The 121,772-nt window shown below is 32.2% G+C and overlaps 3 protein-coding genes and 1 long non-coding RNA gene across 5 annotated transcripts; 1 reads left to right on the top strand and 3 right to left on the bottom strand.

Moving 5' to 3' along the window:
• Positions 1-412: 412 nt before the first annotated feature.
• LOC143046238 (uncharacterized) lies at positions 413-31,336 on the bottom strand. The gene is made up of 13 exons (XM_076219287.1): positions 31,160-31,336; positions 29,142-29,198; positions 25,224-28,365; positions 24,764-24,927; positions 24,134-24,297; positions 23,634-23,767; positions 15,162-15,301; positions 12,205-12,364; positions 5,708-5,793; positions 3,646-3,801; positions 2,535-2,664; positions 2,048-2,116; positions 413-1,088 (listed from the first exon to the last, which is right to left on the bottom strand). Exons 3-13 carry the CDS (start codon positions 25,369-25,371, stop codon positions 424-426), a joined length of 2,016 nt encoding a protein of 671 aa, XP_076075402.1. The 5' UTR covers positions 25,372-28,365; positions 29,142-29,198; positions 31,160-31,336; the 3' UTR covers positions 413-423.
• A 6,393-nt stretch (positions 31,337-37,729) lies between these two features.
• Positions 37,730-47,372, top strand: LOC143046240 (uncharacterized). 2 transcript variants are annotated; one of them, XM_076219288.1, is made up of 5 exons: positions 37,730-37,886; positions 42,093-42,251; positions 43,732-43,854; positions 45,230-45,388; positions 46,246-47,372. In XM_076219288.1, exons 2-5 carry the CDS (start codon positions 42,105-42,107, stop codon positions 46,315-46,317), a joined length of 501 nt encoding a protein of 166 aa, XP_076075403.1. In that variant the 5' UTR covers positions 37,730-37,886; positions 42,093-42,104; the 3' UTR covers positions 46,318-47,372. The 2 variants fall into 2 exon arrangements, with proteins under 2 accessions (XP_076075403.1, XP_076075404.1); XM_076219289.1 differs by having other exon boundaries at positions 37,785-37,892.
• LOC143046241 (uncharacterized) lies at positions 38,099-40,077 on the bottom strand. Its single transcript, XR_012969106.1, has 3 exons — positions 39,501-40,077; positions 38,276-38,532; positions 38,099-38,139 (listed from the first exon to the last, which is right to left on the bottom strand). It is a non-coding gene; the product is annotated as an uncharacterized LOC143046241 (long non-coding RNA).
• A 6,200-nt stretch (positions 47,373-53,572) lies between the features above and the next one.
• LOC143046867 (uncharacterized) lies at positions 53,573-114,611 on the bottom strand. The gene is made up of 35 exons (XM_076219927.1): positions 114,464-114,611; positions 113,075-113,235; positions 111,780-112,455; positions 103,202-105,583; positions 101,008-101,176; positions 98,852-98,950; positions 97,814-98,013; positions 94,675-94,887; positions 92,691-92,821; positions 92,094-92,280; positions 91,562-91,650; positions 90,888-91,013; positions 90,305-90,413; positions 89,426-89,601; positions 88,394-88,547; positions 87,980-88,083; positions 86,878-87,287; positions 86,030-86,224; positions 84,256-84,545; positions 77,008-77,162; positions 75,432-75,656; positions 74,143-74,230; positions 73,690-73,846; positions 72,849-72,981; positions 71,019-71,936; positions 70,598-70,818; positions 66,477-66,660; positions 65,303-65,474; positions 63,893-64,006; positions 59,500-59,778; positions 58,808-58,971; positions 57,736-57,894; positions 55,770-56,025; positions 54,836-55,123; positions 53,573-53,958 (listed from the first exon to the last, which is right to left on the bottom strand). The coding sequence occupies exons 1-35, from the start codon at positions 114,564-114,566 to the stop codon at positions 53,798-53,800; spliced, it is 9,648 nt and encodes a 3,215-aa protein (XP_076076042.1). The 5' UTR covers positions 114,567-114,611; the 3' UTR covers positions 53,573-53,797.
• Between the last annotated feature and the right edge of the window lie 7,161 nt (positions 114,612-121,772).

Consider the following 121,772-nt stretch of genomic DNA (forward strand, 5'->3'; position numbering starts at 1 on the left):
TGTCCTGTACCAAGTCAGGAAGATGGCCATTGTTATATTATTGTTCGTTTCTGTGTGTGTTGCATTTTAACGTTGAGTCGTTTGTGTTTTCTCTTATTTTTGAGATATTGAGATCAGACGTGGCACGGTACTTGTCTATCCCAAATTCATGTATTTGGTTTTCATGTTATATTTGTTATTCTCGTGGTGTTTTGTCTGATGCTTGGTCCGTTTCTGTGTGTGTTACGTTTCGGTGTTATGTCGTTGTTCTCTTATATTTAATGCGTTTCCCTCGGTTTTAGTTTGTTACCCCGATTTTGTTTTTTGTCCCTGGATTTATGAGTTTTGAACAGCGGTATACTACTGTTGCCTTTATTTATATGACGATTTTCTTCATCTGGAGACATCAATCAATCAACAAGATATTAAACAATTTAACAAATATTATCTTTTAGTAAAGGAGAACCATCCTTTAATATTTTTCACCATACCGTACAAATGTATCCTTATAATGTTTAAATCTGACAAAACAACACATCCAATTACTGCTAACAGAATACTCATCGGAATGGTTCCTATAATCGTAGCACTAGTTCTTATATCGCGTACTGAGATCTTCTTTTTAAATTGTGATGAGAGGGTGTTGATGTCAACCAACAGGAACTGTCGAATTTCGTCTCTGATCTTCTGAACATGTTCTATCGTTAAGTTTTTATGGTATTTATGATAGCAGAAAGACCAGCATGTCAAATCATTCGATTTTTTAGAATGTCTCGGTTCTGTAGTCCCCTCTGCTGTAGGCGTAGGTTCATCGGAACAAACATTTGTTGGTGAGGAAGTACATGTAATTCCTTGCGATGCAATCACCGTAGTTGTGTCAATATGTGAAGTAGGGAGTATAGAGGTCGCTAGTTGTGATGTTGTCAATGCCACCGTGTCGATATGTGAAGTAGGGAATATAGAGGTAACTAGATGTGATGTTGCCACCGTGTCGATATGTGAAGTAGGGAGTATAGAGGTAACTAGTTGTGATGTTGTCAATGCCACCGTGTCGATATGTGAAGTAGGGAGTATAGAGGTAACTGCTTGTGATATTTTTATTGTAGAACCTATAAATACAGAGAACACAAGCATCAAATATGCAAATATGTCATAAATTACTTTATAAAACAATTGTTATAAGTGTACCATTACATATTTAAAACTTTTCCGAGTAAATAAAAAAAGTAATCGAAAAGGAATCGAGTTGATATGACCAACGATAATCTGTTTGTCGCTATTTTAAGAAGACGTTGTTAATTTCAGTGACAACAGGCACGCGCTCCCTTAGTTTCTAGCAAAAAATTTTTTTATCACCCGACTGTGCTGAGAAAGGAAAATTACCAGTCAGTAAGATCAAAGGACAATTTCGTAAAATAGCGATAATTGCCAATAAACAATAACCATAGAAATATCTAAATGAAATAAGTGTACAGTTTCTTTTTCACTTATAATATTTTGGTTTCAATTTATTGTTATATACTGCTTTATACACTGGTATACTCTGTATCAGGGGAGGAAGTGATTAATATTTTTTGCATCTACACAGATCGAGCACACGGTGGTTTAAAGTGTTTTGATATATTAGTAATTAATAAGTGAGTTAATCTTAAAGGCTTTATATTTTGTGATGCTTATATCTTGTAGATTCATTTATGATATGATACAAATGAAGGTAACCAATAAAATCGAGAGAAACGCAATGACTCCAAAGGAGACCACAAGGTAAGCTTTTCCCGCTATGTGTGAGATATTCTTATTCAACATGTATTCGGGTTTTCTGTTCTCACATACTTAAGGACTACAAAACAGAGGTTTTCGTACAATAGACAGAAGTGCATCGCTTTTTTTTGCAATGAAACATTGTGGTTTCACAATGAAAAGAAATTCGATAATTTCTCTTATGAAGACATCCAGTCATAGCACTTCTCTTAATACATTGAAAAATAGCTGTGGTCAAGATGTTGCCAATACAATTTCATTAAATCAGAAATCGGAACACGTTGAATTTATCTTTTTAGAATCATACCACTACTGTCCACTGCGCTGTCGTGGTAATATCCGTATATCCCAATTCTATCTGCAGTAACATAGTCTTCTGTGAATTTAAAATCATATGAGTAAATTTATTGGATACTAAGCGCACAAGTATTCAAATGTCATTTTCAAAGCACAGATACTAGACTTAAAACAAAGCACAGATACTAGACTTAAAACAAATCACAGATACTAGACTTAAAACAAAGCACAGATACTAGACTTAAAACAAATCACAGATACTAGACTTAAAACAAAGCACAGATACTAGACTTAAAACAAAGACTTACAAGAACACTGAAATGCTTGAAAACATATGTTCAAAACTTGACAATTGCTGAAATTTTGATTTTTGAAATTTGAAAACAGAATTTATTATTATCTTATAGGGTGCGCACTTTCGTTATATATCTATATCTTAAAAGAATGATACATAGGGAAATAAGTAATTATTCAAATCAATCAAATAATCAACCTACCAGAGGGTTGGTATAATATAACAAGACAACGAGGATTAACAGGTAGTGTAGTATCACTTGTGTAGATTGTCAACCTCAAACATGATGTACGCAGCGGTTCAATCATATGTAGTGTTGAAGCATCAAACATCTGTATATGAAACATAGATATTTTATTATATTTGTTCATCAATAGATTGTTATTTATATACACGTTAAATAGTAATTATAATGAATCCTTTTCTCAATTGAACATTAACAGTTCTTAAATTAAATCATATTGTGACACCATCTATTTTAGAGAAAGTCCTTTACGCTAGGTGATAACTACTAATGCTTCTGAAATACTTTTGAAGGGAGCGATAAAGTTGTTGGCATTTTTGTCAGATTTATTTACTAAGTATATACATGAAATAAGAAGTGGTGGTAATTATTTGTTTCTGTTATTTACAGTTGTGTCAATTAAATAAGTGTTAAATTGAAATGTATGTTTATATAGTTTTGACTGGTGGATTCAAATTATGATCCTATTCAATATTGTATATATTATTTAACAAAGATGCCATGACCATTCTCTTTTATTTTTGTTCATTTTAAAATAAATTTCCTTTTGTCACGTGATTTTAACATGCATTTTAATATTCAAGTAATTAAAACTATAAAGTCTGTCATTTATAGTGCGGTTACATCCTGAAAAAGCTTTATTACTATTTAATAACGATATTATTTACTATAAACTTATCAGTTTTTGACATCGCTTTCCTTTGTGATTCACTATCATCTTACTTTCTTTTGTCTGTCTTTCCGGTTTATTTTTTAATCAGCTTCTGTTGATGTTGATGATGTTCCACGTCGTCCCTATTTTTTTACAACTCAATTCAACTAAATTGTGTGCTTAATTTTTTTCCCTTTCCAAGAAAACATTTTCTTCAACTGGGGATTTATTTATTTCTTAGGTTGAAAAAGTGTATACAATTTGAAATATGTTATCTGGTCAAATTGTTTTGTACCGAGGCTGCCTCACCGAAACTATGCCGGGTGTGAAAATAAAAGTTAAAAAAAAGATTAACGAATCTGGTCACACCATATGTGAAGTTAAGCAGATTTATGCTATTCATAATGTTGTTCTTACCTGTGGGTTAAATTCAGTATATCTTTGAAACGACTCACTAGATGAACAACTTTCTCCGGAATATTCAAATGTGAAATTGCTGATTGCAAAGTTTATTTTGGAGATTGAGATACCAGTTATGATTTTATCCTCACTTGTTCCATTTCCAATTTCAACCTTCAAAACAATACGTAGAGGTTAGTACTAAAAACGATTAAGATCTGACAAGCATCTTCCAAAACAAATTATTTGTATTCATAAATGACCAAAGAAAATAAAAACAATATTTTATAAATCATATCATTTAATTGATTGGCTTGATTTTTGGTGTTTTAATGTCACTATTAATCATCGCATTTAGGCTATTTCGTGGCGAACAGTTTTTTATTGATGGAGGAAGCCGGAGTGCCCTCAGAAAAATACCTACGATAGGAAATCTAACAATCCTAGTCAATAGAGATTGGAGTCGAGTGCACCCGCACGAGCGGGGTCCACCTCACAACCTCAGTGTTGACTGGCTAGTGGATACAGTAGTAAATACTTAGACCACTCGATCACCCAGGCCCCTATATCATTTTAAAAGAAAAAAGTAAAATCATAAAAAAAAACTGAATTCCAAGGAAAATTCAAAACGGAAAGTCCTTTATCAAATAGCAAAATCAAAAACTCAAACACACCAAACGAATAGATATCAACTGTCATATTCCTGACTTGGTACAGGAATTTTCTTATGTAGAAAATGGTGGATTGAACCTGGTTTGATAGCTAGCTAAACCTCTCACATGTATGACAGTAGCATCAAATTCCATTATATATACAACGATGCGTGAACAATACAAACAGACATAATAGGTGAAAATGTCAAAAATAGGAGTACAGTCGTCAACATTTGTTATAATCTAAATCACAATAAACTCAAACAAATATTTAACAAAGAAGTACAAATAGGCATATATCAAATTTATAAATTCATTCGTTGCTTTCTTATTTTTGTATTTTATGGATGTATGTTAAATCAATCCATAAAGAATTGACAGATTTTGAGTACTGGGACCGATTGGTTAGATTTACATTAAATTGATCTTTCAATGTTTTGAGCCGCCTCACGGGATTTTGAATTATGTGATTTCTTGGTCGTTTTCATAGTGAGTATTTGATTACTAGATAACATATTTCATGATGATTCTATTATTTTATAATTGAGGACTGTATTTAGGATTGTTTCATTATCTCATTTATAAAAATAATCAATGATTATGTGATTATATCGACAAATATTTTTGATTATGCGATTATGTGATTTTTTTTTTTTTTGGACAACCCAATGAGGGGCATCAATTTTTAACTAAATAAGGAAATTATGTGAGAAATAGACACTCTCGAGTAGACATATAGGAACGGAATGGGTGTATAATTCTATTTTTCGAGTAGACGGGAGTGATGTTCTTTGTATATTTAAGAAAGAAACCTTGCAACATCTCTTTGGAGGGAAATCATTGATCTGTTTCTGCAATCATTTTATATCCTTCATACAGGAAACATATTGGATACAAATTAAAGTTGTAACAACGAAATGATTCCATAGAAACAATATGGCTATATTTTTATCAATAACTTGATGGCTTTTTTGTTACTAGTTATCCACCAACAATGAAATTGAAGAAATAATAATTCACACAATACATGACATGATTTACAAAATTAATTGAAATTGCATTTTGCATTACACTACAAAAACATTTTAATTTTTGTTTATGAATCTGGAAATTTCAGATTAAACCTGCTTTGAAAATAAGAAAACATAATTTGAAAATCGAAATCATAAGTTCCTGCTGAATAAAGTAAAGTCTATAATTTAAGTATGACTCTTAAAATTTTAACATCACCACATCATAGGGATAGAAAAAAGTACTTACGAATGGTTATTATATGTTCATTGTACTTACATATAGATTTCCAGTGATTAAACACTTAATCAAAATATTAAATGGGACTCTATGAAAACTGTTTGGATTGTAAATCTCTTTTACTTGGATTAAATAAAACACACCCATGAGTTGTCTTTCAATTATCTGGAACATACCGTGAAAGTTTTTGAATGGTTGTTATCTGCCATGTTTACCTCTGTTTTAGAGAACATAACACGTGTGCTGTCAAAAAATGTCACATCTGCAAAACATGGAAAATGGTACATTTCAATTCTGTGACATATCTGCATTGTATGTTTTTGAGTTGTTGAAATCGTTAAATAAAATACAAGAATATGGCATTAGCCCTTACATTCTCCTGAAGCAGCCTTGTAGTCAGTCATACCACAACCAAATGGCACAAATTATTAAAAAAAAACAACTGTAAACCTCTTAATGGAGGAATATGCAGGTTTGAATAATATACAGCTGACTGTTCAAAATATCAACCTCTTCTACTTATGAGGAAGTAGATGAACAATGAACAAAGATAATAATCAAATAAAGGTACCATACTACTTTTACTAGATATAAATAGATATAACAACGGTAACCACTATCTTCTCCGGGTTATTCTCTTCAAGACAATATGTAGCAAATATGAAACGACGTAGGCAGCTGTTTTCGTCATAGATAGATAGATATAGGAAGATGTGGTGTGAGTGCCAATGAGACAACTCTCCATCCAAATAACAATTTAAAAAAGTAAACCATTATAGGTCAATGTACGGTCTTCAACGCGGAGCCTTGGCTCACACCGAACAACAAGCTATAAAGAACCCCAAAATTATTAGTCTTAAATAGGGATGTCAATAAATCTGAATTTTAATACTCGGATACTCGGTCATGATACTCGAGTACTCGCGAGTACTCGGATGAATCTTAAACGTCTATCGAAAAAATTAGATTTTAGGTTGGATGCAGTGTGTTTGTTATAACCTTTCATAAACATATTAACGAAAGACAAACGTACAACAAAAAATAGCTTGATCCTCTGTTGTTTTTTTTTTTTGTGTCAATTAAACAATGAATTACCGACAGCCGTATCTAAAAATCAAAATAGAATTATTATTTGTATACGTGTTCATGAACCATTTTCCTATAAACTCCTAAATATTTGCATATTTAGTCCGACAAAGTAGATAATATATGTATCGTCTGTTCTTGAGGAGTTCGTATTTTTCATAATTCGACTTGATTAATTTACTTGTGTTTTTTTTTTTCGAGTTGTTCAGTCTTACTTTTTCTGTATTTTGTTTTTGCAGTATCGTTTGTCTGATTTTTTTTTTGCCATGACGTTGCCTGTTTATTTTCGACTTTCGGGTTGGAATATCGCTTTCGTATTTTTGCCTATCTTTAAATTGTAAATTAAACAATTATAGTTAAGTTTCAAATACAGAGTAATTAAATTAGTTTAAATGTACATCTTCTCATACCGATCACGTTTATATAGAAGTTTTGATTAACAAACAAAGGTAAGTCTTTACGGCTTGTCATCTGTTAAGTATTAATCCATGAAAGTGTTGATCAGTGTGCAAAAAAATGTCTCTAATCAGTTGCGTAGGGTTCACCGCAGGTCACTTTGATTTTGTTCTTGTTTAGAAATATTTTTTTTGTAATGTGTTTATTGGCAAAGAACTACATGTATATTAACAATAGTAAATAAGTTCATAGTACATCAGCAAAATCGAGACAAGTACATAAAGTTGATATTTTGTATCCTTCTATAAACATATAATATTATTAATTATAATTTGAAAAAAAATAGAAAATCTTAATCTGAGGTAGCATGGATTGGGTAGATATTTTTATACGTGAAAGTTAACTTATAAAATCATTCTATTAGTTGGAGCCAGGGGTTCCAGCAGGTGTACGCTCTTTGCAGTGGTTTATTTTTATAGAATATTATTTTTTCAATAAACAAATTTTCTTTAAGATAATTTTTTAAGGCTATACTATTTAATTGTCCACATTGCATTTTTGTTTTATATATATAGTATTTAGTTAATAGTATTATGAGATTTCTTATGTAGTTTTTTTCTGTTTTTTCTAATATCCCAAATAAGACAATATCTAAATTAAGTGGTAGTTCAATTTGGACTTTTGGATATATCCATTTATTAAGTTCTTCCCAAACATCAAAAACTTTTGGACATGTCCAGAATATGTGTTCAATAGTTTCTATTGAGTCCGAACAGAAAGTGCATTTATTGTTTTGTGAGACTTTAATTTTGTAGAGTAATTTATTAGTTCCCAAAATTCTGTGATTAATCCTGTATTGGAGCCACTGTAATTTTGAGTTTTTAGTAATGTAAAACGGAAGTCTGTATATTTTATTCCAAATAATATTATGTCTATTTAAGATTAATGACCACTTTTCCTGTGATGTGATATTTGTTATTTTTTCATTTAAAACATTGTACATGTCTTTTGATCCTTTTGTAGATTTCATAAAAATAGAAATAGTAGTTGGTATAATTGGTCCATAAGGCTTGATAAGCTGATTACTTTTAATATTAAGACTTTTCATATAGGAATGAACAGCTGACATTACTCCTTGAAATATAAGAAAGTTTGTATCAATATCATATGTTTTTTTAAATTCCTGCCAATTCATTAAATGTCCATCATTATCAATTAAATCATTTATTAGCCAGACGCCCTTTTCAGTCCATTTTTTATACAGAGGGATTTGATTCCCAATTTTAATTTCTTTATTATTCCAAAGATTAGATGTGATAAAATCATATTCGTTCTTAATAGCTACTTTGGTTTGTATTTCAGTCCAAGCATTAAAAACCTCCTGCCAAAAAGGATTTCTTACTTGTGTTCTTGGACCTACCAAGAATAATTCATTTAATTCAATTTTTTCAGTACAAGTTAGTAACTTACAATAATTATTAGTTTGTTTGATTAATCTTCTTATCCAAGTTAGTTTTAATCCTTTGATGTATTGTTTTAGATTTAACATGTTTAGTCCACCCAGTTCATATATTTGAGCAATTGTTTCTCTTTTAATTTTGTCTGGTTTACCATCCCAAATAAAATCAAATAATTTTTTTATGAATTGATTTAGTAATCCATTATTAAGATTTGGTAAAGTTAGAAATAGGTGATTGAGCTTTGAAATTATAAGACTTTTAATTATAGTAATTTTTCCAATTGGGGATAAGTATTTGTTAGACCAGCTTTTCATTGTTCTTTCTATCTCTTTAAATTTGGGTTCAAAATTTAGCGTTTCCATTTCTTGTAAGTCTACTGAATATTTAATACCCAAGAGCGTAAATCTGTTGGAACCCCACTCCAATCCCCACTTTACACACATTGTATCTTGGCTATATTTCTTTTTCCCAATCCAGACTACCTTTGTTTTCTCTAAATTCATCTTGAGACCAGACCATTCAGCATATAGTTCTAAAACACAAAGAGATGCATCTAAGGACTCTGGTGAACCATCTAAAATAAGTGTGGTGTCATCAGCATATTGTGATATCAAAAATTCTGAGTCTTCAATAGTAATACCTTTTATATTTTCGTTTTTTCTAAGTAATATTCCTAAAATTTCTGCACATAACAAGAAAATGTAAGGGGATAAAGGATCCCCTTGTCTGCAACCTCTTTCAATTGTAAAAAAATCTGATAGAAAATTATTCTGCGTTATTGCTGATTTGGTTTTTGTAAAAAAAAGTTTTAACCCAATGTTTTATGGAATATCCAAAGTTGAAAAAATCAAGAACTTGTTCTATGAAAATCCAGGATATTGTATCAAAAGCTTTTTCAAAGTCAATGAGGAGGAGAATGCCTGGGATATCATTTTCTTCAGTGTAGTGTAGTAAATCGTATATTAGTCTGGTGTTTTCACCAATAAATCTACCAGGTATAAATCCTGTCTGGTCATTATTAATTAATATTGTTAAAACTGACTTTATCCTTTCTGCAATACAACTTGATGCTAATTTATGAATATTATTTAAAAGACTAATTGGCCGCCAATTCTTCATGTATTGTTTTGGTTTGTCACCTTTTGGTATGCAAGTTATAATACCTTGTTTTTGGGTAATAGACATTTCACCTTGATTATAGCCATATTTAATTGATTTATGTATAAATTTACCTATATCAATCCAAAAAAAATTTAGGAATTCATTTGTGTATCCAAACGATCCAGGGCTTTTCTTATTTTTCATTCTTTTAATTGCATCAGTCAATTCTATAAATGATATTTCCCCTTCTAACGACTCTTTCATATTTTCAGATAATTTTTGTATATCTTTATGGGGTAAAGCATTGCTCAGATTAATAGATTTTATTGTCTCATTTTTGGAATATAGATTTTTGTAATAATTTTTCGCTTCGTTTAGAATTCGTTTTTGGTTTTCAATTATATTTCCTGATTTATCAATTAATTTAGGAATTGTTTTATTTACATAATTTTTTGTCTCTAAATTTATGAAATATTTTGAAGGTTTCTCTCCTTCTTCTACCCATTGTGTTTTTGACCTTATGTATTGACCCCTCATTTTATTTTGTCTGAGAATTCTAAGATCTGTTTTCTTTTTTTCTATCTGTTCCAAAATTTCATCTGTTTGGGTTTCTTCCAACTTTTTTATATCTTCAGATAGCAAATGTTCTAATTTATTTGTTTCTTTCTTTTTGAATGAAGCATATGATATTGTTTTCCCCCTTATTTCAGTTAACAATGTTTCTAAAAATAATTGATCACTAATTGTGAACTCAATTTCACTAGAGTCTATTAAGTTTAGGTTTTCTCGATTATATACAAGAGAAGTATATTGTTCTTTAGTTTTATTTATTACCTCTTTAACAATATGGACATAATTTGGATCATATAGAAGAGAGTTGTTAAATTTCCATAAACCCCTCCCAATTCTGAAGTTATTAAGTTTTATTTGTAAAATAATAGGTGAGTGATCTGATCTATAACTATTTTGTATCTTTAAGTCATGTACATTTGGATAAAAGCTCTGTGAAACTAAAAAAAAAATCTAGTCTGGCCTGCTTTATAGGGTTTGGTTTCCTCCAGGTATATCTTTTACTTTCTGGATATAGTTCTCTAAAGGGATCAGTTAGGTTGTAAATTTCCTTTATATCTAAAACTTTTTCCTTGGCTTTTGGATTATTTATATTTAAGTAATTAAAAGTATCAAGGTCTTGATTTTGCACTAAGTTATAATCTCCTGTCACAATGACGGTATGATTATCAAATTTTTCAATTATTTCACTAACTTTATCATAAAAATCAGGGCTGTCACTGTTTGGACCACTGTTTAGAAATATGATCTGGTTAACAATTTCAGACGAAAGGCTGTTGGACTTTTTACTTTTTGTTACAAGTTGTGCATATGAAAACATTCCTTCAGGAGGAAAGAACGTTGCTGGTACTACTATAACAAATAATATACTCAGGATAAACATCTTTATGTTGTAAATTGATTTTATTTAGTATTACAAAGGGGATATTTCAACGGAGCTAAAGTGAGCGGAAATGTGGAGAGAAATATATCAAGATGTATAACAGGCAATCGAGTATCCGATTACTAAAACTGTACTCGAGTACTCGGCCTTCCGAGCGAGTACCCGAGTACTCGAGTACTCGTTGCCATCCCTAGTCTTAAACCATTCAAACGGGAAAACCAACGGTCTAATCTATATTAAAAAAAACGAGAAACGAGAAACACGTATAAATTACATAAACAAGCTACAACTACTGTACATCAGATTCCTGACTTAGGACAGGTACAAACATTTGCAGCGGGATTAAAAGTTTTAATGATACCAAACCATCTCCCTTTTTCTTGAAACAATAGCATAACATCACAACATAGAAAACAAACGATAAAATATCAATTGGCAGGCTTAACTCAATCAAACGATAGAGTCTGTTATGAAACACGATTAAGACGCTTGCGATCCCTTACTTTGCACAATAGTTCAGTATGATATTCATCTTGATTAGCACACATTATAGTTTTAGGAATCGCTTAAGTAAAAGTAAACTAACACCGTCGATGCCTACAATAACCTTACGCTGAGTTGTCTTTCCTGATTTTGTATGTCTTATGTTTGCTCTTTTAAGTTTTATGCCCTCAACCTTTTATGCATTTGACAAACATAATTGACGCAATTAATTGGATTATATGATGTGTTCAAGGTTAAATTATCGATTTGTTTTAATTCTGGTAGCTGAGATGTTTTTAAACTTTTATCAAAGGTCAATATGGAATATTTTTTCTAAAATATGAACAGCTATATTTTAAATAAAGTCTTTGTTGAAATATCAAAATTTGAGGTAAAAAAAAAGGTTTGAAGGAGATTATATTAATTTTTTTTTTCATTGCCAATATTTGAATAAATTAATCTTTAAATAAAGTTATATTAACAGTCACTCATGGTAAGAATATCTCTTGATTGCATTAGATTGTCATCGTTTTCAACTTCTTTGTAAGTGTATTCCGTTGTTTACAACGTACACGTGTGATACCCGTCAGTTAGAATTCTATTGGATACCATCAAAATATTCAATAGTCTTTGTGAAAAGGCTAATAATAAAGAATGTAGTACAAATAAAAATATTTTGTTGTCTCATATTTACCATGTGAGTAAACAGCCATTACTTGTGAAATTCCACAGGGTTTGTCGTCATTATTTTCATCTTTACATGTGAATGGGAGACACAAAATATCGTCCACTATATGATGGATGATATTGGTTGACCCGAAAACACATTCACAGATCATCATGCTTCCTGTCGACTGAAATATTTTTGAAATATTTTAAAATGAATTTCACATGTTATACATGGAATACATAATGAGATCGAATGTACCAACTAGGAAAAAGAAGAAAACAGCAGGTAAATATAAAAATTAGGTGCTATTTAAGGCTTCATGTATTTCTAAAGACTGAATTTAATGCGGGAAATTGTTTTGTATTTGTCCATAAAACACTTTTTGTTTGAAGCTAATAGTCTTCATAACATGTCTTACCAGTTAAATATATAGAAAAAAAAGATTTTTTATCTTCGAAATCACATGCTGTTTTGTAAGCTCGTAAATATCAGTAATGTATTTATAGTGTATGATTGCCATTACCTATTATTATTTATAGTTTGAAAGATGATTGATTCTTCTTTTCCTTAATTGTCATCGTTTTCAACATTTGTATTTTTTATAATTTAACTAAAAATAATATCTTGTTGACTTTTATTACAACTTTTCCACAGTTCAAGCAACATTTCAAATTACAATATATCAGAAATTGAAAGCAATGTACGAAAAATGAATTCTAATATATATGGTCTTTTTCTTTTACTTTATTTTAGTCTAAAAAATGCATGAGCCGCCTCCAAAATTATCAGTCAGTAATACGAGTTAATGGTAAGGTGGGATGTCACTAAGTATGAATCTTCCGAAATACTAAGGATTTTTTTTTATCCCAGGCATAGATTACATTAGCCGTATTTGGCACATTTTTGGGGAATTTTGGGTCCTCAATGCTCTTCAACTTTGAACTTGTTTGGCTTTAAAACTATTTTGATCTGAGTGTCAATGCACTCATAATGAGTCTTATGTAGACGAAACTTGCGTTTGGTGTATTAGATTATAAGTCTGTTACATTTGATAACTTTTAACAAGTTACATGAGTATGCTCGAATTCTCTTTGTATTAAAGGTAAAAAAATTAAACTTTAATGTAGCCTTAACCAATATAAAATCTTGGAATCTAAAACGAAATAGTATACTATTATACCGTTGAAACATGCATGTCTTATTGTAAAAATATGTTCTTCGTTTCATTTTCTACTGAAAAATCTGATGAAACGGCGTTTCTTAATATCTCGATCTAGGAATACTTGTGATGTTTAATTAATCATTAACAAATAAGATGCATCTTCAAGAACTATCAATTATCTGTTGTACGACTAAAAGTCTTACATCAATTATCTGTTGTACGGCTAAAAGTCTTACATTAATTATCTGTTGTACGACTAAAAGTCTTACATTAATTGTCTGTTGTACGACTAAAAGTCTTACATCAGTTATCTGTTGTACGCCTAAAAGTCTTACATCAATTATCTGTTGTACGACTAAAAGTCTTACATCAATTATCTGTTGTCTTACATTAATTATCTGTTGTACGACTAAAAGTCTTACATCAATTATCTGTTGTACGATTAAAAGTCTTACATTAATTATATGTTGTACGACTAAAAGTCTTACATCAATTATCTGTTGTACGACTAAAAGTCTTACATTAATTATCTGTTGTACGACTAAAAGTCTTACATTAATTATCTGTTGTACGACTAAAAGTCTTACATCAATTATCTGTTGTACGACTAAAAGTCTTACATCAATTATCTGTTGTACGACTAAAAGTCTTACATTAATTATCTGTTGTACGACTAAAAGTCTTACATTAGTTATCTGTTGTACGACCCAATTCTCTGTTATACGACTAAAAGTCTTACATCAATTATCTGTTGTACGACTAAAAGTCTTACTCCAATTATCTGTTGTACGGCTAAAAGTCTTACATTAATTATCTGTTGTACGACTAAAAGTCTTACATTAATTATATGTTGTACGACTAAAAGTCTTACATCAATTATCTGTTGTACGACTAAAAGTCTTACATCAGTTATCTGTTGTACGACTAAAAGTCTTACATCAATTATCTGTTGTACGGCTAAAAGTCTTACATTAATTATCTGTTGTACGACTAAAAGTCTTACATTAATTATATGTTGTACGACTAAAAGTCTTACATCAATTATCTATTGTACGACTAAAAGTCTTACATTAATTATCTGTTGTACGACTAAAAGTCTAACATCAATTATCTGTTGTACGACTAAAAGTCTTACATTAATTATATGTTGTACGACTAAAAGTCTTACATCAATTATCTCCGTCATAGACATATAGAACAAATCTATAAAATAAACCTACAATAAAAAGGTAACAGACCTTAACATTAATATTATATATGTATGTGTTTGTCCCAAGTCAGGAGCCTGTAATTCAGTGGTTGTCGTTTGTATATGTGTTAAATATTTGTTTTTCGTTCTATTTTTGTACATAAATAAGGTCGTTAGTTTTCTCGTTTGAATTGTTTTACATTGTCAATTCGTGGCTTTTTATAGCTGACTATGCGGTATGGGCTTTGCTCATTGTTGAAGGCCGTACGGTGAGCTATGTTAATTTCTGTGTAATTTTGGTCTCTTGTGGACAGTTGTCTCATTGGCAATTATACCACATCTTCTTTTTTATACTTAACTATAAAAACGTATCAATTGTTCACCTTAACCTTTTAACGAAATACTAATTTCAAAATAAATGACTGTTTTTCTTGATTTACATCTCTATGAATGTAAGTATTTGTCAATAATAACATTGCCATCATATATAAGGTTCAAATACATTACTTTGCTGGATCAAAATATTGTTTTTCGAACTGTGTGTATCATTCTTATAGTCGCTTTGTATAATTGTAGTCAATTCTCTTACACACTTTCCCTAAAAGTGAATTTACGAAAACATATTTGAACCTGTACTGCAAAACTGTTTGTGTCATTGCAAAACCATGCACAGGAATCGATGGATGTCAGCTGTTCAGAAGAACGAGATACAATGGCTTCATATCCGCTATTGTGAATAGCACAATACTGGTATGTTGTTGATATGACACCTGAAAAATTAAGGAAATAATGCACTATTCACTTGTGTTCTGGAGTCAATATTAAAAAGAATTAAGATGTGGTATGATTTACAATGAAACAACTCTCCACAAGAGACCAAATGACATATAAATTAACTGCTTTATGTCACCGTACGGTTAATTTAAGATTACTTAAACTAATAATAAGAACTTAAATATCATTATACGTTCAATACCGACTGTATAGTTTTTAGAAGAGATTTGTTTTCAGTAAGTGGCACATTAAAGAAATAATGCTTTTGTATTTTTACTACAATACTGTCGTTGCTATGGTTTACCTTATAGTTATATGTTATGAGTTTATTTAATATCAGAAACCTCGATAGTACTTCTATTCTTTTATAATTTTTGTATTGATGTGTTATACCCTGCGAAACAAATATTGGATTAAGATTGTTTATCCTGTTCGTCAGTCCAACAATATGTACATGGTTTGTTCTATTAACTCCTTCAGTTTTCAAGCTGATATTCATCTATTGCATAAAGTTAGTGCATATATTAGGTACTGCGGTATATAATTGTTTAAATCCTTGGCATTTACTAGGCTCTGCAGGAGATTTGTCTCGTTAGCAATCAAGCCTTGACTCCTTATTTTATAAGGGTCTGTAAATTGTCAGGATTGTTTTTCTTTAAATTACCCATTTATGACAGGATTTTGCTTTTTAAACTTTTTTTCTCAAAAGTCCCACATTCAAAAAATTGTTTTGTACTTATCATATACGAAGACGGAGTTCAATTGAGGAAGATAAAAGCAATTATAGTTAAACGTACTTCAACAATAAGATAATCGCATACACCGACATCTTTTTTTTTTTGTATTGCCAGTGGGAGACCCTACGGTGACCTATAGTTGCCATTGAGTGTTATCTCATTGACATCATTGCACATCTGCTTATTTTTATATTCACACATTACACATACATGATTATCAAATAATAATATATGTTATTCAGGTCTCAGACATGGTATATACTGTGACATTCCCGGCTTAGAGTTTATATATGTTATTCAGGTCTCAGACATGGTATATACTGTGACATTCCCGGCTTAGAGTTTATATCCCCTGAGCCGAAGGCGAAGGGGATATAAGCCCTAAGCCGGGAATGTCACAGTATATACCCTTTCTGAGACCTGAATTACACATATATTACGGATTATCCCTGACTTAATGTTATTTTCCATCGCAGGTATTTGTTGACAACACATATATATTGAAAAACCCGACCTGATATGTTCGGCATACGTGAAGGATTTTCTAATTTGCTGTGAACATAATTTTATCGTGTATGTAATTATTTATAATAACACTTTTAACATTAAATTTAAGTATTAAAAGTGTAAATTGCGTCATTTTGTATCAACAATGTATTATTGACTGAAGCACGTCATTATTTTCCCTCTGTGAGCCTCTGACAGTCTGATAGCTTTTGACTACGTCACATAGTAACCGGTGTTATGATGACGTTTTTGAGGTTCCAATTGGGGATAAAAACGTCGTATATACCCCGGCAGTTTCCTGAATATATACTGACATCTCTGTGTTGTTATCCAATCACAAACCTCGACACATTTGTAATCCGTAATATATATATATATATATATATATATAATTTAAAAGTAAAAAACACAAAAAATCACATCATAAATCGAACATTGTTTCTGTTAGCGCTTTCACCGCATCTCCAGCGGTTCATCAGACAGAATTGTTATCGTTAATAGTAACGACTTGTGACGTTACGTTATAGTAACGACTTGTGACGTTACGTTATAGTAACGACTTGTGACGTTACGTTATAGTAACGTCATGCGGTAGTTGTATATATCTTACGGACTTTTTATTTATCAAAATATATATATATAATATATATATATATATATATATATATACCAGGGTAGAAACAAAACCTCATTAGAGATACTAGACTTATTTTTTTATATTTTATTTTTGCGCCAGAAGCGCGTTTTGTCTACATTTCACGCATCAGTGGCACTAGAATCAAAATAATTCAAAGACCAAGAACGATCATTGAAAACCTCCATCCAATATCAATTCTTTTCAATTATTTCTAAAAAAAAATGTGACAAATAAGGTCACAGACATCTTTTTATGGATAGACAACTTTCTGTGATTCTTTCACTTCGATATTTTTTAAACAGGAAATTTACAGGAAATAATCTTATCAACGTTTCATCTGTGCACATTCAAACTAAGCTGTAGCACGCTCAGGTTTAAAAATCTTAGTCGAAATAGAAAAAAAACATTGGCAACTGGGAAAAAAAATAACAGACAGACAAACAACCAAAAGTTAAAAACACTTAACAAAAAAAACCACAAAATTGAAATATTAACCAAAACTTAAAGATGTACTTAGGTGAGGTTAAGTGAAAATTAATAAGTTAAGAATTTAAAATAAATACTATAGGCTGGTAGAGCATCTATTAAGGATTAAAATAAGCTAAAAATATAGATGGGTCATGGACCTCCTTTTCGAGATATTTGAGATTTCAAATATGGCGGGAAAAGGCTGACTCGGACTTTTACCTTATATTTGCATTGGTAATATTTGGGTCCCAAAACAAAAGAAAGAAAATCAAGAATCTTCTAAAATTTTGGTAATGACCTTTAATGAGCTATTAAGTCTTGTCTAAAAAAAAAATGAATGGGTGTTATGGGGCAAAATAGTTTACATTGTATTGTATGGAAAAACACCAAGGAGTCCGAACATTTGACACAAAATCCAAAACATCACCTAAGTACATCCTTAAAGGTGACCGTGTTCATTTGCTCAAAAATGTTACCAGTATAACTGAATCGATCGATAAACTCTAAGAATCGTTTCTTGCTTGTTAACATATTCGTTTTCATAAACATAATTATATAATTATTTGATTTTATCTGATACAGCGAATTAAATTTTAAATCATGTCATAGTAAACATGATTTTTTAAAGAAAGTTGGGGTTTTATATATTTTCATTAAATCCTATAATTCACATACATAATTCCAATTAAAGTCGTCTGTTTTATATAGTTATTTACAACGAATCTGATTAGATCGAAAGGATTCTATGAAAGGCCGATCATGTCAAAAACCCGATAAGTAACGCGTTAACATTTAACGCGATAAATACAGTTTTAACGCGTTAAAACAAGATTTAAACGCGTAAAGAAATCAATATATTTAACGCGTTAAACTTAACAATTATCAAGTTTGGGATTTAACTCGTAGGTGAAACTAGAGGCTCTAAAGAGCCTGTGTCGCTCACCTTGGTCTATGTGAATATTAAAGGAAGCAGATGGATTCATGACAAAATTGTGTTTTGGTGATGGTGATGTGTTTGTACATCTTACTTTACTGAACATTCTTGCTGCTTAAAATTATCTCTATCTATAATGAACTTGGCCCATTAGTTTCAGTGCAAAATGTTAGTAAAAATTTACAAATTTTATGAAAATTGTTAAAAATTGACTATAAAGAACAATAATTCCTAAGGGGGTCAATTGACCATTTCGGTCATGTGACTTATTTGTAAATCTTACTTTGCTGAACATTATTGTTGTTTACAGTTTATCTCTATCAATAATAATATTCAAGATAATGACCAAAAACAGCAAAATTTCCTTAAAACTAACAATTCAAGGTCAGCAACCCAAAAACGGGTTGTCCGATTCATCTAAAAATTTCAGAGCAGATAAATGTTGACCTGATAAACAATTTTACCCCATGTCAGATTTGCTCTAAATGCTTTGGGTTTTGAGTTATAAGCCAAAAACTGCATTTTACCCAATGTTCTATTTTTAGCCATGGCGGCCATCTTGGTTGGAAGGCCGGGTCACCGGACACATTTTTCAAACTACTAACCTAAAAGATTATTGTGGCCAAGTTTGGATTAATTTGTCCCAGTAGTTTCAGAGGAGAAGATTTTTGTAAAAGATTACTAAGATTTACGAAAAATGGTTAAAAATTGACTATAAAGGGCAATAACTCCTAAAGGGGTCAACTGACCATTTTAGTCATGTTGTCTTATTTGTAAATCTTACTTTGGTGAACATTATTGCTGTTTATAGTTTATCTCTATCTATAATAATATTCAAGATAATAAACAAAAAAAGCAAAATGTCCTTAAAATTACTAATTCAGGGCCAGCAACCCAACAACGGGTTGTCCGATTCATCTGAAAATTTCAGGGCAGATAGATCTTGAAGTGATAAACAATTTTACCCCTGTCAGATTTGCTCTAAATGCTTTGGGTTTTGAGTTATAAGCCAAAAACTGCATTTTACCCCATGTTCTATTTTTAGCCATGGCGGCCATTTTGGTTTGATGGCCGGGTCACCGGACACATTTTTCAAACTACTAACCCAAAAGATGATTGTGGTCAAGTTTGGATTAATTTGTCCCAGTAGTTTCAGAGGAGAAGATTTTTGTAAAAGATTACTAAGATTTACGAAAAATGGTTAAAAATTGACTATAAAGGGCAATAACTCCTAAAGGGGTCAACTGACCATTTTAGTCATGTTGTCTTATTTGTAAATCTTACTTTGGTGAACATTATTGCTGTTTATAGTTTATCTCTATCTATAATAATATTCAAGATAATAAACAAAAAAAGCAAAATGTCCTTAAAATTACTAATTCAGGGCCAGCAACCCAACAACGGGTTGTCCGATTCATCTGAAAATTTCAGGGCAGATAGATCTTGAAGAGATAAACAATTTTACCCCATGTCAGATTTGCTCTAAATGCTTTGGGTTTTGAGTTATAAGCCAAAAACTGCATTTTACCCCATGTTCTATTTTTAGCCATGGCGGCCATCTTGGTTTGATGGCCGGGTCACCGGACACATTTTTCAAACTACTAACCCAAAAGATGATTGTGGCCAAGTTTGGATTAATTTGGCCCAGTAGTTTCAGAGGAGAAGATTTTTGTAAAATATTACTAAGATTTACGAAAAATGGTTAAACATTGACTATAAAGGGCAATAACTCCTAAAGGGGTCAACTGACCATTTCAGTCATGTTGACTTATTTGTAAATCTTACTCTGCTGAACATTATTGCTGTTTACTGTTTATCTCTATCTATAATAATATTCAAGATAATAACCAAAAACAGCAAAATTTCCTTAAAATTACCAATTCAAGGGCAGCAACCCAACAACGGGTTTTCCGATTCATCTGAAAATTTCAGGGCAGATAGATCTTCACCTGTTTAACAATTCTACCCCGTCAGATTTGCTGTAAATGCTTTGGTTTTTGAGTTATAAGCCAAAAACTGCATTTTACCCCATGTTCTATTTTTAGCCATGGCGGCCATCTTGGATGGTTGGCGGGGTCACCGGACACATTTTTTAAACTAGATACCCCAATGATGATTGTGGCCAAGTTTGGTTTAATTTGTCCCAGTAGTTTCAGAGGAGAAGATTTTTGTAAAAGTTAACGACGACGACGGACGACGACGACGGACGACGGACGACGACGGACGCCGGACGCCAAGTGATGAGAAAATCTCACTTGGCCTTTAGGCCAGGTGAGCTAAAAAGACGTATATCGCGATAAAATACCCGTCGCACTGGATACATGTGTCATAATGAATCACATTTACGCGTTAAATTCAACACAATCACTTTGCTATGACACATTACTTTAACGCGTTAAAACATCATTTAACGCGATAAAACATCGTTTAACGCGATAAAACATCGTTTAACGCGATAAAACATCGTTGGATGGAGTTATGTAATAATGTTACTAATAAAATACTATGATCTGTTCGCATTTTTTAAAGTATCGTGGTGTCCTGGACATTACAGACGAGGAGAATAATGAAGATATTACATGGCGTCTTCCTCTCACTATTAAACCATTCTCTTTAACTAACCAGATTTCAAAATAGCAAACACTGTTTGTTAACTGAAAACCATACACGTTCTAATGTCCTATTTGTAACAGGTATCTTGAACAACATAGACTCTAAATGCATCGCTTTACGCGATTTACTATCAAAAACAAGTGCTGCAAATGAAAACATACCACCACAAACACATGAAGATGACACAAATGAAAACGATAACATTTTAGCACACTCGGGAATGAATTACAGCCTTCAACGTGTAACCTTGGCTCACACTGATCAGCAAGGTATAAAGGGTTCCAAAAAAAGATTAGTGTAAAATCATTCAAACAGAAAAGCCAACGTCTAATCTATATAAAAAAAATGAGAAACACTTATGAAGCACATCAACAAACGACTACCACGGTACCAGTTAGGTACCTGACTTAGGACAGGTGCAAACAAATGCAGCGGGTTTAAACGTTTTAATAGGCACCAACCTTAATCCAACTTGAAACAATAGTGTTATATCACAACGTAGAAAGACACACTTTAAAATATCAACTGAAATGGCTTAACTCAATCAAATGACATATCACTTCACGAATAAGTTTGATTTATGACTCAATGTAAATGCAAAATAAAACAATGGGGTTACAGTCAAACAATATCAGAAGGACAATCATAACCTTGAACAAAATTCAGGACTGATAACGGGCAGAGAAACGGACGGACAGAGAGACAGATGATTTCAGCTTTACAGGTAGGGCACTAATAACAGATTCATTTTATTGATATAAGGCATAGTTTACTAGATGCTCGATGCATGCTCTTAATAAGCTCTTGTTTTGAACATGTTCTCAATTCACACACGATTGCTAGCTGATAAATTCATAATAGATACCAGGATTGAAATTTTGTATTTGCGCCAGACGAGCGTTTCGTCTACAAAAGACTCGTTAATGACGCTCGGATGAAAAACAAAAAATGCCTCGGTTATCTGACTGACAGCGGTGTAACAATATCCGATTGCAATGTTTAACTGAGGTATGGTTGATAGATATAGTAAAGATATAGTAAAGATATGTCATGTTTACACCATCTACAGCAAAAACAAACTTCACTTATGTAAGTATACGTCAAACTACCAAAGTTTATGGTAAACCCTTATGTTAGATACAGACATCAAAAGATGCAAAAAAGTAAAGTATCTGAAAAACCTGATATATAAACAAAATTTATTTAAGACAAAGCGTAAAGACAGGTTGACAAATGTAAATCTGAATGGACTTTTAATTAACATGATCAGTCCATATATATACATATGAAAAGTAATCTTAAATGAAATTAAACGTTGCTTAAACACGTTACAGTAGCTTTCAACGAGTTAAAGTTGTTTTTAACGCGTTAAAGTTGCATTCAATGCGTTAAAGATGCATTCAACGCGTTAAAGATGCATTTAACGCGTTAAAAATGCATTTAACGCGTTAAAGTTGCATTTAACGCGTCAGTTAAAGTTGCATTTTATGCGTTAAAGTTTTAAAGTTGCATTTAACGCGTTAAAGATTTTTTTAATTCGTTAAAGATGCATTTAACGCGTTAAAGATACATTTAACGCGTTAAAGCTGCATTTAACGCGTTAAAGCTGTATTTAACGCGTTAACGTTGCATTTAACGCGTTAAAGATGTTTTTAACGCGTTAACGTTGCATTTAACGCGTTAAAATTTTAAAGTTGCATTTAAACGCGTTTAAGTTGCATTTAACGCGTTAAAGATGCTTCTAACGCGTTAAAGATGCATTTAACACGTTAAAGTTGCATTTAACGCGTAAAAGTTGCATTTAACGCGTTTAAGTTGCATTTAACACGCTAAACATGTTTTTTACGCGTTAAAGATGCTTTAAACGCGTTAGAGTTGCATTTAACGCGTAAAAGAAACATTTAACGCGTTAAAAATGATTGTCACGCAAGTTGTATTTTTCGTATCTTTTTATGCAGTAGCCTTCTTTTAACGCGTTAAACCCTCTTTTATCACGTTAAACCTTCATTTAACGCGTTAAACCTTCATTTTACGCGTTAATTTTTATTTTAATGGGATAATTAATTAATGACGATGATAATAAAAATATGCTGAAAATCAATAAACTTTATCGCGTTAATTGACAAAGTTATGACAAAAGTTTCGAGTAAAATCTGACGCCTTAAAACGTTGTTATGGCGAAAGAAGAAAGTATTTTCGGTCATTTTTTGTAGTTTTGTGCTTAACGCGTTAAACAATTAAAATTATTTAAACGCGTTAAAACTGTATTTATCGCGTTAAATGTGATTTTATCGCGTTAAATGTTAAGGCGTTACTTTATCGGGTTTTTGACATGATCGGCCTTTCATAGGATTCTGTCACTCTAGATGATCTGCGATATAAATTCAATGTTGGAGTGATCTATATAGCTAGACAATATTATTTTACTCAACTGTTCCCTATGCTAAATGGGATCTGTTTATGTTTCAAAAACAGTAGTTTGATATCATTATAGGTATTGACAACTGCAAAGTAGGCTTTCAAACTATCACTACGGCTCCTGATAGAGAATGGTATACTGGATGATCTGGAAATTGAAAAAGAAACAGTCAGGACTCATTCATGCATGTAATATTATAATCAGTTTCTTCCGGTGTATTCTTTTTATAATGTTGTTGCTTGGTATATTTTTATTATCATTATTATTCCTGTTGAGATGAAGTGTATGCCAGTAGCATATGCCGTGCGCACAGAAATAAGCTTCAAAAATTTGTTTTTATTATTTGGTGTCTTTTCAAGTTCATAATTTATTTGGCCTTTTTAACTTTTTTGGATTCGAGTGTCACTGTTGTCTTTTGTAGACGAAACGCGCGTCTGGCGTATATACAAAATTTAGTCCTGGTATCTATGATAAGTTTATTTCTATTCAAACTATTCTGTTTTAATTCCTTACCCAAACATGGTGTCTACCTCTTCGGTAATTGGAGTGAAATGTGTTGGTATAATATGTGAACCATTCAAAACACTGGTTAAAACAGACATACTGGTATTGTATGATACACTGAAGAATATTCTAAACAAAGTATGGTTAAACGAGTTCCGTAGTATTAATGATATCTGTAAAAAAAGAATATCAATTAATATGCCATATCATTCTCGTCAAAGACTACTAGACGTGTTTGATATTTAGTTTATGGTTTTTTGTTTTTTATTTCAGAGATTTATAAAAAAAAATTATGAAACTATGAAAAAACTCATAGCTAATTTAATAAATCAGAAAATTTAATTTAAAGGTATTTAATCTCAATGTTTACATTCTTAAATCAGATTATCACCATCATTTAGATGTTCTAGATTTGTACTGTGAATCGACGTGTATATGTTACGATGTACTTAATTTATTGTTAATTTTTACCGAACAGATTTGCCTTGTAAGAGAAGAGATTTTTATATTACTAATTTCAAATTTAAATCTTTTGAATAACAAGAAATGAAAAATGAGCAAAACACTAATAGAATAGCTAATACTTGCATATTGAGGGGATAACTTAATGCTTTCGTTACAGTAAATATGTATGCTTACTTTAAATGGACTTGTTCTGTTGAGTTTCCATTCCTGTAATAAATATGTATTCCTGTAGATATCGTCAGTTACTGTGGTAGAACCTGAGTTGCCCTCCCATAAGTCATGTAATCTGTCGGCATATGTACTTTTCAAGAACAGCAATGTCTGTCTGGTAGAAGCACCTTCAAAATTTTAATAACAGGTATTGCATAAATCTTAAGTTTTGTTGTCTGTTTTAAGAAGTTAGATTTAACACTATAAGACTTATAAAATCTTACACGTTAAGAATTATCAAATCGCAAGCACAAATATTACAACTTTTCCATACTGTTCCTGGTATTACCAGATTAACGTCTGACATCAATACCATAATTTTGACTTTACAAAAGAATATAGTAAAAGTATACTCAAAATTTGTAGAAAAAATGCACGACCATACTAAATGTTTATTTTTTTGTAATAAAGTAAACAGACTCACCAACTGAGACTGCAAACAGGCCAAAGACTAATAGCCATACGACCGACTTCATTCTATAATGCATGTTAGACAACGAGTGGATGTGTTCTAGACTATGTATCAGAATATTCTCATCATTTACATAACATGACATGGGGTCAATTCCCATATTAATGGAACTTCCTTACTTTTGATATTATATTGTTTCACTTAAGACGGGCAATTGATCTTAATGGTGTAAGCTTTTATGAATACTTAATTATTCATAAGACAGCTTATGTCGCAATTAAAGTAGTTGTTATTGGTTTTGATTTTAGCATAAAAATCGTAGTATACATGATGATCACTACGTACAGCATGAGAACATATCAACAAAAGGTAGTAAAAAGTATACTAATAAAGTTCCAACAATTATAGTAGCAAAGGTTTATTTGGGTTTTTTTTCCAACATACCTTCTTTGCTGCGATTAATTATTACAAATATATTTTTATCGAGTCGTATATAGGACTTTCTGTAATGTAAATTGTGAATGTTATTGTATCACTAATAAGCTTGACAATTTAAAAAATGGAATCTGTAGCGAGATGGAATTTCATTTGTTTTTGTTTTGTATATTTATATTAAATGAAACAAAGGCAGTCAGTATTTTATTTCGTCAACATTATCTCCTTTTTACGCCACCATTTTTTTAATCGTAAAAATGGACGTCATTGTGTGGATGCCGCGCTGTCAATTTAGCCACAATGCATCATTTAGATCCATACATGTCAATAGAGTTTTTAAAAAAGTCAAATGTGTAATAAAAAAATGTCCTACTGTGTTGTTATGACTCATTTAAAAGGTATTTTAGTTGACCCATTTATATTTCATATTACACTACTGTGTTTTTAGAGTTATTTAATCAACCTGTGGCCTCACCTAAATTTGAAGAGAAAAAAATAGAATCTGAAGCAAGATAATGTATTAAATAGTTTGGCTTTCTACGTTTTCAAGACAAAAAAAAACTAAACTTAAACACGCCTGAATGTAAAAAGGTGTTATATTTTTATTTTCTTTTGGATTAGATTATTGCCCATTTTTATGATTTTTGTCTCAAAAAATCTGTCGTTGGGTGCAGAGATGCGTGCATATTTAATACTTTTATTTTTTTAGACAATTGCCTGTTTTATATGCACAAAAAAGGCTCCGTACTATGATTTTACGTTTTTTGTGTTTCTTTGTAGCATATGACGTGGCTCTGTACTTATACATCCCGTCATGTGTTATGGTAAATTTTTATATTCTTGTCTTTCATTTTTTCAAATGTGCTTTGTCTATCTGCCTTTTGTGTCTCTCTATGTTACATATGTGTTTGTTTTTATAGTGATTAAGATTATAACACAATGTTGACTGTTGTACCCCAATTTTTGACATTTTTACCTCAAGTGTCTTTTTGTTTTATTCACGCATCGTTGTTAATATAATAGAATTTGATGCGACTACCATACAAGTGAAAGGTTCATCTAGCTATATTAAACGAACCAGGTTTAATCCACCATTTTCTATATAAAAACCTACCTGTATCAAGTCAGGAATATGACAGTTGTTATCCATTCGTTTGATGTGCTTGAGCTTTTTATTTTGCCATTTGATTTAATAAGGGCTTTCAGTTTTGAATTCCTCGGAGTTAGGTATTGTTGTGATTTTACTTTTTACGTAATACACATATTACCGGTTGACTATATATATGTTCTCTTTGAACAACTGTTCATCTGGAAGCGATGAGTCAGTACCATTCTATAAGTTACGAGACAGCAACACATCGACAATACAAAAAATTCACGGCGGTCACATGATCTTCAACAATTGACAGGAATAGTGTCCACATAATATGGGTAGTTTCTAGGGTTATTTTAACATGTTTATAGATAATAACTTTAACGAAATTTAGTCTTTTGTTTGTATTTGTCTCTTTGCTAATCATATTTGTTTATTTAACAAGAGGCGATAACGAGGGGCATATAGCACCTATTTTAAGATTCAAATAAGAATAAGATCAAGTCATATTTTGTTTTTTTTGTTTTATATAGTGTTCAAAATAATACTGTATATATTCACTCACGATAACAACTGCTAAGAACCTAGTACCAATAATATGAGCAAAAATCGTAACAATTGAGCATGTAGTGTTAGATAACACCTTAGCACATCAACAAAACAGATATGATTGTCTTTAAAAGCAATTTATGAATACAAAAAATAGTTAGCAGTGTGGCTACCTGTGAGATCGGTCTGTTGAAAGAGTAAACAGGCTGTTTGCATTAAGAAAGTAGTATCAAAACACGAATTTTAACCAATAACTACCACGTATTCTAGTAATAAAAAATATGTCTAGTAAAATTACAGGTAACGAATGTTTCAAAAATTTCAGGTAACGATCTTCATTCGGACATTTAATGTTTTACTTTCTTAATTTATAAAACTGTACAGTTAGTAAATAGCAGACTAACTTGAATGGCAATACAGTACTAACATCTTGCGATGAGAGTTTAATACCAAAAAAGTATTTCAAAGAGAAATTTCTTTAAAAGCTGTTATCCTGAGAAAACATTTATACAAACAAAGCAAGCAAGCCAACAAAACATTTAACTTGCTAGCATTAGGATAACAGCTGTAACTGGATTGTGTCCCGGTAATCTCGTTTCAATGGGATCAACTGATTTGTTTCTGACAGTCTGTAGCTGATAAATCAGTTAGTTTGTTTCAAGGATTAAAGAATTCTATATGGACCCAGGAATCGTTTCTCTGTATAGGATAGTAACATAAAACGCTTAATATTGCACTGGTGCGTGTCCTTAAAATAACAACTGTTCTAGTATTCAATTTTGTGAGCAGTGGTTATAAATAATATGTTTTTTCCCTCATCAATCATCTTCATGATTTATTTAACACATATATTAAACAATAAAGTTAAGCTACAAAAACAAGTGAAATACTGGCGAACTGAAAGACTATGGCTTGAAATCTACAAGTATCTTAGATACTTATGTAGTACAAAGTACAACAAACTACAATATGAAGCATAGGTGCAAGAACTGAGGCATTGGGTTATTATATAATACTGGTGTGGCTTTGAAGATCTTGTGAACTATTGCACTGTTTCTCTTCATGGACGTCGTATACCTGAAAAAGAAACAACATCATTTCATCAAACAGAAAAATTAACTGTTGGTGAGTGACATTTCTGGTAGGTTACTACGCAACACATTCTCTAGCGAAGTATAATTACGGTGTACAGCCTTAAATTGATGTGGTTGGTTGATCTGAGGTTCCCCTTATAATCTCACTTGTGTGGAAATTTCTAAATTTTTACATACATACAGTCAACCATTTACAAACATTTTCTATATTTTTCAGCTATTTATTTAAAAAGAGAGTCAAGACATCAAAGGGATACGAAACCTAAAAGTCGAAAAACAAACTGACACATGGTCATGGCAAAACACGAAAAACAACAAAAAGACAAGCAATAGAACACAAAATACATCATAGAAAACTAAAGACAGAGCAATCCAAACCCCCACAAAAAGACAAGGCAATAGAACACAAAATACATCATAGAAAACTGAAGACATAGCAACCCAAACCCCCACAAAAAGACAAGCAATAGAATACAAAATACATCATAGAAAACTGAAGACAGAGCAACCCCCCCCCCCCCCCCCCCCTACAAAAAGACAAGCAATAGAATACAAAATATATCATAGAAAACTGAAGACAGAGCAACCCAAACCCCAACAAAAAAACAAGCAATAGAACACAAAATACATCATAGAAAACTGAAGACAGAGCAACCCAAACCCCCACAAAAAAACGGGAATTATCTCTGGTTAACCGGAAAGAAAAACAAATCCTGCTCAACTCTAAATTGATGAAAATTAATGTTAATGTATGTTCACCTTCTATTTCCACAACTGATCATTGGGTACTGGCGTTAGTATCTGATGTCTCTGGCTCTGAAACGAATACAAAGAAACATAAATCTTACATACCATAATTGTCAGTTAGTTCTTATAATCAAGTAAAAAATTCATTAATGACTGTCACAGTTTTAAATTTTCTTCTGAGTAAGTTGCTTTAAAGTTTGAATCTTGTTTTAACCTTTTCTGAACATAACTTATACAATATATAATTACGAAGATACACGTAATGTGTTTTGAAGTCTGAAGAAATTTAACATATAGTTTAAAATAATACTCACCTAATTCTGTGAAACATAATAACTTAGCTATAGACTGATATTTGTTACAGTGTGTATTAAAAAAGTTATAACAATTTAACTACCTATTCATTTAATTGTGTTTTTTTTTTTTATTATTTTACTTGGTGTAGTGAAATATTTTCTTTTTTCTAATTAGGACAGTCTTTTTTTTTTTTGTAATGTGGGAACTATTTATGAATATAGAAGAATATATATAGGTTTTTCTGTAAATGAAGTTTGCTGTCTGACATATTGACATGCACCTGTCTTTTCAACTATATGAAACTTTTTGTCAGAAACGCTAAATGTTAACATTAAAGAGCTTTGTAATTTTATGCTGCAGCAGTAACTTTCCATACTAACTTAGACTATCCCTGGCTGCATTAACAAGAAATATAACCAAAAATCAAGTGAAAAGACTTTTAGGCATTGAAGCAAATAAATGACCAGATTTATAAGTCAACTTATCAACCATGGTTTATATCAAAATGTCGATCTGTATTTTAAAAATAATATTATTTTAAAAAGAATTTGTTAAGATCAAATTGAAAATGTAATAATTCAAGTTACGTAATTCCTTTTCACACACAAAATCAACATTAGCTAATGTTATAAAGCGTTTCACACTGGTTTTATAAGTATTTAAATGCGATAGTTTATTTATCCTACAATACAAGCACAAAACGTATTACCCTATATTTTGTTGAAAGTGGTCATTTCTTTCGGGTATTTAAAAAAGTAATTGCTTTTGTAATCCAAACAATATTATGCAATTGGAACTAAATTAAAACTTAAGTAGAGAAATTAAAGTCCCACAACCGAACTTGATCAATCGTGATATAAACTTTTAAAATCAACTGAAATTGACCACCTACAACTAATATATGTATAAATTCTAGTTTGTATCTTCTACAAAATGTCCATCATCCAACTGCAAGGGAGAATGTCCACAAAGCTGTTTTATTTAGTCATAACAATTGTAAGATTTCCTTTAATAAAGATTTTTACATCAAAACATATTGGCAATATTGACCAGAATAATCACAACCATATAATTGTATATAAAAATGGCATAAACATGGCATGATTGTTGTGTATCAGTATTTATCAAAATGGTTTAAAGAGAGTAAAGCTAATACAATGGCATTTCCATTTAATTTGAGTCCTCAGTGAATATACTTGCATGGATTTTAGTGTCATTTATGACTTAGAACAGACTACGTGAACAAACTCCCTTGCATCTAAGAACTTCAATACAAATCCTGGACCCTAATAAAAAATAAACCATAAATACCAGTGTCGAAGAACTTACAGTCCAGTGGAAAGTAGTTTAAGATGTCTATATCTATACATAGAAACAAAATTAAACTATGCTTCGTTTGAAATATTATAATCTTTTTCCTAAGGTTGAGCCTTCTTTTCCTGTTGTTCAGGTTCATTCAATTACTAATTGCATATCTGACTTCTAGAAAATTATTTAAAGTAAAAAAACTCAATAAGAAAAATAAATTAATGATGTGCTGTGAAATGCTTGGTAGAAAAGTGAAATAAGACTTGAACTAGGATATCTCTTTCGTTAATGTGTGAGTTTTGAGGTGAGTTTGCTTTAAGAAATCGTCGCCTAAACTATTATTGACTAAGGTAGAGCTATAACAACAGAGCCATTCACACCACAATAGCACTACAACTAAAGCTCCATGCCACAAGGAGTGGTACCTTCTTGATAAAGTGAACGTTTGTAATAGTTGTGATGTGAATAAAAATTGGTTGTTCGTGACGCTGATGGTATTCGTGTGGGATACGTATTGGTTGTGTGCATGGCAGTAGGTGTGGTATAAAAGCTGGTTATTCGTGTTGCCGATGGGGTACGTCTGTTTCTCCTTGTGGACCAATAACTACCTGTGTGATGCTGTTCTGTTGTTTTTGGTCTATAGACGTTCATGATTAAAGCAGCATCGGTTGATTCAGGAACCTCATCTCTTGGCCCTGGGAACCTAAATGTAAAATTCTTATGTTATCGACGAAAAGGCTAAGATAATATTTGAATCAAAAATCTATTTTTAGAGAAAATCCTAGAAATTAAAACTCTCTTTAGTAAATTAAGTTTTTTTCATTTAAAATGGTGAAAGGAGTATGTCCGGTAAGGGCCGATTTTGGTCTCAAATTTCAGAGTCATCTCCCAAAAGATTTTGGACACTTTTAAAACACTTAAGTGTCTAAATCATTTTATTCAATTAGTTTATGTGAAAGATTTTAACTGATTTAGTCATCGAAAACGCTCCGAATCAAGCTCAAAAATGAATCAAAGAGCAGAATGCTCTGAGGGATTCGATTGCCATTGTTTTCATTGACACAATTATTTTCAAAACTAATTCAACTTCTTCTTGTTGTCTTGTCTCCGTATAAGCATCCTTTATAAGGATCACCTACATGAGTTTAGCGTATAAAGGAAGCATTTGGAGCCTGTATCGGTACAGATTAATGTGAGCATTTACCTATACAATTCCCCAGCCAGGCCGTGACGGGTCTTTATATATATTACCAGAAAGTTAACCTTCCCGAAACATAATACAATATAACAAAATAAAATAAAACATACGAACTCACACACTCACCTGATTCGCTGAGTCCTCAAAGTATAAAAAGTGTATTTTTTTATGTATCAAATATCCTTTTTTTAAATATCTGTGCGTTTTAAATGAATAAGGGTCACCCCGGATGCCCACATATAACGTAATCTAAATAGTTACAAAATATCCAATCCCGGATAAAAGTATGTGAACAATATACTTAGGCCTATTGTGTTTTAGTTTTGTACTATCAATTCTTAGTTTACTTTCCTCAGCAGTCATTGAGACTCAGAGAGAGAGAAGGTATTTAACTTCGTATCTTACATGTATCACCTATTTTCCTACGTTAATTCTAGGAGGAATCCCATTCTTAACTCTTTAAATATTTAATTTCCTTTGGGTCAGTGGTCATGACTTCTTTCCGTACACATTCATCGGTTTAAATTGCGATCGTTTTTAATATAATACGACGTTATCGACAGAACAAGTTTATTTTTCTGAACGTGTTGTTTTGATTTAGAATTCACGGAAGTTACTTCCGGAAGGGAGACAACTCGAAACGATAATATGGAAGACTCCATTTCGCCTGAAAGGGTGTTGTAGTTACTTTTACGATTTTGACTTCATTTATTTTAATTTAAATGATGCATATGATTTAAAATTATGCAACAACAATAACCCTCAATAGCAGACATGCATAGAAAGGATCCCATGAGTTATAAATTAATCAATTGAGTGGGGAATCCAGAGCAACCATTCAATCTAATACCCCTTGAAGTCAAGAAAACTACCATGCGCATAATTACCTAAACAAACCCTGAAGCAAGAACGTATATTAATTAAACGACCTAGATGGTTCTCTATTTCTTTATGGAAGTACATTATCAAATATCAGTTTCATAACAGTGACATATACGAAAAACTCCACTTCAGTTCTTATATGACAGAAATAAATTTATCGGAATTCAGCGAACTCTCGCATTTTTATCCCAACTGGGGAATTCCCTCTGACGTGTTTCTAAATTTATAAAAACACTAAATATAAATACTGCTTAATTCTGATTTTCCGTGTTGTTAAAAACACGCATATAAGTCAAGGGAAATATCAAACATGAAGATTGTGAAAAGAACATTATAGGAAAGTTGTTTAAGTTCAATAGATTGGTTTGTTTTTACCTTTTAAACCAAGACAATCATAAGAATCTGAGATGTTCCTTAATGTTTAGAATAAAAAGGGTTGACGTGAGGGCATGATACCCTGAGCCAATCCCATAAGTCTACAGATTGCTTGAAAGCAATCGTATCCAAAAAAATCTATCAAATATGCTAAAAAATGTCACTTTTCAGATGGTTTTTGTCAAAAATGAAAGTGGCCGCTTCCGTGCTCATCCACCACCTTTATGTATGTTATGTTTTATCATCAAATACAACTTACAATTTCAATATTAAGAATGAACTCAAATGCGGCCACTTTCATTTTAGACGGAAACCCTCTAATTTTAACTAAAATGCTAAAATTGTGATGATTTCAGTAATTTAGCATGACTTAATGATTATAGTATCCGATATATGTGCATTGTACTATCAAAAACAGACCATATTTACGTAGCAGAAGCATTCTTCTTTCTAATAAATAACTAAAAAGTTTACATTTTAACAATTTTATAAAACTGCTATATTTTGGGGCCAAAAAGGGGTCTTACTGGACCTTCTCCAAATACAAAACCATTCTTTTGAAATTATGACTAATTGCGGTATTGAGTATTTAGATACAAGAATATGTGGTATCAGAGCCAATGAGACAACTTTCTTTCCAATATCATTTTGCGTTTTCAAGGCGGTTTTTTTTTTATTATCAAAAATTGATTTTGCTCTGCGCTAATAACACTGGAAACCTACCATGCATTTTGATACAGATGTGAGTGTCGATCTTCACAGGCTTGTCGAAATTCTCCGAGCTGCAAAATAAATACGTTTTATTGCAAATTATAATTTGAAAGACATGAAGCTCTGAGCTATAACTGGCAGTACGGTTACAAGAACAAAAAGTTGTAATTATATATTAGCTAATTATATCACTGGGAAATATTTATTATTGTTTAGTCCTTGTGCAAATCAAAGCAAGGCTGCTTAAAATCTAGCAGATCATGTCTCCCGTTTGGAGACAAATACATGTAGTTACAAATTTCCTTCATTGCAACAGCCTCAGTGCCTAGATTTAGATAAACTTCCCCTAATTCCGCGGGTTAAACATTGATATAACGTTGATCGTACGGAAACAAGCGATAAAGATGATAATAGTGATGACTTAAATGAAGCTTTTTTTTAACTGCAGATAATCACCAGATTGAAATGAAGTGGCAGTAAAATACAAGTTTACCATTATCTGTTTTCCTGTCCGAGACACTTTCCAGTCGGTGCTATTAGGTATTCCCCAGCCAACTTCCCCAACTTTACTAGTCCTTGGCCTGTGGAAAGGTGTTCCTGTTGCAGGTCTCCACAGGTAATCAGTCTCACTGGTGCCTTCTCTGGACATGGTCCCTATACCGACCTGTCTGTGCTCCTGATTGACAGTCATCAAGTGATCTTTAGTAGCATCTGGACCTGAGAAATTGTGTTAAACTGGTTTATTTATAAGGAGAAATTAGATGACGAGGCAATGGCAAGTCTTGATTATTTTTTCTATACTGATTTTCACAGAATTCGACCATTTATTAAAGAATTGTAATAAATTTCACCAAATTGCATATATATATATAAAAGAACAATTAGCTGGCGTTGCATATGATTAATTTTGAATAAACGAATAGTTGATTCTGTAAACTGTTGCTAATTAGAGAGTCTTCTCTTGTATTTTGAACCTCAAACTGCATGTGTGTAAATATTAAAATCTGTACATATTGAAAACTGTCTTTCGGATAAAGCAGCAAAAGCGTCGATTTTAGACCAGACACGAATTTACAGGGATATAATGCATAATAGTTCATAACACTAAATCTATACATGCGCTTGACAAATCTAATGCAACTAACCTTACAGTCTTTTATTGTTCTTTTCCTATTCTAAAAGCTGTAGACTGAGATCCTAAACATGTGGCAGTAGTTGCAAATTAAAGTACATTTTTTTTTTTGTATTTTCAAATTCTCAAGACTTCATCAACTTGTCAATTTTATCTTTAAGTTTTGCAATTTATGAAAACTAAATCTTCCTCTTCGTTGCAGTAAAAAAAAACTTTAAAAAATCATTCAAATATTTTTCAACCGAACACCCTGTCCATAAATCTGACTGCACTGTCCCGTATTTTCAATGCAAAAAGTAAACTAGTTAATCAGAAATATGGATTATATAAATCGTAATGGCATACGGGATAAAGGCATACTACATAAATATATACGGGACACACTAGCTGTGACCACTTTGTTTTTTTGTTAGTGATGGATAAGACTGGCATTATATTTCAAATCTGACAAAACAAACAGATTTTTATCGGATTGCAGAAATGCTGTTAGTAAACCTCTCCAAAGAGATTGTCAGTGGCCGTTTTCATTTTTGACCGTTTTATATGATAAATACTTGAATTTTGGACTTTTGGTTGCTGAGTTTTTCAATTTGACTTATATTTTAAGTCAACTTTCTCATTTTTTGACATGATGACTTGGACCTTCAGTTTTAATTTGACGTGAGTGTTCATGTGAACCTTCAAAATTTGAAAACTAAAATTTTTAAGAAAATGCAAGTAAAACACTTCTATCGCCAAAACAATCAAATTATAAGTGAAATCAAAGACATATTATATACAATTCTAATGCAACAACGTGTGTAACGTTCATTTTTATTGAATAACGTCACTTATTTACACTGGCATCAATTGACAATACAGTAGTTCAGGGAAAGCTTGTTCGCGACCTAGAATTCTGAGTGGGTCAAGCGTTTAATTAAAACTCATGCGAGAATATACGAGATTTGGTTGAACTGGGGGCAAAGTCATATATGGTACACATCAATATTCGGTGTTTAATAGGCGTTTATTAGGACGCCTGCCGCTTTCCCGTTTACCTGTGAAGTCGTTGAGTGTCATCTGTTTTTTGTTTGTTTATGTTTATGTGTAATAAACTAAAATAAGTAATATTTTGAAAAATTTCGGGACATAGTGTTATATGCCGTCTGCGCTTGCGCGTACGTCCCATAGCATCAATTGTCAATTGATGCCATGTAAGAAAGTGACGTTATCCAATCAAAATGAACGTTACAAACGTTGTTGCATTAGAATGCCTGTTTGATATGCACGAAAAAGGCTCCGTACTATGATTTTACGTTTTTTGTGTTTCTTTGTAACATATGACGTGGCTCTGTACTTATGCATCCCGTCATGTGTTATGGTAAAATGTATATATGCACTCTAGTGAAATTTATGACTTGTTGATCTTGTTCACGTAGAAATTGCACTTCACCAAATTGTAATTTCTATTTAAAAAAAAAATCATCAAAGACACCAGACATAAATACGAGCATTTCGTCTGCATAAGACTCCTCAAAATGTATGTATATTTGTATTCTTGTCAGTATTTTTTTTTTTTTTTTTTTTTAGGTTAGGGGGTCTCGATTTTCTTTAAAGTTTACTGTACTCAACCTGTCTACAAGATATCAAATTAAGTACTTGTGTAAGGGCCCAGTGTTTGAAGCAGTAATAACAAAAGAAAAATCAATGAAACGGGTATCGGAGACTTATTTAACACAGCAGTCTCAGTTGGTACATATATAATATTTATAAGTACTTAATGGATTATTTATTATATGGCAATAAAACTGATAAACAAAGTACAACTAAAATAACAAAATTAAATCCAAGTGGTCTCCGCATAGAATTGATTTTGTCTAGGCCACACAATACCCATTTAATGAGGAAATTGTTACTTTAATTTCCCTATAAAATAATATTGTGCTTTCATAATATCATTTCAGATCAGGTTTAAGGTTTCATTTCAACCTTAAATGATCTTAAATATTGTAATTGTGAGATCAACGCAAAGATAATGGGTCATAGCATAATCACTCAGATTTACTTTTATTTAAACTCGATAGCAAAAGAAATTTCTACTAAATTTTACTCTTATGGAACAATTTACTGTTACATTACATAAAAAAGATATATATATTACTAAAAACTGTATTGTTTTTAAAATACAAATTACCGAATTTGACTTTTGTAACATTTCATCTTGTTTGAACAGAAAATTGTGTGCCATGTTGTATATGGACCTTTTGAGTCTGAAATAAATTTCTTTTATAAAATAAATAGATATACCTAAAAAAAAAAAAAAAAAAAAAAAAAAAAAAAAAAAAACTCCGTTGTACCAGTCCTCGCCGGTATTTTACACCTTTATTTTCAGAATAATGTTGATCAATACTATTCAATTGATTTAATTTTTTTTTTTTATTTCAAATTATTTAATGTTGTTATTGTTGATATAGGCTAAATTTGTTATTATTTAAGCATAATTTTTTCCCAGACATTTAAAAAATAATAAAAAATATGTAAATTTATATTTAATTTGAAATTCTAATGTCAGTAATGAAGTCCAACCTGTAAATAGCATTCTTCCCTTCCATGGTTCGTTGCTGTCAATGACATTGTATAGATCTTGTTCGGTCGGCATCGTTGATGATATAGATGTCAACAGTCGTGTGTCAACCACGTTGATCTTCAGTTGATAAATCCACTTGACAACATGACGCCCAGACGGTTTCTAAGGAAGTAGAGTTTGTTCGAGGCTATACGTAAACATCCGGTTAGATACCAAAAAAGTGAACGTTTTGTTGATAGAAATTCATTTTAATTTTGTTTTGATTAACATACAGACGAAAGTCAGAAGGTAAAGGTGAAATTAATACATTTAACAGAAATCGATAGAATAATTCCTTTGAAATAGTCTTTAACAGACTACAATCTTGAAATCTAAAATTTTAGATGAATGATGTTTGGCCAAATTATGTCAGACACGTGTGTTTTAAACTGTGAGTTTATGATAGGAAATCCTCGTGATAAAGAAGTCGAATTGACATTATAAAAATAAGATGTGCATATGATTGAGAAAGAATTTATAACATTCTTTTATTTTATGGGTCCTAGCTAGTCCAAATGATTATGATGTCTGGAAGGGCTAATTTTATTTTTTTCTTGGACGCCCGCCATAGAAAGGTCGAAGGAAGGCGTCCTGGAATAAAATTAAATAACCTTGCCAGATGTCATGATTATTTGGACTAGGGTCCTAGCTAAATAACTAAAAAAATTTAAGTTTCGGGTAAAATTAAAAAGTGAATCTTGGTGTGTTTGCCAATATTCTAGTCCTATAACATATGACTTAGCATTCTTATTCAATTTTTAACGTTTTTATACTGATATTTTCATTTTTTATTTTTTTTTTAATGCAATGGCGGGTGGCACATTAATAGTAAAAAAAATATCAGAACAGTAAATAGAAATAGTAAATAATGCCCCCGAGGTCATATGTTATAGGACTACCAATATCCCAGAGGAACCAGTAATGACGCACCTAAGGTTGTGTTTGTCCCTGCATTTAATCAACCATTTAAAAGAAATAGAAAAACGGAATGGAATAATAGATTGATTACTTGTTAATATATTTCAATCATTAAACAGTAGATATTTGAAATATTAAAACCAATACAAATCATGTTTGCTAAGATTACAAACGGACTGTCAAAAAATGTTGGGTACCAGTAATGACGCACTGTAAACAAACCAGTAAAAAACACTTGTTCGTGCCTGATAATCGAAAAATTGCTTCAATCTGGATTCTTTAAAGTTAACACTGTTCAACAAATTCTATTTTATTTACAACTTTTTAAATTTTCATACACTTTAATGATCATGGGGCAAATAGAACAAAATTTTATAATTATTTTTTTTCTTTCAATTTTATCATAAAATTGTATAAAATTTATGAAATTGATATATATATTCCATATATTTGAAAATAAAAAGTAATTGCATTCATAAAACAACAATGACAATAATACATATATCGATGTTTACCTCATACATTGAATAAAAAAAAATGATAAACCATATAAAATTATATAAGCGACAACCATTTGTTCTACTGTGATTCCCGCTTAAATGTAAAACCATGTCACATGACAGTCATGTGATTTCAAAAAACACAAAATGGGGAAGCATGTGGTTACATATTTTTATTGGCCAAAGTGGATGTAGGACTGATAATCATCCAGGGAAGGGTAGAATGTTTTTGGCCTTAATAAAATGGCGGAATTTGCATCATCTTTAATATTTTAAGTAATAATAACATTTCTGGGCAGAGTTTAAGGCATCTTTGTTGTAGTCAGATGACCTTCACCAACATGTTATGTACGGTAAATGTTGATGACGTCACGGCTTTTGTTTAGAAATATAAAACCGAAAAATAAATCGGTGCGTCATTTCTGGTCCGCGTCAAAACAGGTACCAAGACGATATTCGTGTTCTCATCCATTCTTGTTCACTCCTATTATCGTTCACTCTTTTCATGTTTGAAAATGTACATGTATGCACATGTTTATAAATTATTTGCATTGAATAATTTAGTATTTTAAACATGCTTTAGCTGGTGCATTGCTGTAAAAAATAAATAAATAACTGGAAGTGACATTCTTAAAGTGTAAACAGGGTTTTCTTTTGTGAACAATTTTAAATTTGACGAAATGAAAAATGAATAATGTTGTTATCAAAAACTAAGTCATTCCTCTCCAAGATTTGTAAGAGAGAGACAACAGATTTCAAACTCGTCACAAACAGGCCTGGGGTAATGGTAATTTGTAATTGTAATGCATTGTAATATTACATTTTTTGGATGTAATGCAAAGTAATTTGTAATGCACATTTTCTGCATTACAATTACATGTAATGTAATGATTACTTTAGTTAAAAATTGATGTAATGCCTCCATTACAGTACATTACTTTTCATTACAAATTGGTAAAATAGATAAAATTGAAGAATATTGTATAATAAAAATAAAATATTAACAAAAACAAAAGAAAGTATGGAATAAATTTTTTGTCACAGTTAATTACTGTATTAAATAAATTACATCAATTTTAAAACACACATTAAGGTAAGAAATATAAAATGGTAAAAAATATCAAGTCTTTGATCTTGGTTTCTGATATTTGTTTAATATGATATGGGAATATTTTGGTGTTTGGTGGTCTATGAAAAATCTTATAAAAAAAAATTATCGAACAAAACTATATAGATCAATGAAAAAAATATGAAGATGAAAATTTCATAATTCTATACACACCTTACATGTATTTCAATGAAATATTGAATATATCAAACAACATTTTTAAACCAAACTGTGGTTTGGGTTCTGTCTGTGTTGTTATTTCACCTAATTTAATATCACAATGTTTTTATTGCAATCAAATCTTCTCAACTTATGTTTGTCCTCACAGAACCCTTAGGCATTTCACAAGATAATCCTTTAATGACACATTTATTATATCCCTTTGAAATCCTTAATGATGTCTTAATGATTAAGTGATCAATGTTAGAAACAAAATTATATGATAATTTATTTATTTTTTACCACCACCTAAGAAACTTGAAAGTGACTTTTTCAGTTTCATGCCTCCTACTACTCAATCAAAGGGTATAGACACAGGTACGGTGCAGTACATGATGTTGACATCTACTTGTCTGAGCCATGTGAAGAAATTTCAATCAATGCACTGGAATAATGGAAGTCAAATTCAGTGTGCCTTTCTTCTTTGGCTAATACAGCTATCAAGTATTTAGCCATTTCCCACACATAAGCTCCTGTAGAAAGGCTTTTAAATATTGCCGGAAAGGTGTACAGAACTGATTGCTGTTCTCTTAATGGCATCACATTTAAACCACTTATGATGATAAAGTGCAATGGACATATTAATTAACCAGTATTTGAAGTCTATGTACCTAACACTGTATACATATGTACATATACCTCTGTTTTTGAAATGCTTTTTGTTTTTATATTGAAAAAGTAATGTGTAATGTAATGCATTACACAGGCAAAGTAATTGTAATGTAATGCATTACATGTGAGAAAAAATGTAATTGTAATTGTAATGGAAGAATCACAAAGTAATTGTAATGTAATGCATTACATTGCAATGTAATGGTCCCAGGCCTGGTCACAAACTGTAAACTATATCATGTATATAATTATCTTCTTCTTTTTGTTATGGCCTGGCAACGAAGTCAATCATTCCACAACAAATGAGTTACAGATCAAGTTTAAGTTTCATTTGGATGATTCCGCTTCGATAATTTTTGCCAAAATTTAGGGATTACAACTTTGAAAATTGTTGAAAATCACACTTATACAGACTTTTTTCTATATGCCTCCAGATTTTGAGCTGATTTTTTATATGTGAGACTACCATCATGTTTGTGTCCACATGTGTTATTGAAATTGCAGATTTTTCAACTTTTTGAGACGGGGCCATTCCTGTCGCTTAGACATATCTAGTTTTGATTTAAAACCTTTTTTTTATTCAACAACAATATATCACATGCTGTTAAAAACCTTCATTCTTTTACTTTTACCAAGCTTAGGCATTATACCAAATTACTTATACACATGTAATTGTTATAGGGTACAAGCTAAATCAGCACAGTCCTATTCACAAAGTCAAATCGGCACCTTGTTTCATCAGCATATTGTCAGCACCTAAAGACAAATTGGTACCTTGATAAGATTTGAAAATGACATGTTCCCTCCCCTTCAACAGGGTTCTCCCTAGACTTTTTGAAGGCAAGGCCAACAATGAGATTCATAGACACATGCAGTCAGAGTTGTCTGATTTAACAGTATCTTAAAAATCATCTATTGTCTGATTTACATGTAACAGTATCTTAAAAAAAATGTGTATGGATTGATCAGAGATCCCTACATGTCATTGTATATATATATATTCTATATTTAAAAGATGAAAAGGTGATTCAGTTTTTACCAATTTTAATATTTTAATAACCAGTACAATGATGTATTATAATTTGTCTTTCCTTATAGATATAATACAAAATGGACTCTACATATCTGAAGAAGCACTTGGGAAACAGTTTAACAGCCTGTTTAGCTGAAGTAGCAGAGAAACGACCAAGGGATCCAGTTGAATATATAGCACAATGGTTATATAAATATATGGACAATCAGAATCATGCTGCGCAGGTAAGAAAAGACTTTGCATTAAGTTATTACATCATTGTACATTGGTTGCAATGAATTACATTGATTTCCCAGTTAGATAAAAAATGATAAAAATGAAAAAAGATAAAAGATAAAAAAAAAACATGGTTATTTCACTCTCTGACGTCATACAACAACAAGACAACTCATGACCGAACAACACAGATAATTTACGCGCATTCGTGAAGTAATGTGTTGTTGAATATTTTTCTCTGTTTGAATTCTTCGATTAGTTATTCTATAATTAAATTGTATAAAAAAAAAAAAAACAATATACATGTATATGATTGAAATCAAATTACATCTTATAAAAAACCCAATATTTATTAATTATGATTGAAATCAGCTCTCATTTAAATTTGTATTTGCCTGTGATCTAACACAGTTATGTTGTAGTGTATTTCTTCTGGACATAAATTTCAAATAAAAAAAAATCGCACCTTCCTTTTCTCCCCTTTCTCAAAAACATTTCTATAGTGTAATGTATTCCTTATGCGATAAATGATATGAAACATAAAGTAAATAAAAGGCCCAAAAAACCTTCTTTAAACATTATTCTTTTGTTTGATCTTTTGAGCATTTGATTAGGACTTTTATCTAGAAATTGACTGATAGGGTCGGTTTATAACAACTTTACTACGACAAAAGAGATAACAGCTTCCCAATTGTCACCTTTTCATTTTTAAACTAAGAGTTCCAAATGATGAAGTTGAAATCATCACTTAAAAATTTTACGTACATCACCAACAGTTGGTTGACCTTATGGAATATCTAGTGTATATAAATGATATCGGATATGTTCCTCATGCTGTAACTACAATCCCGTTTCCATTTCACGAATGGGACCTACAGTGACTACGGAATTAGACGATTTACAGGCTTTGTAATAACATGAGCAACATGATAGGTGGCACATGTGGACCAAGATATGCTTACCCTATCGGAGCACCTGTAATCATCTCTAGTTTTTGGTGTGGTTTGTGTTGTTGTTGTACCCCATTTTAAGACATTTTGATGCATCTGTTGTACATGTATAAAACCAGGTTTAATCCACCATTTACTACATTTAAAAATGTCTGTACCAAGCCAGGAATATGACAGTTGTTGTCCATTCCTTTAATGTGTTTTATCATTCAACTTTACCATAAAGGGACTTTCAGTTTTGAATTTTCCTCAGAGTTCAGTATTTTTGTGATTTTACTTTTTAGTAACAAGTTGTAAGATATCAATTATAAATTGTGTTTTTTTTCATAGACTTTTTTATATTGTTATACATATTTGGTCATTTTTGGTGTTACACAGGTTTCAATGATGCGTCGATTTCCATGCGTCCAGGAAGCATATATACATGTCTTAACGAGAACCCTTGATGTACATGTACAAAATGTATGTGTTGAAAGTCAAATATATTTCATCAACATTTCAAGTGCTTATTACATTTTTATCCTTTCATTAATTATAGAAAGTTAGAGAAATTGAACAATTAGAGGAAGAAAAGAAGAACTTTGTTAAAGATGAGGAACTGAAAGAAAAAAGGAAGTTGGAAGCAGAACAGATTGCCAAAGAAGATGAAGAAAGAAGAAAGGTATATAGACAATCATATTGTAATATATCATAATTAAAACTGATTAATTTCCAAAGTTTTAAGTGAATAACAATTGTTTTGTTCTTAACTTATATCTAGCATGATAAAATAAATAACTAAGCTGAAATAAACAATTTCAATGTTCATATTTTAGCTAATAAATAAAAACTGAAATATTTTTTTATCCGTAATTTCATCTATTAAAACGGTGAAATATGTTACAGGATGCTGTCATTCCTTAATCTATAAAATGTACAGGTAGGATTACAAATTTATCAATCACAGCTACAGATTAATTTACGACCTTCCAACAAGGTATTACACAGGTACATCACTGCAGGGGTAATTACAGTCAGGTGGATGTCCGACTAGTCTGTCTTTTTGTCCCATTGGGACATATATAGGGGCAAGGCTTAAAATGTACTGTAATATATGCAATGCAGTACTGTATGTGTATAGTTATATTTTTGGTTCTTGAAAAAAGTAACATAACAAAAAATACGGTACTCCAAGGAAAATTATAGGCAGCCATATGGCCTTCATAAATGGTTAAAAAACATACTCTAAATCAGCCAAAAAAAGGCCCCAACATGAATCTTTTACTGTTTTCAGTCTGTTTGTTTGTAAGAAAAGGAATACTGTTGTTTTGTAAAGTCATGTTGTAACAAAATATGGGACATCTTCCATCTTTTGTAGTTAAAGGAATGTTCTACAATTTGACAATAAAAAATCGAAATAAAAAAACTTCTTTGTTTTAAGAATTTACAAGAAAGAACTAGTGAATAAATATTTGCAGTCAGTTTGATTTAAATTTGTAAAAATCTGCCACAGAAATTAGAAAGGGCATGCAGATGAAATTTGGCAGTAATCTTGATAACTGTATGACCCTTTATTTCCTGATACATGTAGGTGTAAAACAGTTATTCTGCATAATATTTTTTTATTATCATATTTTACACATCTTTAAGATGATTTCATGTTTAAAGTAGCTAAGACACTGACTATATAAGCTTTGAGTTGGATGATCAGGATGAAAAGAATAATATTGCAGCTTACATTTTTCACCAATGAGCTTTTTATACCCAATTTAAGCTAGGGCATTATGTTTTTCTGTGTACATTATAGTTATTGGTTTAGTTAGTTTAGATAAAATTGAAGTCCAATCAACTTGAAACTTAGTACACATGTTCCCTATGATATGATCATTATAATTTAAAGGCCAAAGTTTGACCACAATTTTTATGGTGCACTAATCATGAACATAGAAAATAATCATTCAGGTGGGGCATCAGTGTACTATGGACACGTTCTTGTTGTACATCTGAATTGTATGTACTTTTTATTTTCATTAAGTTATAACATTGTTTATTCTTAGGCTGACGCAGAGCGAGCATTGAAAGAGAGTTCATCAACTAAACTTCCCCCTGTTATAGAGGCTAATGAACCTGCTGAAGACATGTCAAAGGTCACAGAGGAAACATCAGAACAGAAAACTGATGAAACAGAGAAAAAAGAAGAAGAGGAGGAGAAAAAGGTCAGTTTGTCAGATATTTATGTGAGAATGATTTAGACTGTTGTGCAAATGTTAGTGTGTTTAGCAGGAAAATTATTATACGATGTGCTCTACAGGTTATTTGTCATTCTGGTTTAGTCCGGAACCTTTGATACATGCATTTATTTATATATTTCTCTATTTCTTACACGATTTATCCTTTTCTTGACATATTGATTATTTTTATTTAATCAACGTGTGGTTGGTTTAATCTCAGTTCTTTATTGGTCAAAATTCTATTATGGATGACTTTGAATTTTCTGCCTTTTTTCATGTCGTCACAGTAGGAAATTCAGAGGAAAGCAAGAAAATTCAATCCATAACAGAATTTTGACCAATAAAGAACTGCCTGATGACGTTACATAGAAAGAACACAGCTTTTTGCAGATCATTTGCAAAGAAGGAATAAGTTTGCCTGCATATATTGTTAAATCTTCAGAGAAACAGATTCCACCACCAAATTTCGTGTAATAAGATATTTATCCACTCTGGACAGTTCAGTTTTAAATAATTAAAAAGCTTGGCAAGCCTCTTGTTTTAAATTTAAAAATTTAACTGTCTCAAGCGGAAAAATATCGTATCACACTCATTGCTGTGGTAGAATCTATATTTATTAACAAATGCCAGTTTTCCTGATAAAAGACGATGGTTCTCCCTGGGTTCTCCAGCTTCCTACACCAATAAAAATTACAGCAATATAGATGAGTGCTGAAAGTGGCATTCAACACCAACAATTAATCAGTCAATCATATCTTATGTAGTGTCAAGAACTAATCTTCAATTTAATGCTGTATCATCTTTCCATCTTCGTTATGAATTTTATTTTATAACTTTAACAGGAAGAAGAACCAGAAAGTAAAGAAGAAGACAAGGAAGAAACAGAAGAGAAAGAAGGAGACCAGGAAGATTAATACCAGGATAATACTCACTTTCACTTTGTATCAACATTCTAAATATAGGAAGATTGTCAAATACCTTTTTGTCTTCCTACTACAAGATTAGCAAAAAGTAGACATTTTTTTACACAAGTTTCTGAAAAAAATCAATTGTTTAGCAATTTATTGCATTTTTGAAGAAGTTTTGATTGTTTAAAGCACACAATAGGAACCAAACTTACTTGTTAGTTGGCCTTACTTATTATGTTTGTCATCACAATATTATGTATAGAAAGTAGGGTCAAGTTTATCAAACATGGAGGTTGCCTTACACTGCACTATTGCTCTTATTGAAAATGTAGTAACTTTTTTACATGAGATTAATTTATATGAATGAATTTACGTTTGACATAAAGTTCAATTTGCTTATCTTTTACAAAATATTTTTTTTATTCTAACTAAAGGTTAATTGTCACTTTCTCTTATTTTGAACATGTATTATTTATGGATGTATTTTATCAACCAGGTTAAGTTTTCAGTATTATAGGTATTTTTTAATCAACATATTTCAGAACTGTATGTTTTGTTCTAAGTCAAAAGGGTGCTGATTATTAATTGAAGCATTACTAACAATATCAAACCAGTATGTGCCATTACATATAGATACACAGTCCCTGTCTTAAGTGGCCACATGGATACTATCTTCAAACATTTATACAATGTCCAGCTTGTATAAACTTAACATATTTCATGGAAATCTTTGAAGATGACAATGACCCTGTTTAAACAATACTATTGTTATTTTATTGGGATTTCAAACTTTTGGTAACAGTCTATGTGGATTATTAAGTTTCTATACAATAATTGTTACAACGGAGGCCATATTAGGACAGGGACATCTGTGATAGTATAATTACACCATGTCTTGCCTTTATTTATTATGTATTATTTTCTCTGGTCATTATTTAATCAAACAGTGCTCGTACAATCCTAAAACAGCATTCCTAAATTTTTGATGTGATAAAAATATTTATGATTTGTTTATATGATTTATTTATTGTGAAATTTACAAAATAAATATTATGATTTTATTTTCTCTGTTCTATTTGTTATACCTTCCACATGTTACAATTGGAACAGAAAAGTGTTTAGCATAAGTATTTAAAATGGTAGAGTCAATTTGTATTTTCTCCAAGAATAGGTTTGCCAGCAGTTTACATAATAAATACTGCATGCTTATTTTCTTAAAATTTAAATTGGATGGACATGTTCACTTTATACTGTTTATTGAAGAACTTGTAATTCTGATCTTTCAGTTTTGCAAAAGAACAAATTTGGATGCTGTATATCAGTAGGTTCATTGATTGAAAGTAACTCTTCTGTTGTCTTTCAGGTTAAGGATAGTAACTTGATTCCATATTGTAAACTAATAGTACGGTGACCAGACCCAATATTTTTTAGATTTAATCGTCAAACATACTATATGGCTATATTAGATATCATTGGATTCGGAAAAATTAGTACTTTTGAAATATCGATGTCGTCAAAAATAAATGTGGTGACAGTTTTGCTTTAAATAAGGTCAAAGATCAAATTCTGTTTTTCTTTTTTCTTCTTCCATACTTTTAAAATTTGAAGATATATACAGCAATTAAGTTTAAATTTCAGATACAGACATTTTTTCAAATCAATTAACAATGAATTACCTCGAAAAAGTAAAAAAAAAAAAGAATTAGGAAATCGATTTATTCTGGAAATTGGCGTTTTTTAAACACTTGATCTATTATACACATATTCTGTTAAAGTTACAGAAGTAATCTTGCTGGTTGACGTTCAACGTCAGCAATAAAGGATAACTATTATTATTTTAACTGAAGCCTACTATCATGAAGGCGTATTTTGCCTAAGCTCATTCATGTAATTCATTTAAACTAAAAAGCACTCAATACCTCGAAAACAGTTGCAATCAAAAATCCAATCAAAGAGATTCACACAACAGAATTATGCCAGAAGTATCTTTTGGTTCATCTGTCAAGGAACATGATTTGAAATGTCTACATAATTCTGAACTTTCTAGGAGCAAAGCTCCGGACATGTAGGGTGTTGTTGTGAACAAACACATGACTATTTAACATGGAGATTTTCCTTTCAATGAAAACACAAGATACTGTAAGAATTCAGCTGACATATGCCCTTTACAATACACAGGGTGTAATGAATCATTTAACTATTGCCAGTCGTATTGTTAAATTGACGTAATAGGGGGTTTAGCAATGTGTTATGCGGTCCCAATTTTTAGTTTGAAACGAAGTACGTAAAACATGCTGTTCCAGTGCCGCCTCACAGAGAGTTAATCTGACTAAACTTACATCTTTACTAGCGGCAAGCTTGACGCGCATTGGATAATAATTATAATGGAATAGTTTTAAAGAGATTTTTCTGATCATAGAGCTTTGAAATTATTTTTTTATGAACAAGCAAGGGCTTTATCTTTGGCAATATTATCGAAACTCTAAACACCACTGAAATAGTCGTGCGTGTCCTTCAAAGTCTGATTGTTTACCTACTCCAAACAGAGACACAGTTGTGTCGCATCCGGTAGGGCATGTACAGCAGTTAGTAGTTTACAAGTTGTTGGGGAAAACAGACACATAGGTAGTGAATGAGTGAAAATCTCCGTCCATCCTTTACACTACTAATGCTTCCCATCTGCACCCACAACTGGCTTGAATGTGTCATATATTTAAAGTAGTGAACACGAACACACAGAACAAACACATCTGTGTTGGAGGTCTGTATGCTTGTTCTTTCGATTTTTCCCATTTCTCTAAACTCCGTGTCAAAGTTTAAGGCATTGAGTATCAGCCTAGGTCTCCTCTTGAGTGCTAAGCAAGTTACTACAGCTATTAATAGTGTTGGTATAAATAACTTTGACAATTTAGGAATTTACAAACGTTCTGGCTTTGTAAAGCTCACATCAGGTAGAATCATAAGGGATTTGTCAAAGTTTTGCAGTCAGGAATACTTCTCCCCTCAATAATTTATACACTTTGGTGGAAGCTGTAGTCTTTGTGCAGCGTTCCCTATCGGGAGACTTTATAGAGTTGTTCATGTCGTAGCGGTCAAAAACATCTGCTACTGTACATGTGTGCGTTATAGAAATTCATCAGAACATATGTCTTAATAGTCAGCTGCAAGGTCACCGAATGTTTTACCTTTCTTAATATCAATACATTGAACCAATGCCATACCATCTCTGATGTAAGTTGAAAGTGATGGCACAAGGAAGGGTATGGAAAGTGCACAAGAGACTCAGATTCTAATTGCTTCGCCAAATCAGTTTTGCATGATTTTCTCATGGTGCTGTCATCTTGAAAAAAGGAATTTGGAATGGAACCTACAGGGTGCGACAGCACATGTTCTATGGTAACATCATCTCTACATTTTGCCAAAATCAGTGCACGTCTATTTACAAGTTATTGATTTATTTGAGCTAAAAATATTTCCTCCGATTTATATCTAATGTTTGTTTTTGTGGTCATGTTGTAAAACGTTTTTAGTTTTGACTTTGATATTGGACTATAAAGACGCCTTGCCTGGATCTAAAGAATGAGCACTAGTGATACAAATTTTAGACATTTTCAAGCCTTCCTATACAGCTGTGAGCAAAGAATCTCGAATATCTCGTGTAGCATGCATTCTAGAAGAGATGTTAAATAGACACGGAGAATGGGATTCCACATCAAAGGGAGCAGTCATGAATCATTCAGATGGTCCACAATGGCAATAACATGTTCATCTCTTTTCATTGCTTTTAGCCCTGTTTCCCCTTGTGATAATGCATTATTTGCAGCAATTCCAGCCCTTTTCAGCTTTCACAATTAAGAGATTCTTAGAAATGTCTAGAAAGGGTCCATCTAACAAGCGAAGACTTTTGATTTGTTATGCCTACAGTACCACCTGATCTCCTTGAGGCTTCTAGAACGGTCTTTCTGTTGCCATGTCTTTCCTTGAATCGTTGAAATGTCCAGTAGTCTGTCTGAAAGCAAAGTAGCCATCTATTAAATTCTCAGAAAGTTGAAGCATATCGAGTATGTAAACTTGCATACACCTTCAATAATTGGTACGGTTGGTTACAAAAACATGAGGTTACATTTGAGATGACGATCTCAAGGAAGTGACAAATTTCCCTCTCTTTCTACTCTAACATTTGACAGCAAATGTCTACTGCTTCAAGGAACACATCGTAGTATTTGAATGTAGTTGATACAGCACATACCCTTTGCTTATATGTATCTATAATAGACTGTATATGATCTTCGACTAGCTCCGTCGTATGAGCGTTAAAACTTATATCTGGCTTGAATTGCTGAAATAATGCTTCTGATATAAATGAATTTGATATTATTGATTAATTAAGATATTAAATATCATATAAATGCGAATTATTTTACATTTTCGTTAAAAAAAATCATGAAATTAAATAGAAACGTACTCTATTCATTGCAAACAATTCGTAGTGTTAATCTTTTACATAAACTCTTAAATAACGTATTAATTTTGCTAAACTTTATTTGAAATCATTAAAATAAGGTGAAACAACAATGTTTATAAAAACAGAAATCATATCACGGATGTTATTTTACAACTTAGACCTCAAAACTTTTCTACGTCGATTTTGTGTTCAAGTTAACTAACGTATTTCAAAGCCCATTTTACAAAAATTGCACCGTACGATTTTTTGACGACAAGTCAAAATGTTAAGATTAACCTTTCAACTACCAATACTGTGATTTATAGCCGTATAGTCCGAATGACAATTAAACTCCTTAAATAAGCGACTTTTCCTTACTCGGTCACCGTACTATAAGTTGTTAGTCTTTCTTTCCTTTCATCATAAAGTCCTTGGGTAGAAAACTTTCATCAAGCTTTTCAAGACTTTTATGACTTCCTTTGAATGATCAGGTATGCTTCAGTGTACAGGTCATCACAAACTATTAGTCTTGTTTGCAGGAGTTATGGTCATTTAAATCTTTTTTAAACAACCCTTGATAAAGTTTCCATTGATACCAGATATCATTGTCCTGTTGGCTTTGAAGCAAATTTATCTCCATATGATTATTTTGAGAAATTCATTTGTGAAGATGATAACTGTTTGTTTGATATTATAGTTGAAGAAACAAATCGGTATGCTACGACAACACTACACGCTAATGATCCAACTCCACAAGGAAGAGGAAACAACTGGAAACCAGTGCTTTTTTTGGTTTTATATTAGCAATGGGAATTGTAAGGAAAAATTCTTTATTTGTAATAATAACTTCTATGAAACAAAATATGTTGGTTTTTTTGTTCATCAACAAATATACAACAACATAATTCAATGTCTCATCACCTTATCGTAACACTTGTCACGTCTTTATTCAAAGAATATAGCTGAAGACGCAACTTTCTAAATTAAAAAAAAAACATATCGAAAACGACGACGTCAAAAGAATTCGGCACTGGCGACGTCCAAATGTCATTATCTATTGGTAACGTCATAACGGTGATTTTTCTAAATCTGGCATCAAGAGGATTAAACACCATTTTTTTTAATCTGATGCTTCATGGAATTAATAAAATTTTGGTATAAAACCACTCAAAAAAGTTTAATCCATATTGTTTACATAAGGGAATGATGGTACCACGTCAGGAATATGACAGTTTTTTTTTTTCATTCGGTTCATGTGTTTGAACTTTTGATTATGCCATCTTATAGAGGGCTTTTTGTTTTTGATTTCCCTTGAAGTTCGTTATTTTTGTCATTTAACGTTTTAAAGATGTTCAAATCATGTAAATGGAGAAGGAAGAGAAAAATCAAGGTAACAAACAGAAACTTATGAAATCTCATCAAATCTAAAGGTAGTTAGACTGGGTATGTGATCGGGTATGTGTCTCCTGCATGCATGCATGACTCATCAAGCGAATTCAAACGATACAGATCAGACATCTATAGAAATTAAACCGCCACAACATGTGCAGTTGCTATTGAGTTTAGACACACACATTGTTATTGTCAACTGTATAAATAAGGAGTGTTGATTTCAATCATTCTACTTCATGCCTTGTTACCGACAGAAACTCGCCCATTTTAATGCAGTCCATATAGTGTTAACACGTTTGAGAATTTTACATTAGCTGAGATTATATAAACGCCATACGATGGACCAGAGGATATGATATTGCGATTTTCTTTAATTTATCATGAATATAGTCCATTGAACTGGGATGCATGATAAATCGGAAAGGAAGAGGTTTGCTTCAATCTTGATCTCTTCCCAGATATTGACAGAGATGTACAATTTCTAACTAGATGATGGTTTTGACTTTCTTATTTTAAACCACAAATTTCGCAGCAGTTACATACACTCTTGACTCATAGTATGGTGTTTACATGTCTCAAGTAATATGGTGTGCTCGTGGATTTATACTATACGAACTGCATTAACAGACAAAACTGAACGAAAAGGAAGAACGGCTGAAAATAGCAATACATACATTTTTCGTTTATTATTTCGAATTGAGATATCGATACGATGTGTCTGTATCACACCTTAACAGACATGATTTAGATTTTCAAAATGACCCATTATAAATGTTCTGTTTTGGAAAGATGTGTATGGCCTATATTCGATAGTAGAGGGGAATGCTGTTATTTCAGTGTTTGTGTGTCCGTCCGTTCGTCCGTCTGTCCCTCTTCAGATTAAAGTATTCAGTCAAGGTAGTTTTTGATGAAGTTGATGTCAAATAAACTTGCAACGTAGTACAAATGTTCCCTTATAATATGAACTTAATGTCAAATCAAAATATTGACCCCAATTCCACGGAACACTGAACAAAGAAAATGAAAGTGCCAGCTTGGCATTCGTGTACTATGGACACACTCATATTTAAATGATATACTAGTTCAACAAAAACTTTAAACTCAGGCCCTGAAACATCGATTATAGAAAATCATAATTAAATATTCGACATTAATATACATAATATGTGCACAGTACTAAAGTATCAGATCAAAGGCATACACACAGTACATTTTAAAACAAGAAAGAATAATAGCATACATTTTGGTTTTCATGTCCATGCCTTAGTAATAGTCCATTTTATTTATTATTTAAAACCAAGCTAAATCTAAATGAAGATAGGTGCAAGCCATACCATATTATTTTATCAAACATCAATAATTACCTTCTCTATATAACCGAAGAAAACAAGTATTAGACTGAAATCAATATGTCAGAAAATGCTTTGCTAGTTTTATTTGGAATAAGAAAACAGAAATGTATAAAATAACGTAAACATGATCAATCTCTTTCAGTTTTGTACACTGGAAAAAGTACAAATAACTGTAAGATGCAATCTCATCATAAATTTACTTTCAGAAATCATCGACATGGCACAATTGGAAAACTTTCCTTAAAAGTATCTTTATATACAATTAAAAGTTTTAACCAACACAACCGCTCATAAATCATTAAGCAACAATAATTTTCTTCTTTTTCTTTGTTTTGAGTTCTTGGATTTCATTCTCTAGATCTTCATCTTCTGGGAACTCAGCAAGTGTATTACATCTCTCTATCATACTCTGAACTTTACCATCTAACTCATCACACAACTCTTGGTCGGCAGTTTTTCCTGAAAATTGATAATAATACACATCTTTATTATTTAATATGATTTAAATGCTCCTATTCTGTAACGTCGTCTATCATTTCTACATAGACTTTATTAAGAAGCATAACTTGTTTCAACAGTGAATTAATTTCATTGTTGTGTAAATACGGGAAATTCAGGTCTAGTTATATTATTGATTCTGTCTCGAACGCAGAATGTCAGACAGGCACTGGAATATATATCATACAGCTGTTCATCATCATCGCCATCAACAGTATATGTTAAATGTATATGTACGTCTGACATTGATCATATGACCTTTATATCAAGTTCAATGGTCGATGCTTTTTATAAGGTCTCTCAAAACTAACAAAATAGGTCCACGAGCTATATTTGGCGTATTAATATATATTAGTATACATGATTGTACGGCATACATGTCCACAGAATACATCTGATCTTGACATAATTGACATGAATTCGGTATACTGTTAAAATAATATGATACTTTAAGGAACTTTTGGTCCTTAATGCTCTTCAACTTCGTACTTTATTTTGCCTTTTAAACATGTTTTGATTCGAGCGTCACTGATGAGTCTTTTGTAGACGAAACGCGCGTCAGCGTAAATATAAAATTTTAATCCTGGTATCTATCTATGATGAGTTTATTTACTATGAAATTTGTCGTAAAACTTTTAAAACATATATCATTCAATCATGACAGGTAAAGTAGGCAAGAGACTGCAAGCTCAGGTTATTAAACTAGGAGAAACTTGACGACTATCTTTGCCGAGTTTATTCACAAAAGTGCGTAAACGTTGTATATGTGTGTTTGTGTGATTCTTACACCCACGACAAACGTACGCATTATAGAAATAGAATAACATTATATACATGCCTTCTATATATGTATATATATTCAGCCTAGGATCCATTGAATATCCGGTCTTCCGTTTTCTTGGCACATCAATACCTAAAAGCATTTTCACTTTCTTCATCATGTGATCTACAACTTCATAATCATTTGATTGTTTAGATAAATCACTTTTAACCACTTCAAAACCATCAATTACAATTGTCAGGAAAAAGTTGACGAGAATAAAGTTAAAACATAGAGCAAACATTCCGAATATGATTGGTCCAGCAACTCTTGTAGTGGTCCATGCCTTTTCATAATCAAATTTACCTGAAAAAGAAAATATACAAAATATACCCTGTTTACTAAATGTTACGTATGAACTGCAAAATGTTAGAATGGCGGATACATTATACAGGCTACCTATTGAACGATCAATAATTGATTTGTGTTATTACAAAGACCGACAATCAAACGTCAAATAGTTTTCAAATCAACACTGATCAAACTCTTTACCGGTTTGCACATACAAATCAACACTGATCAAACTCTTTACCGGTTTGCACATACAAATCAACACTGATCAAACTCTTTAACAGTTTGCACATACCAATCAACACTGATCAAACTCTTTAACGGTTTGCACATACAAATCAACACTGATCAAACTCTTTAACGGTTTGCAAATACCAATCAACAATTTCTACTATTGCACTAATCATGCATTGAATCACAGGCCCAAACATGTACACGCAATATTCACAAATGTATCCTCATGATAAGGATTACAGCAACTATAAGTCACTGAATGTATATTTTTTGAGGGGGGATTTGATTCTATTAACACCCTTTTTATCTTAATAAGTGAATGCACATCTCAATAGAAATGTATAAATTAAAGACATGTATAAAATATGCCAAGATGACAGCCCCTAGGCAACATAATAAAACGACAAGTAAATTACAAGTCACTTACCTAACATCATGGATAACAGCGTTTCTAACGTTGATACAAATGTTCTGAAGTCAAACATGTAAGTATTGAAGAAGAAATAAGCTGTTGTAGAAAATGCTAAAAATCCAGACATAAATACAACACCAAAACTTAGCAGTGGTTTGGCCACATACATCATGGTCGAAGTAAATAGAGATACTTTCTTGTTAAATCGTAGTAGTCTCAAAAACCTTAGAGTTTCCATAAAAGCTAGAATTCCAATGAAATATCCACAACACTACAAGTATATATAATGTTCATATAGTTAAGTTAAACAACCAAACATTATATTGTGGTTGTAGACTACAAAACAAAACAGAATTTGTTTATTAATTTTCATAAATACTTAAATTTTTGGGCATCGCTCAAACACTACTACTTTAATACACACATACATGATGTACATCTGATAAGATGCAAATCAACTACACATCTGCTGAGAAACATTGTCAGTTCACATCTTAAGGACATAAACCAGTTTCTATCCCACGGTCTATTTTAAACGAAAGTTTGCATTTCTTGGACATTTCTTTTCTTTTGAAAGACATACCTATCTTTTTTATCTAAAGAGATTAATGTTCTGCTGTATATTTATCTAATTTCAAAAACATTTCATCGGTGATTTGTTCATTACAATTGACACAAATAATCCTCATTCATAACTATGTAAAGTTTCGTTTTAAAAAGAGGGATGTATGAATTTTGTTTTAAAGTATATTAGTCTGATAGATAAAAATCGGTCTAAAATGCATATTTTCCAGATATTTCACAGTTTGACATCGCAAAAAATTACATTTTACGTTAGAAACGTCATAATATCCCCTGTAACTTTATCGTATGTCCTTAAGACATAAAAATTTATAATTTTCAGAGTAGCAGATAAAAGATAGGCGAAAGATACCAGACGAACAGTGAAACAGATCGTAAATAAACTGACAACGTCATGGCTTAAAAATAAAAGGACAAACAGACAAATAATATTACGCAAGACACAAGATAGAAAACTAAAGATTAAGCAACACGAACCCCACCAAAAACTGGTAGTGATCTGACAGCCGTTGTGTTGCTCATGTTATTAAAAACCTGGTAAATAGTCTAATTTGGTTTGTCACATTCGTGGTGAAAAGGGAAGTGGATTGTAGTTATGACATAAGGAATAAGCACATTTAAAAAGATATGTATCTAGTGTTTATATACATCTTTTCATATATACAGTATAAATACAGATGTAAAGTGTTTAGGCATCTCAACGGATATTCATTTATTATACAGCTTTACAGATGTACAGGTTATATAATTCTGAACAAATGTAAAGTTTACATGTATCTCACAAAATGCACACATAGATTGCTTGCACTAAAGTAGCTGTGTAAGATATACATCTTCACTATATGACCTGCAAATCTGTGAAGTTCAGTTCGCATATGCTGTGTAACAGCAAAACATAGCACACTTTCTTTCAATGCATAAATGCCAAGTGTGTGCATTTCATATTATATATCAATTTGTGTAGTTAAAGGTATTTTTGAGTCGTACACGCTTATTATTTATTCATCTATGAATTAAAAACGACTATATATGCTATGCAGTTAAAAATTGAAATTTCCACCAACTGCAACGAAAAGAGAAATTTATAAAGCAAATTGTTTCTCTATCTTACAATTTGTACACATTTGGGCAATTATGCCGCACTCTGTTGTATTTACATGTTCAGTCTTGCTTATAATGGAAAGTTAACTATGTTATATGAGAGTTGACGAATTGTTCTATCGCTTGAGAGCCAGGCTGTAGATCGTCACATTCGTAAAACATCGGTCATGCAATTGTTTCACCCTCAAACTTATACATTAACCCCCTCATATAACTATGCGATGAAATTTTACTCGGTTCAGTGCACAACTATACAACACAATTATTTCATTTTATATAGAACTAGAATTATCCTTACCTCGTCCCAAACAATAGCAAAGAAGAAATTAACAAACGTTGTAGGATTGTCCTTAACCTTCTTCATCATCTGCACACTGATCACACTTCTATATATGAAAACTAAAACCAAACCATAAGCTATAGCTAATACAACCAGTTCCCATACGTTCCAGAACTCCTGCAAAATGAATAAAATTTTGTTCTGTTATTGATTATTTTTATCACCTTAAAATCTAACTGAATCATTAACCAACAGTGTTTTCCTGTATATGCTTCTATTTCTTCCTATATCTATCGTTTACATAGCACTAGCTGGGTTTGTTTCGTGTCTATATGTTGATCTCAAAGACACAGCCCTAACCAGAAAAAATATACTATTAAGATTATTTCTACATCTTTATTATTCAGTTCAGCTTTTTTTCAAAATCCTGTATCACGATTTTGTTTAATTGAAAATATTTGACCCGATGTTATCAGGTGCGCTTTCTCGCCAATATGTTTGTAATTGTAAGTTGCACCTGATAAATTTTAAGTGACCCATGTATATCAACGTGTTACCATATTGCAAAAACCATGCAAAAACACCAACAGATATACAAATAAGCGTATCTTTAAGAGTTTATTCTATCTGCAGTGTTTTTTATGTCAAATAATTGGGCTACCAACAGACATGTAAAACGGTTTTAATAAGAAACACAAGCTTACACATAGATTTGCAAGCAATTTTATTTCTCTGGTAAAATGATATCTATATTTATCATTAAAAAATGATATAATATACGTTCTATACTCAGATATCAGTAGAAATTACGTTATCGCCATTTAGTGAATGTGGCATTGTAAAATGTGACCATTGTATTTTAGTAATAAATGATTTAAAGAGGACGAATGATATGTATTCGTCATTCAGACAAAACATTCCGTCTTTTAATAGTTTGCTGGGTTTTTATATTTCAATTACATAGTTAACATAATACTTTAATTCAAACGAGAAAACTTTATGATATGCCTAGTAAAAAAATGTTCTATGTATTGGCAGTTTACATTGCATGTTTAGCTTATTAATTAAGTGAACTAACGCGTTAAGTTACCTTGAAATAATCTTTCTTCAGTTTGCGTATTTTCTTGACTTCTGTAACAGTGTAAAAGATCACGAAGGCCATGGTAATCAACTCAATAGCCATAACAAAATACATGAATCCATTACTATACCGGTCTAAACGAAATATAAAGAATCTTTCGAATGGTTCAATGCCTGAAATCAAAACAGAAGTTCTTTTTAAATTCAAATGTGGGGCTTTTCATCTCATTAAATTTCCAGTTTCGCACTAAAACATTGATTATAATGATTTTACAGTGACAATTTTTTCTTCACAGATTACAAATCGAGTCGTCATTTAGCTAATTTGAATATTTGATGCTTGTTGTAAACTTCCGTGCCTTTTAACAGCAACAGTTTCTTTGAAAGCCAAGCTAAGAAGAAGTTAAAAATTAAGATCCAATACAATACCTCATTAAAAATTAATCTGTGTGTGCTGCTGCGATTGTTAATTAATTTACAGACGCTCATACGTTTTTTTGTTTGGTACTGCAGGATTTCATTTGACAGACTTTGGTTGTGGTCAACTTCTATTATGTATTTTGTGGTTCGAATTTAAAATAAAATTGCTGTGATTAGTGTTTTAGTTCAAATCAAATCATCATATTCTCAAATTGAAATATTGCTAAAGCACACTAAACGACATGCTTTATTAAACTGAAATACTTAACAACAAATATATACCTCCTGTCTGTAAAAACTCCAGGACATACAGACAGATACCGAATAGATTATTATTAGGATTATATAAGTTGACTTCAATGAAAATTGCTCTGGTATTGTTATCGACCCAGTTATTTTCCATAAGTGTATCAATCACTGCAGAAGCATCTGTCATGGTAGTACCAAGATCAGCCACATATCCACCACCACCATAAGTAGAAAATATACCCCAGTATGGATAGCCATCTATATCACTTGATTGGCTGTAGCTGAATAGACTGTCTGGGATGTCTGTAGGATCTTCAATGTAAATAAATGTCAATTTATAATATATACCTTATCGCTATTTGTCCGCCATTACTGGACATCACACAGGTTCCCGTAAAATGTAGACGTCATTATGAAAAATATCGGACGCCACAATGAAAAAGTTATTATTGTATGACGTCAATAGTTCAAGAGAGACAGATTCTCGGGTCAGCCGGAATAGCGATAAGGTGTATTATGATATGCTCACGCGAACATAATGTTGTACTTTCATAAATTAAGGCAACAGTGGTATACCGTTGTTCGATAATATACAAATAAAGATCTCAGAATGGAAATTTTGATTCCGACGTAACATATCACATAATTTGTACGTCCAGTTTAAGAAATAAGGGATTCAGACTTATATATAAATTGATTTATATTGATTATTTATAAGGATAATCTACATGTATCACACTTATAATTGTTATTTTAATGGGGGTCACATGCTCATAGAGATTTTTCGTCGTTGGTGTCCATAGATAAAAGACTCTCCAATGACGGTCAAATCAAAAAAGAACTTCAGGCTCTCAAGAGCCTGTGTCGCTCACCTTGGTCTATGTGCATATTAAACAATGGACACAGATAAATTCATGACAAATTGTGTTTTGGTGATGGTGATGTGTTTGCAGATCTTACTTTACTGAACATTTTTGTTGCTACAATTATCTATATCTATAATGAACTTTGCCCAGTAATTACAGTGGAAAATTTACAAAAATTTACAAAAATTTATGAAAATTGTTACAAATTGACTATAAAGGGCGATAACTCCTTAAAGGGTCATTTGAAAATTTTGGTTATTTGACTTAATTGTAGACCTTTCTTTAATGAACATTATTGCTGTTTACAGTTAATCTCTATCTATAATAATATTCAAGATAATAACCAAAAACTGCAAAATTTTATTTAAAATTACTATTTTGGGGGCAGAAACCCAACAAGAGGTTGTCTGATTTGTCTGACAATTTTAGGGCAGTTATATCTTGATATGATAAACAATTTTATCCCAGACAGATTTGCTCTAAATGCTTTGGTTTCAGAAATATAAGCCAAAATCTACATGTCACCCCTATGTACTATTTTTAGCCATGGCGGCCATCTTGGTTGGTTGGCCAGGTCACGCCACACATTTTTTTAACCAGATACCCCAATGATGATTGTGGCCAAGTTTGGTTAAATTTGGCCCAGTAGTTTCAGAGGAGAAGATTTTTTTAAAGAATACTAACATTTTTGAAAAATGGTTAAAAATTGACTATAAAGGGCAATAACTCCTTAAAGGGTCAACTGACAATTTTAGTCATGTTGACTTTTTTTTTTTTTTTTTTATCTTTTTGGTGTTCAAACTACAGTGCATGCATACATTTTTACAGGACATAAGAGAATGACATGACATGTATGGCATTATTATACTATTGACATTATGCCAATAAGACATAGTAAAAATTTACAAGTTAGTGGTGTGAATACTCACTATATGATATGTCTTAAGAATACTTTGGAATACATTCTACTATAACCATACTAAAAAATAAATTTAATTAAATATCTTTCATAAATCCCCCCCCCCCCCCCCAATCTGTTGACAAATGACTCGTGTTTGTCTTTAGAAATATATAAATATTCTAATATCTCCAGACGTCTTTTCAAAAATTTAAGAAAATCTTGCACAGATATGAACAGTCTGTCTAATTGTGTGTTCTTTACATAATAAATGTAATATTTTGCCTGTAGAATGCAATAATTTAAAACTAAGTTATCAGAATTCAATACACCAAAAATGACACTGTCTTTATTCAAAAATAGTTTTACTCCAAAAACTGAATACCACCAATTTGAAAAATTTCTCCAAAATTGTTTTATTTCTGTACATTCAAAAAAATCATGCTTTAAGTTTCTATTTCTTTACAACTTACACATTCATTAGTTAAGGAAAGTTTATATTTTTCAAGAAGATAATTATGTGAGACTATTCTGTGTAGTAGTTTATATTGAAAAGCTTGTAGTTTGCTTTCTATAGTACATTTGAAAGCTAATGAATAAATATTTTTCCATTGTTCGTCACTAATTTCTATATTAAAACTTTCTTCCCATCTTTGTTGTGAAATAGAAGAAACACTTCCCTGATCGATAAACAGTGAATATACATCTTTAGCAAATAATTTACTAATAGGCATTTTTTTATTCTCATGCTCAAAAACGAATCCAAATGAGTTGCTGTTAGGTGACATGTGTTGTTGTAATAACAAATCTTTCCAGTCACGTGGTATAGCAAGCTTAATAGATAGAATGTCTACAAAAGTAATATTCAGGTTATATTTTTTGTTAATAATGTCATGAGACAAAAAATCGCCTTTATCATCTACAATATCATTGATGAACCTTATGCCTTTCATGTACCTAGATCTGTAAAAAATACTCGTTTGATCAATTTTGATAAACGGATTGAACCAAATAAATTCTTTTCTAACATGAAATGCATTTACCGGGATAAAAATACCCTTGAAACGTTTCCAAGCAGATAGCACTTCTATATAAAAAAGAGGTGTTTTCAAATTCAAAAACTCAAATTCACATCTGCTCATAAACAAGTCCTCTAACTCAAAAAGGAAGAAAAAAGCTTTGGAAACATGTTTCCATTTGGAGTCATGTTCTGACAGGAATCTTCTTACCCACATAATACGTAAAGATAACAGCTGTACTTCAAAATTTGGAGCTTTCAGTCCCCTATCGCTAGAAGACTTTTGAATAACTTCCGATTTGACTTTCGGAGTACTACCATTCCATAAAAAACTATTAATATCACGTTGTATTTCAATTACATAAGATCTTGGTACATGTGTAGATGAAATGATATAAATAAGCTTCGATATTCCAAGTGATTTAAGAATTACAATTTTTTGTAGATCTTACTTTGATAAACATTATTGCTGTTTACAGTTTATCTCTATCCATAATAATATTCAAGATAATAACCAAAAACTGCAAAATTTTCCTTAAAATTTCTAATGTGGAGGCAGCAACCCAACAACAGGTTGTCTGATTTGTCTGAAAATTTCAGGCCATATAGATCTTGACCTAATAAACAATTTAACCCTGTCAGAGTTATAAGCCAAAATCTACATTTTACCCCTATGTTCTATTTTTGGTCGGTTGGCCGGGTCACGCCACACATTTTTTAAACTAGATACTTTAATGATGATTGTTGCCAAGTTCGGTTAAATTTGGCCCAGTAGTTTTAGAGGAGAAGATTTCTGTAAAAGTTAACGACGACGGACGACGGACGCAAAGTGATGAGAAAAGCTCACTTGGCTCTGTGGGCCAGGTGAGCTAATAAAAAGGGGAAATAAAGTACGAAGTTAAAGCACCTGCGATCACCCCTAGTTGTTGGTGCGGATCGTGTTGCTTATTCTTTAGTTTGCTATGTTGTGTCATGTGTACTATTGTTTGTCTGTTTGTCTGTTTTCATTTTTAGCCATGGTGATGTCAGTTTATTTTCAATTGATGAGTTTGACTGTCCCTCTGGTATCTTTCGTCCCTCTTCTAAAAAGCATTGCGGGCCAAAAAAACTACTTGTCAAATACAGCTTAGCTTAGATATTCCTGGGGTCGAAAGTCATTAGTATTTTGAAAAATTCAAAGTTTAATAAACAAAAACGATGCCTTAATGCATAATTTATCGAATCTTTATGATATTTTACAAGTGATTTCAACATACGGAACTGGTAACAGATATCAAATAAATATATCCGTGTTAACTCATAGGTATGTGTTCTTGTGATGTATTCAATTTGAGGTTGTTCTCATCTCATTTTTTTGGCTTAATGACAAACACATCAATCGCATGGAAAATAATTGTTATACTCCTGACTAAGTGATGAGTCTTATGTAGACGAAACGCGCGTCTGGCGTATTGAATCATAATCCTGGTACCTTAACTATAAGTACAGACATTATAAATATAGGCTAATTATTGTCATTGAGTTGGTTATAAATATCACAATTTAATTTTTATTCAGTTACAAACCTACAGCTGTTTTTTTGTCAAAAGGCACAAATCACTAAATTGCATTGGTAGAGATATTATATTGTACGCCATGAATTACCTGAAGCATCTAACGGATCCCATTTAAGTTTGTAGTCTTTTTTATCTTCCGAAAAAGAGCTGTAGTCATCTCTGCAGTATTCTATTAAATAATCTAAAGGTGCAACGCATTTGTCTGAAAACAAAGAGTATATATTTCAAAAAGTATATATAGATTAAACCGTTGGTTTTCCCGTTTGAATGGTTTTACAGTAAGTAATTTCGAGGCCCTTTATAGCTTGTTGTTCGGTGTGAGCCAAGGCTCCGTCTTGAAAGCCGTACCTTGGCCGATAATGGTTAACTTTTATATTTTGTTATTTGGATGGAAAGTTGTCTTATTGGCACTCATACCACATCTTCCTATATAGACGACCTGTTAGTCAAATGCGTTTTGTTTAAATATACTTTTTCACTTTTTTGGTCTTTTGAAAAATGTTGTTTGTGCTGTTTTTAGACCCTTCTACAACGAAATTTGTTTGACATGCACACGTATAAAATTTGCGGTTTTTATCCAACGCAATCATAGGTTTGCACGTAGTTTTCAATTTAGACTCGTTTATATTATTTCGTTTGGGCTTGTATCATATTTTTCCTCATGTTTATATGATCCGTTCATCCTATATTGACTCTTAAAACTCAAGAGTCGTATCTAAAAATGAGGGTACTTTTTCTAAAAATGAGGGTACTTTTTTTATGGCCTTCCAAATACCGTTTCGATCCCTAACATCACTGAAGAGACATTTATTGTCGAAATCCGGATCTGGTGTACTAAAAAATATTGACACCGTATGTTTGTGGCATAACATCGTGGCCACAAGTTAAATTGTTTTTCTGCTTAGTATTAAATTTATATCAAGATCCATTTTGCTACATCTTGTGATCAATTTTATTTGGCAATCGCCAATGGCTGTCAACGGGGTTAAAGAACATCAGTTGTTCGACCTGTTAGTCAAATGCGTTTTGTTTAAATATACTTTTTCACTTTTTTGGTCTTTTGAAAAATGTTGTTTGTGCTGTTTTTAGACCCTTCTACAACTAAATTTGTTTTACATGCACACGTATAAAAATTGCGGTTTTTATCCAACGCAATCCTAGGTTTGAACGTGGTTTTCAATTTAGACTCGTTTATATGGTTTTTATACGTGTGCATGTCAAACAAATTTCGTTGTAGAAGGGTCTAAAAACAGCACAAACAACATTTTCCAAAAGACCAAAAAAGTGAAAAATATATTTTTAAAAAAAGCATATATATATGACACAACCATACCAGCTTATCTGTTAATATTCATATTGTATTGTGCTTTTAACAAATATTTAACAAAGACTCAAACTTAAAAATAGTTTAGCTGTCATTGTGTATTGCTATTAAAACGAAATAGTAATACAATAATTCAAACAATTCTATGAACCGTTGATTTCGAATAATACTTACAAGGAATAGTTCTAAGTTGGCGTAGTCTAGCACTTCCTACCAGTAGAGTTTGTTTATCTTGTATTAGACTTGAGCTATCTGTAAACACATCACCGTTATACCAGTCTGTATAATACAGACTATTCAGTAAGGCATTTTGTGTCCAATTCCAAAACTGCGGAATAGAGTTTACCTGAAAATAGACTTATATATATTACTAATAGTAGTATAAGGACATTGTTTTAAGTATTGAAGTTCTTTTAAAGTATTCAGTATTTTGTCTACAAATAATTGAAAATTCATGTCCTTCACATAAAGACGAAACCACGAAAAGTGAAAAAAATGCGTTTCAAAATGACAACTTCTTCTAAAATTTTATTTTGTTGGGTTTGAGAGATCATATTAATAAATCAAGAGATAATTTCGAATCCATTTGCTTTAGGAATTTATATTTTATATATATTTATTAAAAGAAAATAAAAATAAAACAATTCTAATCTAATTTAATTTGAGTTTAAGCTTTATTCATATTGGCATCACTGAAGAGACATGTATTGTCGAAATGCGCATCTGGTGCAGGAAAATTGGTACCGTTTATGTTATTACTACCACTGGGTCGATGCCTCTGCTGGTGGACTGTTAGTCCCTGCGGGTATCACCAGCCCAGTAGCCAGTACTTCGGTACTGGCATGAAAATACGGATTTTTTGTGTTATTAAATTTGCTGTTATAAAATGTTAAAAAATATTATAAATTAAGGAATCTCCCTCATGCAAAGCTCTGATTCCTTTCGCGGATTTGGCTATACTTTTTGGAACTTTTGGATTATAGTTCTTCATCTTTTATATAAGCTTTGGATTTTTACATATTTTGGCCACGAGCATCACTGAAGAGACATGTATAATCTGGTGCAGGAAAATTGGTACCGTTAATGTTATTAGATACGGCGTGCTAAATAAATCAAACTTTAAACATGTTTAAACATGTTTAAACATGTTTTAGTATGGAGAAATAATGTAAGGCTTATCACGAGCAAGAGTAATGTTTGCAGTAGATGCAGAGATAGGATCCAAATAAACAAGTAAAACACATGCAAAATTTCATAGCATTTGACTGTGTACACCAATTGCATCTGATAAAGCACACATGAATAATATATATAGATTTTTAATTTAAAATATTTTTCTTGCGTTTACCTGATCGAACTGAACGGTATAAGACGGAGAAAATGATCCTAGATTAAACATATTGTTGTAAGTACTATACTGATTATATGACCAAGGATCTCGGTTGGAATAGGCTATCATCAACACAAAATACAGGAAAAACACACAGATAGCTATCTCCTTCAGCAAGGAATACATTGCCATCTCATGAGCTCTAAATAAATAGACAAAATCAAAACATGGATAAATTATTTAACTAAAGCATGGAAAATATCTAGTGTTTTTTTTTTCTTTTTATAATTTATTGTTTTCTTCATGAATTTAAAAGTATCAACATATAATTATCTTGTGGCACAATAAGCAAGCAAATGAAATAAATAAGCATAATAAGCGTTCTATGAACTAACACTTAGAAATCTATAGATTAAATATAGTAATAACATTTTTATTCATATAGTAATAGTAGTGCAAGAAATATATGAGCATACATATGGTATGGTATAACAGTGTACAAATAATTTCAAATGCTCATATACATACATGTATCAATTTAATCAATAACCTTAGACCAGGGGTTCGAGTACAAGTTGTGTTCTTCCACACTTAAGTATTTGGAAGAAATATGTTTCTCTAAAATCAAGTTTTCTTTCAAGTAATTTTGAAGACCTTTTATATTAGGTTTTATATCTTGCATCTTACATCTGTAAAAAAAAGTACTTTGTCAGTAAGATAACTTTATTCTTAATAAAATTCAGTTTATAATTTTCATAGAGGCCAAAAATGACAATTTTCAAATTAAGTGGCATTTCGATAAGAACCTTATCGAAAATCCATGAATTTAGATTGTGCCAAATGTCGGCTACAAAATGTCAACCCCAAAGTAAATGTTCTATAGTCTCAGGCTCTTCCTTGCAAAATGTACACAAATTACAATTAACAAGCTTCATTTTAAATAGTAAAGCATTTGTCCCTAAAATATAATGAATAATTCTATATTGAAACCAACATAACCTAGTGTTTTTTGAAACCTTGGTAACATACAAGTGTATTTTTTTCCAATTTTCTATAACTTTGTTAAGAATACCTTCCCATTTTTTTTCTGCTACAAAATTTGTAGGTAAAATTCCTTGATTTAAAATAGTATACATGTCCTTCGAGCCTTTTTCGGACTTGAAGAAAATATTAATGTTAAAAGGTATAATAGCCTGATTTTTTTTCTCTTTCAGAGTTGATTCCAATGTCTTGTAGCCACTTTTTTAGTGCTAGTGTAAGTCCATAAAACTGAAGAAACATGGGTTTGAAATTATACATAATTTCAAAATTTTCATACGTTAATATATCTCCATGTTCATCTAACAGGTCATTTACACTCCATACCCCACGATGTGCCCAATTTTTTTAGTAAACGCTAACATTATCAATTTTAATATGTTCGTTATGTCATATAGATGTAGAAATGACTTCCTTAAAATAAAATGGATGTCTGAGTTTTGACATAGTTTTCCAGGCATGAAAAACTTCATCCCAAAATCTGTTTTTTGATTTTTTAATAATTCCAAAATAAGCCAACTCTGTAAAATTTATATTTTGGGTGGATGTAAATAATTGAATCCATTTCGATTTTGACTTAAATAATCTTCTAACCCAAGTAAGTTTTAACCCTTGTATAAAATTTCTCAAATTAATCATTTTTAGGCCCCTCGGAAGTATTCCTGACATAGAAGATCTTGCTTTATTTTGTCAGGCTTATCATCCCAAATGAATGAATAAATTTTACTATTAAGTTGACTTATCATATTATCATCTGGACCTGGGATGGACAGGAACAGATGATGAAATTTTGATATAATTAATGACTTTATAATTGTAATTTTACCAAACGGGGTAAGTGACTGTTTTGACCATTTTTGTAATATTTTTTCTATTTCTTGTTTTCGAGGAGCATAATTTAGATTTAACATTCTATCTTAATCAACACAGAAAGTGATACCCAATAATTTAAAGGTACTGAAACCCCATTTCAGTCCCCACTTTACACATATTTTTGACTACCTATCCATATAACGTTTGTTTTGTCTAAGTTAATTTTCAGTCCTTATATCTCAGCATAGAATTGTAATATACGGAGAGATGCATCCAGCGAGGAAGGCGACCCATCTAAAATAAGTGATGTGTCGTCTGCATTTTGAGACAAGATATACTCTGAATCGTCTATCGTAATACCCTTGATCTCATCACTGTTTCTTACTAAGGATCACCCCGTCTACATACAGCCTCTCTCCACACGGAAAAAGTCAGACAGACAGCAGTTCTGGGTGACAGTAGATGTAATATCGTTATAAAATGTTTTTATCCAGTTTATAATAGAGTCTCCAAAATTAAAATACTTCAGTGTTTCAAAAAGAAAGACCCATGATATAGAGTCAAAGGCCTTCTCAAAATCAATGAGTAATAATATACCAGGGATATCATTTTCTTCTGTAAATTGTAAAATATCGTATATAAGTCTACAGTTCCCCTCTATGCACTGGGATTTTATATTGTTCAACTGTGTTAGTATTTTGTTGTTTTATTAGTTTTACATATTCAGGATCATGAAGGTGAGAGTTATTAAATTTCCAGAGGCATCTGCCTTTTATAAATTCATTTATTTTTACTGGTGAATGATCTGACCTGTAGCTGTTACCAATGTTTACTTCACAAATGTCATCTAGAAGGCTTTCAGAAATCAAAAAGAAATCTAATCTAGATTGTTTAAAAGGGTTTTTCCTTCTCCATGTAAACCTTTTAACATCAGGGTATATTTCTCTGAATGGGTCAACCAGATTGTTATATTCTTTAATTTCTAAAATTTTCTCTCTAGATCTTGGATTGTTTATATTTATATAGTTATGGGTACCAAGGTTGAAATTTGGAACAAGATTAAAATCCCCACAAATAATACAGAGCTGATTTCCAAAGAAATCTAAAATTTCTGTTAATTTGTCATAGAAGCAGGGAATATCTATATTTGGCCCATAAACATTTATCAGAGTAAATCTCTTGTCTTCAATATTAAGATCCAATCCCACCAGATTGCCATCTCCATCTTTTTTAACTTTGTGTATTTTATAGTCAAAATTATTTTTAAACAGTATAGCAACTCCTCGTTTGTTTGAAGCAAATGAATTGAAAACACAATGGCCTTTCCATTGGTTTTTTTTTATCAAAACTTCATCTTGTTCTATAAAGTGTGTATCCTGGAGACAATATTTATTTAAATCTTTTGAATTAAGGTAATCAAAAATATCTCCCCGTTTTTCCTTCATGTGAAGTCCTTGACAATTATAGGACATTATTTTAATGTTTTTTCCTACCATCATGATATTTGTTCTTCAACTGTGAAGTATAATATTGGTAAAAACAAAGGAAAAAATAGTTCATGCGAGACATCAGGACTGATTTCATAATATTTCACTTCCTGAAAAAAATATTCATATATATGCCAAATACCAGAAATCTATGTACTGATCTACATAAGAAAATGTACTAAATCTCCATATTTAAATATCTAGTGTATATCTAATTCTCTCGCTTGCTTTCTGGCAGCTAGTCTCCCTTTACGAACTAGGAGAGACCAGGGGTCGATTTCACAAAAAAAACTTACGACTAAGATTAATCGTAAGTATACTGATTTGCTCATGATTTTAGACCAATCTTAGTCGTAAGTTTTTTTGTGAAATCGACTCAAGGCCCTTTATTACTCATAAAACAAGATACAGGAAACGAGAAAAATTATTCATTAATAACTTGCTTTTTATTACGATGCTTCACATAGAAGACATTTCAATAGCAAGTAGTAAAACGGCGAATTATCTTAGTGATGAGTATCTTAATGTCAATTAAGTGAAAAACAATATTGTTTATATCATCTCTTTGGATAGTTTTTTTCTCAACAGAAAACCGATTTAACACTCATGTTTGTTACAATGAGCTTTGTATATTATTTGTCATTCGTTTGATGTGTTTTGATTTTGTCATGATAATGGACCTTCCGATTTGAATTTTTATTGGAGTTCGTCATTTTTTGTTATATTAAGCTCAAATGAGTTATAATGAGCAATAATGACATATTAATGACTCTTAAACAACACTATTGTTCTTATACTGACCTTTCCTCCCGTGCCGTTTTCAGGAAATCCAACTCTGGAGGGAGAGGTGCTGATGTTTTCATCTTTTCTAATTCCTTTCTTTTATCGGGATTTTTCAAGTCTTCCTCAGTCATATGTGAATGCAGCCATTCCTCTCCAGGTTCCAGCTGTTTATCGTTATCGTCATCGTTGGCCTCAGGTTTCTTAATAAAAACTGCATAGATGACGGCAATGATGATCACCTGAAATGTAGTTTATTATTTATAAATTATTATACATGAATCAGTAATCTATTGCACGTACTGCTAATAAATCAACATAAAAATAATTCAATAATTTTAAAAGTAAAAAGTGTTTTTTAATACAAGTTTTATTTTATTAGTTATGTTTTAAAGATTCAAATTATATAATTAAAACCGGGTTTCACATTTTGTAAACATACCTTTAATGGCTGTGAAAAGAAAATGGACTCAAAACAGGATATAAAGAAGGACACCAGCCATTCTAACGATTTCTTTGGTCCAAATACGCCACCAAATTCCACTGTTGCCCAGAATGCAACAGCTACAGTACAAAATGATATCACATAACCGATATAAATTCCCCAATAAGGTAGTTTAAAGGGCTTTTTCGTTTTGTCATCTTTTTTAAATGTAAGTGCCCTAGGAATAGGATTGAGCTCTGCTGATGGTTTTTTCATATCTTTATTTGGAGGAGGATGAACACTTCTATCATTGTCGTTCTGGTGAGTATCGTCTTTATCCTCAAAAGATTCGCCTCTCTCTAACATTTCAAGCTCATTTTCCAATTCTACTTTGACAGCATCAGGATCAAGATCTGATTTTTCTCTTGTTCTTTCTTTCTTTGCATTCTCAACCATATTATTTTTTACTTCTTCCTTCTGTTTTTCATCCATACCATGAACTTTCTTTTTGACACAGGCAAAACATAAAAACTTGCTATAAAATCGGTATGCAAGTGTTTCTTCAATCTTCTTAGGATATGGTTTTGAATATCGAAATAATGCAACAATCAAAAGATTGATTGGCAGTGACATTAGGCCACTGACTAATCCGATATATAATCCTGTTGGGGTCACCACAATTGGACCTACTCCATACTCCTTTGGATTTGACCCTTCATCAGACTTGTAGAATGCAATACTTGTAACCATGGTGGCGAACAGTAGTGACAAGCAGCATGTTAATCGCTGAATGCGAGTGAAATTACTTTTAGCAGGACGTTTGAAGATAGAAAACCATAGATGACCATCAGCTAAGCTGTATTTTGTTTTTGTCCAGAAAAGATAGTTAAAACTGGTTAGTTCTGCACGACCAGCAACAGGTATCATTCTGTCAATCTAAAAATATACAATTGACACTTATTACTTTTACATAATTTGTTTAATCATTGTATCATTCTTCTGTAAGACTAATATTCGTCTGCATTACTAGTACTAAGTTTAGCTCATTCAATGAAAGAATAATTTCGTTGACTTAAAATTTAAGATTAAACAAATGATTATTTGTATTTTATGAGTGTTTGAAAATGACCTGACTAGTAATAAATATACAAAAAAATTTAAATCTCTCATTAAATATCTACAATCTACAGTGAAGACAAAACTATGGTTAATATTTTTCGTGAAAAAGTATAACAAAATACACCGAACTCAAATGTAAAATCAAAAAAAGGAAGTTCATAAAACAGACAAAAATTTAAACGTTTGACTTTACCAACCAACGGAATCAACTAAAAACATATGTCATGTTCCTGACTTGGTACAAGCAAATTCAGATAGAACTCTAAAGTATATCAAAATCTAAGGTTTTTCTTCACCTGGAAGATATTGGTCGAGTCGTAGTTTATTTAATCCTTTAATAAGACGAAATAATGCGTGTCTAGCATGACAAGTAATAAAATAAGTATTGGTTTGAATAATATTTCATTCAATAAATCAAATCATGCTATATATAAGACTATAAATTATAAGCACAGACAAGCAACATTACTTTAATTTAATCTGCCTCGAAAAAGGCCTGGTTTTAATGATGAGTTATTACAATGGAAAACAGTATCATTCAAAATGTTAAAGTGAAACTGGACCATAACAAAATTCTTCCTTGCAGTAACAACTTCACAAAATAACTAAAAATAGTATTTGCTATTCACATAAATGGCTTTAAATGACGGAAGATTTATCCATATTTGAAGTGCCCTTTGTTAGTCATCATTAAAATGTAAAGAATCAAATATTTTTCTACAAACATACTAGGCCATCATCGTCGTCAAGTGATAACCAATTTTCGCACACAAAGAAATATTTATCCCCAGTTTGGAGGTCTTCTATCTGCATTCTACTAAAGTACCACGGTGGATTACTGCCCATGTTGTCATGCCAAATTCTGAAGAAATAGAAAGCAGTGAAAGTCTGTCCATGTGTGAACACAAAATCCGGCAGAGTTTGATACAAATGTCTAAGAAAGACTTCAATCTAGTACGTGATGTCTAATCATGTGATATAAATTGTCAACATATTTTATAGGAGTAACACGACGGGTGTGAAATTTGAAGCTCCCTTCCGGAACACATGTGACCAACCCTAGTTTTTGGCGGGGTTCGTGTTGCTCGGACTTGCTTTCTATGTTGCTTTTTTTGTAGACTGTTGATTGTCTTTTTTTATAGACAGCGTGTTGTTAGTAGACTTATGGGTTTGTGTGTCCCTTTTGGTATCTTTCGTCTCTCTTCAAGTAAATATAGGTACAGTTTGCAACAAAATAACCGTTGATCACGATTTTATAATTGTCAGGCTCATACAGTATTTTTAAATAATAAAGTTATTAAAATTTAGATAACAACTTATTTGCAGAACATATGTGAACAAAGACACGATAATTTGATATATGTGTGCCCAAGAGTCTAAAACCAGTTAACATGCATGAAAAATCAGAAAAATACATTTCCGAGGTAGTTCCAAGTTACTTTGTGTTTAATGCATGATGGTTTATCATTATTTATAATTTATTATGCCCTTTATTTAGTCTCAATAACAGTGGTATAAATGAACATTCCTTTTTCAAATGCCTATATAAACTGCCTTGTTATCCATGTACCTCAGATGCGTTAGTTTACCAAGTGACTTAGGAACTGCCATTACAAACCCATCAATGTTGGATGCTTGTAATACAGGCCTTTTTTCATCAGCAAGAAACCGTGGAGAAGTTTCTTCTTTTTCTCCAGTAAGTATAAAGGAAACTTTGGCTGTAGTCCCTGTAAAATTAAAAATGTACAAATATTTGACAGCTTTGTTACTGTATATACGTTTAATATCGTAAAGTAATATTTTCTATCTACGTTTTTTTTCCTTCAGTTCTGCGAATGCATTCATCTTGATAATAAATATTGTTGAACATTATTTTTTTAATTTGTGCATATGTTCAATAGTTAAGTGTTGGCTTTAAGATTTGCTGAAGCTTTTGTTTGGATTGTAACATAATACTTAAACCCAAAGAATAGGTTTAAATAAACATTTTATTGTGGATTTATCTAAATTCTTGAGCCATTACCTGCTCCTTTTCTGGATCCTGTGAAGACCTGAATTTCATATAGATATTTATCTCTAGGATCATTATCTGGTAGAGGTGACGATCCAGCCTAGTAAAAAAATCGTATATTGATATTGGTAAAGGGCTTTTGTTGACACTTATGTATCTGGTATAATTTCGGGGTTTTATATATTTACTTTTTTTTTGTGACGTATATTTCTATAACGTTCATGTAAACCTTTTAGAAAGACAATAACAATCAAAACCAAGGAGTAAACAAAGACTCACAAAACCAAAGGACATTTACAGCAACAGTTATAAATAATAATTAAGAAATTACATGGTTTTTTTCAAGACCTGGGGCATACTTAACATATAATTCAACAATAATATGACTTTAAGGAAAAGTTTTATACATTTTTTCATATTTTCAAATCTTTATACTTAAACTATTTACTCCTCCGATTATTGGACTCATCTCACACATTCTTCATTCGGAGTTTAGTATGACGTCCATTATCACTGAACCAGCTGAGGGACGCCTGTGGGTGCGGGAGTTTCTCGCTACATTGAAGACCCATTGGTGGCCTGTGGCTGTTGTCTGCTCTAAGGTCGGGTTGTTGTCGCTTTGACACATTCCCCATTTCCATTCTCAATTTTCTTAAGACATGTGATGCCATTGTGACATTGAATATGGAAATATATAACAGTTGTTACCTATTCGTTCGATGTTTTTCGATTTTGACATTTGGTGAGAGACTTCCCGTTTTGAATTTTCCCCGGAGATAAGTATTTTTGTGATTTAACTTATCACGCCAATCAAGGTATAGATATGATATGAAATATACTGCAGGTATACTAAACATAGATACGTGGATTACAATGTGGTGCACGTTTCGTCTACAAAAGACTTATTGGTGAAGCTAGAATAAAAAAAAATTAAAAAGGACAAACTAAAGTTGAAGTTCAAAAGCATTCAGGAACCCAAAATTATGAAATTCATTCGACAAATACTTTTCACGATATCAATTCACATCAAAACCTACGGCAAATTGAAAGATCATGATATACGAATCATTACTCAAACCAGTAGGCAGTAAAAGTTTCAATTAAACGAGACAAAAACACGAAAAAAAGCATTTTAATCAACTTACAACATACGAAAGAATGAAGAAATATTGTTTACAACTCAAACTGACAGAAGAACCAAGAAAATGTTGTTTATAACTCAAAATAGAAAAAAGGGAAAAATTACAAGGCAATTTAAAACTTAATCAGCCATAAAATTGAAGAAACGTTTTTAATCTTACCATGATTTTGTCCATTAAATCTCTTTTCCTTGCCCAAATACACATAAGCACATAAAGACACATCAAAGACACCATAGTACAAAATATAATAGGATTCTCGTCTAATTTTGTGAAAGCTGAATCGTTGAGATCTATAGTATTCATAGGTACAGCGAAACCAGCAGCAAACGATGTCAAATGGCTAGATAAACAATGGATGCGATCTGGTGTTGACAGTGGCCCGACCTAAAACATAAAAAGAATGATGAGTTTTTAAAATCATTTGATAGATTTGCAAGAGTAAGCAATATAGAGCGTAAAATCTATAATAAAAAAAAAATTTGAAAAAAAAGAACGATGAGAAATTTGGCTTTGCATTTTGCAAATAGTCCTTTATTAGATCAAATGAATAGAAAAGCAGAAAGAAAAAACAAGTGACAATTATGACACGTTTGAAAGATTTCATTCTGTTAATGTTATGTAGGCAATTGTACAAATAAGCTAAGCTTATCTACTCAAACATTTAGCAGGCAAATACATCTGATTTATGTGTATTTTGTTCCACTGAAATTGACTTTTTTCTTTCAATCCTTTAGTTTGATTCGTCAACATGAATGTGACTTGTTATTTCTCAAATTTTAAATTGTTCAAGGCACACAACAAGCAAGCATCGCATGAATATTTATGACGCTATAAACATCTGACCAATTCTGGCCACAAAATATCGAAGCCGCAACTTTTGAAAAACACACACTAATCCTTTGTTATAAAGCTTTTTTGATGTCAATATTTGCGCCCTCAAAACTGCTTTCTACCAGTAACAAAGTTAAGCCTAGCTTATTTCATTTTACTAAAATGAATTTACGTTTTATATATACTCCTTTACCATCAAATCTTGTAACGCCTGGTTTCCAACTAATTTTCAGGCGTTATAACGGTTTTTTTTTTCGTATTAAACAATTCAAATGAGAACGTTCATGATAATTAGAAAGTATTTGACATTTTTCTATTATCTTGTTATATGTGAATGTCTGTGATTATTTGTATAGTGTATACATTTGTGCGCATGTGTCACTGACTGTATTGTTTCGTCGTTTACATGTAGTCTTGTATGTACGTCTTATGTTATGTTGTAGATAACAACTAGCAGCCATCATGTAAGTAATTTGCGTTTTCGAGCATTTAACAAGATGACATCTTCATATACTCTTTATAACGTTACTGTGTGGAATTTACCTTGAAGCAAAGTCGCAGATATTAAATTATGGGAATGTAGTATCTCAGCAGATGAAGTTTGTTTTTTGTGTGATATCATTAATTGTTTTCATTCTTCGATACGATAAATAACATTATCGACTTACTTGTACTTTTGTTTTGGTTGTTTATTAAATCGACTTCATAGGTATAAGAATTCTTCTGACAAGATTTTCATGATGCGTTTATTCCTATTTTCTATCAACCATTTGTGAACCTCTAAATGCCGTTTGACTTTTATCGTAGTGGAGTTCAGTGACCTATACCCCTATCAACCATGTATTCTTAGCTCCTAATATTAATCTTATTAAGATTTATCAGGTATCCATGTTTGTAAACTAACCTCACAACCTTCGTTGGACCATTGATCTGCTGTTCTGTCCCACCAAATGCAGTAGGCACTAAATATACTAAGACGATAAACAGCTTGTTTGTATGCAGGTTCAGGTGGTGGTTGTGTAGGCTTGGGTGTTTTCGGCGGTTTTGATTTTGGGTACGCTGCAATTGAACGATAGAAGATATACAAGGTAGAAGGTAGACCATTTCAATTGATCTTAATCTGTTTTGCAGTAATACAGCTTGACTCACAAGAAAGTTATCCTTCCATCAAGACAGATACACGTGTGTCGCTGTTTCCACATAACAATAGTATATTTTTACCTCTGCACACCTCAATTCCATAATAACCAAAAGCAGTTAAGTATCTGTCCTACCTGATAGTATTCAACATAAGTGACCTCACTTATTATTGCTTAACTAATGACGAAGACAACTTACATATTTTGTAATATTCAGCATTATTTAAATGGCCATTACAAAATATCGGTCACGTCCGGTATTGTGGCATGCACAGTCTATATTAATGACATCATCGAATGTCAAATATCCCCACTGCTTTTTAGCATATGATGGCCGCAAAATGGTTGTCACAAATAAAGCAGAAACTACCTATGTATTCAGAGAAGCTGATATTGTTCTTTTTATCAAAGGGAATCGGGTTTTTAAAACAGCATTTATCAATCTAAGATATTGGAGATATTCTTGAAGAGCAAATATTATAACGCATTTAATTAACCAAGACATTTCCAAACTGTTTGGCATGGATGTCTTTTATTTAGAAGTAGCTGTCAAATGTATTAATTACTTTCTAGAGCTCCACATATGATATCGTCATTTATCTTATAACTTTCTAGAGCTCCACATATGATATCGTCATTTATCTTATAACTTTTTTAGTGGTGTCTTGTCTTAATGAATTATACACCATTGCTCCTTTAAATCATGAGTATAAAGTAAACAGCATTGAGAAAACAGTTACAATGTTTATAATTTGGTAGTTCAATTGCACATTACGTCTTCATGAGACTCATCAGTGGCGAAAAAAAAATATTCTTTTCCCTACTGTATTATTTGGGGAAATCAGCCATGCTTTTCATCATTACAACTATATTCGGTTTAGTGGATCAACAAAATGATATGATATAGTTTGAAAACATTATAGGAGGATTTCCTGTAAATAACACATGTTTCTTCAAAGTTATAAACCATAAAGCTCGCTCATGACCCAAAGGCAGAAACAAACAAAAAACCAAAGGATTATAAAAAAGCCATCTAATGTTAATTAAACTTCCTCGTGTATGAAGAATAAAATTTCTTATCCATATGAAAATTAGGAGACGTGGTATAATTGTAAATGAGACAAGTATTCATCCTAATTCAAATAAAGTGTATATATGCAATTATATGCAACCAAACTGCTTACAATAATGAGGAAAAAATACATACGGTATAGTCGGCTATAAAAGAACCTGACATTAATAGTATACAAAAAATAATTAAGAAAACAAACAGCCTAATTTGTAACAAAACAATTTACGAAAAACAAATATGAACTATAGGCTCTTGAATTCGGTGAAGAAAATAAAGAATGTGGCGAGGTAAACATATTTGTAAGCGCTCAACTTTCCCTCTTACCTGAGTCAGTGGTGTAACAGCACAGCATAAAAACAAATTATAAAAATCAGCTGAAGAGCCTTAACTAATGCCCCCAAGGGTGACTAATTAAAAGATAACAAGTTATGTACTTTTTGTAAACTTAGAGAAGAAACCATTGAAATCCTGTTTTTTGAATGCCCAATAAATTAAAAATTGTGGCAGTCTTTTTCTAATATTGTGAAACTTTTTTTGTAAACTTGATCTCAACAAAGAGAATGTGTTTCTTGGTTGCAAACATGAAAGTTTATTATTGAATCTGCTAATAATAATTACAAAGAATTAAAAACCAATTGTTCAGAGAACAATTGAAAGTCTTTCCACATCAAATAAACTTTGATAAGATAGTTTCTTCATACTGATGCGATAAATAATGGTTTAATTATATTAATGAGTGATATAAGTGAGATAATATGCTACTTCCGGTGAAATGAATGTCACTTCCGGTCTCATCTGATAGCTTCTTTCACACTGATTCCAAAAATATATAGTTTTTATCTACTTTTGTATGTAGAATGGGAGATAATTGGCCACTTCCGGTTTGTTGGAAGTCATTTTTAATCTTCAGTAATGAATTTATTTAACTATTTGACAAATTATATGGATTCTGAGTACTTTTATATGAAAAAATTGCAAAAAAATCTACTTCCGGTTTTCTCAGGATCACTTCCGGTAGCCATTTTTCAAGGTCATTTGGCACCTAACATTTTGTACAAAGTCAAATGGCTTTATAATGTTAATAGTTGAAGTTATAATCAAATAACCTTATATTAAGACATTTCAGGGGCACTAACTCCTATAAGATGCCATTAGATTATATCAGACCAAATGCAGCATATCTTCATTACAATAATGCAGACATTTTGCACTTGTTCTTTTATATGTATCTTTTAAGGTGTCGGAAAAAATGCAAGAACAAGCAAAAGTCAAACTTGAGAACTTGACCTTGACCTTTGACCTTGACCTCATTTTCTAATTTAGTACCTAGGGGCCTCAAATAATAATATCCCAGGCTTATACGGTTAACGGTTAATGAGTTAAAAAAACATACCGACAAATATATTTTGTAAAGGTAGATAACTCCTATAAAATGTCATCGAATCGCTTCGATCCAAATTAGCCAAAAATTCTTGAGGATGTCACGAACAAATTGTAAAAAGAATTATGTCGCTATCTGTTTTTGTTACGAAGGAGATGCACACAGATGGTAAACAGTGAATAGGGAGATAACTCTTACAAAGAAAATGGTTCGCCTTAGCAGGGTGAAATTTAAAAGCGCATAAACTATAGGATACCATATAAGAAATATCTAAGCGACATATTGTGAAACAAACATTTATCGCAAGAACAAAATTTGGCGGAAAAAAAAAATAATAATAATCAGAAGAAAAACAATAAGTCTTTCCACAGAAAAGTGGAAAGACTTAATTATATATGTATATAAATGTAAATTAAATGAAACAAAACCAAATATGGTTGAGATAAAGAATAAAATAAAGAAATACCAATTTCTTGAATATCATTTTGCACCAGATGAGTGAAAGTATTAGTGTTGAATTAGCTGCTGAACCGTAGCTCCAAAGTCTCTATGTTATTTTTTGACTATTTGCGGACCATATGGTCTGCAAATACTCAAAAAATAACATAAGGACCCAAGAGTCACGGTTCCGCAGGTAATTCAACACTAATACTGTAATAGCTGTGGAACCGTGGATCTTGGGTCCCTATGATATATGGTCAGCAAAAAAATAACATAAGAACCTGGGAGCTACGGTTCCGCAGCTAGTGTTGTATGTGAGAAAGTCAGAATGAGAGAGAGAGAGAGAGAGAGAGAGAGAGAGAGAGAGAGAGAGAGAGAGAGAGGAGAAATAAATCAAATACAATTTATATGTTAAAACCTTAAATATTCTTATTGTTCAAAAATTAATTAGTCAGAGAAACATGTTGCATATTACTTTTTTTCTGTATTTACCCCTTGATACCATTGTCAGGTGGTAGTGTATTGGGGTGTGTAAAATCCTGACTATTGAAAAAAAGGGGGGGTGACTGGGGAATAGAAATATGGTCACTTGATCTTCTTCCGACCGGCAGTAAAACACTTGCCAAAAAGTGGCGTCCGTTTGGCTGTGCGGGATGTATCAAGTGTTTGCAACCACGCCAGGTCAGAATGGGGACGTTAAATCCGCTGCCTCGTGTAAAGAGAGTGCCACGCTCTGTGCAAGTTAAGAACCCTTGTACCAACTCTTTGAGGGGGGCGTAGGTGGCCTGTTGTAATGCAAAATTTCTGTCCCTATCCAACATATCCTCATTTTCTAGTGGCAGTCTAAACCCCGACCATTATCCCAGATGGCCTCTTTTGTTATTTATTGTTAACTTGTTCTCGTCCTGAATATGCATGAAATATTTGCCAATGGACGTTAAGCAACCAACAATCAATCAATCTTAACTAATGATCGATACAATACAGAAAAAAACATCAATGAAAAACACTGAAAGGACTTAGCAGGGTACTTCTCAATCCCATGTCCCTCACAACAACTAAAAACACTAAGTACAAGTATATTCGCTGTCACTGAAAACAAAAAATAAAAAGTAAAATCACAAAAATACTGAACTCCGAGGACAAAATTCAAAACGGAAAGTCCCTAATCAAATGGCAAAATCAAATGATAAAACACATCAAACGAATGGACAACAACTGTCATGTTCCTGACTTGGTACAGGCATTTTCAAATGAAGAAAATGGTGGATTGAACCTAGTTTTAAAGCGCTAAACCTCTCACTTGTATGACAGTCGCATCAAACTCCAATATATTCACATCGATGCGTGAACAAAGAAGACATAATAGGTAGCATTGTCAAAATATGGGTACGGCAGTTATCACTGTCAAAATCTCAAAACAAACAAATATTTAACAAAGAAGCACAAAAAGCAACTATCAAATTTAACAACCACATTCATTGATTCTCATGTTTGAAGTTTAAAATGTAAGCGTACGACACACAGGAAGAACCATAACATAATTTTGTCGTTCAAAGTATTTTCAAAATAAATATAATTTCACATAGAGATTGGTGGTTTACAGGGTTACAAAATCAAAAGTATGTTAGAACTTATTCCAGAAACAGACCAAGACCTAAAATTATCTAGAAGTTCTTTAGAATTTTTAAGAATCCACATATGGTTAATACCACTTTGCAAGTAAAATAACTGTGTCGTTCAAAGTCTTTTCGACTTCATAATAGAACAATACCATAATGATATATAATAAAAACAATCACACATTGGCGGGATCTTTAAAAGTACAGAGTCACGTCGTACGAACCAAAGAAACACAAAAAGTCGCACATACAAAACACACCAGCAAAATTGAAAGATAATACAAACACATTACCGGGATGTATAAGTACCGAGCCACGTCAATTAGATATCTCAGAAAACAGACCAAACAGTAAAAGTAGTATTAACTAGATTTGGCAATGCAAGCAATATCGGATGTCACCCTTCCCCCATAGCCACTAAATCGTAGCCAGTTTTAAAATTTTAAACAGTGAATGCACATATATACTGATGGCTATACATCTCTTTGTTATTCTTTAGAACATTTAGCGAAATTACAAATTTTACGCATAATTTGTCATGCTTGCCTTGTTTCCATGGCAACGGCAGCCATTTCGGAATTTCCAACGCCAATTGCTGCTTCCACACATGACAGACAACTTTATTGTGAAGTTTCATAAAGTTTGAAGCATTCTGAAATTTTTGAAATTTTTGCCATGGTTACATAGCAGTTCCAATGGTTGTCAAAATCATTCATTTATAGTGGACAACTATATTGTATAAAATTTTGATGTTTTTAAGTTAAATCATACCAAAATCTGAAGTTTTTGGAGCATTTTGACCTTTTTTGTATTGTTTCCATGGTAACAGCAGCCATTTATGAAATTCTTACTCCAACTACCACATCTACAAATGTTGCTCATCGTTACTGTAAAGTTTCATTAAGTTTGAAGCATTTTGATACTTTTGAAATTTTTGGTGTAGTTTTCATGGCAACATAGTAGTTCCAATGATAGTCAAAATCATCCAACACCAGTTTATAGTAGGCACCTACATTATATTAAAATATAATGATTCTAAGTTGAAGCATATCCAAATAGTTCACCAAAATCAAAAAAAAAATCCATGCTTGTTCCGTTTCCATGGTAACGGCATACATATTTGTATGTTCTTAAGACCTACTGCAACCCGACATTTTGTGTTCCTCATTATAGTTAACTAGATTGATTCCATTGTCTCAAACAAATCTGCCGGACAAAAATCATTGATAGGATAATAATAATAACAAAGAAACAGAGGAAAAGCAATATGTCACCCAACATTGTCGATCGGGTGAAATAATAATAGAACAAAGACAAATGAAAGAACAGTATAACACGTTGTTAAGATGATATACAACGTCAGTACGCAGAATCTATACATCAAGACCATGATGAATTATTTGTGAAGCTGATACGAAATATTTATCAACAAAGTCTTGGTACCTTCCGAATATTTTTTTTAGAAAAAAGACGAGACGTTCTTTGACATACCCCTGGTTCATCAACTTTCTGCTCAGACAATGGTGACGTTTTACAAAGTCTGAGTAGGAGATGCAATCTCTTGAATATCGAATAAGTTTGGAAATGTATATCCCATATGCAGGTGAAGTTGGTATATTGCTACTAAGGTGGGAGAAATTGATAATTTCAAAATTAAAATCGTCTCGTTTGTCATAGATTCTTGTACTGAGATGACCATGTATGTCAAATTCGAGGTATAAGTGTTAAAATGAGACGGAGGAAGCCATGTCTGTTGTTTCTTTAATTTCTAGTTTTAGGGAATATATCAATGGAACCCAATCAGAACAGTTCGGATTGTTAATGGAAAGAACATCATCAATATATCTGAAAGTGAAATAAGATAATGTGGCTTCTTTGATCTTATTGCTTTTGACAAGTGTCTGAAGGAACTCCGATTCATATGAAAATAATGAGAGGTCGACAAGGAGAGGCGCACAGTTTGTTCCCATAGGAGGGTTGTTGAAAAATTCTACCTCCAAATTCAACAAATATGTTGTCGATAAGAAACTCCAGTATACTGATCACTAGTTCCTCTGGTCTGTGAAGCATGTTTTACCCTTTTTTTTTAACTTTAAAGAAAATATGCATTATGATATCCTTAAGTAATGAATTTATAGCGTATGCTACCAATATTATGTTGAAATGCATTGTGGATTATTTCTTTCAGACGATTTTTCTATTTCACACGGGGAATGGTACTATACAGGGTTGAAAAATCTTAAGTTTTGATACAACTAATTTCAGAAAAAGACTGAGATTTAAAATTATCTAGATGTTCTTTAGAATTTTTTAGAATCCACATATGGTTAATACATAGAGGCTAGTTTAAAGTCATTACTGGTTTCAATATTGTTAAATTGCATATTCAAACATGGCCTCTGTTTCATTTAAGTAAATAAGTTACAAGCGCAAATAAACAAAATATTCATGACTTATCATGATCGTCCTTGTTGTAGTTAGATAACATCATGCTTACTTGTACACTCAACTTTTCCGCCTCCGCCGCCTCCTTCGCCTCCTCCAGATCCTCCGTTATATCCCCTTTTCTTTTTGTCCTCAAACGAATCCAACCAGTCCTTAATGTCCTCTTTTTGGTCTTCATCTCTTGGGAAGTATTTGCACGTGGTTGTATATACTTTTGGTGTCGTAGTCGGTGGGGTGGTTGTAGGGGGTGCAGTAGAATAATAATGCCAATATAGAGGGTGATCTTCGGACATGTTCATAACAAGATGCTTTATCCCAATGTAGAATTTCGTAGTTTCATTTCTGAAACAATTATACATATAATAGACACTGGATAATTCATTATGGTCTGAACGTCAGTCATTTATAATTTTTCAGTTTTAACATATTCATTTATAGTGGATTGGGAGACAAGTTATTGCAACTTATATTAATCCCTTATCACTTTGCGGATACGAGTTCTACCTTGTAGCGGCATTAGCCTTCTCATTTTCAAAATTTAAAGGGTGTCTTTTAAGAGCAGGAGATATGTCTTTCTCTTAACCCGTGTCAGCCATTTATCGTCCTCTTCCGATGGACTTTCATCGTTTCCTCAAGACCATACTCGCAAATGGTGTCAAGGTAGAACCGAAAATTCAGTCCCTTAAATTTTCTCCCCGGAACGGGGATCGAATCAGAAACCCTTGTGTTAGTAGTCCGATGCACTAACCACTGCACCACGCTCATCTTTTTTGGTTATGGTATTTAAAACATTTCTTTGAAATCAATATATATTATTCTAATAAGATTTCAATTATATGGAATGTAAGTAATATAATATAATTTAGAAGGCGGGTATGAAGCTTCTTGTAAATCACCTATATGAGTGGATGTATACTGACATGAGCAACACGACGGATGTCACATGTGGGGAAGGACCTTCCCACTCTATCAGAGCACCTGATATCACACCTAGTTTTTGGCAGGGTTCGTGTTGCTCCGTCTTAAGTCTATTATGTTGTGTTTTGTGCACTTTTGTTTGTTTGTTTATTTTTTATCCATGACGTTGTCAGTTTATTTTCAACTAATGAGTTTGAATGTCCTTTTGGTATCTTTCGCCTCTTTTGTATAAAATTCGAACGACTTTTTAAATTTATTTGTTATTGTATAATATATAAGTGTATAATGGTCCAATGAAGGTTGTAATGTCAGTTTACACAAACTGATAACTAATAATTCTATATTGGATTGACAAAAAAGTAACTGGGGACTTGAATAACATATTGCCAGTAAACCTTGACGATTTAACAACCAAACAGGTCTGTGTGTTCTTATTATGATAAGCCTCTTATATTTAGAAGGTGATAATTTCATAACAGATATGTTTGTGCCGGCTGAAAGTCATAATTGGTTGTGATAGGGAAATTGGTCAGAAAAAGTAGCCGTCTCTGTCTACATCTATGTCTACATATTTACACATCATGTGGATCTTAACGCCTCAAATTAAAATCAGTGTCATGACACTTTTTATGAATTATCTTATACATCACGTACGCTGTAAACCAAAAGCTTATACAAAATTCAACACTTTTAAGTATCAAAACGAATTTTGATTAAAACAAAACAACCAAAAATGTAAATCATGTTTAGAAATGCTATATTCATATTTATTTGTTTTAATATTTACATATTTCGAGATTCAATTGTATGTATACCTATCGATGAATCTGTTGCACTATTTTAATACTTTCATTCTAAAAAGTTTAATTGTAAACAAAAATATGTCAGTTTATGTAATTTATACTTACATACTCAGGAAATCATTTGTAAAAAAGCAAGTATAACTGTCTGGTTGTTCATGAATGTATGATGACCGGTCAGCAGTGGTATCATTTTCATAATTCATGGCGTCTATGTATGACAACATTTCAGCTAAAGCATCGTCCGACAATGGAAGGGTACAGTTGAAATCATAATCAGTTGTTGTTGGGGGTTCATTTGCTCTAGATCACAGGAAAAAGAAGTATAGGAGATATTTTCAACTCTGATGGCTGTAATTCTTTTAAACATAATAGGTTGTGTTATGTTTACGTTTGTAAGTATCTGTTATGTTTTATAATCTATCTCGAATACTATATTATATAGTTATTTCATTAAGCAACTCTAAACAAGCCGCCCATGAAGTTGCAAACTGTGAATTAGGCGAATAGGTGTCAACCCCATTCCAAAATAAAAACCAGACGCATTGATCGAACGGCAACTTTTAATCATAATTTTAGATTTTTTTCAAGTGAAAACGGTCTTCCACATATAAAAAAGAAGATGGGGTATAAATGCAAATGAGACTACTCTCCATAAGAGACCAAATGAAATAGAAATTAACAATTATAGGTCACTGTACGGCCTTCAACATTAATGCCCATACCGTATAGTAGGCTATAAAAGGCCCCGAAATGGCAATGTAAACCATTTCAAACTAGAAAACTAACGGCATAATTTACATCTCAAAAGTGTTGGCCAAGACTTTAATTCTTAAACACATAAATATAAAATTTTCTTTTCATGTTCCTTTGGATTATGTTCTTTTAGTTTTATAAAAGGAATTTTGATGACTATTGAAAGAACATTGTATTAGTTTTTTAAAAATCAAACTTACTTTACAAAGACGTACCACTCTACTGGTTTAAGTTCAAGTGCAAACTCTGTCTGGGTATCGTTTGTATTATTTGCGATGTTGGCAAACATCTCTTCTATGTAATCTATCATATCTGTGATGTTGAGGATCTGTTCTAGTTTTATATGCAATGACCCAGTATTCTCTATATTAACACTATGTATGACCATTGATTGATCCCAAGCCCTGGTTACATTCCTGACAATATTTACACTAGTGTCAAAGTTAGTACGATCAACAAAAATATCAAACATCTGAGAATTATCCTCAACAGGTACTTCTAAACCACTATCATTTCGGTATCTCAAAGACACAACATCGCTTGAAATTTTCTGAGCTGACCCTGCTGTAGTGTCCGTCCATGTGAAAGGATTGTTTGTCATTCTCAAAGCCTGTAAAATCAGATTACGTTACTGTAGCGTGCAAAAATATCATGAATATTACAGTTGTTTTTTTTTTTTTTTTTGTCTTTCGCACTAAAACTACAAATTAAAGGAGAATCCATTGTTAATTTCTAATGTGTATGCATTGTCAGGTATCTGTATAGGTCAACAAGTGTTTTTAAATGGAAAATTTTAAGAATGCATATGTCGAAGAGAAATTGCTAACGCCATGGCAAATAACAAACGACGGCGAAAAGACTATATAACACTACATAGAAGAGTTAGCAGAGCATGCTTCACCTGTGAAAACGTTTGAAACAATAGTTATCAAAAGGACCAGGATTATAATTTAGTACGCCAGACGCGCGTTTCGTCTACATAAGACTCATCAGTGACGCTCAAATCTAAATATTTATAAAGCCAAACAAGTACAAAGTTGAAGAGCATTGAGGATCCAAAATTCCAAAAAGTTGTGCCAAATATGGCTAAGCTAATCTATGCCTGGAATAAGAAAATCCTTAGTTTTTCGAAAAATTCAAAGTTTGGTAAACAGAAAATTTATAATAATGACCACATGATTGATATTCATGTCAATCATGTGGTCATTTTTATAGAATTTTAATCAAAAAGCACTATTATGCAAATGTCGAATACATTTTTTACACTTACATAAGTTAGTGACGTAATATAGCTGGACCTACCTCTGTGGCAACAAAAAATGTTGTTTCATTCCCCGTATCACCAAATATAGACTGTGACTTTGGCATTAGTACACTCGAGAATCCACCTACTTCTAGAAGGGGTTCTAAAACATCAAAGTAGTATTTAATAAATCAATTGTTCTTCTTTTTCTTTTTCTTTAAATATAGATTATTATCTTTATATGATTATTCTTTAGGGTTAGAAGATATTTATCAATTTACATTAATCTGCTTTTGAGCTTATGATACTGTGCCATATCATGATTATGACAGTTGTTTTCTATTCGTTTGATGAGTTAAGGTTTTGATTTTGCCACTGATAAAGTGTTTTCCGTTATGAGTTTTCCTGTTCTACGTTTTTTTTTTATTGTCGTAAATTTAATTTTTATTAATAACATTATAAAGTCTACTCACTATCATTCATATCAATGGTCAGTCTTTTCCTGAGAGTTATATTGAGTTTCGGTGATTCTAATATGGCGTCTTTTTCACCAACAACTTTGTATGTGGATATTGTTTTGATCAAATTATCCGTTTGAGCTTCCACTTTTGAGTATATTTCTTTTCCCTGTAGCATTATGAAAAATGAAAAAAAAATTATATCACTGCTGATAATATTTTCTCCGATAATTGAAGTCTTCTCTTGGTTCCCGCTATATTTAACAATTGTACCATTTAAAGCAAGAAAATATAAATATTTTTGCAGTTCTTATTTCATATTATATGTCTCGTGTTTTACAGTTCTAAAAATGATGTATCCATATTTCCACAATCTCGAACGATACTGGATGAGTTTAAATGGAAAGTGTTAGCTGCTCTGTATGTATCATCTGCTATTCACATATCAGAATCTGTCAAAAATGTGCCAATGGTGGATAGAAAACACTTAGAATAAAAGTATTTATGTACGACGCAATTTTATGATACTGATCATGAATATCTCCAACTGCCAAAAATGTGACTTGTTAGCTTTGGAAAGACATATTGTATCGGTCTAATTCATGTTGATGATCGTTGTACTTCTGAAGTGATTTCTTTTGATCCTCATTAATACCCTTCATGATCCGGATCAGTTTAAGTTTATATTACAAATCTAATTCTTGTTGGGGTTCATTCGATTCCCTCAGTTTTTGATCGTTACTTAAATTTGACTTCTATATGGATTGATTAGCAATGGACTAGTTAAACTACTGTTGCTTAAATCAAGAATTGTCAATGAACATGAAAACCTGCAATGTTTCAGAATCAACATTTATATTAACGAAAGTGAAAATGTGGTTTACATGAAATGTGATACTATTTTTTTCAAATCTGTTCAAGTGTAAGTACGTAAGGTACTACAAAATCAAATTTAAGAGGATTCGAAAAGCTTTAAAAAATATATGTACCTGAATTTAATCAGCATCTAAATCTGACTTTGAATATATTAGCATTACATTACTTTACCTTAGTCTTCTGCCGGTCCAGTTCATTTTGTTTTGCCTGAAACTGAGCTGCAGTTAATGTTGTTGTCGAGACACCAGAGGGCGTTGTAGAGATTCCTGAGTAGTATTCATTATATAATGATGTTGACTGATCTTCTGCAGATTCAGACATGTGACCAGCAGCATGCATCAAGTTACCTAGCAAAATATAACTACATGAACTTCTGATTGTAAGTTCATACTTAAACTGTTAGTAGCTTTATATCAACCCCAATGCATAATCTATTGACTAATTAAATGTATCAAGACCTAAAGATAATTACACACCAATATTATGTATTTTACAACAGAAATGTCTCAATTACAACTCTTCAAATTTGAAATGTAGTTAAACGAATTGCAGTTGTTCTGTGAAAGTTTTACTGTCCTTCTGGTATCTTTCGGCCCTCTTTTATGTAAGGCTTATCCCCTTATAATGTAAAATGTAGAACGTCTAAAAAGTACTACCTTTTTAATTCTTTGCTCAAGTTTGCCTGTGGTAGTACGGTGATTTATTAATCTACATATGTTAGTAACATCGCTAGAATGGGATCAAGGTCTTTCGAGTGTCACTAGTGGGTCTCTTAGCGTCTGACATACCAAATTGGAATCCTGATATATTTGATAAGAGTTTTTTTCTATATCGTTAGGTATGATAATATTTAAGAGTGGGAAGTTAAGAGTAAGGGAATAAAAAAATTGAGCTCATCGAATGTTGATGATAAAAACGATGACTTGTAATTGCTTATACTTCGACATTTGAACTTTGCTGGATAGTTATCTCATTGGCCATCATACCGCATATTTGTATGTTTGTATGATGTTGGGTTTTTATTTATATATACTTTTATATGAATTTTACCTAAAGCTTCCACCATAGTAGTTGCAGTTTCCTCTCGGTCATCAGCCGATACGTGCGTTACATCTCTAAGTAAATTTGTATAACTTTGTAAAATTTCTGTAGCATCGTCCTAATTGGGAAATAAGATAAAACTACAGGCGACAAAATATATGTTATATCAATCATGGGCTGTAATCGGTCGAAATATACATGTATGTATGTCTTGTTTCTCAAAGATGTCGATTATACAAAAATAGTTGGCAATACGCTATCCTTTTATATTCCTGTTTTCTGATAAACACTAGAGGTTAAGATGTGTGAGCTAAACCGATCACCAGACATCCTGACATGAATGTTGGAAATGTGCATACAAGACGCATAAAAAAATATTTGTGTACGTTGGTTGGAATTCGACATACCAAATTGGCGTGTGTCAATAATGCAACTTCATTAAGTTACTTAGGATTTTGTTTTAAAGTCCTGACCATTGATTTAGCTTTCATTGATTTGTTTCATTTCAGGGTTTAATAGATCCGATATACAAAATATTATACTTACAGAGTTTGAGTGTAGGTTAAATTTCTTTATTTGTAAATTAAAGTACCTGAGCAGTTTCTGTAAGTTCGTCTTGTTTCTTAGTCAGTTCTGATAACGCTGCAGCAGTATTTTGTACCGCTTCAAGTGAAGGGGCTTTTATTCTCTTAAAACCATCTAGTATAGCAGCTCGTGTCTGTAATTACAAAATAGCCAATGAAAAAATTGACCAATATATGTATGCGGTTTTTCTGTCTTGGTGTTAACTTGATGAAACAGAATGTAATTTATCATGTTTGATAATATCTTTGGGTTTTTCAAATTAACAATGTGTTTCTCCTTTATTTAGGTGTTTTGCCTTATTTAGGATTTTCAGTTTTTAATTTTACTCGAAGTTCAGTATTTTTCTGATTTTACTCTTCAGATATTTCACAAAGTAGTCAATGAAACAATTGACCAATATTGTTGTCTTATTTGTGAGCGGTTTTTTTTTGTCTTGATGGAAACTTGGTTCAAAAAAGTGTATTCTCATGTTTGATAATATCTAGTTTTTCTTAAATATACAATGTGTTTCTCCTTTAGATAATTTCTAATCAAACTTAATTTGTGAAACTACTCCGGGGAGGTGGTATTTGTGTATTTTATTTCAAAATTTTACTTTCGCCATCCCGGATTGATTGACAACCTTTATGTCTCAATTTCTAATCTCAATAACATTTATATCAACGACGTTGTTATATTTACCTCTGTTCTCCTAACTTTTGCTTCCCCTCTCTCAGCTATGAGTTGTTGTTCCATTGCCAGTCTGGCGGTCTCGTTCATATTCGTCGCCACTTAAAACAATTGAAAGTAATTAATATATCGATAATCAATATTTGTATATTTTCAATTTGCTTTTTTTAAACCTGCCTCCTTGCAGGCTGAAAAAATTGATTTATTTGATAATAAGCATTATCACCAAGCATTAATCAATAGTGTGGCTCCCTAGAAACTATTAATGTAGATAAGCTATCAGACTTACAATGAAAACACAGTTTTAAATAATGGTTATAAGTATTAATAAAGTATTTCCTGTTTCATAAACTAATAATGTAAAGCTTTCAATTTTTTCTTGCCAGTGCAATTAATCAGATTCATCACAGGCCATTACCACAGATACATATAGGTCCATTACCATATCAAGTACTTAAAATATATTAATCAAAAACAATTCTTACCAATGTCCCTTTAGAGAAATGCTAGATTTTTAAAAAAATTTTATAAACAAATAAATTACATGTAGTAGCTATTATTTCCTGGTCAGATGGTGCACTATCCGCCTCTTCGTTGAGAAATTTACCAAGAACTTTAGCAACAGGTGCTATCTTAATGTCAGCGCCCACAAATAAATTATTAACTATTCCAGTCTCACTTGTAGCACTGGCCAAAATGTTTGCAACGTCCTGCTGATTAGCTGGGTCAACCTTTAAATTAAAAAAAAAAGAATGAAAATAAAAAATCATTATCTTGCAAAAGTGCTAAAGAGGAAAAAAAATCCTCTTAAAGTTCTCGATGTGCTCAAAGTCCTCTCGCTATAAAAACAATGTTGACAATTGTAAATTACCGAATTTGATAGAGACTGGTGTCACATTAAGATCGAAATAAACATACTTTTCCACAATACGTAATATCAATTCGTAGGATAACTCATATTTAGTTGTAAGTGTTGTAGCCATTGTTGCAAGTACAAATTTGAAGAGCATTAGGAAACCAAAATCCCCCAAAACAATTGTGCAAAATACGGCTAAGGTAATCTAGTTAATGTGTAATAAGCATATTTTCGTTTAAATACATGTAAAAAAAAACCAAAAAAAACATAATTATGGAGACTCACTCTTATATTTGTTATTTTATCGGCGAACGCTCCAACCTGATCATAAGCCCTAGCTATAATTTCGACCTTGTAACTGTTTTCTGGTAAACCATCTGGTATTGGTCCTTCAGAACCATCGTTGTATGGAAATCCTAGTTATATAAATGTAAAATATGTATGGATATCCTTGTAATATCTAATGTAAAAGTTGTATATCAATTTAACGATAGATTTATTCAATTAAACTTAAATTAACTAAACACATAAACATAATTAAGTTTGCTACTTATCCTTACTTAGAATAAAGAAATTTACGCTTTATTTTGCTTTTTTACCATTTTTGGATTCAGGCGAAACTTTTGAGTCTTTTGTAGACGAAACGCGCGTCTGGCGTAAATACAAAATTTAATCCTGGTATCTGTGATGAGTTTATTTACAATAAGTTCTGGTTTGGACTTAACTTTACACACAAAAAATTACATCTCATTTTAATGCACTATCATAGGTAATATTTTCTAACTGCTACCAAGAGAGCGCTATATATCGTAAGGTTCATAATTGATAAGTTGGATGTTGTTATATAATAATCTTTTCACTTTCTATCCCTAGGTCTATACCACTGCTGGTGCCTATTGGTCTTCGAGATTATCAGCAGCTTTGTCGTTCGTGCGTCGGAATTAATAAGATTAAAAACAAACTTTAGTTTTGGGTAATAGATCTAAAAACAATTTATAACATAAGGTTCCAACTCCTTTGGGCTTAATTTGGCTCGTGTGAGTTTGACTCCCTTTTATATATATAAATATATACAGGTTAACACGTATTTCGCAATTTACAGAACTTTGGCTTTAACATAGGTTTTTTCGAGCTTTCCTGTTGAAGGCTAATTCAGAAAAGTGCTCAACAATCACCACATATATATAACTACTATATAAATACTAAGTATTCTTTTCATTTTGATGTCACGTCTTTTTAAGTTAAAGAACGCCAACATAAGTTGGTTAACAATAAAGGAATTTCTGTGTCAAATGACACGGGTATTTCTTTTGTGGGGTATAGGGAGTCTCGTTTTTGCCATTTGCCATTTAATGAGGTACTTTCTGTTTTGAATTTTCCTTGGTGTTCAGTATTTTTGTTATTTTACTTTTTTCTGTTTCACCTTTAATATAGGGAATCCCGTTCTCTGTTTTACCTGTAATAGAGGGAATCCAGTCCTTATTTTAACTGTGATAAAGGGAATCCTTTCCTCATATTTTCAATGGCGATATCTCTGAATGGGATTAATTATCGGAGCTTTACATGTCTGATTAACACGACAGTTTCATTTAGTGACACAGAAACTGATGACCAATACGAAGCATCTGAAAATCCCTTAATTTTAATCTAAACAGGTATATGAACAGCGGTATACTAACTACTATTGCCTTTATTCATGATCTGTTGCCTTTATTCATGATGTGTTGCCTTAAGAATTCAAGATTTCTAGTCTAGTCTATATTGTCTTACGTCAACGTACTTTATCAGGAGACATAATACAGGTGTTACTTTTGAAGCACCACAATTTTTCTGATGTAATGAATAACTTTTCTATGTAATGCTTAGCGTAATTTTGTTTGGCTTTTCCCTTAGTTGGGTTTTTTTTCCTGTTTTTTTTTAAATACTCTTTTTATCGGTTCGTTTTTTCTTCGGTCAATTACGATGATGTTGTTTATATAACTAACAAATAACAAGACCAACACTGATGCTTTCCTTTTTAAACCAGGTTTAATCTACCATTTTTTACTCAAGGAAATGTTCTACAGAAGGAAATGCATGTACCAAGTAAGGAATATGACTCCTTTCGTTTGATGTGTTTGATCTTTTGATTTTGCCATTTGATAAGGGACTTTTCCACTTCAATTTTCCTTGATGTTCGGAATTTTTCTTATTTTACTTTTTCATAATCGCAAAAAAAAATCAAAACGTTAAAATACCTAAATTATAAAATGGTTTACTTGAAACTTACTTCCTTCATAGAACCATACATATGGCTTTGAATAGTCTGCCCTGTACCCAAATTTATACAACTTGAAGGAATAGCCATTCTCGTAGTCTTTAAAACCTCTACATCTGACATTGAATTTCGTTTCATAGGCCACTCCAACAGTAGGGGTTACAGTGATAGTAGCGTCTCTACTTGACGGTCGTTCGTTAATATAGAAAGTCCGGGATGCCCAACCTTAAGTATATGAAAAATCATTAAAAGAACATTTTTTTCTTTCTAAATTTAAGTTTTCATCTTATTGTATTTATTTTCAAACTGCATGTTCTTTGCAAAAAGCTTATAATAAAAGAGAGGCCAAAGATATCAAAGGTACATTTAGACTCATAAGTCTAAAATAAACTAACAATGTCATGGCCAAAAGAGCCATACATATAGCGTGGCTATGTACTTACATGTATGTATTCCGTTATTGTGATATTGTTAATCTTGTTTGTTGCTTGTCTTTCAGTTTTGCTATGTGTTTTGTCTATATGCTGTTTTATGTTTCTTTGTTACATATTTGACGTAGCTCTCTACTTATACATCCTGTCATTGTGCTTTTGTACTATGGTAAGTTTGTGTATTCTTTTGCTAATATGCTTGGTCTATATGCCATTTTGTACTTCTTTGTTACAAATTTATTTGGTTTTTTATTGGTTAAGATTATAACACAATGTTGAATGCAGATTTTTTTACATTTTTACCTAATATGTCTGTTTGTTTTGTTCACGCATCGTTGTTAATTTTATGGAATTTGAAGCGACTGTCATACAAGAGAGAGGTTTAGCTAGCTTTAAAACCAATTTCAATCATATTTTTTCTACATAAGAAAATACATGTACCATTCGGGAATACGACAGTTCTCATACATTCGTGCGATGTGTTTGAACTTTTGATTTTGCCATTTGATTAGGGACTATCCGTTTTGAATTTTCCTCGTAGTGCGGTATTCTGTGGGTTTACTTTTTTTCTGATTTTCGCCTACTCTAGAATACGTCGTTTCGAAATAATTTGAAGCCCGTCGTTTGTTTTCTCTTATTTTTTCAGTGTAAATTCACATTGCGATAAGACGTGTCACGGTACTTGTCTATCCCAAAATCATGTATTTGGTTTTGATGTTATATTTATTATTCTCGTGGGATTTTGTCTGATGCTTGGTCCGTTTCTGTGTGTGTTACATTGTAGTGTTGTGTCGTTGTTCTCCTCTTATATTTTATGCGTTATCCTCAGTTTTAGTTTGTTACACCGATTTAGTTTTTTGTCCATGGATTAATGGGTTTGAACAGCGGTATACTGCTGTTGCCTTTATTTGATTGCTGATAAAATTAATGTTGAAATTCAGAAAAAAGTTTTATGGAGCACTTCGAAGACCCAGCAATATTCTGTTGTTAGTAAGGTTCTCTTATACAGTAAAGGTAACCAAAACAGTGAATCAGGATCCAGTTCTTCATCTTTGGTTGAAAAGAAAAGGAACATAAAAGAGAAATATGCAGGATTTTCTCTTTAAAATCCATTCTGAAAGAGCATCCACGTCTTACCCATTGGCTGGCATTATCATTGACTGAATCTATCGTTATGTTGAAGCTGTGTTTCAAATTGTTGATTTTATGCTTACGAAATTTCGGGCCTTTGGATAACACATTACACAGAGATGGGTTGTTGACATTGTTTAAGTCACCAGTATTAACGTAGCAAGCCGCATTATATATGAATGGGGACCTTGCAAAGGTAAAAATAATAAAACCTCATTATCTATTTTAATATTATTGTAATATGAAATACATCAAATCACATAGTTACAAACATGATCTTGAACAGTATTATTTTTTTTACCTGTGACGTCACTTTTGTGGCGTTGGTTCAGTCGTGTAAAAGACAGTTCGTGGTTCTGTTGTGCTGTTTTGTGTACTGTTCTGTTTTGTTTAACGTGTAAGTTTTTATTCTGTGGTTAGCATATCGAAATGTACTATTGAATTTTTTATTTGTGTATTGCTCTGTCATAAATGTTCTTGCATTTAGTTGTACTGTATTCCTGTCAAGTAATGGTGTCATATTTGTGTTATATTTATCATTGCCATTGGCTTTCAAATATTTGGATTTGAGAGTTGTGGCAGATGTAGAATACAGAATAGCGCATTAGATGCACGAATTATTTTTTTATCTCAACGTTTCTTTATTTCTTATAAATTCTATATAACTTTTGGACTATTTTAAATCTGGGTCTATTTCTGAAATTAAATCTTACATACTTTTGATTTTTTAACCCTGTATGCTAACATTGCCCATGTGAAATTTTAAAATTGTTTGTATATACATTGAAAGACAAATATATGTGACGTATAAAGTTTCTGACGTCAGAAACGCCAATCAATGAATGTGTTTGAAGATAGATGTTTTGAGTTCTGTTAAATTGTTCCTTTTAAAATTGTTACACAATGATGTCTGCTGTACCCGTATTTTGACTATTTTATTTATTATGTCTGTTTAGTTCACGCATCATTGTAAATATCACGGAATTTGATGAAACTGTCGTCAAAGGAAGAGGTTTACTCCACCATTTTCTACATTTGAAAATTAAGTCAGGAATATGACAGTTCTTGTCCATTCGTTTTTGATGTGTTCTGTCATTTAATTTTGCCATGTGATTATGCACTTTCCGATTGGATTTTCCTCTGAGTTCAGTATTTTTGTGATTTTACTTTTTAGTACTTTGTTTTCTCATTGACACCTAGACAGCATTTTTTTAAATGAAGACGACACAAAGCTACCAAAAACCAAAAGTCAACTGAAAACAAATAGGAAGAAACGACGAGGAGACAAAAAATAATCACAAAAATATATATTGAGCACCAATAACAAAATTAAAACACTGGATCGACTAGACGTGATCCATGTGTTAGCCGTATATTTAATTAAACTAACATTAGTTTTAACAGTTATTCGAAATATCAAAATAAACCGGTATTCTTAGTCGCATATTTTAGAAATATTGATTAACTTAATAATATCGAAATGAAAATGTAATCGGTTTGTACATTATAACGAAACTAAGGAAGAGACTTTGTAAAAATAAATTAGCAAATCTTCAAATTGCATACATAGTATTAACATAAGTTCATACCGCATAAATTCACTGAAGTTCCCCATCTCCATGTCTGGACCCTAAAGTAGTAATATCTCGAGACGTTGCGCTGCAGTCTATCGCAGTTAGGTAGTATTGCCATGGTCGGACCTTCCATACCAGCACTAGCATATTTGTTCCATTCTGCTTCAGCTACTTGAGAATGTCTACCAGTCCATGATACACCAAAAAGTATCCATCTAAATAGATTAATGATTTAAATTACAAAGCAGAAATATAGAATTAATGAACGAATTGTTGATATCAATTAGAACTAAGCAATATACAATAATTAATTGAAAAAGGTAAAAGAACAAAAATACCGAACGGAAAATTTAAAAAAGAGAGTGCTTTATCAAATGGCAAAATCAAAAATCAAAAACTCATCAAACAATTTGTATAGAAGAAGATGTTACTGAGTGATATATTAGTTGATTGTTGATTGTCTAACGTCCAAAGGGGAATTTTTCTTGCACATTCAGCAGGACAAAAATACGTTTTAATTAAGTAGGTCGGTCTCCAAAGTAGGTCGTCGTCGATATGGACTGACAAATGCGTATGGGTATGACGAACAGGTAGAGAAATTTTGAATTAAGTCAGGTTACGTATGGACCCTAAGACAGAAACAGGAAAGAAAGAGAAATCACGTCAACAGAATAAGAATAAAACTCAATGTCTCATTTCATTTATTTTTCAAAAGTTACTCTGTTGTTTGTATTCATTTATTCATTCAAGTACCAATTCATTGCCCCACCGTCCGATATGTAGCCAGGCTGTACGAACAGTGTGTCATCACTGACTTGATGAAGTGCACAACGCTTAACCGGTCGCCAACATATGTAGCCAGGCAGTAAGAAATGTGTGTGTTTACTGCTTGTAAATGTATATCAAGTGTGAAGCCAGACAGTACTTACGGTCTGTGTTTACTCGCATCATGTGTAGGAAGTTAAGAACACACTACTTGTGAAGTATGGTTGTAAGGACAGTGTGTCTTCACTTACTAATTTTGGCATACTAAAATGCAGTGCGTTTACTTACTTGTAGTAGAAATACACGCCTCTTGTCCAACCATCCACATATGTAGCCAGGCTGTACCGACTATCTGTGTTCACCTTTGAGCCGCAGTTTGTAATACAGCTGGAAATAAATTCATACCCGTACAAAGATGTAGATGTTTCAAATCCTAAGTGCGTGTTACATATAATTTGTTTAGTCGTTGATATTGAATGATTCACTTTACATATCAGAATGAAAAGGTAAAAGGGATGTTGCGTTCATAAAAAAAAATATAGTTAAGCGAGTTAGATATTATGTAAGACTCAGATAGACGTTCGGTATATAATCGAAGAAATCTAGTTGGGCGAGTTATATATATGTAAGACTCAGATCGACGTCCGGTATCTAATCGACGTACGTTCCAAATCTGACGTCACAATAAAATAACATTTCAAGTCGACGGCCAATTTTATTTCCCTCTAATCGACGTCTTTTCTGTTGTTCTCAAATTGACGTCCAAATTTGTTATTCTCTAATCGACGTCCGTTTTATGGATATGTCGTAGTGAAACCACATCTTTATTTAAGGATGGGTTGAACCTAAAACTAAAAAAGTTCTACAAAATTTATATAAGACCAGATCATAATACTTTTCAACAATTGGTCGTACTTTTTATTCTTTCTTTTGTTTAATAGATTTATGAAGATATGGTATGAGTGTCAATGAGACAACTCTGCATCCAAGTAACAGTTTATAAAAGTAAACCAATATAGGTTAAGGTACGGCCTTCAACACGGAGCCTTGGCTCACACCTAACAGCAAGCTATAAAGAGCCCCCACAATCACTAGTGTAAAACCATTCAAACGGGAAAACCAACGGTCTAATCCATATAAGAACGAGAAACGAGAAACACGTATGAACTACATTAACAGACGACAACCACTGTACATCAGATTCCTGACTTAGGACAAATGCAAACATTTGCAGCGGCTCTGTATATTGTTATCTAGATGTCTTGCGATAATCCTTGTCTTCGGTTTGTTGTCTCATTTTCGTACAATGTACAGCCACATTTATTTGTTTATATGTACAAGAAAGGAAAATGACAAGGTAGGTTGAAAACACGAACGTCTTTCAACAAAATGCATGTATATATAAAAGTATTAATGATGTGGTTGATCGTCTTATTGACATTTTCAGATGTTGAATTTGTCTTCTTATTTTGATGCCAATGTAAGAAGTGAAAAGTATGTGAGAAGCGAGAAGTAAGAGTGAAAAGGTATATTTTGACAAAACACATTTGTCTAGCAGGTCGAACAACTGATGTTCTTAAACCCTGCTGACTGCAATTAACGATTGTCAAATAAATTGATCACAAAGATGTAACAAATGGATCTTCATATTAGTTGAATACCAAACAGAAAACAATAAACATGCGGCAAAGATGATAAACCACAAACATGAGGTTCTCAATTGTTTTTTACACCATAACCGGATTTCGACAATTAATTTCTCTTCAGCTGTGTCAGGGATCGAAAAAATATTTGAAAGGCCATATAATTTACCTCAATTTAGGATAAACTCTTGTATTTTAAAGAGTCGAAATAGGATGAACGGATTATATAAACCGGAGGGAAATATAATACAAGCCCAAACGAAATAATTATAAACAATGAAAACAACGTTCAAACCTATGATTGCGTTGGATAAAAAAACGCATTTTTTTATACGTGTGCAGGTAAAACAAATTTCGTCGTAGAGGGATCTAAACACATCACTAAAACATTTTCCAAAAGACTAAAAGAGTGAAACCAAACTTACCATCAAGTCAAAAAACACATACGAAATAATATCATAAAGAAAAAAAACGAAAAAAAAACAACAGTCGATAATCCACTTCACAGAAAACTAAAGATTGGATTGATCACAGGTGGTATGGGCAGGTAAAACATCTGCATCAGATAGTGGCACATGTAGAGTTGTTTGTGATAAGTAAAATTCGGCAGACAAGTGGCATTTTATGATGTCAAAATTCTAATCTTTTACTGCATTTGATATATAAATAATAATATGTGGTATGATTTCAAATGAGACAAATATCCAGACTCCAAGTGAAGTAGATGTAAGTAATTGCAGTCTTTTTTACAACAAAAGTCTTTAATTTATATTTAAAAAAAACAACATTATATACACTTACTTGAGGCCTACAATTGGTGGGTCACCTTCAGCAATGAATATGTTTTGTGAATCAGAAACTCTCCTATCACCTTTAATGACGTACACCTTTATTTCCACCTCGTCATTTTCATACATGTCACCTGGATAAAGCGTATTCAGTATGCCAGACGATGCATTTGGAAGGATTCCTGAAAAAAACCTTCTCATTATCTTAAATTATTGTTTAAGATAATATCATTACTGTTTTCAAACCTCTATCGTGTTGTTGATGGGTGGGCTTGGATTTTGTGTTAACTGTGAAATTATATTAAAACGATGTTTAAAATATTTTATTAAATGGTCAAGTAATAAAATCTAGTGTATCAAAAATGCACATGTTGTACAGACAGACGTTTCAAGTGAAGTCGTTGAAACGAAAGAGTTATTTCAGTTGTAAACTATACACATGGAAAAAAGTATTGCAACACCTTGATTTTTTAAAACTTGAAAAATCAGCCTTTTATTTTGGATGGAATATGATGAAATATTTGTAAAATAATATTGAAACATAGTTTATGATGACATTGGCATTTTAACGAACAAAAAATGTTTGAAAAAGAATGATTTATCGAACCACAATTTTAATAACAAAATGAAGTGTTTTTTTGTACAAAAAACTGCATTTTACAACTATTACTGTAGTCGAACTTTACAATGTCAGACCTTTCAAAATTGATCTTAAATTGATTGTTCACATCATGGTTGATCGTTATACGCCAAAGAATTAGTACTTTTTGCGCAGCCTCAATTCAAACGGTTAACCTTCACTTAACGTCTTCTGATTCCTGTCATAAATCGACTAATTTGTTGCTAAGGTAGCAGCAACCATTTCTGATGAAGGGCATTGCTTATTTCATCACGTGTTTGGACTGGGGTGTCCTTTCGCGCACATTACGCCCAAAGGTGTCCCATTTATGCTCGATATGGTTCAAATCCGGGCTACGATCGGACCAAGGAAGATAAACCAAATTCCATTGGAACAATGGATCTTCCTCCACGATGCTAATTTCCATCTTTGGCGAGCTCTGCACTACATTGGATAAGGACAACTGTGTGTCTGTTCGTAAGCAAAGGTCCCCGAAATGGTCTTATCGCACGGTAACCAGTAGCGATGAGTCGATCTCGAACAATTTTTGTTAAAAGGCTCCTGTGTCCCCACCACTCTCATTTTAGGATTGTATTGTATGCAATGGGTTTCTTTCTGACCAAGCTTCATTATGCTTGATTTTCCCAAGCAGATGGCATAGGAGGTCTTTTTGATCTCGGATAGTCTTTAACATCGTTTATTGCCTGATTTTATTCTCAAAACGACTAATAGTGGAATGGTGATGACCAACAATACGTGCCGTTGTCACAGCGACACTCCTGCTTCTTTCATGCTAATAATCTGCCATCTTGCTGCGGTTAAGAGTTGTGGAGGACCCATTACAAGGTGTCAATCACATAACTTTATAAACTTGGTTATTTAAAATGTTGAAAACAATGAGGATAAAAACACCTGTTTTGCTGTTTACGAGTACAGTAGCTGTATGTGCAAGAACTTATCAAGTCGATAATTATTGATCAAACTCAGGTGATATTTAAAACATGTTTAACTCGTTCTATTTTAACAAATTATATATAAAAAAATAAAGAGTGTTTTTTTAATTTCAATTTCAATTTGGTGTTGCAATACTTTTTTCCATGTGTATATATTAACATTACGACATATTAACACCACTTAGTTTATAAAAAAAGTTTCTAAGGACAGCTGCAGCGCAATGACAAACCTCTACCCTTATTTCCCATTACTCCATGATAGGAAATCTGAAAGTATTTAACAAAAACATAAAAGGATATGTATTTCATTGATTGTAAAAGGAATAATGACTAAAATCAACACTTAAATATAAAGTTTGGTATTTTTCTTGATTAACCTTTACCTGAAACTCTCTGGAACAAGGTTTTATTTCCAATTAAAATATTTCTTTACCACGTAGAATCAATTACTAAGCAATAATTTCATGAGCAGTATTCAATAGTGAGTTAATTTTAGACATGCTAGGATAACCAAGAGATCGGATGCATATAATAAGTAAACTAATTCATAAGATTAAAAATTGATATTTGAGCAGTAGCAATTAGCTTTGTGTTATCTAATACAAGAAATAAAGATGTGCTTCAATTGTACATACCCGCATAATTTGCTCCATCGACTTTAGAACAACCTCTATCATTCTGTCCATCTCCTTGTGAGTACGTGCAATTTGTTGTAAATGGTTTATTTATAGTCCAGTCACTATTATATACAGGCCATGTCTCACACAATCTCCTGCACGTCCAAATAAAGGTCATTCCTGATTTATCACTCGGATCAACATCAGGATCATACGCATAGGTCAAAGCATCGATGTTTAAAGGATTAACATCACCCCAACGTCTCATCATGAAGTCTCCCCCACTTATTTCTATAGTCAGAGGTGTGGCAATGATACGAATGAAGCATTCGTCAACCGTAACCATTCCTATAACTTCATTCATACTAACATTCAATCTGAAACGGTATAAACCATAGTCCAATGTCCTTGGTTCTAATACAAGTTGTCTAGCTCCAATAGAGTACACGTCAGCTCCGTTAAGATTCACTATTGCTGTCTCATTGCCTGAATTTTCGTCAATTTTATATACCTGCCACCAGAAGAAGGCAATTTTCGTAGCAGTGCAATTGATGACGACATTAGAATTGACGATTAGCTTTAGTGATTTATAGTGCGTTTTTAATCCGGGTGTATTAGGGTCACACATTGGTTCATCACATGTATTCGGTTCTGTTACATTAACTAACGGCCACCAACATGGTCCTTTCGTTACACCTACCCGGAAATCATATCCTTCATTAGATACTTTGTTTTGGCATTTCAAACTTACATCATAGTAACCTTCGAATATAAACGTTGAATCTAGAGTTATGTTGTAATAAGAAGGATTCGCTGTCTTGTTAGCATACCATATATCAGAATCTAGGTCAAACCGAAGTGTGTCAGTATTATTCCAAACATCATTCCATTCCGGTATCGTAGAACACTGTGTTGCATCACCAAACATTATATAACGATTTGGGTCTGCCATATTCGATAGGTCCATCATATAACAAGCGTTTGAACCAACCATTCCTGGGTGTATCTGATATACAAATGTAGAATTCTTTCCACGTGGATTGTCACAAAAAAGACCGATTTCAAAACATCCCCTCTGGATGCATATATCTTGTGACAGATCCAAGCTATTGTTAAAATTCTCAACAACCAATTTGACAGTGTAGCAGATATCATTAGTATACATATGGTACGCGCTATTCTTATAGAAAAAAGATTCGTCAGTAGCATTCATTGTGTCACCGTAGGTCCATTTGTACGTTACGTGTGATCCATGTTCAAGTGACGCCACGAACTTAACTTGATGTTCCTGTGCAAAATAATTCTGATCTGGCCCACCACCAAGTTTTTCTACATTTGTACTTGAATCAAAATCGGTTACTGTTAGTCCTAGTCCAACAAGACCTTCATACAAGTCATGTTTAGCCGAGTAGGTTACGTCGCTTACCAAATTCCATATATTAATGTTAACACTGTAGTTTCCGCCTCTTACGTATGTATGATAGAAAGTAAACACCTTATAGCACTTCCATGGACAACGATAATTCTGATCTTCAAATGTGGTTGGGAGGAGCTCTGGTGAGGATACAATTCCATCACCGAAGTCTATTGTATATGAAGCATTTGTAGGGTAACGATTATTATTCTGATAATCCCAAACAAGTTCAAATGAGACATTCCTCTTGTATTCTAGAGTCCATGGTGGACCAATGTAATTACTGTCAACAGGACAACGTAATGAAAACTTAGTGACAGGAATCTGAACAATTATGGGTCCCGTAGAGGAAGAAACATTAACAGAGCCTAAACTATTAATTGAGAATACCTTTGAATGATACACTCCTACAACCGAAAATAGATAAGAATACGACACCTGTTCGTAATGATCACATGGTAATGACACTACTGGGCTTCCATCACCTATATAAAATGTACAGGTAGCACGACTTCCCCATGACATTGAAATATTTAAAATACCATTAGTATCTATCGGTACGTATGGTGGATATGGTCTAAACACAAGTCCATATATCGGTTTATCGGCTTCAATTGGCAAAGTGAAGAACATATAGCTAACTAAATTAGAAATGTTTACAGAAACGTTATACGTGTTTTCCGTTGTATAAATATAACTTATTGGAATAGAGAAAAAATCTTGTGCCATTGTAGTAGCGATAATTGAAGTTGCAGTAGGTCCAGCTGGTGGTATGGTTAACATACAATAATTATACTGATCTAATGGACATCCAGGAACCGTGGTGTTATCTGACGCTGTGGTTGTCTTAGCTGTTGTCTCAGTTGTTGTACTATTGACATTATATGTTGTTTGCTTACAAAGTTGAATAACTTTTTCGCAATCAATTCCAATGGTAGTATCAACTGGTGGAGTAGTCGATGGTAAAATAGGTTCATCAAAGGAACCTGTTGATGTAGAATTGTCGTCGAAGTCGATAAAATATGAAGCCATAGTAGGCATGGGGACGCCACCCATAAATCTTAGCCAAATGTTAGCTGTACCACCGCTTGCTCCCGGTTCAATTCTGACAAGCTGTGTCCATTTTACATCGACGTTCTTGACACCGTACTGTACATATATATCATGTTGACTGTTATGATAATCAATAGGACTTTGAATTGTAAAGTTTACAGGGTAGACGCCAGGTAAAAAATAACTGTGCGTGTAGTTAAATGTTTCAGGATCCAGTAATACATCATAATAAAAGCTCTGTGTAGTTGTTGAATCCATAAAGTCAATGTATGATGTAAATCTGGAACACCAGTACATACCAATAACGAAGGTTACTTGATCCCCCACAGGGATGTATGATCTATCAATATCTATTGATAGGTTTGTAATCAGGTAATCAATCCATACTTCTATTGAGTAGGTAACTATAGGACTGACCAGGTTTGTCATGTTTACTTCCAGAAAATGAGAACCGGTAATATTATAAGAACCTGGGACTATAACAACGTACCCAGTACCTGCTGTTTCGTCAAAGCTGGTGATATTCAAAATGGAAGAATTCAGTACCGCTGTAATTTCCAAATGAGATCCACTAACAAGTGACATATACACATTCCGTGTGTTATAGAAAGGTATTGGTGATGTGGGTAGTATTAAGAAACCCGTAATTAAATCTTGGACAGGAATAATAAAGGTTATGTTCATTGTACTGACGTCATTTTCTGCTATCAGCATAAATGTATAAAAGTCTGGAGTTAAATAAAGATGTGATATGAAGCCTTCCATCCCTGAAAAATACACGTGCTGTGAACATTATTCACATGATATATATTATAACAGTATTAGATAAAATTAACATTAAGTCTTACCGGCAACCATCAAATCGTTGTACAAAAGACATTTTTTCGTAAAAAAGATACAAATGAATATGGATAACAATCATTCTGACGGTATTGCAAATATGCAGTATAATTTATAAAGAGCCCTACCGGCAGAAATATTTACATTGGATACAGTATTGTAAATATGCAATATAAAGAGCCCTACCGACAGAAATATTTATATTGGATACGGTATTATAAATATGCAATATAAAGATCCCTACCGGCAGAAATATTGACATTGGATACAGTATTGTAAATATGCAATATAAAGAGCCCTACCGGCAGAAATATATACATTGGCTACGGTATTGTAAATATGCAATATAAAGAGCCCTACCGGCAGGAATATTTACATTGGACAGAGTATTGTAAATATGCAATATAAAGAGCCCTACCGGCAGAAATATTTACATTGGCTACGGTATTGTAAATATGCAATATAAAGAGCCCTACCGGCAGAAATATTCACATTGGATACAGTATTGTAAATATGCAATATAAAGAGCCCTAACGGCAGAAATATTTACATTACATACGGTATTGTAAATATGCAATATAAAGAGCCCTACCGGCAGAAATATTTACATTGGATACAGTATTGTAAATATGCAATATAAAGAGCCCTACCGGCAGAAATATTTACATTGGATACAGTATTGTAAATATGCAATATAAAGAGCCCTACCGGCTGAAATATTTACATTGGATACAGAATTGTAAATATGCAAAATAAAGAGCCCTACCGGCTGAAATATTTACATTGGATACAGTATTGTAAATATGCAATATAAAGAGCCCTACCGGCAGAAATACTTGCATTACATACGGTATTGTAAATATGCAATATAAAGAGCCCTACCGGCAGAAATATTTACATTGGATACAGTATTGTAAATATGCAATATAAAAGCCCTACCGGCAGAAATATTTACATTGGATACAGTATTGTAAATATGCAATATAAAGAGCCCTACCGGCAGAAATATTTACATTGGATACAGTATTGTAAATATGCAATATAAAGAGCCCTACCGGCAGAAATATTTACATTGCATACGGTATTGGAAATATGCAATATAAAGAGCCCTACCGGCTGAAATATTTACATTGGATGCGGTATTGTAAATATGCAATATAAAGAGCCCTACCGGCAGAAATATTTACATTGAATACGGTATTGTAAATATGCAATATAAAGAGCCCTACCGGCTGAAATATTTACATTGGATACATTCAACACTTGTCTACGAGACAAGCATTGTTTCTACTGAAAATTGACTAATCAGAAAAAGACTCCTACTCAATCACGATATTACTGGAGAGCTAAACAAGAATTGTTTTCTGCTCATATTACATACTTGGTTTTAAACATGTCAAAATTAAATTATGTCTTTGTCTTTTGGTTCGGGTTTGAGTTTTTTTTTCGTTATTGTCACTTAATTGTATTTGGTTTCCAATGCTTTTCATGCTCCGGCTTGATTATACCTTCGAACAGTACTGATATGTCGTTTGTAAACGAACTGTTCGTTAAAGTACAAACCTAGTGTTTTGTAACTATTTCATAACATGTAATGAGTTTACATTTGTTCAGATTAATTTTGTTATTTGAATGGTTACTATATGAGTGACTTAGTGGTCGGATTTTTATGTCAACTAAGAAGAATTCATTAAAACCTTTTAACAGATAATGACAAAGACATGAAGCCAATTAGTTAATGTTACACTTATGGCTCGTTCACACGTACATTAAATTCGAATTCAATCCGAATCGAATGCGAATCGAATTCGGTAATCGGGATCACACACTTTTCTTTTTTAATTCGAATATATTCGAATTGGCAAATTCGAATTATCCAATTCGCATTAGAAATACGTTTTTGTTAATACTAATTAATAGTTAACGTCGTCCGGACACTTAAGAGACTTTGACACGCATTGCAATTCGAATTAAAATTGACGTCAGGACGTTAATAGTTATCAAAGGTACCAGGATTATAATTAAGTACGCTAGACGCGCGTTTCGTCTACATCAGACTCATCAGTGACGCTCATATCAAAATATTTATAAAGCCAAACTAATGCAAAGTTGAAGAGCATTGAGGATCTAAAATTCCAAAAAGTTGTGCCACATACGTCTAAGGTAAACGTTAAACGTTTCGAATGCAAATTAAGCTAATTAGAATTAGTTAATAAGAAAAGGGTTCGAATTACGTGTGAACGCATTAATTTACTTACATATCATTTTTTCGTGTATAATTGATATTACGGGTGCTACAGAGAGAAATGATCTGCTTCCAATCATTTTTTAAGCTAAATAAAAGACATTAAGAGCGTCACTGATAAGTCTAACGTAGACGAAACTCGCATCACGCGTATAAATTATAATCCTGGTACCTTTGATAACTATTGTGTGCTGTTGTTTAAATTTTGAGTGACTTTATTTGAAAACAAGACAAAAGTCGTTTCATGTAACACCAAACTGACTGGAATGTTTATTGATATGGCAAATTCCAAGTTTTGATCCAGGAACCTACAACATGATTGGCTAACAAAATAATACAACAGGAGAAAAATGTAATTTATTATTCAAGATTCCCTGGAATACCATTGACTAGTTAAGGGTGTAGACCTTATTTCAGGGAGATACCTCTTTAAAGCAGTGATGCGTTTGCAAAAGTCAAGTTTCATATTTTAAGCATTTGCCTTAAACAGACTGGAAATAATCTATGTAACCTAGAAGTTTAGAACATATTTATAAAAATGGTTGACACCAACATACTGATAAGAAAGAGTTATTTCCCTTAACTTAGGTCTGCCTCCTTAACTGCACTAGTTGTGCATTTCGATAATGCATGTCTCTTCGGTGATGCCTTATTCAAAAATGTTTGAAAATCAAAAGCCTTACAGAGCCGATAATAATTATCAAAGCCAAACAAGGAATTATAAATCCGATATTTAAATCGAATCAACGTATAATATTAGCATTACCATTTGACGTTCCATCATACTTTGGTTGCAATAATACAGGTGGCGTCGAAGTGGTAGTATTACTATTCATAGGTATCACTTCTGTTGAATTTGTAGAGTTGTTGTCATGGTCTGTAGTTTCAACGACAATAGCAATGAATGGGTAACTAAATATGTACATAATACCATCTCCCATAATTGCTTTATATGTGACGTTGGTACCTATATTACGCACAAATGATAAAGTATTTTTTAACATATTGTATTTAAAACAATATTGATTTAATTTTTATCATGCAACATGAATGTCAAACTACATAGTACAACAAAATAGTATGAACATCATCATATTATATTTCTTTCGTTTTATCATATCTGACCATTTGCTAAAATAAAAATTACAAAATGTTATATCTATTATATCGTGACTGCATATCGATAAACAGTAGTTTTAGTTTTAATCCTAACCCTAACCCTAAGTTTTAAATCAGTATAATACACTTATATAATACATTGAAGACCTGCTTTTGGTTTCGTTACCTATAATGAATAATCCAAGAACATATGAAATGATAATTGTAATTACGAATCATATGTTGTGATAAATTCGAGTAGATAAGGAAAAAATTCTATATTAAAAAAGATGTATATGTAACTACATGTATGTGTTAAAAAATATTCTTTTTTTGTAACTCTAAAGTATTCAATATGTCTACTGGTAAATAGAATTTCATTCTTTCAATAAGTACCTTGTGTTATATTCCATAGTACTGTTGACAAATTTCCCCATATAGAAGGTATATGGTATTTCTCCACAGTTAAATTCTGAATAGGATCTTGTACTATGATTGTATACTGTAAAATGAAAGAAGGTAGATAAACATTCTGTAAATGTATGGCAATTTAAAGGTTAATATTGTATACCCAATATTCAAGTTACAGATGATATGCACTTCTATTCCAATACAAGTAATTTTCAAGAAACACTATTACTTAGAATATTCTGTAAATCTCTGCCAATGTCAAGCAACTTATCAATATTATATAATATACTACTCATAAGTGCAATGATGATATGTATGTTTATTTAATACCATACCAGTAAGAAACAATATTACTAAAAGCAACATAAATTGAAGAATGCAGTATATGTCCTAACTATTTATCTTGTCTACCAGATCTACCTACAATAACGGACATAAAAAGAAAACAAAATTCCAAATATTGTCTAAATACGTTCCTTTGTTAAATGCATAGACATTAAATTGAAAATGGAAATCGGGAATGTGTCAGACAGACAACAACTCGACCAAAGATCTGAAAACAGCCGAAGGCCACCAATGGGTTATCAACACAACAATGTTTACTTTTAAGTTGGCATTCAAAATGGATGCAATGTTGACCCCTACAGTGCTAACAAGAACTTTCTTTTTCACTAGATATCCCTATTTATCAGTGTATAAATACCGTATTAGTGATACTATTGACTGCATTTTTCGCTGTAAAAGTAACGGTGTAAACTCCAGTTTCATTGTAAGTGTGTTGTACATATCTTTCTGTGGTGATAATACCCTCGCCATTTCCGAAATCCCAGGTATACACGGGTTTTGTCCCATTGTGTTGTGATACGTTGAAATAAAAAGACTCATTTGTTGCCACTGAAAATAAAAGAATAGTGTACGCGTTTTCTACACAGTAATACAGCAACTTTAAAGATCTTTAAACAGGAAATAACATTGCGTACTTAGTATGTAAAGTTAGTTGAAAACAAAATAGATGAAAGTACAGATCTCGTTTATATACAAAGGCGTATAGTTTTGTGAGTTTTTATAATTTTCAAATTTAACTTGGAGTTCGGCAATTTTGTTTTTATTTTTATTCTGAAAATAAGATACAATACAGACTCATCTTTTATTCACGAAGATAAAAAAGATAAAATTGTGAATCCGTTATATAAATTTGTTTTGTATACCATCAAATGAAAGTTGATACATGATTAACAATAGTGCATTTTTACTGATGATAAGCACTAAATGTTTCATTTGCTTTTATTTAGACATATTTGTGTTGAAGACCGTACCTTGACCTATAATGGTTTACTTTTATAAATTGTGACTTGGATGGAGAGTTGTCACATTGGAACTCATACCACATCTTCCTATATCAATATTCACAACTTTTTCACTTGCAAAAGAGATACTTAAGAGCATGTGGTGGATAATGTTTGTTTGTTCGCAATGAATTAAGCATCACTAGTTAAACTGAATGACCATTTTCTTTGGTGGCCTTGTAGTCTTACCTGCATATGGTACTTCGATATGTACATCTGCTATTAAGATTAACTGTTCAACCAAGACAACATCTTGTCTTGGCGGATTTGTAACGTCATTTTGTACCGTAGCTGTAACATTGAAGAACGCATCAATTCCAAGGAAAGTGTGCCTGAATTTGATCCTTGATGGTTTTTCTATGAACGTCTTTAGGGCATGTTGCGATGTTAATATGGATGGGGTTGTTGTCAGGTTGTATCCCAATGTTAGTCTGCTGCCCCATGCTGTATCACTGTTTACGTCATAGTAAAACTCATAATTCTTTCCTGTTGCAGTCAGAATGGCTATTCTTCCAGTTGGTTCATTCAAAGCCATCACGTCACCTTGTTCAACTGACAGCAAGTCGACGTCTGGAATCTCATAAAACTGCTGACCTAGTGTGGTGATGGTTACATCTATTTGGCCAACCAGTGTGTACTTTTTCATTGGCATTGAAGACCAGTCCTGTGTCACTGTACGGGGAACGAGTTGACCAGTGGACATGTCAACGCATTCACGTTTAACGAGACTGTAGATTGTTCCTGAACCACATTTTTGTTTCCATCGAGTGTCAGAAGGTTGACTGTTACATAAAACTCCGTTAAGTATACAGGAACTACTTTTAGGGCAGAAGTAATAATCTGGTGCGCAAAACGGGCGATACACCTATCAAAATAAGAAACTATTAGTACTGGATAAGTAGAGACTGAAACTAAAGCAACTTCTCAACTCATAATACTTGTAAATAAATTCATCATAGATACTAGGACTAAATTTAGTATATACGCCAGACGCGCGTTTCGTCTACAAAAGACTCATCAGTGACGCTCGAATCCAAAAAAAATTAAAAAGGCCAAATAAAGTGCGAAGTTGAAGAGCATTGAGGACCAAAATTCCTAAAAGTTTTGCCGAATACAGCTAAGGTAATCTATGCCTGAGGTAGAAAAGCCTTAGTATTTCAAAAAATTATAAAATTTGTAAACAGTAAATCTATAAATATAACCATATCAATGACAATTCATGTCAGCACAAAAAGTGCTGACTACTGGGCTTGTGATACCCTCGGGGAAATTGTAACATTCAACGATAAAGCTTTCATCTTTTAGTGCTTTCATTGTTTCTGTTCAAGCACTGGTGAAATACTCGGCTCTTTACGATGTCTAGAAGATTCGAGATTTTGGAATTCATCGTTAAACTAACTTAAAACATTTAACAGTGATAAAAACAAAATAAAGTAGACAAAGAGGATACAAACTGAATATATTTTACATAATTTCATTTATACCTGGACATAGATTAATCCTGTTGCAGTAGCTCGAAACTCTAGAGCTGCAAGAGTACCGTTGTTAGGTATTGTGTGTTCTGGCATAAAATACAACATGTCGCCTGGGTATGAAGCACCTGATGTTATGCCAGATGACTGTCCCGTCATCAAACTTTTTGTACCTATAAATAGCAAATCCTTTTAAATATATATTAAAGTAGTGGTTAAGTTATTATGTTTACCTATCTGGCTGCTACAAATGAGTTGACCATGTACTTAAGGTGGTATGGGAGTCTAAAATAAAAATGATAGAATTTGTTCATACTTTGCCAAAACGTTGTATCTATTGATACATGTTGAAAAATATAATAAAAATGATAGGTCACCGCGCATTTTCTCAAGCTACAGGACGGGACAAAATGACACATTTTGTATGGATTATACAGGAAAAAACACCATTTTATGATTAGAAACTAAACAAAATGATAGAATTGTTAAATACTTCAGGAAAAGATAGCTTTCAGACACTGCTTTGAGAAAATCAAAAGAAAAGATTGGGTCACCGTACGTTTTTTCCGGCTAAAATACAAAATAGGAAAATTCCATACAGAATCCTTCAGAAAATGCACTTTTTTAGAGTTACCTCCCCTTAAAATGCCAAATTTTAAAAGAAATTAAAACAACCAAAAATAATTAACATTTGCAAAAATATCAATATTTAGAAGTTATATTCTTCTAAATTGGTACTTTTAAATGAAAATGTACATTAAACATCTGCATTCCTGCATCAAATTTTGCTAACTTGATGGAAAATCTGGACCTTTGATTCTCTGTTTTTTACAATTCAAGATGGAGGAAGACACCCATACCACCTTAATCAATTTAATATGTGAAGTTATAAAATAGAATTCTTCAATGTTCAAGTATGTATCTAAACGAAATCATAAAATGAATGATTAATAATATAACAGGGTCTGGATGGGAATTACCCTTCACAATATTGACACAACATGCAGAATAAAAGGCAAACAAAATCTGGATGGGACTAACACTATAGATTATAATGGATAAAAAGGTACAGAATAAAGAACAAACAAAGAGAATAGAGAAAACAAGGCAAAAATAAAAAGGAGTGAGAAAAATAGGGATCTGAAATATAAAGAAATCTCAACAATGGGGATAAAAAAAGGTCAAAAATAGAGAATAGTTGGTAAAAGAAAATTAAGTTTTCGAGGTAGGTGTTCGTTTTGTTATCGATTTTATTGCATTAATCGAATATTTATGTATTCCAGTCATTTAATACGACGCTTCACTCCTTAGTTACGACATGCCCAGGGTTTTTAAAAGGCAAAACTATTGGTAGACTACATTTGACTCAAATAAAGAAATATAACAGATCTTAAAACATACCCGGTGATTTGAGAGTGTAAACTTTTCCATCACCCATGTCAACTTCTATATTCAAGTTGGTTCCCATAGCAACTGTAAGATAACAGTCAAATCGAGTTTGCATGACAACCGTTTCTTCACAGGACAATTTCAACTTTTTTACTCGTGTTTGCACCTATAACCAAAATTTTACAATATTAAGATTTTCCATGGCAGTCTATCCCTGTCTTCATGAATATTTTTTGTTATCTTCACATGTTTTACCAGAATTAGAAGGTAAACAATAGCTTACGTTGTTTGGTATCGTAAATGCAGTTATTTTAGCATTTCGAAAAGGGTAGATGTATCCATAACACATGTTCAAATTCTCCTTTCATTATTAATCAATCTACACTTATTAGAGAAATATTAATAACTATTGCTGAAATTTCAGCAATTTAGGATTCATTTCCAATCAATAGAAATCAGCGTAGTAAAAAAAGTAAAACCACAAAAAAAACTGACCGAGGAAAATTCAAAACGAAAAGTCTTTAACCAAATAGCAATACCAAAAGCTCAACCACATAAAATCAAAGGATAACAACTGTCACAATCCTGACTTGGTACAGGTATATTCTTATGTTGAAAATAACTCATATATTCTTTACTTACCTTATTACATTAAGGGTGAAATTTATAATGCATTTGTTGAATTGGATAAAATTGTATACTTATAAGACAGTCGAGCGGTTATGTTGAATCATTTTACAGAACATAAGATACATTTTATCAAAAATAACCGTATGAGATTATAAAGACTAATGTATTATTGACATTATTCATGTTAAAATTATTTAATGTTTTCCTTTTATTTTGTTTCCGTTCTATGTGTTAAAATTATCATTTCTTTTTAAGGAATGCGCATTTTTAATGGTTACTAACTTTAAGTGCTGTTTCTTCAAACATCGTATCAATGTCATTTGTTACATTTGCCGTCATTCCGACCTCCCCTGACCGTCGTATATTGTAATTCACTAACTGTGTGGTAAGGGGTCCAAAAGATGGTCCACCATCATAGATTGTACCATTGAAAAGCAAACCAGTTCCTCCCGTTATGTTGAAATTGATTGTACTCAAAGCGTATGTTTCCATGATTTCTGTAAATACATATGTATATGAAATATACGAGACGTTTTGTAGCTTGGTTGATTTCCCAAGAATATTTATAAATGTTCCATTAAATAAACAACTTTATTGATAGAGTTAATTTTGGTCATAAACCATAATAGAATATTGCAGTTTTTTTTAAATATATACATTCTCTGTGGACATTGATGTATAAACCGAAAATTAAGGAAATGTGGCATTAGAATGAATTAAAAAGTTGTAAAGAAACTTCAAATCTTGGTAGCAATTGACGTTATATCTTTCTTAAGTGTAGTCTGTTTTTATCTTTGACTTACCCTTTGCTGGTACTATTTTGAATCCTGTCATTTTAACTGGTGCTGTATAAACGCTATCATATATGTCACTGGTCCCACAAAACTGTGTTATATCTCCTGGGCATGTTACATCACATATTCCTGGTGCTGAACTAGTAATGGTCTGACCACATAAACATACCTTCCCTGCCGTCAAACCAGCATATCCGTAACCTTGACGGCCACATAAGTTTTCACATTCAGTTGCATCAATGGAAGATGGGTCATAGTTACCGGGATTAACATACAATTCTCTCGAGACCGGCGAGTCTTGGTAACATCCTTGATATGCTGTTTGTGTCAAAATAAAGACAAGTTTCAAAAGTATAAAGAATCAAGAAAAATGCTTTCCAATTAGAACAACTAAATAAATGTATTTTTCGTAAAACAAAGGGAACTTCTTTTATCGTGGTTCCTTATATTTATTTGTGTTTAGAAAAGTATGTGTTAATTTTAACTATATAACTGGATATTGATGTTGTTATTTACTAAGAAAGTAAAGGACTTTTGGATCTGTCAATTGAAAAATGTAATGTTTATTGCCCTAAACTAAGATTAATTAAAATACAAGGCAATATTAAAAGATACAACTTTTTCAGATGCGATTTCTTGTTTTCGAAAAAGCCTTTGTCCATGTTTCATAAAATTCTATGTATATCTAACAATGTCTAAAACATTTCATCCCAAACTGTTTGCAAATGTAAACTGCAAAACACTATATCAGTATGATATAAAATACTGATAAATGACAAAATTTACATTTTAAAAATTTGGTTGCAGCCGGTGGATGTCGATGAGAACGGACGTGGAATTTTTGCAGAGAGAATCCATCAACATCATCCAAATTAGTTTTCTAAATTTTATCATCTATAGATTATATTTTTTCAATTTCGGTCATTATTTTCTTGTTGAGGAAAACCTCTGCAGATATGTTCTGGTTTGTTTTAGACATGTGCTGACCATATGGGATCAATTAGTAGTTTCCATTGGAAGCTACCAGACCTATCATTTGAAGTATGAGAGTTCTTGTTGTTCTCCTAATGTATCGGTAGTTTCTTTCCGAGATCCTTTTTAGTAGGATTTCCGGCCTGGCTGGGTAATTGGGTAGGCAAATGCTCATATTAATCTGTACCGATACAGGCTCAAAATGTCCTCCTTTATACGCCATAACTCATGGTGGTGATCCTTATACAGGATGTTCAAACGGCGACAACAAGAAGAAGACAAGAAGACTTTATGTGTATCTCTTGAGTTAGAAAAAAGAAAATTCTAAGAAAGTTTGGCAAAGTCAAAATGTCAAAAAAAAACTTAACATCCAGCTGCATCTAAATTTTAACTGCAAAAACCTAGGCTAACACCTTTTATAAGTAAAAAACGGTAAAATGATAAAACAAGATTATAAAATTTGTATCAGCATACTGTAATTTGATCATAAAAACCTTAGATGTCTTAGTTTCATGAAATTCATTTTGAAGGTTTGGCAAAGATAATGATGTCCAATTAAAGCAAACTTTAACAACAGACTGAACCCTAATATTGACGACGCCGCCGATGACGGAATGTATAATCTCACATACATGTAGATCGTGCTTAGGTGACAAAATATCACAGACTCGACGAAAACGGATTTTTTTAATTACTTTTGAATCATTAATAGTGAAACAGGATCGCATTCTAATTTTTAATATATTGGTTTGATTATTTAAAACAAACAAGTGTCGTCTTTCCAATATTACATGCACGAATGAATGCTTTGTTCTGGGGTTATTTGTAAAAGTTGATATTTTGTAATCAGTGGCGTTACTATACACATATTCTATACATATAGGAAGATGTGGTATGAGTACCAATGAGACAACTCTCCATCCAATAATAACTTATAAAAGTAAACCATTATAGGTCAAGGTGCGGCCTTCAACACGGAGCATTGGCTAACACCAAACAGCAAGCTATAAAGGGCCCCAAAATTTACTAATGCTAAACCATTCAAACGGGACAACAAACGGTCTAATCTATATAAAAACGAGAAACACGTATGAACCTTTTTCTTTTTCTTGTAGGTCGTTTTTCCCACCTCTTAGCCCTTATTTTTGACAAATTATGCACAATTCTAGAAGTGTTTTCTGTTTATCATGATATGACTATTTATCAAGAACATACAGGAGATCAATTTAAAAAAAACAACTAGTTCTAATCATATTTTAACATGCTTTGTAAAACATGTGCCCTTTTTGTTTTATTGTTTTACTTGTTCAAAAGGGGGCAAAAGATACCAGAGGGGCAGTCAAGCTCATAGAGCGAAACTAAACTGACAACGCCATGGCTAAAAAGTAAAAAGACAAACAGACATATAATAGTACACAAGACACAAAATAGAAAACTAAAGACTAAGAAACACGAACCCCACCAAAAACTGGGGTTGATCTCATGTGCTCCAGAGGGGTAAGCAGATCCTGCTCCATATGTGGCACCCGTCGTGTTGCTCATGTTATTACAAACCCGGTAAATATTCTAGTTCGGTAGGTCACATTCGTGGTAAAAATTGAAGTGGATTGTAGTTACGACATAAGGAACATATCCGATATCATCTGTGAAACGGTTATTCAGTAACAGTCAACCAACTCGTGATGGCGTCCGGTCAAGTTTACGAAGGGATTATTTCAACTTCAATATTTGGAACTCTTGGTTTAATAGCTTCCTTGTGAGCAGCAATCCTTTATCAAGAAAAATCATAATAGGAAATACAAGCCCGAGAATATCGTATCAATTAAGAGATAAGTACTCCGTATGCAGGCGCTACTGGAATGTTGCTACGTAGAAATAGAATGTTCACAAGTTAAAAGCTGAAATCATCTCTTTTGTCGTAAAGTTTTGTTTTCAACCGACCATCATTATCAATTTCTATATGTTAGCCAAGATATGAGGCAGACTTAAATGTATCTCTTGTATCCTTTATTTCTAGTTCGATGCGATAGATGCGTTTAACATACCCTCCAAATTTAGTGATTTAGTGAGAGAACATCATCTATATAGCGGAAAGGAAAGTTAAGGATATTGCTAACTTCTTATATTTCTTTCTAAGAAGTTCCTGTATGAGGTAAGCCTGATAATCATAACGAAACAAGTCGTCAAGAAGAGGGGCACAATTGGTTCCGATTGGAATGCCTGTTAGTGTTCATCATATGAATAGCTGCACTGTGAGGGTTTTGTGACATATGGTATAGAAAGAAATAATTTCACTTTATAATAACAAGAAAACAGACCAAGTAATGTTCCTTTGATACTGGATTTAGTCCGACTGAGTCGATTAGATAAACTTATTGACTTTCGCATGTGTACACAAATATTTATAAATATCAGCAGGTATTGTGTACAAGTTCCATGAACTAGTTTTTATATTGGGTTTATTTAAAAAAAATTCTTTGAAACTGAAGCAAATGCAAACGATCAAATTTAAACAAAACATTACACCATTGCATGAAAACTCGTGTAAATACTATCATGATCTTTGAATAAAACATATACAAATTTTGTAGTAAAGTTAATTACTGTGTTATCATTGACGATCTTTTATTAATAACATAGTTCCAGAAGTATCAAAATAGCAGCCGTATTACGATACTGCTCGAAATATAATTTTATTAACTATTGGTTGATCACTTTGACCTAAATTGATCATTTAAAATAAATAGATATCAAAACTTTATTTAAACAATTAGGATGGTTAACTTTTCAATCAAGAATCACATATCACAAAGGAGTATTAATGTTTAAGTGTGTAAATAGTCTTGCACCTGATTATCTTTGTCAATTATTTAATAATAACCAAAATGTTAATGCAAGATATTCTTTGCGTTCATCGGACAATAATTGGCTTTTCATATCACGCCCGAGAACAAATCTTATGAAAAAAACATTTCAATATTCTGCTACATTTCTTTGGAACAGTATTCCTGTTCAAATAAAAAAGATAGAAGCAATAGAACAGTTCAAACAAAGTTTTTATAATTTCTTGTTTCTAAACTAAAAATGTACTTATTACCTATTAAATAAAAGTCCATACATTTATCTTGTACATCTGACATTAACAAAATACGTTCATGAACCTATTATTTATGTTTTTCGCCTTTTGTTTTGCATAAAAAGTATGTATGTAAATGTATATATTAAATCATTGTATATTTTGAATTATTCAGAGAGCATCAGGGGAGATTAGTATTGTACTAACTGATTTTACCCTCTTTAAATAAAGTATTTATTTATTTCTATATTTAAGAAGATATGGAATAAGTCAGCCAATGAGACAGCTCTCCATCCAAGTGTCATAATTTGTAAATGTAAACCATTCTAGAATAAGTCTTGAATACAGAGTAGTAAATATTGTGAACTAATGAATATTTACTAAATAAAATCCAATTTCAGACTTTTTCGGTAATATCAAAACAAGAACAAATAAAATTTTAAAATCTTACCGGCATAAATAAATTTGACTCTCCCAAGTAGTAATGCTGTTTGAACGATCTGAAAATAATAAGAAAAAGCATATTATATGTATTTAAACTATAGTCGGCCGACCAACTGTTAAGGACAAATTATATTTTAAATGAAAAAAGTGAGGACAGTAGGGTCAATCCACTAATTCACTTACTCCAATTTAAAAAAGCAGCCTTACTCTGACACGAAATGGTCATTTTTCATGTCATTAGATATGCGTGCCAATGAGACAACTCTCCATCCAAGTCTCAATTTGTAAAAGTAAACCATTAATGGTCGAAGTACGGTTTTACACGTGGAGCCTTGGCTCGTATAAAACGGTAAGCTATAAAGGGCTTCGGAAATTACTGGTGCAAAACCATTAAAACGGGAATACAACGGTCTTATCTATATGAAAAAAAACAAAAACCACTAATGAACCACATCAATAAGCGAAAACTACAGTGACTGAACATTCAAATACTGACTTAGGACAATTGCAAACAAATGCAGCGGGTTTACACGTTTGAATGGGTACCAAACCTTCTCCCTTTTCTGAAACAATAGTATAACATCACAACATAGAAAGACACACTATAAAATATCATTTGAAATGGCTTAACTACATCAAAAGACATAAAACACAAGTAAAAATACACTGAACAATAAATTTGAACTATGACACAATGTAAATACAAAAAACAAAAACATAAGGGGTGAATAAATATAGGCAAGAGTAGTATACCGCTGTGAGATGATAAACAATTTTAGAACCTTGAACAAAAATCCGCCAAATAGAGTAATGTACACAGTTAAATGAAAATGATTTTGTTGGAAGGTATACATAAACGGAGGACAGAAATGGGTTTTACAAAATAAATAATTTTATTGTTTATATGAAAAAGAATTGAAAACTTATATGCATACCAAACACCTTTAAAACCTGGTATATATTAAAAATAGAGAGACAAGACAAAAGGCATTGCACATAGTATCAACATTTGAAGGAACACAGAAAGAACGATTTGGGAGTACACGTAGTTACTGACAGCTAGTTAAAGACGAAAACAATTGATATTAAAAACGCATGCATCAGAGACTAAAATCAACGAAAAGTCATCCCAGGGATCTAGTATTGTAACGTCCTGGAAAGTCAAAGAAGACATGACTTGTTAAATGACAAAAATAAAGTATCGATAGGCAGTAGGATAGTTAGGAGTTAACATCTTTATACCTAGTTATACTCATTGTTTACTTAACCCCAAATCTTGAGCACTAGTACATCAGCTCAACATAAAAAAAACTGTACAAAAAATTAAACGAAAGGAAATTAAAAAACAGAGGCAAACGATAACTTCGCAATTATCGGCCCCTGTCTTGGGACAAGCTACTACAGA

Source organism: Mytilus galloprovincialis, chromosome 9 (genome assembly GCF_965363235.1).
Source record: "Mytilus galloprovincialis chromosome 9, xbMytGall1.hap1.1, whole genome shotgun sequence".
Lineage (NCBI taxonomy): Eukaryota > Metazoa > Mollusca > Bivalvia > Mytilida > Mytilidae > Mytilus > Mytilus galloprovincialis.

Bases quoted from the DNA above. Each gene is read 5' to 3' on its own strand.
- LOC143046240 (XM_076219288.1), top strand. From the start codon at position 42,105: ATGGACTCTACATATCTGAAGAAGCACTTGGGAAACAGTTTAACAGCC. The intron at 42,252-43,731 runs GTAAGAAAAGAC...CATTAATTATAG, and splicing joins ATCAGAATCATGCTGCGCAG to AAAGTTAGAGAAATTGAACA. The intron at 45,389-46,245 runs GTCAGTTTGTCA...TAACTTTAACAG, and splicing joins AAGAAGAGGAGGAGAAAAAG to GAAGAAGAACCAGAAAGTAA.
- LOC143046238 (XM_076219287.1), bottom strand. From the start codon at position 25,371: ATGGGAATTGACCCCATGTCATGTTATGTAAATGATGAGAATATTCTG. The intron at 24,298-24,763 runs GTAAGCATACAT...CTTTTTTTACAG, and splicing joins ACAGAACAAGTCCATTTAAA to ATATCATTAATACTACGGAA. The intron at 3,802-5,707 runs GTATGTTCCAGA...ATTGTTTTGAAG, and splicing joins ACCATTCAAAAACTTTCACG to GTTGAAATTGGAAATGGAAC.
- LOC143046867 (XM_076219927.1), bottom strand. From the start codon at position 114,566: ATGCAAACTCGATTTGACTGTTATCTTACAGTTGCTATGGGAACCAAC. The intron at 98,014-98,851 runs GTAAGTAAACGC...TAATCTATTTAG, and splicing joins GGCGTGTATTTCTACTACAA to ATGGATACTTTTTGGTGTAT. The intron at 55,124-55,769 runs GTAAGTGACTTG...TTTCTTTTTCAG, and splicing joins GCTGTTATCCATGATGTTAG to GTAAATTTGATTATGAAAAG.